The 144,179-nt window shown below is 41.1% G+C and overlaps 4 protein-coding genes and 1 pseudogene across 16 annotated transcripts in view; 1 reads left to right on the forward strand and 4 right to left on the reverse strand.

Moving 5' to 3' along the window:
• The window catches only part of RBBP4 (RB binding protein 4, chromatin remodeling factor), a 16,388-nt gene extending 3,108 nt beyond the window's left edge, over positions 1 to 13,280 (reverse strand). The window contains exons 1-9 of one of the 2 annotated variants that reach the window (XM_055573796.1): positions 13,115 to 13,280; positions 12,409 to 12,553; positions 8,917 to 9,062; positions 1,867 to 2,040; positions 1,406 to 1,521; positions 1,127 to 1,287; positions 896 to 1,022; positions 674 to 751; positions 10 to 86 (exon numbers count right to left, since the gene is read on the reverse strand). In XM_055573796.1, the coding sequence (XP_055429771.1) occupies positions 10 to 86; positions 674 to 751; positions 896 to 1,022; positions 1,127 to 1,287; positions 1,406 to 1,521; positions 1,867 to 2,040; positions 8,917 to 9,062; positions 12,409 to 12,553; positions 13,115 to 13,130 (1,040 nt within the window). In that variant the 5' untranslated portion in view covers positions 13,131 to 13,280. Of the gene's footprint in view, positions 1 to 9; positions 87 to 673; positions 752 to 895; positions 1,023 to 1,126; positions 1,288 to 1,405; positions 1,522 to 1,866; positions 2,041 to 8,916; positions 9,063 to 12,408; positions 12,557 to 13,114 lie in introns of both variants that reach the window. The other variant, XM_055573795.1, reaches the window with a different exon arrangement.
• The window catches only part of ZBTB8OS (zinc finger and BTB domain containing 8 opposite strand), a 305,810-nt gene extending 279,582 nt beyond the window's left edge, over positions 1 to 26,228 (forward strand). The window contains exons 1-9 of one of the 11 annotated variants that reach the window (XR_008712213.1): positions 13,634 to 14,028; positions 14,788 to 14,970; positions 20,638 to 20,662; positions 20,933 to 21,054; positions 21,268 to 21,350; positions 22,582 to 22,634; positions 24,081 to 24,117; positions 25,158 to 25,292; positions 25,580 to 26,228. Coding sequence is in view for 9 of the 11 variants with exons in the window: in XM_055573798.1 (XP_055429773.1) it covers positions 13,932 to 14,028; positions 14,788 to 14,970; positions 20,638 to 20,662; positions 20,933 to 21,054; positions 21,268 to 21,350; positions 22,582 to 22,634; positions 24,081 to 24,117; positions 25,580 to 25,666 (687 nt within the window). In the remaining 2 variants the exon portion in view is untranslated. The other 10 variants (XR_008712214.1, XM_055573798.1, XM_055573797.1 and 7 more) reach the window with 10 other exon arrangements.
• Positions 26,229 to 39,064: 12,836 nt separating this feature from the next.
• Positions 39,065 to 99,733, reverse strand: ZBTB8A (zinc finger and BTB domain containing 8A). Of its 2 annotated transcripts, XM_055573787.1 has the most exons (5): positions 99,508 to 99,733; positions 82,046 to 82,146; positions 50,439 to 51,262; positions 47,353 to 47,522; positions 39,065 to 43,012 (listed from the first exon to the last, which is right to left on the reverse strand). In XM_055573787.1, the coding sequence occupies exons 3-5, from the start codon at positions 51,259 to 51,261 to the stop codon at positions 42,680 to 42,682; spliced, it is 1,326 nt and encodes a 441-aa protein (XP_055429762.1). In that variant the 5' UTR covers position 51,262; positions 82,046 to 82,146; positions 99,508 to 99,733; the 3' UTR covers positions 39,065 to 42,679. The 2 variants fall into 2 exon arrangements, with proteins under 2 accessions (XP_055429762.1, XP_055429761.1); XM_055573786.1 differs by lacking the exons at positions 82,046 to 82,146; positions 99,508 to 99,733 and adding an exon at positions 74,950 to 75,118.
• Positions 95,052 to 95,405, reverse strand: LOC129646898 (60S ribosomal protein L35-like; annotated as a pseudogene).
• A 21,309-nt stretch (positions 99,734 to 121,042) lies between the features above and the next one.
• On the reverse strand, positions 121,043 to 121,688 carry LOC129647894 (cyclin-dependent kinases regulatory subunit 2). Its single transcript, XM_055574824.1, has one exon. The coding sequence runs from the start codon at positions 121,573 to 121,575 to the stop codon at positions 121,336 to 121,338; it is 240 nt and encodes a 79-aa protein (XP_055430799.1). The 5' UTR covers positions 121,576 to 121,688; the 3' UTR covers positions 121,043 to 121,335.
• Between the last annotated feature and the right edge of the window lie 22,491 nt (positions 121,689 to 144,179).

The following is a 144,179-nucleotide window of genomic DNA, read 5'->3' on the forward strand; positions in this document are numbered from 1 at the left end:
AAGACATACCTTAAATCCCAGACATTCAGTCTACGATCAGTACCACTGGAAGCCAAAATAGTCTCATTGTGAGGCGACCACTGAACCTATATGTAAGAAAAAAAATCCATCAATTAGAAAACTGAGGAGAGGGGAGTTTCCTGGTGGTCCACTGCTTAAAAATCCACCCTACAATGTAGGGGACAAATGTTTGATCCCTGATCAAAGAACTAAGATCCCACACACCACAGGGCAACAAAAACCCACAAGCCACACCTAGAGAAGCCTGTGCAATGCAACAAAAGATCCCTGCAGTGACGACCTGACACAGCCAAAACAAACAGATAAATGCCAAATGTCATCCAACACTGACCTAAGAACTAAAGTACAGCTCATCCACACAATCTACCCAAGTACTTTCAGTATTACACACAGTGCCTTTGCATTCAGTTTTGAACATAATGTAACAAATATTTCTTGAACTGAGTCAGAGGGCTCTGCATATTAAGAAAGGAGCTTAATTAAATTGATTAGGCAGAAAACTTGGGAGTCAGTACTTTGGGAGTCAGTACTTTAGGACTGAACTGTGAAATTATAAAAGATATGGCAAGTTACCAAGAAATGGAAATAAGAGAAGAGACACACGTCAGGCATAAAGTTGATTAAAAACACTAGGAGCATTAGTTTCTCCTACCTGGAATATTTCATCCTTATGTGATTCAAAGGAATGCAACTTAAGTTTCAGATTTCTCAGATCCCACAGGGCAACAGTCTATGTACAAAAAGGAAAGCAAGAGTAATCAATACAATTTTTTTAATGAGAAAAAGAAAATTCACAACTGAAAGATCTCCGTGCATTCAAAAGAAGCCAGAGAAATCCACCCTTTGTGTTTTTGTAAAGATAAATCACACTAACCTTGTCAGCTGATCCTGTGGCAAGAATGAACTCACTATAAGGATTGAAAGAAAGGCAGTTCACTTCAGCAGTGTGAGCATCAACTGAGTGGCTTGGTTTGGAAGTATTGTTTGAACGAGTATCCCAGCTTCAGTGAAAGAAAAAAAACAGGGGGGAAAAAAAGCTTAAAACGGATAATCAAATATTATACAACTTAGATAATATATTGAGAAAAAGATGGATTCAACTCACATCATGAGTTTCTGATCATCAGCAACCGACCCAAAGAGGGACTCATGGAGCAGATGCCAGGAGACATCCTCTACTACTGCCGTGTGCCCTGTGAAGATGGTCTTCGCATCCACAACTTTCCCTTCCTTTGGAACAGCACTTATGTCCCACAGGCAGATGGTCTTAAATGAGAAAAATGAGCTATTATATAAAAGAAAGAGTCTCACTTCCTCATACACCCCAGAGGAAAACGCTGATACAACTAGCCCAGATGTGCTTCACACTGGGAAGGATACGCACGTGGTCATCTGAAGCACTCAGTAAGTGCCCACTGAGATTTGGGTTCCAAGAAAGCCCATAGCCTTCCTTCTGATGTCCACGGAGACGCAAGTCTGGGTTGCACTCTCCAGAAGGGTCTACAAAGTAACAGACACATCAAAACTATCCAGTCTACTGCCTCGCTGGACCTACTTAGCATAATGGAATTTTTATCAAGAGGTCTAAAGCTCTTATTTTTTATGAGAAATACAGACTATGACCAAATAGATAACATTTAAAAGCGGCACTTTCTGTTCTATGTAAAAAAGCAATTTCTTTTTCCAGATGTAGGCAAGAAGGTTGAAGGAGTAGTACCCACACATATCAACATAATTCACAAGATGTTAAGATACACAAAGAATAAGTAAGCAATTAAAACTGAGAGAAGCAATGTATTCCTGTAGTGATACATCATTTGTGTTTGAATAGAAGAGAGAAGATACCTGGTTTAGAAGGATGTTTTGTATAGTCAAAAACAAGAACATCACTGGATGGAGTCTTTGTTGCAATGATGCAAGGGTTCTGGGGCATATAGCGTGCCCTGTTTACCTCTCCTTCATGGTTGATCTTGATTTCTATTTCAATTTTTCCACTAACTGAGCCAAAACCTCCAAATTCTGTAAATAAGATGTTAATTGCAAATGAGGACAAAGCAAGAAGTACTCTATGTTACTCAAAGTTTGACATAGGCAAGGCTTTTAATAAATGAACTGGTATAATACTAGAAGCAGTACCAATATTTATTAGCAATATAAAGTGCACACTCCTTATTTCAATTATTTCTTACCATAACTCTAAAGAGTAGGGAAGAATTATCTCCAAATATTTCACGTGGGAAAAAGAGGAGCTCAGAGGACCTACATTAATTTGCTCATGGTGACGTGACTACAGCAGAACCTAAAACGAATCCCCATTTTTCTGATCCCTTTCGGCTATGATACTCTTTCAGCTATGCCTAAAATGATTTTGGTAATTATATACCTAATAAATCTCAAATACATGCACAGTGTGCTAGGTACTAAAGAGTCCCTCCTCTTGAGGGACTCTCTCTAGTCCCTTTCAATCTCTAGTTTGGGGTAACCTTTCTGAAATACTGACACCTTTCCTCATATTAGTGAGGAAAAACAGAGCCACAACAGCTGGTTCAATTTTCCTGACCCCCCACTTACACTTGCCAACCAGAGTCCTTGGCTGAAATAAACCAGGTAGGCAAGGACTAGACAAAAACATATTTTCTTCACATTTGACTACTGTATGCACTTACACAGTTCTCCCAAGTACCATTATAAAATGTTTAAGAACATAATTTGTCATTATATAAATCTTGGCAAGGGTTTCCCTGGTGGCTCAATGGTAAAGAATCCACCTGCCAATGCAGGAGACACAGGTTTGATAAGTTGGGTAATATGATTAGCAAATAACATTCAACCTCAAAATAATTTTATACACGGCAAAGCAGTGGTTCAAACAAGCTAACAGCCTAAAAACAGTTCAAAACAGATTTTCAAAGAGGGGGCAAGGAAAAACATTGAACAAATCTCCCTCCAGAATTCTAGAGCACAAATATCTATAATGCAAAAAGAATGCATGATTAGGATATGTGATCTCAAAGAACTTTCAGTCCAAACACAAGGAGATAAGCACACAATTTATCAGCTATATACTACTAGGGCTTTCCTGGTGCCTCAGTGGTAAAGAATCTGCCTGCCAATGCAGGAGACATAGGTTCGATCCCTGCATAGGAAAGATCCCCCAAAGAAGAAAATGGAAACCCACTCCAGTATTCTTGCCAGGGAAATCCCATGGATGGAGGATACTGGCGGGCTACAGTGCATGGGCTTGCAAAAGAATCAAGATAAGACTTAGCAACTAAACAACAACAACATACTACTAATCAGAGGCACCCTCTCCCCCGCTACCTGCGGTTAAGTACAATAGAACTTGGATTCAATCCCTGGTTCAGGAAGATTCCACACGCCACAGAGCAACAACTACTGAAGCCTGCACGCTGTAGGGCCTGCAAGCTACAACTAATGAGCCCCTGTGGCGCAACTACTTAAGCCCACACGCCTAGAGCCTGTGCTCTGAAACGAGAAAAGCAGCCCCACTCTTGCAACTGACAAAGCCCGCATGCAGCAATAAAGAACCAGTGCAGCCAGAAATAAATAAATAAACGAGTAACTATATCAGTGTGTGTTAAAAAAAAATCAGCTTAGAGGATTCACAACTGACATTTATGAAGACGAGGATTCATCTATTTAACACATAATCAGGGACTGCTCAAATTTAAGGTGAGAGCAAAGACACCAAATCTGATGTAGGGAACAAAGACTGACGTATCAATGTACAATACAGTGAATGACTATCAAGGTCTAACTACATTCCTATTTTGTTTGCTTCCCTCGTAAAATACTATTTAATATAACAATATGCTTAAATATGAAATATAACAATATGCTTAAACTGTGTAGCCTGATGAATTTTTACACATGCATACATCAGGGGAGTTACCACCCGATAAAAACATGGAACATCTCTAGCACTCTCATCCTCCCACAAGGCATTTCTGTATCCCTCCCAACTAATACTGCTGGACAAACTAGATAACCAGCATTCTAATTTCTACCACTTTGCCATTTTTTTAGTCCATAAACATTTTGAAACTAAGAATAAGTTGCAATATCTTGAGTCAAATATTCCAATTATTTCATTATGACTTAATACTAGTTTATTACATATAACTGAAGTAGAAGACTAAAGACAACTCAAAAACAAACACTCCCCCTCAAAACCAATTCCCCAATAAGTTGCTAAAAATAAACTCGTTGATATTTCAAGATCTTGGTAACAGAATCTGAAGTAAAATTTCAAACCTATTTTCAGGGCTTCAAATATGACCATAGCTAGGCTGAATGTAATACAAATACATAAATTCTTTTAAATGTCAAAACAAGCCTAAGCCAATTTTTTTGTTCTTTCATCTTGAAAGTTCAATGATCTTTTGAAGCTCTGTCACCAAGTACCTCAGATCAAATGGGACTAAGCAGATGGTAATCAATTTTAATAGCTCGAGCTCAGACTTTAGGACACTTCATCTAAGAGCAAGGAGGGACTAGGAATCTATCTGTGTAACACCTTAAGAAGCTTTAAGAGACATTGGTATGTATCTACTTCCACCATTGTTGAGACCATATGGAGAGACCACCTGCTCCCCTTTAAGCACCAAGCTTGTCCAGCCATCTGAGTGATTTGAAGCAAGGAGGAGATGGAAAAGGAAGAGAAAAGGAAGGTATGTAACCTTAGGGGAAGTTACCCAGTTTTCTTGTGAGGATTAAATAGGGGGATGTATGCAGTCATACAATCATGTCATATACATTACTTTTATTTTCATAGTTTCTCTAGTGTTAAGTATTAGGGGGACAAAGGTATCATCAGAAAAGCAAATCAGCAAAAGGAAATTGGTTTGATGCCACTCAAAAAACAAAATAGATAATCAACAAGGATTTAGAACTTCCAGATGTACAAGCTAGGTTTAGAAAAGATTAACCAGAGATCAAATTGGCAACATTTGTTGGATCATAGAGAAAGCAAGAGAATTTCAGAAAACCATCTAATTCTCTGCTTCACTGACTACACTAAAGCCTTTGACTGTGTGGCACAACAAACTGTGGAAAATTCTTAAAGAAATGGGAATACCAGACCACCTTATCTGTCTGAGAAACCTGTATGCAGGTCAAGAAGCAACAGTTAGAACCAGATATGGGAGAAGGAAATGGCAACCCACTCGAGTGTTCTTGCCTGGAGAATCCCAGGGACGGGGGATCCTGGTGGGCTGCTGTCTATGGGGTTGCAGAGAGTCAGACACGACTGAAGCAACTTAGCAGCGGCAAAGTCCATACAAAGCATAGAAATACATTTTAATTATCATAAATTTAAATCACACTTGGGAAATCACTTGGGCTTTTGAAGATCAGTGAGGATCAGAATGCATAACTCCTTTATTTTTTTTCAATTCAGTGTCTAGAATTTTCTGGTAAATTCTCACATTTTATTTTCCTTGGGAGACACAGGCCTCGTGGCTGTATTTCTAGCTTTTTTCCCTTAAACCAATGGGCATCAAATCTGTCTCCAGTGCCGGTAAATACAAGAAAAGCTTTTAAAGTAGGATGTATGCGGTAAAAAAAAAAAAAAAAAAAAAAAAAGAACCAGATATGGAACAGTGGACTGACTCCAAACTGAGGAAGAAGTACGTCAAGACTGTATATGGTCACCCTTCTTATTTAACTTATATGCAGAGTTCATTATGTGAAATGCCTAGCTAGATGAATCACAAGCTGGAATCAAGATTGCGGGAGAAATATCAACAACTTCAGATATGAAGATGCTGGGAAAGACTGAAGGCAAACAGAGAAGGGGGCTGCAGAGGATGAGATGGTTAGAGAGCATCACTGACTCAATGGACATGAGTTTGAGCAAACTCCGGGAGATAGTGAAGGACAAGGAAGCCTGGTGCGCTGCAGTCCACGGGCATGCAAAGAGTGGGACAGACTTATCGATTAAACAACAACAACATAAGGAATTATACCCAATGTTGTGGTAGCCTTAATGAAATATGGGAAAAACAAAAACAAAACACCCAATGAATCATTATGTTGAACATCTGAAACACAACACTGTAAATCAACTATTTAAAATTTTAATGGTCAAAACAGAGAAGTACCAGAAAACAGATAACTATTTTAAAACCTTGGAGGGATTTGAAAGGCCTTTCAAAGAATGATAAAATCTGAAGGACACCAAAGGAAAGGTTGGATAATTAAAAATTCACAGCTTCTCAAGTAAATAGGGAACTCAGTGGTAAAGAACACAACTATATAGCTGTGGCTCAGTGGTCAAGAATCCGTCTGCCAATGCAGGAGACATGGGTTCCAGCCTTGATCTGAGAAGATCCCACATGCTGCGAAGCAACTAGGCCCATGTGCCACAACTACTGAGCCTGTGCTCTGCAACAAGAGAACCCACTGCGATGAGAGAAGCCAGTGCACCACAAGGAAGCCCTCCTTGGTGTAACTCGAGAAAAGCCTGCCCAGCAGCAAGGATCCAGCACAGTCATAAATAAATTTAAATAAATAGGATTCAAGATTATAAAATAAACAGGAAAAATTATCTATAACCTATTAGTTAGGGATAACTTACATTACATATATAGTTAACTCAAAAGAAAAAATGAGGAAAACACATAAATAGGCAGTTCAAGAGACAGACAAAAGATAAATATTTTAACGTAAGTCCAACATCACAAATAACTTAAAAAGCAAGTTAGGGAATTCCTGGAGGTCCAGTGGTCAAGACTCTGTACTTTTGCTGTCAAGGGTGCTAATGCGATTCCTCATGGGGGAACTAAGATTCTGTAAGCCCCGTGGAGCAGCCATTAAAAACCAAATGACATGAAAACCAAAACCAAGAAAGAAAACACCCCTCCAACAACAACAAAGTAAAATGAGAGCGCAGCATTCAATGCTGGAAAAAGCATGCAGAAACAGACATCAATGTATCTGCTACTGGTGAAATTGAGAGTCTTTTTTGGAGGGCAACTTAGCAGTACCAATATACTTGGAAATGTTCTTGCAAATTAATCAACATTCAATTTAGATAATTGTCCTACAGCAAAACTATGCAAGATATATGCACAAAGACTATTTTTGAAGTCAAAAGATTGGAAACCACTTAAATGTTAATTGAGGAATGGTTAACCACAGCATAGTATACAGCCATCAAAAGGAGGCACATTCCCATATGCTCAACAAAAAAGATGGCTGGGATACATGAGACTGCGAAGTATATTTTATCTTACATTCCCAGTACAAAGAAAAACTACCTAGCCTTAGTACTTAACGTATCTGTTGAGTGAGTGATCCAATAATTGGGATAAATCATTTAAGAAACTATCAATTTAACAGTGATCCATAAAGGACAGATTTATGTGGTGAGGGGTTCACATAGTTGCTTCGAATTTTTTTTTTTTTGTCTGCACTACATGGGCTTGTGAGATCTTATTTCCCAGACCAGGGAGCAAACAGCACCTGCCCCCCACCCCCCACCCCCCACTGAAAGCAGTAAGTCCTAACCACTGGACCACCAGGGAAAGCCCTGCTTCAATTTTTAAAGACAATTTATTATATTACCAATCAGAATATTTGCTTTATACTGAAATAACTAAAAATTCTATTTAAAGACAGTTTGTCTTAATAAAAAGAAAACAGGCTCAGGGAGGCTAAAAGATTTATCCTCAAACTACACAGCTAGTGAGCAGCACAACAGGGTCCCAAGCCCTAGTCTTCTGATTCTTTTTTTCTAACAACAAAAAAATTTGCTATTTTTGGCTGTGCGGCATGTGGGATCTTAGTTCCCCAACCAGGGACTGAACCTATGCCCCTTGCAGTTTAAGCATAGATCCCTCCATCACTACTAATGCCTACCCAGAGAATATCTCTGCAGTAACCATACCCTACAGCTCACACACACAGATCAGTGAAGCAAAATCATGTTTGCTGGCCCTTATCCTAAGAACTTATTTTGCATTCTGCTAAGCTAAATACAGAATGATCAAAAGAATAACTGCACATTACAATCTTGGCAAATAACTGGAAACCAAAATAACTTAAATAACAGAATGGATTCGATTAATCTGCAGAAATCTAAGATAAGGAAACATTACACATTCATTTTTTGGGGCCACAAATCTCAATACTGAAAGTCTATCTTCTACCTTTGGTAATAATTTGAGTTCAAGGACAATAATAAAGGAAACCCACTCATTTCTATCTCTTCTGAAAGGGAAAAAAATAATTTATGAATAGTTAAGCCCTAACGTTATCATCTAAAAATAGGATATAATTAAACACTCATTTAATTTTTATATACTATACAGCAAATACCATAGTTAAGTCCTTTCTACCACTTAAACCTGGAAAGGGTAATTTAAGCCAGTGCTTTTCAATCTTTTTTTCCCCCCATTATTGCCCCATAAGATATTTTGACACCTTAATGAAATTCTAATACCACAGATAACCTGTGTATTTGTTTATGCATGCTATGTATATCTGTGCTTGAAACAGTTCAAAGAATAAGACTGTTTTCACACATGCCCCACTCTGAGAATCAATTTTCAATTCCCCAGGGGCAGTATCTTCCATGTTGAGAATGCAAGCATGCATGGCAATAATATATGGTGGATTTTAGCTTCTTGAAATTTGCCTACCACCAAATTTAGTTGAAGGAAGTTTATAGAAAAATTACAGAACCAAGTACATGTTACATGTCTTCTGACATCTAATATCTATACTGAAAATCAGGCTTTTCAAAGCTTAATATCTTGTTCTTGAGAGGCTACTTTATCAAACTGTACACACTTTTTTATGATAATTCAGAGATACAAAAATATAACCAAAATAAGTATCATCCCTCCCTTCACCTTTAATTAAGACTCCTACCTCCTTTTTCACTGTCATAGTGTGAAGCATCAAACTGAGCGTCATCGTTAGGGAGCTGCACGCTGGCTATCACAAGGTGGTTTTGCTCATCTGATGTGTGTGTCCCCAGGACAAGTCGATGAATACTGAAATCTTTCCCTTCTGGTCTGTAATAGCAACATATGGTCAGTATTCAATTTAGTAAACTAAGAGAGACCACAAAGTCAGTGACATACACGTATATACAAGACATTATTACAAACAGGATTTGAGAGAAAGAAGTCATTAAGAGCCGTATTTCCTTACTTTTAACATATCTTCCACAGAGCTGAGGGCAGGTACCACATACCACTTAATTTCGTAATTACTTCTTAACTTGGCCAAATATTTACAATTACTTTTGAGGAAAAAGTCTGACAGAATAAAATAAAAATTAATTATTCATCCTTTACAAGGAGCTGGAGAGAAAAAAACCAATTGTTGGGTATATGAACACTTCTGGTTACTTCATTAAAATGGAAAGGGACTGACATCAGGTAAGCTAATGTCTCAAAATGAGATAAAACCCAGAAGAGGGGGACAAGAGCTTTGAAAGACAGTATTCCAAGGGAGGTAAGCAAAGATGAAGGTTACAACACTATGAAGTAATATTCTAATTTAAAGATGGTTTACGAAAACGGACTTCCTTGGTGGCTCAGACAGTTAAGAATCTGCCTGCAATGCAGGAGACCTGGGTTCAATCACTGAGTCAGGAAGATCAACTGGAGAAGGCAATGGCTACCCACTCCAATATTCTTGCCTGGAGAATTCCATGGACAGAGGAGTCTGGCAGGCCACAGCCCATGGGGTGGCCTAAGATTAACTAACTAACTAACAGAACTAGGACTGAATCTAAATCTGACTTTGAATGTGGGAAAACAGTGGGAGAGAAGGTCAAAAGGCAGATTGAAATCAGACCCTAGGGTACTGAATGTTTGCTTAACATCCGAACTCTCTACTAAAAGGAACAAAGAACCATGGAAAATTTATAAGGGATGTACCATAATTTGAGTTATGTCAAAAGGATTAATTCAGTGTAAAGCATAAAGCAGAGATTCTTCAAGTGTGGTATGGGGAACAAAAGCATTCACATTATCTGGGAACTCCCACATGCAAATTCTCAAATCCACTATAGACATACTCAATGAGAAACTTAGGGGGGGTGATTTGTGGTGCTTAACAGTCTGTTCTGGGAATTCCCTGGTGGTCCAGTGGCTAAGACACTGTGCTCCCAATGCAGGGGGGCTGGGTTCCATCCCTGGTCAGGGAACTAGTTCCCATGTGCCACAACTAAGACTCTATGCAGCCAAATAAATAAATAAATATTAAAAAAAAAGAAAAGAAAAAACCAGTCTGTTCTACAGGGAATTTCCTGGCAGTCCAGTGGTTAGGACTCAATGCTTTCTTAATTCCTCGTTGGAGATCTAAGATTCTGCAGCTTCAGGGCATGGCCAGTGTAAAAAAAAAAAAAAAAGTTTTCCGATTCCTTCAGCTGATTATGATGCCTGTTAAAAGTTTGAGAACCCCAGTCTAGATGGGAAAGATGCTACACAAGAATTCATCAGGGCTTATAAACAGACTGCCAAGTCAAGAAAGGGCTGGGGGGAGGGGTGGGGGGAACAGATCTAAGAAATGTCAAACCAAAGTCAACTATGATAAGGAGAAATATAAACAATAGAAGAAAGCTGGGTTGGTATCGCCATAGAAAAAATACACTTAGTTTGGACTACATCATGTAGGGGAAGCTAATAAGATACTCCAGAGAAGACACCAATGATAACAGGCAGCTGGAAATTCAGGTAGAGCTCAGAAGCTGGGTGTAGAGATAACCAGCAGAAATTCCTCTGCACGCTTTCAGATACCCTATGTGCAAAAAGAAGAGGAAATATAAGAGGGCTGCCAACATAAAGTTGGGGATACTTGTATTTACAAAGTTAAACTACTAAAGGAAGTGTGGGAGTGAAGAAAAGTATTACAAAACTACAACCGTATCATTCTTTCTAAGAAACAGAATATAAATAAACACCAAAACACACAGACACACATTAAACAGACATTAGGGAGAGTTGTTGTAAGTAATCCCATCCTAAAAAAATAAATAACACTGTTATACAAGAACAATACCAAAATAAAGGAAGGGTATTTGGACCAAAGTCTAATCCTGCAGAAAGGCTTATTCACCTACATCTGTAAAGCAGAAAACTACTAAGAAGAACACAGATTTCAGCCTTGGGTTATTCAGTCTTAAGTCAAAGTGAAGTCGCTCAGTCGTGTCCGACTTTTTGCGACCCTATGGACTGTAGCCTACCAGGCTCCTCCCTCCATGGGATTCTCCAGGCAAGAGTACTGGAGAGGGTTGCCATTTCTTTCTCCAGGGGATCTTCCCGGACCCAGGGATCGAACCCGGGTCTCCTGCATTCCAGGCAGATGCTTTAACCTCTGAGCCATAGCAAGTGCTTGTGTTTTCCAAACCTAGCTAATCACATTACATGGAAAGCTTTTCCAGAATGATTTAGTAAGGACAGGGTGGCCAATATTTGGGATCCTTTGGTCCAATACAATTTACCACCTGACTATAGTAAATCTAGAATTACTGCCCAAACTATTTTTAAGTATCCTGCCACAAGTTCCTAAGTGGTCTGAACTACTGACAACTAACAGAAACGACTCCTCTTACCCTGAATTCAAATAATTCTGATAATCAACTGAATATGGGAACTCCTAATTAACATACTTAGGACAAGGAGGGAGGTTTAAAAGGGAGGGGACATAAGTATACTTATTGCTACTTCATCTAATGTATGGCAGAAACTAATATAATACTGTAAAGCAATTATCCTCCAATTAAAAAGAAATTAATTAAAAAAAAATCCTTAGGACAGATTCCCCCCCTTTTAAATGCCAACCGGAGATTAGTAGGCTCATATTGTTGTTAATAATATTTGCATAAATTGTCAATTATTTTTTGAGCAGAAACATAGTCAAATAACCACAATTCACAAATATCCTGACTTCTAAAGTCCTGAATTTTGAAGAAATGTACTTATTCAGTACACATGTAATTTTTAAAGGTTGTTCTGAGTGGCAGGTTATCATGTCACAATCATCTCTGCATTAACCAGATAGTACAAACGACTGTGAGATTCAAAATTTTTTTTGTTGAAAGAACTGCATTTACCATAATCACTTTTTGAAAGCTGACAAATTTTTACATTACTGTTTGGTCTACTACAGTTATAATACGCCTATTCAATTCAGTTATCAGAAAAAGAAGACATCAACATGTTTTCTCTTATCAGGTAAACTGCAAAGTAGTTTCACATTTTGTCTTTTTTGGCCTAGAAAAAAAATGTCCCCAATAGGTTCTGATCACGTGTCCGCTCCGGGTGACTGGAGAGAGGAAAACAGGGATAATCAATGTGAGAAATCTACACTGAGAACACAACAAAATAACATTCAACGGATTCTTATCACCTGGTTACATCTGGAAGCCACTGTGCAGTTAGGCTAGGCCACTCCAGAGCATGGGTCATCACCAAATCGTAAAGAAAAGGGGTGTTCTTTTTCCATATTTTGTATTCTTCGTTGATCACACGTTCCTCTACTGCGTCATCAAAGGCTGCTAAAAAATAAAAAACAAATTAAGTTAGCGACCACAAATGGAAACCGAGTAAACACTTCCAAAGCCACCGGCACTCCTAAATCCCGATTCTGAAATGGAGATCTGTCTAAATCTCCCCGAGGCACAGCCACCAACGCCGCTCTCCGGCCTCGCGGGGCTTTAACTGCTGGGCTCATCGCTGCCAAATGCCGTTAGCCGCTCGGGCGACGGCGTCGGGAGGAGCACAGAACCGGCCGGGAGGCCGGAGCATCGGCCTTTGCGGGTAGCAAGCACTGCAGGGAGGACCCGGAGAGAGGCGAGCAGACCGACAGGGCGTGCGGAGAAGGACCAAACACCCGCCGGGGACCCAAATTCCTGCCTCAAGCCGCTGCGCCGGGGCCTCAGCTCTGGAGGAGCTGGCGCGCCGTTAACCCGCCCCGCGGAGCGATTCTCCTCACGCCTGCGATGGCGGGGACGACACTCAGCTGAGTCTGGCCTGCCCTCACTGTTAGGCCGTTTCGAGGCCGCTACGCAACCCCGGCACCCCCCACTCTCCTGGGGCCGCCCCGGAACCCTCACCTTCCTTGTCGGCCATGGCGGGTAGGCAAGCCGGCGGGGATCCCGGGGTTGAGCGTTGCGGGAGGGGCGGGGAGCCTGCGGGCGCTCGCTCTGCGCGCGCGGCCTCTATTGTTTCCTGCTGCCCCTGCGTGAGGGATGACTCGCGCACCTTCGCGCCAACACCGGCCAATCGGAGTGCGCCGAGCGGCGAGGTGGGCGGGGAAGTCGCATTCGTAACCTATCCAGACGCGTAGAGTCTCTTGCCGCGGGGCCGAGGCGCGCGCTCCGCCCCTGCCCCCACACGGCCCCGAGCTGACTTCCTTCGCTTGCGCGCGCGCGGGTTGGTGAGAGTGAGCCGCCCGAAGTCACGTGAGAGGTTTAGGCTGCACGCTCCTGGGGGGCAGCCATTTTCTTGAGCGTTCAGCTAGCGACCCCTTGAAAGTAGGGCTTCGAATGAGAAATCTAGGATGTTTTCGGGTCTAGTTGGCCACGCTAGGGGTAAACTGGCAAGAAAGGCCTTTATTACACCTCGAGGTATCTTAATTCAAGTGTTGTCCTATTCCTAGATCCTCCAGTATATTTGTTCCCTTACTTCTTAGGACTATTGATGAAGCACGTCCAGAAAATGGGTCCTTGGACTTCTAAAGAACTCCAAACGGCGAGACCTAGAACGGAAGTCTTAAGGGATTAAGGTTTAGGGGATTAAGTCCTCGAGGACGGCGTCCTAGCCCTTTAAGGGTGTCAGTCTAGGGGCGGAGTCTTGGGCGGATATTGTAAGTCCGGGCTGAAGTCCGGCCGATGAAGGGCGGAAGTTGAGTTTGGGTCCAAACCCGCAATCATGGCGCAGGAAGGGGAAGATGTAAGAGATTACAATTTGACTGAGGAGCAGAAGGCGATCAAGGCCAAGTATCCTCCAGTCAGTCGGAAGTACGAGTGTGAGTAGGTGGCTCACTTCTCTCCTTGCGGGAGGGCTCTGGCTCCCTCTTCCACTTTGCGCCTTAGGGTGGTTCAGGCATTACCCCGTTTCGCCCTGTGTGAATGCTCTTCTGAGCTAATCCCGGGAAAGCTGAAACGCTGAAGAATAAAGACGCCTGGTCTGAGAGTCGGGAAACCTGGGCTCCCACATATATAATAACTTGAACTCTCCTTGTATATGCCTAGTCACATTTATCTTATGGGAAGTTTTGTTGTTTAGTTGCTAAGTCCTGTCAGATTCTGCTACCTCAAGGACTGCTGCTCGCCAGCTCCCTTTCCCCCTCCCCCCATCTCCTGGAATTTGTTCAAATTTATGTCCAATCAGTCGGTGATGTTATGGAACAATCTAATCCTTTGCCCCCACCCCCCGATTTCTTTTTGCCTTCAATTTTCCCATCATCAGTGAAAGTCGCTAAGTCGTGTCGGACTGTTTGTAACCCCATGGATTATACAGTCCATGAAGTTCTCCTGGCCAGAATACTGGAGTGGGTAGCCTTTCACTTCTCCAGGAAATCTTAAGAACCCAAGGATGGAACCCAGGTCTCCCTCAATGCAGCTTTACCAGCTGAACCAGCAGGAAGCATCAGGGTGGTTTCCAGTGAGTTGGCTGTTTTGCACCAAGTGGCCAAAGTATTGGAACTTCAGCTTCAACTATAGTCCTTCCAATGAATATTCAGGGTTAATGTCGTTAAGAATCGACTGGTTTGATCTCCTTGCAGGCCAAGGGACTCCCAAGACCGTCTCCAGCACCACAATTCAAAAGCATCAATTCTCCCGCGCTCAGCCTTTATGGTCCAGCGCTCACATCCGTCCGTGTGTGTGCATAGTCGCTCAGTCCTGTCGACCCTTTGCAACCCCATGGACTGTAGTACACCACGTTCCTCTCCATTGGGATTCTCCAGGCAAGAATTCTGCAGTGGGTTGCCATGCCCTCCTCCAGGGGATCTTCCCATCCCAGATCGAACCCAGGTCTCCCACATTGCAGACAGGTTCTTTACCGTCTGAGCCACCAGCGAAGCCCCACATCCGTAAAAGACTGTTGGAAAAACTATAGCTTTGTCTACACAGACCTTTGAGGGAGTTTTACTGGTGTGTTCATTGTGAAGATAGCTGTGTTTTCAAGTGTTTCATGTAACCACCCCCATCCCCACCTATCTTCAACAGTCCTGTAGTTAGAATGTGGCTAGGGTGGAGGACTCAGAAAGTTATAAGTAGAGGACTACTAATGTCTTACTTGTATCCTGTGTTAGTAAAAGGACCTGGTTTTGCCATTTGTAGCTTAGTGACTTTAGGCAAATCACATAACCTGTTTTTGCATTCTGTTCCTTCCTGTGAGGGCAAAATGAGATAATAATAAATGTAAAAATATAGTGCAGACTCTAAAGTTAGTCTATATAAATGTTAAATTGTTAGCCCTAAAGGTGGATGTGGTTTGGAGAGCACAAATCTGGCTCTTATTTCCCCTCTAAAGTTCTTTAATTTCACATTGTTCTCTGTATGCTGCTGTTTAGTTGCTAAGTCCTGTCCAACTCTTTGTGACCCCATGGACTATAGCCCACCAGGCTCCTTTGTCCATGGGTTTCCCAAGGAAAAATACTGGCGTGGGTTGACATTTCCTTCTCCAGGGGATCTTCCCAGCCCGGGTCTGGGAAAACCGTCTCCTGCTTGGCAGGCAGATTCTCTTATTACTGAGCCACCTGGGAAAGTCCTCTGTATAGAGTACAACTATTTATCATAGCATACTAGGCGCTGTACTTTCTAGATCCTGCGTGTCTCCCTAGCTCATTTTTCTGTTCAATCAATTCAGTTATTTACTCAGTTCCAACTCTGCAACCTCATGGACTGCAGCACACCAGGCTTCCTTGTCCATCACCAACTCCCGGAACTTGCTCAAACTCGTCAATCGAGTTGGTAATGCCATCCAACCATCTCATCCTCTGTCCCCTTCTCCTCCTGCCTTCAATCTTTCCTAGCATCAGGGTCTTCTCAAATGACTCAATTCTTCACATCAGGTAGTTAAAGTATTGGAGTTTCAGCTTCAGCATCAGCCCTTCCAATGAACATTTAGGACTGATTTCCTTTAGGATGGACTGGTTGGATCTCCTTGCAGTCCAAGGGACTCTCAAGAGTCTTCTCCAACACCACAGTTCAAAAGCATCAATTCTTCGGTGCTCAGCTTTCTTTATAGTCCAACTCTCACATCCATACATGACTACTGGAAAAACCATAGCCTTGACTAGACGGACCTTTGTTGGCAAAGTAATGTCTCTGCTTTTTAATATGCTGTCTAGGTTGGTCATAGCTTTTCTTCCAAGGAGCAAGTGTCTTTTAATTTCATGGCTGCAGTCACCATCTGCAGTAATTTTGGAGCCCAAGAAAATAAAGTCTGTCGTTTCCATTGTTTCCCCATCTAGTTGCCATGAAGAGATGGGATAGGGTGCTGTGATATTTGTTTTTTGAATGTTAAGTTTTAAGCCTACTTTTTCACTCTTTCACTTTCATCAAGAGGCTCTTTAGTTCCTCTTCTCTTTCTGCCATAGGGTGGTGTCTGAGGTTTTTGATATTTCTCCCAGCAATCTTGATTCCAGCTTGTGCTTCATCCAGCCTGGCATTTCTCATGATGTACTCTGCATAGAAGTTAAATAAGCAGGGTGACAGCATATAGCCTTGAAGTACTCCTCTCCCAATTTTGAACCAGTCTGTTGTTCCATGTCTGATTCTAATCATTGCTTCTTGACCTGCATACAGATTTCTCAGGAGGCTGGTAAGGTGGTCTGGTATTCCCAGCATTTTTCTCTTAGTTTTTTAAGAATTACCTATGATTCAGAATTCAAAAAGTATGACAGGTATGTGGTGAAAAGTCAGCTCTGATCCCAGGCCCCTTGGCCTTGCTTTCTAGATCAGCCAGTCATAACATTTTTATATGTGTACATGCAAAGATGTACTTTAATTTACTCAATTTCTAGTTGGTGGACATTTACATTTGTGCCGTCTATGGGGTCGCACAGAGTCGGACACGACTGAAGCGACTTAGCAGCAGCAGCAGCAGCTATTAGAAATAATGCAGCAGTGAATATAGCCGTACATCCATTGTTTGGCACATGTGCAAGTGTATCTGTAGAATAAATTTCCAAAAGTTACATTACTTTAGTAAAGGGTATCTGCATTTTATCAGTATTTTTAAAAATTGGAGTATAGTTGATGTACTGTGGGTGCTTTGCTCAGTTGCTGAATCATGTCCAACTCTGTAACACCATGGGATATAGCCCACTAGGTTCCTCTGTCCGTGGGATTCTCCAGGCAAGAATACTGGAGTGGGTTACCATTTCCTCCTCCACTGGACCTTCCTGACCCAGGGATCAAACCCACATCTCTTGGGTCTCCTGCACTGGCAGATGGATTCTTTACCAGTGTGCCAGGTGGAAAGGCCCCAGGTGATTCACAGTGTTGGTTACTTTCTGCTGTACAGTCAAGTGATTCAGTTATATATACACTCTTTTTGATACCTGCATTTTAAAGTTCTATAATTATTGCGAACTCACTGTTGAAGTTTCACCAATTTATACTCGCACTAGCATTGTATGAGTATGCCTCTTTCCTCACACCCTGTGATATCATTCACTATAGTTTACTTTTGTTTGAGAGTTTTGTATAAATGGAATCACATAGTACACATTCTTTTATATCTGGCGTCTTCACTGAGTATCACTGAAAAATGTTAGACATTAAAGTGGTGAGTGGACTTTATTCAGTAATTATGGACAGCAGGGGAAAGAGCTGAGATCCCTTTGGATTTGTGCAGAGGAGATTGGACTTTTTAAAAGAAGACTGAGAGATGGGGGAGAGCAGAGTTTCAGTAGAGACTAGAAATGAAAAATTACAAAAGCTTGGTCAGTGTCAATGTCATTGGAGCAGCAGTGTTTGCTAGCTGGCAGTTACCAGGTTAGAATTCTCTCCCACGGAGCCTGCGAGTTCTTCCTGATGATTACATTTCGGAGGAATGGGAAAGATACTTGGGAGTTGTAAGAGATAAATATTCACAGTCGTAAGCCCTTTTTAGTGAATGCTCTGAGAAAGGGAGGTCAAGGACCTATTGTCAGGGGTTGTCTTGGAACAAAAGATAAATTCTCCTACAGTGTATAGCTTTCTCAGGCAGGCATTGTAACGGTGGGGCCACGATGATCCTAGGTACACAGGCTTAAGCTGCTAGAAGCCACGCTAAAGCTAATCAGGTCTCTTAGTGCAGGGGTTTGGATGGAGATATGTGTGTGAGAGTTCTGCAGTTTTCACTTGATGTTTTTGAGACTCTTGTTAATGCACATATCACTAGTTCATGCTGCTTTATTGCTGAGCAGTGTGGCCTAGTAATCCTCAGTTTATTTATTCATTCTCTTCACAAACATTGGGTTTTTAATTTGGGGGAATAAAGTTGCTGTGAACATTCTGCTATGTCCTTTTGTGGCCACATGCTTTCATTTCTCTAGCATTAAAATGTGTTGCTTTCCTTTAACTTGTTTGTCATCTCTGGTGGTCATTGAGCCCATTAGTGTCTAAAATGTACTGAGGCCTCAGTAGTATTTTGAGTAAATCAGAGGTGAGCTTAAACCCTGAGTGTTACCAGAAGATGTGTTATGATGTAAAGGGCACTAAACTGGGAGTCAGAAAATCTCAATTCTAGTCCCAACTCTAATCAGCAGTATGGTCCTAAACAAGTTATACAATCTCTCAGGATTTCAGGTTTCTTCTTTAATTGAAGGATTTCTGTTAAATGGTCTCTGAGGTTTCATTCCAGCTTGAATATTCTATGATCCTAAGTAGGAAGAATCGATGGAAGTCAGGGTTAAGAGTGAAGAATAGACTCTGAAATATTAAAATAACAGCTCCAATGGTAAATTACTACACTTGCAGCTGTTACTTCCTGGTGTTGCTGTGAGACTATCAGGAAAAAGCTTGTAATACATATTGTGGAGTTTACCTTTAAAAACTATTTTACTGACCAAGGATATCATGAGGATTCTTTCAAATGCAAGAAAGTAACAAATATAAAACTTGACTCTTGTTAAAAATAAAAGCCTGTTTTGTCTGGGATTTGGCTAGCTGTTCATGAAAAGGCGAGACTGGGAAATCTGGAATTTTATATCTTTGATGATGTAGTTTCTAGAATTTTGGTCATTTATGAACAGAGGAGCCTGGCAGGCTACAGTTTATGGGGTTGCAAAGAGTCAGACTAAAATCATGGCATCCGGTCCCATCATTTCATGGCAAATAGAAGGGGAAACAATGGAAACAATGGCTGACTTTATTTTTCTGGGCTCCAAAATCACTGCAGATGGTGATTGCAGCCATGAAATTAAAAGACACTTGCTCCTTGGAAGGAAAGTTATGACCAACCTAGACAGCATATTAGAAAGCAGAGACATTACTTTGCCAACAAAGGTCTGCTAGTCAAGGCTATGGTTTTTCCAGTAGTCATGTATGGATGTGAGAGTTGGACTGTGAAGAAAGCTGAGCGCTGAAGAATTGATGCTTTTGAACTGTGGTGTTGGAGAAGACTCTTGAGAGTCCCTTGGACTGCAAGGAGATCCAACCAGTCCATCCTAAAGGAGATCAGTCCTGGGTGTTCATTGGTAGAACTGATGCTGAAGCTGAAACTCGAATACTTTGGCCACCTGATGCGAAGAGTTGACTCATTTGAAAAGACCCTGATGCTGAGAAAGATTGAGGGCAGGAGGAGAAGGGGATGACAGAGGATGAGATGGTTGGATGGTATCACGGACTCAGTGGACATGGGTTCGAGTAAACTCTGGGAGTTGGTGATAGACAGGGAGGCCTGGCATGCTGCGGTTCATGGGGTCGCAAAGAATTGGACACGACTGAGCAACTGAACTGAACTGAAAGAGTCAGACATGACTGAGCGATAACACACACACAAGTAGATATTAGGAAAGATACTGATTTGTTTTGTTGGGGAATGTAACTAATAGCAGGAAATGGCATTTGTTTATTGAAAAACTATGATGTATTAGTGAAGTAGGAAATGGCAACCCACTCCAGTATTCTTGTCTGGAAAATTCCATGGACAGAGGAGCCTGGTGGGCTACAGTCCATGGGATTGCAGAGTCTAACATGACTGGGCACTTTTTAGATCACCTAGAAGACTGCAGGGCATGTGGGATCTTAGTTCCTCAACCAGAGATTGAACCTGTGTGTAGAGGCCTAATAACTACTGGACTGCCAGGGAATTCTCATCATTCATTTAAATATAAATCTTGGCTTTAAAAGAAATATCCCTTTATCATCAATATGCTAATGTTATGTAACTATTCTATTACTTAATATTAGTTCATTCATTTAATATTAATTGAATAATAACTAAAGGCTTAGAAATTTTTTAAAATAAACCTTAACAATGACAACTTTTGTGTAAATGGTTAGTGAAAGGTGGATGGTCAACCTACATTTTCTTGTTCTTCAAGAATGATATTCTTAATAATAATCTAGAGTCATTTTCTTGTGATTTGCCAGTCAAGTCTAGTTACTTATTACTGTTTTTTTCCTCTCTCCCTCAGATTTGGATCATACAGCTGATGTCCAGTGAGTAGAGCTAGAGTTTATGCCTTTGAAATCATGTGCTTAACACAGGAAGACTGATCTTTTAATCTTGCAAGTCCCTAGTTTTAATTTTTCTCCTCTGTTTTGGTTTCTTTAGAACATGAAAATGATGGTTCAAAAGCACCTGGTTTCAGTGTCATTAAATTGATTGAGGCCTTTGCTTTTGCATTTACAGTGTTGATTTTACTTTGCTGTCGAGTTTTCTGTCTTGCAGTGAATCATATTACACGAGGCACGAATGCATTTCTTTAGGTTACATGCTTGGGGAGACACTCTGGAGGAAGCTTTTGAACAATGTGCAATGGCCATGTTTGGTTACATGACAGATACTGGGACTGTGGAGCCCCTGCAAACAATAGAAGTAGAAACCCAAGGTAATCAATTTGTTCACAAGGAAGAAATTGTTATACAGGGATTCAGATGCTATATAATTTCAGTATACACTTACAGGAGATACAACAAAGTTGATTGTGAGCTTGTTCTTTCAAGGAGCGTAAGAAATTTATTACACTGTATAATTCCAACAAGTTTTCAGAGATGAGAATTATTAAACACCGTTCTTTATGGTTCTTTCTGACCCTGTGTAGGCGATGACTTACAATCTCTTCTGTTTCACTTTCTGGATGAGTGGCTTTATAAATTCAGTGCTGATGAATTCTTCATACCCCGGGTAAGCAAGTTTTTCTTTTTTACTGAACAAATGCATTTTGAGTCCATATTTTAGAGTAAAACTAGTGATTTAAAACAGAACATTCTATTTAAAATAGAATATATGATGTAAAATGAAACCATTCAGATATGTAAGATGACGTGCAGAAATTATGGTGACCATAGGCTCTTCTTGGTTAACCTGAGTTTGCCTATGTACGTGCGTCTTGTATTTAGATCTCATATACTCGTCACTCACTGTATCTTGAGTCAGAAGAATGCACATACTCTCTTCTCTGTTGGCATGTTTTATGTCTCTCAAGTTTGAGCTTTTTAAATGTTCGTCCATAAGTTCCTCTTGTCCCATTTGATATTTAGCAGGTCTGCTGTGTTGTTATTGTTGTTTAGTTGTTCAGTGGTGTCTGACTTTTTTCTCAAAACAGTAACCTGCCAGGCTCTTCTGTCCATGGGATTTCCCAGGCAAGAATACTGAGTGTGTTGCCATTTCCTTTTTCAGGGGATCTTCCTGACCCAGGGATCAAACCTGTCTCCTGCATTGCAGGCTAATCTTTACCCCTGAGCCATTGGTGCTTTTAGGGAATTCCCTGGCGGTCCACTGGTTAGGACTCTGTACTCTCACTGCTGATGGCCCTGAGATCCTGCAAGCTGTGCAGTACAGCCAGAAGAAGAATAAAATAGTGCTTTTGGTTTCCTTAATGTGGAAAAGGAAAAGCCAAAGGGAGGTTACTTTTTGCCATCAGCCTCCAGAAGGGAACACCTCTCCAACCTTATTGTTTCTAACACACCTGGCCTTACTTGCGCCATAATTCCTCCATTCACTCCCCTACCAGCTCCACTATATATATTCTTCTAACTGGGTCATTTGTCCTACAGAATTCAAGAGCATATATTATATAAAAATAGGCGGAGAGTTTTATCACCTCTAAATACATAAAGCTGAAAAAAAAAACCCAGAATGATTGAAATCCTAGGTCATCCTCCACTACATATCTTACAGGAAAATTCTCGTGACTTATACTTTAAATTGTACATTTTCAATAATACCTCCCTTGAATGGGTAAGAAAAAGCCTTATTTTCTTAAAATACATAGTTTGTTGTTAACATTTTGATTTTCTTTGCTTCAAAGAAGTTGTATGCTATTATCTTGGAAAAGTGATAACCTTGACATGTTTTAATAGATGGTCTATTATGAACTTCTATTAAAATTAAAAGAACACTTTTTCTTCTTTAGGAAGTCAAAGTACTTAATATCGACCAAAGAAATTTCAAAATACGGTCAATTGGGTAAGTTTTGAAAACCTTTTAAGTTACAGGTCATGTAAAATGTTAAGTTACAGTCTTCAGTGTACTCAGTGAGCAGGAAGACAAACAGAAACATTAAATCAGGAGACCAGTTGCATCCCTATAGGGCTTTGCAGGTTAAGCTTGGTGAGCCACCTAGGAGCAAGGGTTCACCTCAGCTTTGGAGGACCAGAAACTTGTCAGAACATAGGTGATTTGGATTGGTAAACAGAATTCCCAATTTGTGATTTTCAACACAAAAAAATATATCACTGATGGATGGCGCGGATATTTGCGTACAACCTAGCTTGGTGATGAGAAATGCTGATGTAGCCTTTCTTATAGATCCTCACACCTAGACTCCATTCAAACCAGTTCCTTCTATTAACAAGTTATACTTTTCCTTCCTGAGTTTGCAAACGCTTGATTAGGGCACTTTGATTGGATTTCGTGTTTTCCAAGTTTCTTTGGTTATCTAATGATATCTTTTAGGTTACTTTTATATAAAACTTAGCTTTTCCATTTTATGTTGAATTTTTACATCTCTTTTGTAAAGTGAGATCTTTTATTATCTCCTACTCCCGCCCTTTTTTTTTAATGAATAAGAAAACAGAGTTGTCCAAGGGTAATTAGCTGATAAATAGTTGAACAGAGTTTTAAAACTGTGCTCTTTCTGGTACTGCTACTGCTTTTACTACTGTGAACTTCAGCTACTTTAGTGTTGAAGGGAGAGAGGATACTCATCTCAAGTTCTAGGAGCATGAGTACCCTTCTAGGGCCTACCAGGTACATACCATGGCCATTTTTTGAGAAGTCATAAAATACAAACTTAAGTTCAAATCGTATTATGGAATCTTGTATTTTGCCTTTATGGTGCTCAGACCTGCTTTCTACAATGGAAGATATTTAACCAGTTCTATAGCCCTGAGTACAGTGAAAATTTTGAACATGTTCCTCTATTATGAACCAGTATTCATTAAACAATGTTATTGAGAATCTACCTATGTACACTGTACTATGACATTATCAACCTTGTTGAAAGGGAGATCGTACAAGTTCAGTAGCTATATCTGCTGACCATCAAACTGAAATTTATAGCTCCTTTCTCCCTCATCCCTTTGTGCTTTCTAGTATCTTACGTGTGTGTGCTCAGTTGTGCCCGATTCTTTGTGATCCCATGGTCCGCAGCCTGCCAGGCTCCTCTATCCATGGAATTTTCCATGTAAAATTCCTGGGATAGGTTGCCATTTTGTCCTGCAGGGATCTTCCTGACCCAGGGATCGAACCACATCTCCTGCATCACCTGCATTAGCAGCTGGTTTCTTTAACACTGAGCCACCTGGGAAGTGTATCTTAACCACATTTATAAGGCTTATCTTAAAACGTAGAAAGAGAGAATAAATGTTGAATCCTGGAAATCTTAATCACGTTTTACTCCTTCTTCTCAAGGTGGGGAGAAGAATTCTCATTGTCCAAGCACCCTCAGGTATGTTTTAAAATCCAGCCATTTAAAAATATTTTATTTGACCTTACCATAAAAAAGTCAGTGTATGTTAGAGTTAACTTACTAGTTCTCATAAGTTGGTATAAACTCCTAAATTTTTCCCAGACTGATATGACCTGTATGGACATGTTATGTAAAAACCCTGCAATTTCTGATTTGGAAGATTAGGAGTCTGCCTCAGGCTATAGGGTCAGGTTTGTTACAGAGTGTTTCGGGGCTGAAGAGTCGCTTTCCCTTTTTGAGCTTTCATATCTTTCCCTGTAATGAAGATGTTGGATTGGATGTTCTCTAAACATCCAATGTTTTGGATACTAGAAAGCCTAAGAAAAAGGAGTTCTCTTTTGTGCTTCTCCAGATCCAGTATTTGCCAGTGTATTTGGCTTCACTGTGTACTAGTCAAATCTGTTTGAATAGGGGTAGGCCATTTTTTTCCTAATGTTTTCTGCTTTGTGGACTGATAACGATAGAAGAGCAACTACTCTACTCATATATAGCACTAAACAGCCATGGACAACACCTAAATGAATGAATGTGAATGTGTTCCAGTAAAGTGTTTTTTTTCACTCCCCTCCCCCGACTACCATTTAGAAATGTAAAAGTTATTCTTACAATTGGGGCTTACATTTATGTGTGGAGCTATACAAAAATAGGTGGGAGGCCAATTTGACCTTTAATTTGTAGTTTACTGACCCCTGTGTTTAGGCCAAGAAGACTTAAATTCTTTGGAGTTGACTGAGAAATCATGTAGTAGCTTCCAGCAGCTGCAGTAGCGTTTCTTCAGTGTAATAAAATGAAGCTTCGTGAGAGAGCCTCGGGGCAGAGGAACTTAAGAAGAATAGAAACCAGTAGAGAAAAAAAAAAAACAAAACAAAGAAACCAGTAGAGGTGGAGCATGTGGATTGAAAACAAGTTATTTTTATAATATAAATTACAGTAGCATTTTCTTTTGAATATATTATGTTTGAGATGCCTATTAGATATCTAAATAGAGATATTGGATAACAGTAGGCATTTGTCTGTAGGATGGCTGCTATTCAGAGAACGGAATAGGCTGAGTTCCCAGGGCCCAGGCTAAACAGTACAGAAGAGGAAGCCTTAAGAAGGAGCCCTGACCCACACAGTGAGAGAGCTTCGTGTTCTTGGAGTCAACCCATTTGGTAAATGTAAAGGCTGGTGCCCAGAGGGGTCAGACAGCCTCTGGTCCAGGTGCAAACAAGCCAGGACTATAGAGTGCTCCATCTCCTAAGTCTAGGCCAGTGCTTTTTCCTGTGCACATTTGTCTCTCATTTTTACTGCTTCAGTGGATAATACTATACTCGTTTGATAACTGATTGTTTCATATGAGTTTTTCAGAATAACATTAAAAGTTTGACTTTCTGCCAATTGTTACTAGAGTTAATGGTTCTGATTTCAGTGTCTTTTTTTTCTTTAACCCCAACTTTAGGGAACTGAAGTCAAAGCAATAACATACTCAGCAATGCAGGTCTATAATGAAGAGAAGCCAGAAGTTTTTGTGATCATTGACATTTAAGATACCAAAAAAAAAAAAAAGAGATTCCTATGAAGAACTGTTTTTTTCTCTTCCTTTTGACAAGATACCATGATATAAACTCTACATGGAGAATTTATATATGGAGTTTTGCAGAACAGAAATTTTTGACTTAAAGTGTGACTTTCAGAAATGGAAAATCAAGATACAGCCTTGGTCTTTGTTACCCAAACAGTCAAATTTTAAATAAGTCTCTAAGTGGCAAGCATGGCTCCTCCTTCATTGATTCCCCTTTGTAGCACAGGTGCTTTACACCTTTCCAACGGAATGCAAGTCCTCCAGCCTGGTCCCGAGAATGATCATTGACGTAAGAGCAGCCCGAGAGACTCTGAAGCCCCTGTACTCTTACTGACTGCACCTTGGAGAAAACGTAATTTGAGAAATCCTACAGCCAGTATTTTGCTTTTCTTCCAAAGTGGTTAACACATATATTTTCTATATGTACATTAAAAGAGGTTGTGTTTTGGATTGCTATGGGACAGAGCCCAATCCTGTACTCCAGTTGGTTTTCTTAGATGAAATAATTATATTTGAACAATTGGAAGGCTTTTCTAGAAACAGTCCTGATTTACTTTTACTTTTTTTTTTTTTAGCACTGATATACTGACACTTTTTCCCGTAAGATAAAACCTGATTCATATACAAATGGGCCTTTCTTTCTAACATACAATTTTATATTAAAGCCAGTATATTTATACAGTTAGAGAAAAGGAGAATTTTTTAAAGTTTCTTTGGTTTTTAAAAATTACCTAAGCTCTTCATTTCTAAGAAGACAAGAGGCCAGGAAAACAACTTTAAAATGATCTGAACTTTTCGAAGTAGATAACTTTGAAAAAATCAAACTGCTTTCATTTGACTTGCAATATTATTCCATTCTCTGTTCACAGATTGAGGTATTCTTCCTTGCAAAGTTGCTATTTATTCACATGTTAGTGAGAAAAGATTACCACTGGGTGGTGTCAAATATCATTACAGTGTGCTGAACTTGATCTAAAAGAAGATGGTCTGTGAGCTTTCTAAGTGTTCTGTCTGAGCACCATCTTATTTTTCTCCGGGGATTTAGCACAAAGACAAGGGCAAGAGCCTATGGTTTGGATAGTTAGCTTTTCAAGGATCACTGAGGTAGCACTCCTTCACCTTTCTTAGTCTCAGGCACATTTTGTATGTTTATTGATTGATTGGCCTCACCAAGCGGCTTTCCGGATCTTAGTTCATTCTAGCTCAAGTCACTTTTCCACGCTGCCTCCCTAACTACTCAAGGTTCAGGGGTCTTTGAATTTAAGCCTCTCTACTTAGCTTTAAAGATTTAGGCTTCCCAGTTGGCTCAGTGGTAAAAAAAAAAAAAAAAAGGTTGCCTGCCACTGCAGGTGAAGCAGGAAATTTGGGTTTGATCCCTGGGTCAGGAAGATCCCCTGGAGAAGGAAATGGCAACCCACTCCAATATTCTTGCCTGGGAAATCCCAGAGGAGTCTGGCGGGCTACAGTCAATGAGGTCACAAAAGAGTCGGACACGACTTAGCGACTAAACAACAGCAACGAAAGATTTGCAGGCTTATTCAGTTTCACTTGTTTGATGTTCACTAGTCTAGATGACACATAATACACGTTATGACTCAGTGGTCAGTGGACTGAGTCTCTTAGAGCGCTGTCACTTTTAGCAGAGACCGCAGATGAGCTGCTTGAGCACGTCCGTAAGAACGCTAGAACTGCAGGTCACAAGCTTCGATTCCTAGCCTTTGCTCTCCTGCTTGACCGTGAGCCCGTTTCCTCATCTATGTATGAAAGGTGTGCATTAGTGATTCCTCCGTTTCTTTCCAATTTTAAATGTCTGTGATCTAGTAATATATTTTAAACAACTGAGCTGAGGAAGAGAAGATACCTGGAACAGCTGGAACAGTAGTTTAGCCTGAAAGGTCCAAATCACGCCATCTAGGTCTGCTACTGGTCAGACAGCCATTGTCATGGTACAGCGGTGTGTAACGTGATGGCGGCGACTTCAGGAAAGCAACGGTAGTGATGTGATGACTTTTTCTCACTGATGCCTTGGCTAAGTGGTTGCATGTGCCTACAACCACTCCTGTCAGTTCTCTTTCCACCTTGCTGTTACCACGTGGGCTCTGGCAAAGGATGTTCAAGAAGAAAAGGTGGGAAAATAGTTTATACCCTCCTGGAAGTTGGGGAAGTGCCCCTTGGAGACTAGAATTCTGCCCCTTTCTGCAGTCTGAGCTTCAGAAGGTTTGGGAAATTCCAGACAGACTGAGAATTGAGTTTCTTCATCTAAAAAATCAGGAAGTTGGAAAAGATACTCTCTGAAAGCTCCTTCCAGAATAAACTTACTCAGCACTTAGTGACTGTAGTAATTGACCAGTTATTAATATTTCCCATATAATACACTCTGTTTTGTTACCTGTGAAATGAACAAATAGTTAATGTTGAATTCTGGACATGCAAGGAAGTCCTCTTAGGACTTTCTGTTGGCCCTCTTAGGGCCAACTTATTTATTTTGTCATAAACACATATCCAGGTCCCTCTGTACAAAACATTTTTCCAGATGGTTTTCCAGATGGTTTCCCATTTGTCCTTTTCAGCAATTCTATATGTAGTACAGTTGCCTATACTTTACAAATAAGGAGATTAGTGACACCTACAACCCCCTGGCTAGTAGCGGCAGACTGGGGACTGCAGACACTATGCATTATCATTATACAATATCCTTTAATATATAACAAATCACATTTGTGTTCTATGCTTGTGATCCAGGTGATAGCCCTGTGAAGTTAGTACAATAACTTTTACTTCTCACATTTTACATATAAGGAGACACTTCACACTTGGGCGATGTTTGTAAGGTGGAACTCAAAAATAGATGATAGACAATGGCTGTCTCATTTTCTTTGAAACGTACTCTAAAAGTTCAAAAACCAACGTTATTTAGTAAAAATATTTTGACAGTAGAAATCTAATATCAGAACAAGTCAGTAAAAAATAGTGGCTTTATATTATTTTTTTTCCCACTGCCAAATAAATACACCACTGTGTGTTCTATCCCTGGCTCTGGAAGATCCCCTGGAGAAGGGCATGGCAACCACTCCAGTATTCTTGCCTGGAGAGTCCCATGGACAGAGGAGCCTGGTGGGATTACATTCTGTGGGGTTGCAGAGTTGGACACAAATGAAGCGACCTAGCACACATGTATGTTTTTTAAACTACATCCAAATATAAGCTTGAACATTAGAGTCATGAATTCACATCCTAACCCTGTCACTTGCTAGCTGTATGACTTTGGGAAATTTCTCGAACCTCTCTGAGGCTCAGTTTAACTCTGAAATGGAGATAATGACCACTCATGGACCAGGTGCCCCCAGCTTTGCTGCCATAGTGAAGAATCCTGTTTTGTGGACTTCCCTGGTAGTCCAGTGGTTAAGAATCCACTTACCAATGAAGGGGACACAGGTTCAATCTCTGGTCTGGGAAGATTTCACATGCTGTGGGCCAGCTACGCCCATGAGCCACAACTAGTGAAGCCTGACCACTCTAGAGCCTGTGCTCCACAACAAGAGAAGCCACCGCAATGAGAAGCCCACGAACGGCAACTAGAGAGTAGCCCCCCTTACCACAACCAGAGAAAATTCTGCTCAGCAGCGAAGACCCAGCACAGCCAAAAATAAATATTTTTTTAAAAGAATCTTATTCTGTAAAAGAAGAGAAGGGGAGTCATTTTGGAATTATACTTGGAGCTCTGGAATTTAAACACTGCTGTGGTAACATTTTTATTTTGAGGATTTTGGGAGTGCAGTGGTTAACAGCACAAACTGGAGCCAAATCACAGGGGTGGAAGTGCTGTTTCCTCCACTCACTGTCTAACTTGGGGCACGTTGGTGAACCTCTGTGTGCTTTAATTTCCAAACTGTAACTGGTGAAGGGTTGTTGAGAGAATTGAATGTATACACATAAAGAAGAACTGACTCTTTTGAAAAGACCCTGATGCTGGGAAAGATTGAAGGCGGGAAGAGAAGGGGACGACAGGATGAGATGGTTGGATGGCATCACCGACTCAATGGACATGAGTTTGAGTCAACCCCGGGAGTTGGTGATGGACAGGGAGGCCTGGCGTGCTGCTGTTCATGGGGTCGCAAAGAGTCGGACACGACTGAGCGACTGAACTGAACTGAACTGATAAATATAAAGCTCAAGACTGCCTGACATAGTAATGCTAAGTGAGGGCTAGTACTATTACTGGGACAAGCTTAAATGCTAACAGCCCCCTTACTTTTTCATCTTAATTTTTTTGGAAGTCCAGAACAGAAAAAAAATCAGTGCTTGGTTAGGGGGTGTGACCAGCCTAAGGACAACTCTGGCAGCCAGTGCCATTCCAGTCTGTTAATTCAGAACGGAAAACAAAGCCACTCCCTTCTGTCTTTCCTCCTGCCTTCTCTCTTCCGCTTTTTAGTTTTCTTTCTTCCATATCTGAGTTGAGCTGTTTTCAAAAGCTGTGCCTGTCCCTTTAAGCCAAGCTAGGGTGCCTTCTACAGGACTCCCTTCCATTGATTGTCCCTTCCTGATTTCCTTGCAGTTTCCAGTATTAACCCTTCAAGGGCTGTGTCACAATGAGAAGAAAGATGAATCGATTACAGGGTATCTTCCTTTTCTTTTTTATGGATGTTCCCAAGGGCCTGCCCAGTGTTAGAACCAGTGCAGCCTATCCACCAAAGTTCATAACACACAACTCATCAGTTCCTACCTTTGAATTCTTGTCCAGATTCTTTTTCTCTTTGTTTTTATACACTTTTAAGATACTCACATACCATACAATTCATCCATTAAACCCAATTCAGTGGCTTTTAGTATAGTCACAGTTGTGCAGCCCTCACCATGATCAACTTTAGCACGTTTTCCCCCTAAAAAGAAAGTTGCTACCTTTTAAGCAGTAACCCCCCAGATCAGCCCTCCAAGTCCTAGGCAATCACCAAGTAATCTACTTTCTGTTCTGCAAATCTGTCTAACCTGTTGCCCAGATTCTTACCTGCCAATCTTGTCCTTTTTTAAAAAAATATAATTGGAAATTCACCTCTTAGAAGCTATTTGGACTCACCCCACCTGTTTGATCACCACTCTTTGAGTCCTCTTATTTCCAGTGAAATACTTGAAAGTGGCTCAGTCGTGTCTGACTCTTTGCAATCTCATGGGCTATGAGTCCATGGAATTCTCCAGGCCAGAATACTGGTGTGAGTAGCCTTTTTCTTCTCCAGGAGATCTTCCCAACCCAGGTCTCCCACATTAGTGGGAGATTCTTTACAAACTGATCCACAAGGGAAGCCCAAGAATACTGGAGTGGGTGGTCTATCCCTTCTCCAACAGATCTTCCCAACCCAGGAATTGAACCCGGGTCTCCTGCATTGCAGGTGGATTCACCACCAACTGAGCTACCAGGGAAGCCCAGTGAAATCCTCAGACATTTTAAACTATGAATACAAACTTCATAAAGTTCCTTAAGTCAGTTAATATATGTAGTAGTCAACTCTCTTTTCATGTTGCAAGCACCTTAAGAAGCAAGAGAACTGGCTTCTGTTTTTTCGTACCTTCCGGCTTTTAATGGTCTGTTTAGTGATGATTCCAGTTCTTCCTGATTCCAAAGCCATTGGTGATATGCTTCTTAGGGAGAGATCTTTAGTGTGTTTTCATATCCACATTCCAAGTTCTTGTTTCTATCAGCAGTGCCCTTATCCCCCCACAGCTCACACTGGCATTGACTTGAACTCCTCTTACATTTCCGTCCCCTGTGCTCAACTATTTGCTAGTTTTCCTTAGTTATAGGTCATTTCTCTTGTCCTTCCCTTGTGTTTCCTAATTGGATGTTCTTTCCATTATTTAAAGTATAGTTTCAAAGTCATCTTTTTTTTTTTCTTTCAAATATAGCAGTGTTATTTTGCATGTTGGCATTAAAGACCATTTTTGTTATCTATGTTTGTTTTTAAGTAAAAACAAAATTAATAAATGTGATACTCTTCCCACCTAAATTCTTTGTCTGAATTCCACCTAGGAATCTGAGAGCTTGGAGGAGACAGCAGATGGTAGATACTGAGACATTGGTTGAATAAATGGATGTACCTCTGGCACTTGGCACTTTCTACCACACACCATCATTGACCATATATCTATATATCTGGAATGTAAAGTTCCTCCAGGACTTTCCCTTGCATGTGACAGGGGTTCCCAAAGTCATTATAAATGCCTCATTTTCCAACATGTGGATATTTATATCTATGGCTTCCCAGGTAGCTCAGTGGTAAAGAATCCACCTGCAAATGCAGGAGAAGCTGGTTTGTTCCCCGGGTCAGGACGATCTCCTGGAGAAAGAAATGGCAACCCACTCCAGTACCCTTGCCTGGAAAATTCCATGGACAGAGGAGCCTGGTGGGCTACAGTCCATGGGGTGGCAAAGGGTCAGACACGACTGAGTGACCAAGTACACACACACAGTTACCTAAAGGTAGGACTCAAGGCCTCTGCTTCCAGTTTCCTTCTTGAAACATCCTAACTTTCCAAACTTGGCCAAGACTTTTCAGCACTCTAGGCCTCAGTTTCTTCATCTACCATATTAACCTACCTCCCCTGGCCGTCAGGCTAAAACATTTGTTTTTTCTCTTAAAGAGTTATGACCCCACCTCTCCCAGCAGCGAGGCCAAGCACTCCGTCCCCTACCAGCGAGAGCGGGATGGAGGGTTGGGGGTGGGGTGGGGTGGGGCGCGCGAGGGGCAGGGGCGCCCAAGGCACTGATGGGCTGTGATCCACAGACCGCATTAAGGGAACGGAAAGTCGGGGTAAAGCACACTAGCTCCTCCTGGCGGTATTGGGCCAAAACGACAGAAACGACGTTTTGTTAATCTCAAACACGACCGAAGGATCTCTGTTGGTTTCCAAGGCAAGCCATTCAATATCACAGTAATCCAAGTCTATGCCCCAGCCAGTAATGCTGAAGAAGCTCAGGTTGAACGGTACTATGAAGACCTACAAGACCTTCTAGAACTAACACCCCAAAAAGATGTCCTTTTCATTATAGGGGACTGGAATGTAAAAGTAGAAAGTCAAGAGATACCTGGATTAACAGGCAAATTTGCCTTGGAGTAGAAAATGAAGCAGGGCAAAGACTAACAGAGTTTTGCCAAGAGAATGCACTGGTCATAGCAAACACCCTCTTTTAACAACACAAGAGACGACTCTACATATGCACATCACCAGAAGGTCAATACCAAAATCAGATTGATTATATTCTATATGGCCCTATATGGTCAGCAAAAACAAGACTGGGAGCTGACTGTGGCTCAGACCATGAACTCCTTATTGCCAAATTCAGACTTAAATTGAAGAAAGTAGGGAAAACCACCAGACCATTCAGGTATGACCTAAATCAAATCCCTTACGATTATACAGAAGAAATGACAAATAGATTCAAGGGATTAGATCTGATAGACAGAGTGCCTGAAGAACTATGGGGGGAGGTTCATGACATTGTACAGGAGGCAGTGATCAAGACCATCCCAAAGAAAAAGAAACATAACAAGGCAAAATGGTTGTCTGAAGAGGCCTTGCAGATAGCTGAGAAAAGAAGAGTGCAAAAGGCAAAGGAGAAAAAGAAAGATATAGCCATCTGAATGCAGAGTTCCAAAGAATAGCAAGGAGAGATAAGAAAGCCTTCCCCAGTGATCAGTGCAAAGAAATAGAGGAAAACAATAGAATGGGAAAGACTAGAGATTTCTTCAAGAAAATTAGAGATACCAAGGAAACATTTCATGCAAATTCAGTTCAGTTCAGTTACTCGGTAGTGTCCGATTCTTTGGGACCCCATGGACTGCAGCACGCCAGGTCTCCCTGTCCATCACCAACTCCTGGAGTCCACCCAAACCCATGTCCATTGAGTCGGTGATGCCTCCAACCATCTCATCCTCTGTCGTACCCTTCTCCTCCTGCCCTCAATCTTTTCCAGCATCAGGGTCTTTTCAAATGAGTCAGCTCTTCCCATCAGGTGGCCAAAGTATTGGAGTTTCAGCTTCATCATCAGTCCTTCCAATGAATATACAGGACTGATGCCCTTTAGGATAGACTGGTTGCATCTCCTTGCAGTCCAAGGGACTCTCAAGAGTCTTCTCCAACACCACAGTTCAAATGCATCAATTCTTTGGTGCTCAGCTTTCTTTATGGTCCAACTCTCACATCCATACATGACTACTGGAAAAACCATAGCTTTGACTAGATGGACCTTTGTCAGCAAAGTAATGTCTCTCCTTTTTAATATGCTGTCTAGATTGATCATAGCCTTTCTTCCAAGAAACAAGCATCTTTTAATTTCATGGCTGCAGTCACCATCTGCAGTGATTTTGGAGCCCCCAAAAATAAAGTCTGTCACTGTTTCCATTGTTTCCCCATCTATTTGCCATGAAGTGATGGGATGGATGCCATGGTCCTAGTTTTCTGAATGTTGAGTTTTAAGCCAACTTTTTCATTCTCCTCTTTAACTTTCACCAAGAGGCTCTTTAGTTTTTCCTTGCTTTCTGCCATAAGGGTGGTGTCATCTGCATATATGAGGTTATTGGTATTTCTCCCGGAAATCTTGATTCCAGCTTGTGCTTCATCCAGCCCAGCATTTCTCATGATGTACACTGCATATAACTTAAATAAGCAGGGTGACAATATATAGCCTTGACGTACTCCTTTTCCTATTTGGAACCAGTCTGTTGTTCCATGTCCAGTTCTAACTGTTGCTTCTTGACCTGCATAAAGATTTCTCAGGAGGCAGGTCAGGTGGTCTGGTATTCCCATCTCTTGAAGAATTTTCCACAGTTTGTTGTGATCCACACAGTCAAAGGTTTTAGTATAGTCAATGAAGTACAAGTAGATGTTTTTCTGGAACACTCTCACTTTTTCCATAATCCAATGGATGTTGGCAATTTGATCTCTGGTTCCTCTGTCTTTTCTAAATCCAGCTTGAACATCTGGAAGTTCACAGTTCACATACTGTTGAAGCCTGTGCAAAGATGGGCACAATAAAGGACAAAAATGGTATGGATCTAACAGAAGCAGAAGATATTAAGAGGTGGCAAGAATACACAGAACTGTACAAAAAAGATTTTCATGACCTAGATAACCATGATGGTGTGATCACTCACCAAGAGCCAGACATCGTGGAATGAGAAGTCAAATGGGCCTTAAGAAGCATCACTACAAGCAAAGCTAGTGGAGGTGATAGAATTCCAATTGAGCTATTTCAAATCCTAAAATATGATGCTGTTAAAGTGCTGCACTCAATATGTCAGCAAATTTGGAAAACTCAGCAGTGGCCATAGGACTGGAAAAGGTCAGTTTTCATTTCAATCCCAAAGAAAGGCAATGCCAAAGAATGTTCAAACTACCACACAATTGACTCATCTCACATGCTAGCAAAGTAATGCTCAAAATTCTCCAAGCCAGGCTTCAACAGTATGTGAACTGTGAACTACCAGATGTTCAAGCTGGATTTAGAAAAGGCAGAGGAATCAGAGATCAAATTGCCAGCATCTGTTGGGTCATCAAAACAGTGAGAGAGTTCCAGAAAAATACCTACTCCACTTCACTGACTACGCCAAAGCCGTTGACTGTGTAGATCACAACAAACTGTGGAAAATTCTTCAAGAGACGGGAATACCAGACCACCTGACCTGCCTCCTGAGAAATCTTTATGCAGGTCAAGAAGCAACAGTTAGAACTGGACATGGAACAACAGACTGGTTCCAAATCAGGAAAGGAGTATATCAAGGCTGCATGTTGTCAACCTGCTTATTTAACTTCTATGCAGAGTACATCATGAGAAATGCTGGGCTGGATGAAGCACAAGCTAGAATCAAGATTTCCAGGAGAAATACCAATGACCTCAAATATGCAGATAACACCACTCTTATGGTAGAGAGTGAAGAAGAACTAAAGAGCCTCTTAATGAAAGTGAGAGGAGAGTGAAAAAGTTGGCTTAAAGCTCAACATTCAGAAAACTAGGATCATGGCATCCATCCTATCACTTCACAGCAAATAGATGGGGAAACAATGGAAACAGTGACAGACTTTATTTTTGGGGGCTCCAAAATCACTGCAGATGGTGACTGCAGCCATGAAATTAAAAGATGCTTACTCCTTGGAAGAAAAGCTATGATCAACCTAGACAGCATATTAAAAAGCAGAGACATTACTTTGCCAACAAAGGTCCATCTTGTCAAAGCTATGGTTTTTCCAGTAGTCATGTATGGATGTGAGAGTTGGACCATAAAGAAAGCTGAGCACCAAAGAATTGATGCTTTTGAATTGTGGTGTTGGAGACTCTTTTTTTTTTTTTTTTTTGGTGTTGGAGACTCTTGAGAGTCCTTTGGACTGCAAGGAGATCCAAGCAGTTTATCCTAAATGAAATCAGTCCTGCATATTCATTGGAAGGACTGATGCTGAAGCTGAAACTCCAATACTTTGGTCACCTGATGCGAAGAACTGACTCACTAGAAGAGACTCTGATGCTGGGAAAGATTGAAGGGAGGAGGAGAAGGGGACAACAGAGGATGAGATGGTTGGATGATGTCACTGACTCTATGGTCCTGAGTTTAAGTAAACTCCAGGAGTTGGTGATGGACAGGGAGGCCGGGTGTGCTGCAGTCCATGGGGTCGTAAAGAGTCAAACACGACAGAATGACTGAACTGAACTGAACTATGCCAACCCACTGTGCAGGCTAGACTTGTGATGACTTTGTGGTCAGTTCTTAAGCTTCAGTCTCCTCCTGTTTTAAACTGGGAAGAGTAAGTGCCTAGTTCAGTGGCATTAGATCTAGTAAAGACCCAGCTAACTGAGGCTCTTTATCAGGCACCCACTATGCACAATACAGCATTTTCTATTCACCATCCTGCTTTCCAGAATCTAGCTCTAGGGGTGTCTAGTAGGTTGGGGCCCTCTTTGGGGGTCTCACTGTCAGACTCTCTGATAGCTTTCCAGGAAAAGTAGTTGTAGGGGAAATAGGACTGAAAAGGAAAAGAAAGATTCTTATTCTTCAATCCTACCCACTGGTGTAGTCTTCTCTGAAAATAAGAATATGAAGCCACACGACCATCCATCTGAGCACGAATAAGTATTGCTGGTGGTCAGGGAAAAACATGGGCTTTCATTTTTTTAACACGGCCCCCAAATACTGGAGCATCTGGTGCCGATGCTTATAGGCTCTGTTTTCCACTGCTGTATTCCTTGTGAATTTTTCCCCCCAGGGGAAAAAAAAAGTTTTAAATCAACTCAAATATGCAATAAAAGGCACACTCTTTTATTTCAGCGTTTACCCTTTTTGAATTCTGCAAGAAAGTGCCACTTCGTTATTGGATTAATTTTTTCTTTTGGTTAAGAGTGCAGTGGTGTCTGCAATGCACACTGCTACTGAACAGATACACTCGTCACGTTTGAATTGCAAACAACTTCAACTGTGAGAATGAGGATGATGCTCGAAGCAAAAATCGTTTCAAGTTATTTTCAAAAAAAAAAGTTCAATGCCAATACTTGAAGTAAATAAAGCAGAGACATTTATTTTTGTTTCCAAATTAATCTGAAGCCTTTTTTAAATAAGACATCTTGCTTTCGAGTTCTATTTCTCTGGTATGAAATTTAACTTGAATAAAAACCGACTTAATTCAATTCATTGATGGAATGTAAATGTGTAACAATTAAGTTTCACAGTGCTTGGAGAGTATTCTGGTTTCTTTATAAAAAGTGAAGAAACATTACAGCTTGCAAAATACCAGGACACAGTATTTCAGTCACATATTCCTAATATAGTTCTTTTATTACTCTGAAGTACTATGTGAATTCCCAGGCTGCAATAGGTACTGAAAATCAAATAAAAATGCAAATACATCCCAAAGTAAAAATGGGTTATTTTAAGACTACCCACTAATTTAGTGTCCATATTATTTGATCCTAATAAAAACTTTAGATGAGGGAACATGTACAGTATCTTGAAACTTCACAAAAAATGTTTTCTTGAACTCAGCATCCATATTTAAATTCTTCCCTCTTAATTATAGGGTTGAGAACCAGTGGACTGGAAGGTGAAATGGTTCTACTGCCCATCCTTAGCATCTGTCGGGGAGGACAAACGGAAACTTTGACTAGGGGACCTATTTTGTACATAAAAGAAACACTAGAAATATTAAAAAAAAAATACTGATACACAGGCCCCATCTGCCAGAGATTCTGCTTTAATTATGCATCTGTATTTTTAAAAGCTCCACGAATGATTCTAAAGTGCAGTCAAGGTTGAGAACTACTGATCTAGGTAAAAATGTTCCATTTTTTTCCTTATGGGCTGAATAAGTTAATAAAAGAATTAAATAGTTGTAAATAATATCAATAAGGAATTAAAAATATTTTCCCAATGAGCAAATCAAGAAACTGTATAATGGATCTGTGTATTTAGAAATCTGAAAGAGGGAAGTAAAGTATAATTAGTTCTCAGATGTACTTGACAAGCTGTCTTTAATGTAATAATATTTGCAAATAATCAAATCAAGCCCAAAGGTAAAGACATGACTGGCATTACCCTGGTCACTGGCTTCCTATCTAACAGTGATGAAATATGCAATGGTTATAGCTGGTGTGAAGAAAACAAAAAGAGATGAGGAAAGGTGTTTATCATGCTTTTAAATAAGTACATTTCAAAATGTTTTGCCTTTGGGGAATTCCTTGACAGTCCAGGGTTTCCCTGCTAGCTGAGTTGGTAAAGAGTCCACCTGCAATGTGGGAGACCTGGGTTCGATCCCTGGGTTGGGAAGATGCCCTGGAGAAGGGAAAGGCTACCCACTCCAGTATTCTGGCCTGGAGAATTCTATGGACTGTGTCCATGGGGTCGCAGAGCCGGACACAACTGAACCACCTTCTTTCACTCTGGCAGTCCAGTCGTCAGGACTCAGTGCTTCCGCTGCAGGGGGCACGGATGGGGAGCTTAGATTCCGCATGCGGGTCAGTATGGCCAAAATAAAGTAAAATATAGTAAAATAAACTTTCCACTGGAAAAAAAAATTTAAAAATCTGCTTTTAGAAGTTAGTCCTTTGGCTTCTCCTGTCTGTCTTATCAATATATTCCACTTTTTGTTGGCACTAATACTTTATGGAGAAGGCTGACAAGTTAGAAAATGAAGTTTTTAGATTCTCTGTGGATTTCATTTTTCTGGTCTCTTCATGGCACAATTAGCGTCAACAGTTAAGAAACTCCTGTATCAAAATAAAATATTAATTATACTTTACAATATAATAAAGCAGCTGGCTAAATAATGCCACTGGCGTAACAATCTGAATCTTTTATCATTGAAACTCTTGTAACCAAAGTCACATCCTTTACATAATATTTATTCTGTATAGGATTTATTATCCACATACAATGATGTCAGCTTTAAAACAATTGTTATTTGTATAAACTCATCTTATAAAATAGAGTAATACACAACACACCTCAGTGATTTAAGCTGATATTCTAAGATTCAGAAAATCTGATCATTCTAATTCCAATTTCTGCATTGTTTCACTGTGTTGTCTTAGGTAGGTTGCTTTATTGTTCTGTGCCTTAATTTCTTTACCTTTCATGTGATAAACATCCTATTTCATAGATACTTAAAGAATAACATAAAAATTATTAAATACTTTGCAAATATAAAATGCTATATAAATGATAAATAGTAATACTGATCCACTCTAATATAAAATAACATACAACTTTCCATTTATAGTTTGGTCCTCCAGTACCTACTAATATCAAGCTTCCCAGTTAAACACATCTTATGCTATATTTTTTTTTTAGTGATTTCTTCCATAGTATGAAGTTTAGGACTCCAAATACATATAACCAGTATGAGTGGAAATTTCAATACATCTTAGCAAGACTTGGCAAAATAACTTCAATGAATTGAGTTCTGAGCTCATAAGTAGCTGAAACACTAAACTTTTTATCCATTCAGTGGTAACTTGGCCACATAAAAGAAGTAACCATGCTTGATTCCATCACTCAAACATACAATACTGAAAAATCTGTTCTGAAAAAGGTCTTAAGATGTAGTAACTATAGAAGAAACCTTGTAAAGACGTGATTTGCTGCTCTAAGAGATTCTATGGTTACCAGCTTAGAAGTGCCGGGAGTAGCAGGAGTAATAAAGCGAGAGTGTAATGCTCAAAGGGAATTTAAAAAGTGATCCTGCCCAGGGTTTTCAGCGTTGGACTCCTGAGCTCTGCAGAAGTGTGTGGGGAAAGGCTTACAAGGAGCTTTAACCAGAGCAGCTCTATTATTAGTTTGCTTTAAATGCTGAACTTCTCTATGAAACAATTTATTTGAAGAAAGGGTTTCGTGAGTTAAAAAAAAACCCTTTTAAACCACCAACCTAGTCTATTTTGCTTCCTCCAGACCCTAGACATGACTGCAGTGCTGCTTTATTTTTGCAAAACTTCATCCCATCAACCAGATACTCTTGAGGACCATAGACTTACAAGGGTATTCAGAAGCTGACAAACAGCATTCTTGTAAGAGCAAACTTTGGTCTAACCAACTTCCATTATTTTCCTAATGTTAAAAAAAATCTTGGCATAAATAAAGCTTATATTAACAGATTATACCCCTATGTAACATTTTCCCACATTTAAGAGCCAAAGAATTCAGTTTTCTTAGAAATCATTCATCGACAGTTTCACTCAAGAAAGGAATTGGTCTCTAAAGTCTTAGGTAAATATGATATGATACTGTAGCTATTATTTACAACTTACAAACATGTCACAAATGTTCTTTTATATACTAAAATAACAGAACAGATGTGCTATCTAATTGGTGAATCTGATAGCTGTTTTGTGGGGACTGCGATGCTTCTTATGAACAATTATGAGAAAGCACATCTGTTTTGTGGGGACCGCGATGCTTCTTATGAACAATTGTGAGAAAGCACATCTCTGATAAGGCCCTACAAGTGCTGGTGGCACCGTGCTCCGTGGCCTTTGCTGACATTCATGCTGATGTTTGCATGCAGAATACAGGAGCATTAAAGAACATTTAGGTCATAGACTAAAGTGCGTTAAAGTATACACATGCAAGCATGACTTCATTTCTATAAATAAAGCTCAAATCAGTCATTTTTCTTATTGGCTCCAATGGTTCAGACTCATATTATACTTATGTTCCCTCTCTCACGTGTAACAGTTTAGTTGTTGAGACTCCTGATTCAGCAATGGTCATATTGGGAGACAACAAACGCAATGCACACTATCCAGTCTTGAAGCAACTGGAAATTTACCATCAGGAGAATCTTGAAAAAAAAAAAATCAGAATTAAGTACCATAAAACAAAGTGGTCATCACCTATTAATAAAAAAAAAAATGAAAGAAATTAACCACTTTAGCCCACAAATTGGTATTAAGGACAATCATTAATTAAAGAATAAGAGAAAATAATAACATAAAAACTATCTTGAGGTATGTCATGGCAGTTAAAAATACAGAGTAATATACGGAGCCTCTCTCTATCAAAATTAAATTAAAAGAAGCTTAATTGGGATAACGTGCCAAGACTTTTATGAAGGACAGTTCTTTACTTCTAGTATTTAATCTTTACAACTAAAATAATGCTTCTTCACTTTGACTGTAATTTTGGAATGTTTTATAATTCATATGGGGAGGCGTTAAAACTTCATTTTGTATCCTGGTAGAAAAGTTTGTTTTGAAAAATTACATAAACAAGCAAAGATGCTTAAAGAACTTAGGAGAATAACTTGTTCAAATAGTTTTATATATAAATTTTACATATAAATAACATAAAAACATGTCAATAGATACTGTAGGGACATTGCTTGACACTTCTTGAATAGCTCTAATGCAAGGTATTATACGTTGTCGAAGATGATTAAATTCCTCTTCTTTCATACGTTCTCATTCTCATAGGCTTCTTTTATAATTATTGCAGATTGGTGAGGTTTGACAATTCAAGGAGAGACAGTTGAAAGAGGACTATTTAAAATCAAAACCTGTCCAATCTCTGGTCCCACCACTTAAACTTTCTGACCTTAATTTCCTTATTTGTACATTAGAGACAGTGCTATCTACCTTGCTGATTAGGTGGGGAAATGCAAGAAAGAGCACTTTATAAATAATAAAGCAGTATATAAATGTAGGAAATTACGCTTAAGAACTGGTAGGAACCTCCAGTTTTTGTTTTCTTTTTTTTTCTTTAGAGAAGAAGATGGCTATATTGACCGATCTTCAAAAACTACGTTGACAATATTAGGTTCCTGCTTTAAGAAAATGATGTCTATATATAATTTCTGGTCAGCTTCTTCATCTTTTTTTTTTTTTTAAATCCTGACTCATAAGAGTAACTTCTAATTTAATGACAAAAATTTCAAATGTGAACAACTTCAAACATTTAGACTTGCCTTCTGCCATAATGCTAAAACACTTAGGATATTGGAATTCTGATAGGTCGTTTTAGATGCAAAGTTAATAGAAAGTCTAATTAGTTAAGTCAGGTAGGTTTCCAGACCCTTAAATGTGCTCTGACCTAGTTCCCTGTGAAAATTCAATAGTGGTAGTTTACATGTTTTTGAAACACTTTGAAATTATTTTATATAAAGTTTGGTTGTGGTGAATTTATTGAAAATATTTTCTTTGAAAAAAGTTCCCTAAGTAGATTTTTCAGTATTTTTTTTAAAAAGGTATTTCTGTAACACAATAAAAGTAAGAGGATTAATTGTTCATCCAGCGTGTCAACTCAAGCTAGGTCTTTCTTTCTAGTGCAGCAACAGATTTTAGGGCGGTAAAGTTCAGAATGGATACAATGGCCTGTTCAGAAATCATGCAAGTGGTGTCAGGGCATTACTTTTAAGTTGATCTGATAATTCGTTGATTAGACTCTGGGCGTGGAAAGAGAGTGACACAAGAACGTCAGTGTAAGCTGCAGGCTCTGTTGGTTCACACTCCAGCTACCTGATGTTGGGCTTTATTTCCTTTTCTTCTTCTTCTTCACTATCATCCACCTGTTGTATGACCAGATCGGCAGACCCATCCTCAACTATCTCCACGTACGATCTGTTCTCATCTTCACTCATGTGCCATCTGGAATCCTTATCTCCATCTGATGGGGACATAAGATGCTGTTCAGCTTCCAGATCAATGGGGAGGCTGTCTATGCCAACTTCAGCGAGGCACTCGTTACAGAGTCTGTAGCGCCTAGTTCCTTCCTGTACCACTTGACCTGTTAGATCAGTCACATGGCGCTTGCATTTTCTGCAGATAAGTTTGCATGCCTGGTGAATCTGTGTAGAGAATTAAAGAGCGATTAAAAAAACAAAAGATTTTTCAAAAGCAGAAGAGTTTGATATTCTAAGAACCAGTTCATAAATTTAACATGTTCAAAGCCAAGCATTAATATTAAATTAACATCTAGTTTATTAGAAAAAGGTCACAGGTTTTGGTAATAAAGTAATGTCACAGAAATATCAAACACTAGCTTTCTGTAAATTATATCTATTATGTTTTCATGGTTAATATTACATACTTAATAATTTCACATATCCCTTAATCCAATAGTATTTTTATATCTGAGGTAACATGGGACATATTCCCAGAATAATAATTGCAAACACTTAATATCTACCATATACTATTCTAAGGACTTTACATATCTTAATTCAGGAGAAAAAACTATTTTGTTATTTTGCTTAAGGAAGAAAAAATAATGTCCCAATTGTAAACTTATAAAAGAATATTTTTTGATGTAAGGATTATTGCCACTTTTATTAATGAAAGATGTAGTAGAAAGAAGACTGGTCTAGGAACTGGAAGGCTCAGGTAACTAGTTCTGCTTCTGTCATTTTCTAACCTTGTCATTTATTAACCATGTATAATGAAGCAAGTCATTTAAAACAGAAACCTGCCTCCAGGGTGACTGTCAAAGTATTTAACAACTGGTAAGGTATGGGTACCATGCAAACAGAATAGAAGCCTGATGACCAGAATGGATACTAGTTATAAACAACCAAGATGGTGGTTCTGCTACATATTGGTCTATTATTATTCGTAACTGCTCCCTTATTACCAATAGGGATACACTTCAGGTTGTGTGGACCAAATGAGTTAATATGTGTGAAATGCTTTGGGAAGAGGTTATAATTGATGAATAATTATATATTATAGTTAGTAATAAATAACTTTGTTCAATACCTATCAGAGTAGTAGATTATAGATTCTAACCTAAAAATTATTACATAATATTAACTATATAATGCTAAATTAATGTTTATGGCATATTCATTCAGATAAAGTTGGAATGCTATGAAGTAGACCACCAAATACAAGTAATCAAAAAACCCAAGAAAACTAATGCAGTCTGGTAACATAGCTAAGAAAACGTATAGGACTAACACTCAGTACACTTATTATCTTCTGCTTAACCACTGACATATTACTCAGTAAATGCTGAAAGTACATAATTTAAGTGTATCTTAATTTTTCCTGAGACAGTAGCAGTATTATGGTTATCATATGAGGCATTATTCTTGTTACAAAGTTCTGACACAGATTCATGTTCATTCCCCTTCAAATCCAACACAATTAAGAAGACAAAGAAATTAAGTGAAACACTGTAATGTTAAAATTGAAAATATTATCATGAACTCATTATTTTAAAAATATGCATCTTCTAGCTCAGAAAGGGGCTTCCCTCATAGCTCAGTTGGTAAAGAATCTGCCTGCAATGCAGGAGACCCGGGTTCGATTCCTGGGTAGGGAAGATCCACTGGAGAAGGAAATGGCAATCCACTCTAGTATTCTTGCCTAGAGAATCCCACAGACAGAGGAGCCTGGCGGACTATAGTTCATGGAGTTGTAAGAGTCGGACATGACTTAGTGACTGAACCACCACCAGCACAGAAAGAATATAAAAAGAATGCCCTAATAACAGTGAGCGCCCTGGGTGTTCAAATGTTGGTTTCTAATTTCATCCCCCACTGAAATGTACCATAGCTCCTTTGAGAAAAGGCTGATTCCAGTTTTGTGTCTGGGGAAGTACAAGATGGGCCTAGGGCTCTTTTAGAGCCAGAAAACTAAGACACTTTGAAAATTTAATGGGTTGTGAGCCAGCTTCAAGGGTTCCCACTGCACAAATTTGAAAATCTGAGTATCAAAAAGAATAACGGTTATGAATCCAAACACAATGAATCAATGAAAATTCATGACACTGTATGTTATTAAAAGAAAATAAAGCCAGAAGAAACTCATACATCATTTGAGGCTACTATTAAATCAACTCCTTACTCTGAAAATTGCTAATTAAAGGGAAATAAACATTTATATGCTTTTTCCTGTAGGAACCCTATGTCAAAGTAACCAAATAGCCCCAGGTGATGAAGGAAAGCTTTACTTTATAGAATTCCAGCTTGTAATACAGAAGGAAGGATAAAATCAGTAAATCATTTCACAACTCCAAGTAAAATTAATCATTTAGACAGAGATTACCAATTGGTATTAATATTATTAAATGAATATTGATGGGGAAATAGTCATATAATACCAAAGTAGTTTCACAGAGATTCTTTTCTAATTATAATACAATGGTATCATCACCCTAATCCAGAGATCAATCGTAACGTAATGATGGGTCCACCAGATATTATGTGTCTCCTAATGTGCTGTGCTGTGCTTAGCTGCTCAGTCATTTCTGACTCATAGCGACCCCATGGACTGTAGCCCACCAGGCTTCTCTTGTCCATGGGGCTTCTCCAGGTAAGAATACTGGAGTGGGTTGCAATGCCTTCCTCCAGAGGATCTTCCCAACCCAGGGATCAAAACAGGGTCTCCTGCATTGCAGGTGGATTCTTTACCAGGTGAGCTACCAGGGAAGCCCCTCCTCAGGTGATACAGTAAGAAATACACAACTTCTTCCTTGATGAAAGTATTTAACTTGAATCCATCAAGCCTTTAGACTAAACTTCTAGTTTTTGGAAAACGCAGGGGGGATAGAAAGACAAGCTAAATGACACCACGTAGAAGCAAGCAGAGAAACCCAGATGCAGGATATTTTGTAAAACAACTGGCTCAGTAATCTTCCCAGGCCAGGGATCTAACCTGTGTCTCAGGCACTGAACCACCAGGGAAGCCTCATGATAAAGTGCTAAGAAAGGTACTATCTAGGTGGTAAATAGAATATTTTAATTTTCTTATTCTTACTTCTATTTATTTTCTTACTTTTTATAATGCATATTTATTGCTTCTGTAATAATAAAAGGTTCTTTTAATTTTTAAAAATTTAGCTTCAGAAATTAAGGAAGGCAGAGAGTTTGTTTTGCTCACTGCTGTATACCTAGCATGTAGAAATGGGTCTGGCTCAGAGTATGCTCAATATATATTTGTTGAATAAATAACTATAAAGTAATGCACCAAGTGACCCAATGCCCTTCAAAATTAAAAGGAGTTTGTATAAATGGAATAAAAGTATGAGTAATACTTGCCAGATTTTGAAAAAAATTCTTGCTGCAAGATGAACAGCGAAATAAATCCTATGTCACTACCTTATTAAACCACCAGAGCACTGAACAGAAAATTCCCTGAGATCTTTCTGACTGTTGACAGCCCACTCCCTGATTGAGAGTCGCTCTCTAACCCTTCTTATTCCTTTCCTTGAGGAGACTAGAGAAACTGGAGAGGCGTGACGGAGAGGGTGTAGTGTGGAGACCTCGGACAGCGGAACCAGACTGACAGCCCATCAGACAAGGATTCAAGAATCACTAGTGGGTGCCGAGTATCTGCAGTGGTGATTCTGACCTAGACATTTGTATAGCTTGCGTTGTCTTCGCCTCTGAAATGACTGGGATATAAAAACACATTAGATTTTAAGTGAATTGAGATGGATATTCAAAAGAATGTCGCTTGGACTTTCCTGGCGGTCCAGTGCCAGAGTCTGCCTACCAATGCAGAGGACACAGGTTCAGTCCCTAGTCCAGGAAGATTCCACGTGCCACGGGGTGACTCGGCCTGTGCACAACTACCGAATCTGTGCTCTAGAGCCCCTGCTCCGCAACAAGAGAAGCCACCACAAGGAGAGGCCCACACACCGTAACAGAAGTAGCCCCTCTCACAACCAGACAAAATCTGCTCGCAGCAACGAAGATTCAGTGCAGCCGAAAATAAATAAGAGCTTTAAAAAAAAGAACATCCCTTACTTCAAGGTTTCAAAGGAGACTAAAAAAATCTGTTTTTAAAAATATATAGGGACTGCCCTGGTGGTCCAGTGGTTAAGAACACCCCTGCCAATAAAGGTGACAGGGGTTCAATCCCTGGCCGAGAAGATCCCACATGTTGGGGGGCAGCTAAGCCTGTGAGCCACAAGTACTGAAGCCAGCACACCACAACTAGAGAGGAGCCCCTGATTGCCGCAACTAGAGAAAGCCTTCACGCAGCAACAAAGATCCCGAGCAGCCAAAAAATAAAATCGACAAATAAGACAATGCATTATGTGCAAAGCAAAAACATTAAATTAGAAATTTAAAAAGATACTGTAGAGTTATATGAAAAGATTTTCCTACTAACCTAAATTATCCTAAGGCAGATAAATGCATGTGTTTCCTAAAAGTGAAACAATGAAAAACCATATACATACTGTTCGAAAATGGCTACTTAGATGGTCGAGCCGGCTAAATCTTTTCCCGCAAGCTTGACAGGGGTAGGGTCTTTCTCCAGTGTGACAACGAAGGTGCCGCTTGAGGTCTGCCTTCCGCTTCACCACGTGTGTGCAGTACGGGCACTTGAACCTCATCCTGGGCAGGTCATCTGTCAGGAGACAGTTTGATTAAGTCACCAGAAAGTTCGTCATCGCAATTCTAATAACATCAAGAATCCAAAAGGGGCTGGCGAGTCCAGTCTCAGAAAGGTAGGCAAAAAGGAGAAGGAAGACATTTTACAAAGACTAGATGGTTGATGTTATCCTAAGTACAGAGCTATAGCTTCAGGATCTGATTTATTCACAAAGTCTGGGTAATTTACACTGTCCCACTTATCTCTTTATTTAATGTCTTAGAGTCGCTAGATTTGAAAAGTAAAGTGGTAGCCGCGTGTTTAATCGTTCAATTGTGTCCGACTCTTTACAACCCCATGGACTGTACCCCACTAGGCTTCTCTGTCCATAAGATTTTCCAGGCAAGAATACTGGAGTGGCGTTGCCATTTCCTTCTCCAGGGGATTTTTCCCTCCCCAGCAGTCGAACCCATGTCTCCTGCATTGGCAGGTGGATTCTTTACGATCTTAAAATTGTAGACACACTCCAAAAGTTAAAGTGTTCACTGTTTATGTTTTTAAGTAACTTATTTACACATATTTATCCCCCCTGCTCTTACTTTTCATATAGTTGTACTGCTTTTCTTTCAAAGGTGAAAAAGTTTCAAGGATATTTTAACCTTTAGTTTTAAAACTCATATGGATTAAAAACGTTACTTGTAGTTGGAGGCAAATATCATCAATTTAGTAATAGTTAAATTCAGCTGTCATTATTTATTTTAAAAAATTATTTTCTTATTCTTACTGCTATTTTGTTTGTATTTTTTGGCTGTGCTGTGTGGCATGTGGGATATTAGCTCCACCGCCAGGGATTGGACTCCTGCTCTTTGCACGGGAAGTGCAGGGTCTGAACACCTGGACCACCAGGGAGGTCCCCCAACGTATTGAAGTCAGATTTAAATAACCTAGAATTATAAAAGGGCAAAGCCCAAGAAAGGATAACTTTTTTGCTGTTTTAAAATGCAACAAAGATTTCCCATATTTGCTCTGTTATTTCTGTCTGCCTTGGTCAGTGGTAGAGCTCCTCAGGATTTTCAGTAAGTTTTGCAATATGAACAATCTTAAGTATTTTCATGTTAGCATCCTACAGGAAAATGTGATTAGTAAAAGTCAATAGGGGTGGATATTATCTTTAAATATGTTATCTACAACAAGATTATTTCCTAAAATTTATATCACAACCAGGGAAATGTGAATATTGACTGGCTTTTAGTGATATTAAGGACTTGTTAATTTTATTTATATATGATAATAATGGTATTGTAGTTTTTTTAAGCTTATATTTTAGGGACACATTCTGAAATATTTACAGATGAAGACATATGATGCTTGAGATTTACTTAAAAAGGGGAAGACTTGGAGAAGGAAATGGCAACCAACTCCAGTATTTTTGCCTGAAAAATCCCATGGACAGAGGCGCTTGGTGGGTCCAAAGGGTCACAAAGAGTTGGACATGACTGAACAGAGCAGAGCAGACATACAGTGGATGCTGTTTTAAAATAATGTACATAAAAATTGTTTGTATTCTGAATATCCTATGTACAATAAAAGATTATTAAAATAAAAAGGGGGAAGAGTCAGGAGCAGAGGTACAAGACTGGTCATGAATGGGACTGGGTAATAATGGGTGCATGAGGTTAATTATACTATTCTCTGTACATATATATATATATTTGGAACTTTTCTAAAATTAAAAAATTTAAATATATAGTCTAAATCTTATGCTCTGCAGTTTAATTTTATCACAATTTTCCTTTAAATTCACATGTAAACTATTAAGCATGGCTTCCCTGATAGCTCATTTGGTAAAGAATCTGCCTGCAATGCAGTAGACCCCGGTTCAATTCCTGGGTTGGGATGATCTGCTGGAGAAGGGATAGGCTACCCACTCCAGTATTCTTGGGCTTCCCTTGTGGCTCAGGTGGTAAAGAATCCGCCTGCAATGTGGGAGACCCTGGGTTGGGAAGATCCCCTGGAAAAGGAAAAGGCTACCCACTCCATTATTCTGGCCTGGAGAATTCCATGGACTGTATAGTCCGTAGGATCCCAAAGACTGGGACACGACTGAGGAACTTTCACTTTCATTTTCAAACTACTAAGCAAATCTGCTAACGATTAATTGGGAGGACTAGATGATATGCATTTCTAATCCTCGTTCTCTACTTTGACACTGTCAGCCTACATAATCTCTCTGCATTTTACTATCATAGAAATGAGATATTTCATGGTGTTGCATACAGAGTTACAGTACCAATGTTATATTTTTAAAAATTATGCATTTATATCTTAATAAAATCACATTTAATTTCTTTTAGGTATTAGGGCTGTGAACCTTTGCCAATATGCATGATTGCTCTATTTAATTTTTCTATATAAAAATACTCCTCCTGAGGGAATACTCAGAAAAAAAATAAACTAGTTAAAGTGAAAGTGTGATGTATAACTGAATCACTTTGCTGTACATCTGAGACTAACACAACATTGTTAATCAGCTGTACTCCAATATAAAACTTTTAAAAATAAATTGAAAATATGTTTCTTAAGGACTGAGCCATTTAAAAATAAATTAAAAATATGTTTCTTAAGGATTGAGCCATTTACAAAAGAGCTTTAAACATCTAACGGTAATCTAATCATCTACAGAAAAGCAGGTCTGGAAAATCATGGGTTTCTGACCCTCAGAACTCTATTGTTTTGACTTACTAAATTTATCCAATATTTTAATTTAAAAAATTTACCTTTTATGTATAGAAGAAGTACTTCTCTTCATTAGAGAAGTATGACCTTTTAAAAAGAAAAAAAAAACAACATACTTGGTTCAACTGCCCTAAAACCAAGGGCATGTTGAGACAGGGTTGATTTACACTGGAGTCTTGGAACCTGACTGAGAGGGCTAATTCTCTATTTGGGTACCTGGAAAACTTCTTGACGTGACATCAGATCCTTGACCATACTGATAGCTAACAGGAGTCGAGTCCATTTCCGCATTCATCTGTGCCTGTTCTTCAGACTGGGAGGTGTGGCTGGAAGAATCAGATGTCCGTGCTTCTCGCTTGCTTGACTTATAATGAGTCATTTCAGAAGACTGTGACAACCTCAGATGTTTGGACTTTTTAATGGAATCTTTCCTTTGTTCATGCTTGGTCAGAGGCTGTGGAGTATTCCTTTGGGAGGCTGGATGGTAATTATACTTACTCCAAGATTTCCCACTTATTATACCTGTTCCTTGATCTGGGCTTAGGTGAGAACGAGGAGAACTGCTTTCATCTTGCCAGCCACTGCTATAAAAAGAGGAGCGTTCTATTCCATTAGAATTGGCATCTTTATCAGAGAGGCTGAAATAGCGATCCTTTTCTTTCTCACTAATGTCTAACGAAGATTTAATAAAGGTCTTACATACACTGATGACATCAGTCATCTGAAGGAAGCTAGCAGCTGACATCACTTCTATGACATTCTGACCCGTGAGAGAGAGCTTGCCGGAATAGACAAAGTCCAGGATAACTGTAAAAGTGTCAGGAGAGAAGGCCTGAAATGTCGCTGTGGTTGGCTGACTTGTCTCCTTGGAGTTCTGAGAAAGAAGCATTTTAAAGTAGCCACTACTAGCAAATAAGACGTTTCGATGGGCTTTGAAGACCTTCCCTTCAACCAGAATACTGCAGTCACAGAATACATCCTGCCTGCGCTGCTCATTCAGTTGCTGCAGGAGGTGAGACTGATGAGAGGAGATCTCCATTCTAGAGAGGAAAAGACACAGTGGTTACCAACACTGGAGTAACACTGCTTCTCCAAGATGAGCCAAGTAAAACGACAGAAACCTCTGTCCTCTTTCCATTAAAAACACTTTCTCCTTAGAGAATATCATCTCCCAGACACAGAAGATAATAGGTTTTAGGATACCATGTAATACTCCTTTTATGTGGAAACTTAGTTCCCTGAGCAGGGATCGAAGCCATGCCCCTGGCCGTGGAAGTGTAGAGTCTTAACCACTGGACAGGCAGCGAAGTCCCTACTCTACTCTTGTGTGTGAGTGCTCAATCGTGTCTGACTCTTTGAGACTCCATGGAGTGAAGCCTGCCAGGTTCCTGTGTCCATGGGATTTTCCAGGCAAGAATACTGGAGCAGGTTGCCATTTCCTTCTCCAGGGGATCTTCCTGACCCAGGGATGGAACTGGCATCTCCTGCGGTCTTGCATTAGCAAGCAGATTCTTTACCGCTGAGCCACCCGGAAAGTCCTCTGACTCTTTGCAATCCCATGGACTATACAGTCCATGGAATTCTTCAGGCCAGAATACTGGAGTGGATAGCCGTTCTCTTCTCCAGGGGAATCTTCCCAACCCAGGGATTGAACCCAGGTCTCCCTCGTTGCAGGCAGATTCTTTACCAGCTGAGCCACCAGGCAAGGGTAGTTCATTCTACTCTTAGTTGTTTGATTTTTAGACAATTATTTGTTCAGTCACAGAACCTGGCTTGAGCATCAGGCCTTCTGCTATATGGTAAACTAAATAGGCTTCTTTCTTGCCTCTATGTAGTTTTTAACCTAAAGGGAGTATCAGCATTAAACAAACATTCATGTGGAGTTATAAATGACAAGTGCTAAGACAGAAGGCGGAGAAGGCAATGGCACCCCACTCCAGTACTCTTGCCTGGAAAATCCCATGGACGGAGGAGCCTCGTGGGCTGCAGTCCATGGGGTCGCTACGAGTCAGACACGACTGAGCGACTTCACTTTCACTTTTCACTTTCATGTGTTGGAGAAGGAAATGGCAACCCACTCCAGTGTTCCTGCCTGGAGAATCCCAGGGACGGGGGAGCCTGGTGAGCTGCCATCTCTGGGGTCGCACAGAGTCGGACACAACTGAAGTGACTTAGCAGTAGCAGCAAGACAGAAGGAGGGTGCTCTTGGTATAAAAGTATAAACTAGTTTAGATTGGGATGGAGTGTGTTAGGGAATACCTCTCTGAGAAGTCACATTTAAGTTGAGACCTCAAAGGCAATTAGGAATTAACCAGGTGAAGAATGAAGGGAGATGATTTCTGACTCCAGCAAAATGGTGCTCTAGAAAGTACTGAAACTTCTGGTCACAAATCTCTAGAGATGCTGGCTAAAATTCAGTCAAAACTTTAAAGGTACGGCTGAGTTGCTGGGGCAGCAACATGGGCTCTGGTTTTCATCAGTAACAGAAATTGGAACCCCCTAAGGGTTCAACCTTATTGAAAATGGAATAGTAAACTTTGCCCCTAAGTCCAGAGAAAAGGCAAAGAAAGTTTATCTTTGCAGGGCCTTGGTTGAGGGAAAAAAAGTCCCTAGGTGAGATATCAAATCCAAGGTTGTGCTTTGTGAAGTTGCTGGAGTCCAAATTTATTTTCCTTGTTTGGCGTGGAAAACTTAAGCTGAAAAATTAATATGGGAATGAGTCTTGGGCTGGTGGTGTCCGTGGGGACACCTTGCAGAAGCAAATGCCAAACTGCTTATGAGGGAAGCTCTCAGAACCCGAAAAAAGTGAAAGTGTTAGTCACTCAGTCATGTCTGACTTTGGGACCCCAAGGACTGTAGCCTGCCAGGTTCCTCTGTCCATGGAATTCTCCAGGCAAGGATACTGAACCAGGTGGAAAATAAACTCTGCTTAAACTGAACTCAAAGTCATTCTCTTCACTATATAGTGGCTGGCTCATTTCCAATATTGTACCACCATGATGTCTAATATCTCCTACCTTAAAAACTCCCCTTGATGGTTCAGTGGTTAAGAATCCGCCTGCCAATGCAGGGGACACAGGTTTGATCCCAGGTCCAGGAAGATTCCACATGCCTCGGAGCAACTGAGCCCGTGCACCACAACTACTGAGCCGCCGCGCTCCAGAGCTCCGCAACAAGAGAGGCCACCACAGTGAGACGCCTGTGCGCGGCTCAGAGTAGACTCCACTAGCTGCTACTACAGAAAGTTTACGTAAAGCAGTGAAGACCCAGTATAGCCAAATAAAAAAAATAACAAAAACATAATAAACTCCCATTGATTTCACATCTATTTCTAGCGAGAAATAGATTTCTACTCCAAGTAGATTTCTACTCCATTTCTCTGCTTGCCTTACACAAAATTCATTGAAAGAGTTTTTGTCTTGGTTTTTTTCATTTGCTAGCTTCACTTATCCTATTCTCATCAGGTTTTCATGCCCATCCATCAAAACCCATTTTTTGGAAAGATCATTATTAGTAACTTGCATGTTGTCAAATCCAATGGTCACTTCTTTGTCCTCGTTTCACTGACACAGTGGATCATCCTTTTCAACCTGAAACCCTTGTTTCACTTACTTGGCTGCCAGGATACCACTCCTTCATGGTTCTTCAATTGCCCACTCCTCAGTCTCCTCTCCTGATTCTTCCTTGTCTAATCTCTAAGTGCTATGAGATTCAGGACATGCTACCCCTAAATATGGCAACTTGATAGTGAATATTATTAACCGAAGGAGTCTGAGTAAATAGGCAGAAGCAGGAAGGTCACTCTGACACCCCCTCCCTTCTCTGCTGCATCAGATCACAAAACCCAGGTGAGAGGTGTCCTCCCTAGACACAGAGGAAAGGAGCCTCCTTATCTCAGGCAACGAAGGGATGCTAAGAAGAATCTGAACAAACAGGCTGTACTGAGTGTCCCCAGTTCACTGAGTTTACCTCTTACTCCTTATCTACCACATTCTTTCCCACGACTGTCCACTCTTCATCAAGCCTAGCAAAAAACACACAGATCTGTCTCTTTGGGTCTTCATTTCCTTCTGAAGCCTACTGTGTCATGTAAAACTAACTTTGAGTAAATTCGTATACATTTCTCCTGCTAATGTGTCACTTTAATTTTCAGACACAGGCGAGGAAGAAGGTCAAGGAAAATTTTTTCTTCTCTATAGCTGGAATGTCCTTGGCCTCAGGCTCAGACCTTTCCTCTACTTATATCATTCCCTACGTGATCTCATCCAGGCTCATGGTTTTAAATACCATCTTTGAGCTTTTAACTCACAGATTTACACATCTAGCCCCGACCTCTTCCCTGAACCCCAGACTTTTATATTTATGTGCATCACCACTTAGATATTTAATAGGCATCCTGAGCTCAACATATCCCAAACCATACTCTTCATTCATCCTCATCTTAAACCTGCCTTTTCTATGGTCTTATCCATCCCAGGAAATGGTAACTTCATCCCACTTATTTAGACCCAAAGCATCAAGAGTCATCTTTGATTCTGTGTTGTCAGCTTTACCTTCAAAATAAATCCAAAATCCTACCACTTCTGTCCACTACTGCAGATACCACTTCAGTCCGTCACCTATTATCAACAGCCCCCAAACTGCATATGGTAGGTGGTCAAGATGCGTTGGTTGAAACAATGAATAAATAAGTAGTCAAGTTAGGACTGAGTAATAGGTAGAAGTAACTGATTTGAAGTGAAATTGGCAGAATTTTAAATACTTTTTGGTACATACAAAGAAATATTTAACAAATATTGGTCATTTGTTAGTAACAGGAACTACTTAAAGAATCAGAATCCCCAAATCTTAAAAATGAAGATATCCTTAAAAAACCATGGGACATCTTTTGCACAAGAAGTTTTCCTAAGCTAGGTAAGGAAAACCTGATATAAATTCTGGTGCCATAAATACCAATTTAGGCATTTGTTGACCATGCAGCTTCATATGGACATTGAAAAGACCTGGGGTACCAGCATCTTCAAGGTTTTCTTGTTGAGTATTATCTTCAAGAAGTTGCTTTCTTCTTGTCCTCCTTATAGTTAACCTTGATGTCATGGAATCATCCTTCACAAAGTGCACATTTTCTCCAGGCTGCATAATACTCAAATTATGCTTATGCCATAATTATTATGTTAAAAAATAACCATGGATTAAAGACCTAAATGTGAGACTGGACACTTTTAATATAAAATTTCTAGAGGAAATCATAGGCAGAACACTCTTTGACATAAATCACAGCAATATCTTTTTTGATCTGTCTTCCAGAATAATGGAAATAAAAACAAAAATAAACAAGTGGGACCTATTTAAACTCAAAACCTTTTGCATAGCAAAGGAAACAATAAACAAAATGAAAAGACAACAGACGAATTGGGAGAAAATATTAATATCTGCAAGTGATGTGACTGATATGGGATTAGTCTCCAAAATTTACATACAGTTTATGACACTTAACAGCATCAAAACAAACAGCCCACTTAAAAAAATGGGTAAAAGACCTAAATAATCTCTTCTCCAAAGAAGACCTGAAAGTGAAAGTCACTCAGTTGTGTCTGATTCTTTGCGATGCCATGGACTATACAGTCCATGGAATTCTCCAGGCCAGAATAATGGAGTGGGTAGCTGTTCTCTTCTCCAGGGAATCTTCCCAACCCAGGGATTGAACCCAGGTCTCCTGCACTGCAGGAGGATTCTTTACCAGCTAAGCACAAGGGAAGCCCAAGAATACTGGAGTGGGTAACCTATCCCTTCTCCAGCAGATCTTCCCGACTCAGGAATTGAACTGGACTTCTGCACTGCAGGCAAATTCTTTACTAGCTGAGCTAAAGACAAACAGATAGCCAATAGGCACATGAAAAGATGTTCAACATCACTAATTACTAAAGAAATAGAAACTACAAGATATCTCTTTAAGCCACTCAGAATGGCTATCATAAAAAAAATTCATAAACAGTAAGAGCTGGAGAGGTTGTGGAAAGAAGGGAACCCTTCTACACTGTTGGTGGGAATGTAAATTGGTACAGCCACTATGGAGAACAGTATGGAGGTTCCTAAAAACACTAAAAATAGAGCTACCAAATGACCCTGCAATCCAACTCCTGGGCATATATCCGCAGATAAACATGATCCAAAAGGATACATGCACATCTATGTTCATTGCAGCACTGTTTACAATAGCCAAGACATAGAAGCAACCTAAGTGTCCACAGACAGAGGAATGGATAAAGAAGATATGGTACAAATACACAATGGAATACTACTCAGCCTTCTTTTCATTAAAAACAAAGAAATAATGCCATTTGCAGCAACACAGATGGACATAGTGAGTGTCATACTGAGTGAAGTCAGTCAGACAAAGAGAAATATAGTATGATATCCCTTATATGTGGAATCTAGAAAGAAATGATACAAATGAACTTACTTACAAAACAGAAAAGAGACTCACAGACTTATAAAAGGAAATTATGGTTGCTGGGGGGAAAGGATAGTTAGGGAGTTTGGGAAGGACATGTACACACTGCTATACTTAAACTGGATAACAAACAGGATCTAATAATGTATAGCCCATGGAACTCTACTCAATGTTATGTGACATCCTGGATGGGAGGGGGTTTTGGGGAGAATGGATACATGTATGGAGGTAAAGAACCGCCTGCCAATGCAGGAGACTTAGGAGATGCAGGTTCAATCCCTGGGCTGGGAAGATCCCCTGGAGGAGGACATGAAAACTGCTTCAGTATTCTTGCCTGGAGAATCCCAAATCCCATGGAGAGGAGCCTGTCAGGCTACAGTCCATAGGGTCACACAGTCTGAAGCGACTTATCATGGCACAGCATGGAGGGTTCCCAGGTTGTGAAGTGGTAAAGAATCCGGCTGCCAGTGCAGGAGATACAAGAGACTGGGCTGGGAAGATCGCTGGGTTGGGAAGATCGCCTGGAGTAGGAAATGGCAACCCACTCCAGTACTCTTGCCTGGAAAATTCCATGGAGCCTGGCTAGCTACAGTCCATCAGGTCGCAAACAGTTGGACATGACTGAGCGACTGAGCCTGCACACGAGCACGGATACGGGTATGGCTGAATCCCTTCACTGTTCCTAAAACCATCACAACACTGTTAATCCTCTATACCCCAATACAAAAGAAAAAGTTCAAAACAAACAAACAAACCCAAATAACAATTATATTTAAGATGCAATTTTTTAAATGGCATTTCATATCTTACACACTTTTCTCTCCTAGAATGAACGTGTGGAGTGTCTAATCTGAATACAGCAGCCAGAGCAACCTTTCTACAAAATGAAATCAAGTCACTTCTCTGCACGAAACCCTCCAAAGTTCCCCATTCAACCCCAAAGTGCCTCTCTTGACCTGCGAGGCCCTACCCCATCTGCATCCTGTCCCTCACTGTACCCCTCTGCCTGCATCTCCTCTGTTCTAGCCCTCACACACCGCATTCCAGCTCCAAAGCTCATTCCCAAACATTTAAGGCAAGTTCCTGCCATGAAGCCTTGTGGTACTATTCCCTCTGCTTGGAAATTCTTCCCCCAGATACACACATGGCTCCCATTCTCACATTTTCTGATCTCTGCTCACATGTCACCTTAACAGAGAGGCTTTATCATTCTATGCACCTCCCCCTACTCTTTATCCTCTTATTTGATTACTGTCTGTTGTCTCCTTCTAGAACTTAAGGTCCTCGAGAGTAGAGAGTTTGCCTGTTTTGTTTACTTATATTCCCAGGTCCCTGTACAGCACTTGAGCACACAACAGGTGCTTAATCAATGCTGTTGAATGAAAGAGTCAAAAATATTAAAAGATATAAGGAAATTGTTCGTTATAAAGAAGAATTAGGAGGCATGACAAGCAGGGAATTAGAACCCCCCAAATTTGAGTAAAACAGAATAAAAATCTAATAGGCTATTAAATAAGCATGTTTAAAACGATCAAAGATAAAACGTGACGTACACTAGCATATAGTCGTGAACACAGACGCTAGAACCAGGTAGCTTGACTGAAATTCTAGCTCTTTCACTTAATAGCTATGTGAACCTGGGCAATGTATTAATATTTAACCTTTGTATCGCTGTTTCCTTATCTGTAAAATAGAAGCAAAAATAAGCATTCATTTCATAGGATTACTGTGAGGACTGAATGAGTTGATGGACTGGGTTAGCCAAAAATTCTTTCAGGTTTTCCCGCAACATCGGCTGCAAAAATCCGAACGAACTTTTTGGCCAACCCAATATCTACAGCACTTCAAACAGTGTTTGGCATGCAGTAAGTACTTCACAAATGTGGTTCTTGGTGAAGTACTACTTCAGCTATTTTCCTTTTACTTTACTATTATTATCCACAAGAATGGGGGGAAAAAGGCAGGTTTGAAGAGGAATCAAATGAACATATGAAAAATATAAGTAATGAAATTAAAACACCTCATGCTGCAAGATGAGTGCCCCATTTGCAGCTTCATGTCCACATTCCTGGCAGGAAGAAGATGAAAAGACAAAAGGCAATTACCAGGCAATTTTTATCTTTTTTATTGGGCGGGGGGAAGGGTTTTCCAGATGCCACGTCCAGGGAACTTGCAACTCAACGACTAGAATCACGTCACCTAGTCTTTAGGTGTGCACTTTCACTAATGGTATATATCAGTTTCTACTTCTCAGTTTTTGCCAACACTTAATATCATCAGACTTTTTAAGTTCTGCCAATCTTATGGGCATACAATGGTATGCTATTGCTTTTATTTGAATGGGCTGAACAACTTTTAATGTTTGTTGACCTTGATTAAGTGAATTTCCTTGCTCATTACAATGTTGCTAAGTACAACTGCGTAACAGCTAACCACCAAAACAATGTTATACAATAATTAAGTATTTATTTAGCTCATGTGCTTGTGAGTTAGATGGGGCAGCTTGTCTGAAGTGGCTGTTACTACATGGTCTTACATCTTCCTCCTGGGACTAGGAGGCCAACCTGGACAATTTCTTCTCACGACAATGGCTAAAGGACATAAACCCAAGTGGAACTACATGAGGTCTCTTAAGGCTTAGGCTTGTAACTGCTACTGTGTTACATGTACTACGTCCTAACAGACTAAAGCAAATCACGTGGCCAAATCTAAAGTACAGAGGAGAAGAAATATCTTCTGGTCTGTTAGTGGGAAGAACTGCAAAGTCATATAGCAAAGGGTGTGAATGTTGGTAGGGGGTGATGAACTGGGGCCAATAATGCTGTCTACACAATATCCTTTCTTATTTTTTAAACTGGGTTATCTTTTTCTTATTGATTTATAGGTATCCTTTATATATCCAACAAACTAATCCTTTATCAGTTATAAGTCTTGCAGATATCTTCTCCTATATGTGGTCTGTCTTTTTAACTCCCTTAACGGTAGAGTTTTTTATTAAACAGCAGCTTTTAGTGTTAATAGGGTCAAATGTATCAGTCTGTTAACGTGCTTTCTCTATCTTGTTTAAGAAATCCCTATCTCAAGGACATAGAGTTTTTTTTTTTTAATTAACAAAGTTCTGTTTCTCACTTTTAGGGTTTTAACTGACTATTGATTTTGCATATGGTATTCTAATATATTTCATAAAGAAACCAATCTTTCTGGCACTATTTATTGAACAGAAAATCCTTTCCCTGCTAATTTGTAATGCTACTTCTCTTATATATATCTAGTTTCCATAAATTCATGGGTCTATTTCTAAGCTCCCTTTTTGGTTCAATTCATCTATTTCTCTCCCCCAATACTGCACAGCTTTAATTACTAAAACTCTAAATTGAGTTTAAATTTAAACTCCAAATTTAAACTAAATTTAGAAAACTAAAACTCAAACTCTCCCTCATAAGTCTCCTTCAAATAACATTAAAAAATATGATTGTCTCTTGTTCTTCTATATAAAAATTATAAGCTTATCATATTTCACTTTTAAAATATCCTATAAGGATTATTTCTGGAATTGAATTTAGAGATTAATTTATGTGAGGCCATACATCTTTATAATACTGAGTCTTTTTCTTTAAAAATATTCTTTCTTTTTTTTTTCTTGGACACACTTCATAGCATGTGGAACTTCCCCAACTAGAGACTGAACCTATGCTCCCTGCCATGGAAGCATGGAGTCAATCACTGGACCACCAGGGAAATACCTCTAATATTGTCTTATTATCCATGAATATGGTATAATTCACCACTCATTTAGGTCTTCTTTCATATTCTTCAGTAATGTTTCCTTATTTTCTTTATGATCTTGAATGTTTTTTGTTAGATTTATTTCTGTTGCTTATAGGTTTTATTGCTATAGTGAATGGGTTAGTAGGCTTCATGGGCTGAGTGGAAATGCTGCTAAAATCTTACCATTAAGAATGTTTAGGGGCTTCTCTGGTGATTCAGTGGTAAAAGAATCCACCTGCCAATATAGGAGACAGGGGTTTGATCCTTGGTCCGGGAGGATTCCACATGCCATAGAGCAACTAAGCCTGGGCACAATTATTGAGCTTGTGTTCGGGAGCTGAGGAATTGCAACTACTGAGCCCATGTGCAGCAACTACTGAAGCCCATTAGTCCAGATCCCATGTTCCACAACGAGAGGCCACCACAGTGAGAAGCCCGTACACTGCAAGTGGAGAGAAGACCCTGCTCATCACAACTAGAGAAAAGCCCGAGCAGCAACAAAGACCCAGCACAGCCAAAAATAAACAAACAAATAAATTAATTAAAAATTGGTATCATAAATGAGTGCTAAATTGTATTGAATGCTTATTCTGTTTTTATATGCTTTTTTTCTCTTAATGTGGCTATTGGTTTCCCTAGGGCTGCTGTAACAAAATACCATCAACTGGGTGACTTAAAACAACAGAAACATACTGTCTCACAGTCTGGAGTCTAGAGATCTGAAATCAAAGCCAGCAGGGCCAGGCTCCCTCTGAAATCTTTAAGAGAGGAATCCTTTGCTTGTCCCTGTCTTCTGGTGGCCCCAAGTGTTCCTCAGCTTGTGGCTGCAGAACCTCAACCTTTGCTCCATCTTCATAGGGCTATCTTCTCCCTGTGTGTCTCTGTGTCTCCACAGGGAGATCTCTCCTGTATCGTCACAATGTCTCCTTATAAGGACCCTAGTCATTTTGAATGAAAGCGCCATACTCCAGTATGACCTCATCTTAATTAATTACACCTGTAACAACCCTATTTTCAAAGAGGGTACTGTAGGTTCAGACTTCAATATATCTTTTTAGGAGGAACACAATTCAACCCATAACAATCTATTAAAATGATATATTACACTAATGGATTTTTTGGATATTGAATCATCTTTGCATTCCCGGAATACACACTAACCCAGTCTTTATTTTTCTACTTATTTAGAGGCTGAAAAGATAAATCTTGTGCTTTTTCAATTCTCCAATAATATATGTATAAACCAAGTAGTGGGTTGAATACCGTCCCTTCAAAATCCATGTCTACCTGGAACCTCAGGATGTAACCTTATTGGAAAGAAGGTCTCTGCAGATATAATTAGGATGAACTCATACTGGATTAGAGCATGTGTTCTAAGTCACTTCAGTCATGTCCGACTCTTTGTGACCCCATGGACTGTAGCTCTCCAGGCTCCTCTGTCCATGGGATTCTCCAGGCAAGAATAATGGAGTGGGTTGCCATGCCCTCCTCCAGAGGATCTTCCCGACCCAGGGATCAAACCTGTGTCTTTTATGTCTCCTGGATTGGCAGGCGGGTTCTTTACCACTAGCACCACCTGGGAAGCCCATACGGGATTCGGGTGGGCCCTAAGTCCAATGACTGGTGTCCTTATACCAAGAAGAGAGGATGCATAAATACACACAAGGAAGAAAGCCATGTGAAGAGGTAGAGATTGGAGTTACTCAACTACAAGTCAAGGAATACCTGCAACCACCAGAAGCTGGAAGGATTCTCCCTGGAGCTTTTGGAGGGAGTGTGGCCCTGCTGACACTTTGGTTTCTGACTTCCAATCTCCAGACTGAGAGAATAAATTTCAGTTGTTTTAATCCACCCACTTTGTGGTGCTTTGTTGTAGCTCACCCTAGGAAGCTAATATAAACTGCACGAAATTGCCAATATCAAACTGTAATAAATAAAAACAGTAATTTCACTTAGTTGACCTAAATCTTGATTTAAAATGAATTGGTGAGGGACTTCCCTAGTGGTCCAATGGTTGACTCTATGCTCCCAGTGCAGGGGTCCCAAGTTCGATCCTTGATCAGGGAACTAGATCTCACATGTTGCAGCTAAGAGTTTGCATGCTGCAACTAAAGATCCTGCCTGTGGCAACCGAGACTGAAGATCTCATGTGCCACAACTAAGACCCGGCACAGCCAAATAAATAAATATTAAAAAAACAAATAAATGAATTGGTGAAAAGGGAAAGTATTTGTTTCCATATTAACAGAAGAAGCTGTAGCTATTTAAAAGTTGCTATTCTAACTGTTTCAAAGGGCACTTTTGGTTACTGGCCTGTTATGTAATTTCCCTTCTGTTTACTCATTATTCTATTCCTACTACTTCCCCTACTCATTCAATACCTTTTTCTGGAAATAGCTCCTCAACTTTTCTTAAGAAGATCAACCTTTCAGTTCTTATGGGTCTGGAAGATACTCACTCGACTCATTACTCCAGAGGGCAACTTGTGACCTTGACCTGGCAAATCAGAGTACTGCATTCTCATGGCCAGTTATTGGTTTGGGGATGGACATACCAAACAAGGCCACAAAAGGAGGTTCAATCAAAGCAAGTCTTAGCATTTTTTATTGGACAACTAGGAAAGAAGACCAATCTTATGAGGATGTGAGCCTGCAGCTATGCAGATTTTCTGCCACCATAAGAGAACCTACATGAGAAGGGATCAACACTGGGGAAAGCAGAGCAGAGAAATAGACCAGATCCAATCGACATCATTTTTCTCTAGACCAGAGGCTGGTCATTCATTTCTGTAAAGGGCCAGGTGGGAAATATTTCAGGGTTTGTGGGTGTGAAAATGTGATTTATAATAAATATGTATTTTGGACTTTGTCCATGGTTCCTGGCTCACAGTTCTCCAAACCCCTGGAATTTTCTAAGCGGTGAGAGCAATGGGAGCATCTTGTGTTATATTATTCGAAATCACATCAGAGCCATGAAGGTGAAATGGGGATCTTGTTACTTATAACAAGTTCCTTTCAACCGTAACTGAGTTTATGTTAATAAGGTGACATTTTTTTTGACTATTTATTTGGCTGCACTGAATCTTAGTTGTAGCATTCAGGATCAAGTTCACTGCCCAGAGATTGAACTAGAGCCCCCTGCATTGGGAGTGCCAGGTCTTAACCACCAGATCACCAGGGAAGTCCCAATAAAGTAACTTTTGGAAGTCCCCTAAAGAATGGGGGATTGCCAGGGAGAACAATTAGTGGATTAACAGTCCCACTTCATGACCTCTGAAGAGGAGAGAGAGGCTGGAGGTTGAATCAATCACCAATGACCAGTGATTTAATCAACCACACCTATGTGATGAAGCCTCCATAAAAACCAAGAAGGATGGGGTTCTGAACTTGCAGGCTGGTGAACCAGAACTCACCCACTTGCCAGCTCCAAACTCCACAGACCAGAAGCTCCTGGTTTCAGCACCTGGTCCTATGTCTCTCTTCATCCAGTTGTTGATTCATGACCACTTAATACCCTTTGTAATGAACCAGTAAATTAACCAGTTTTCTGAATTCTGTGCTCCACTCTCGCAGCTTAATCAAGGAGGGGGTCCTGGGAACCTCTGATTTATAGCCAGTTGGTCAGAAGCATAGGGAACAATCTGACTTGTGATTAGCATCTGAAATAGGGGCACTCTTGTGGGACTTGAGGTTTGGGGGGAAAACCCACAAATCATAGTGGGTCATAGATCTCTTTCACAACAATTCAGCTTCACCACTATGTTACTCAACTCAGAGCATAAAAACATCTAGACAATATGAGAAGGAATGGGCATGGTTGTGTTCCAATAAAGCTTTATTTACAAAAACAGACACAGACAGGGGACTTCCTTTGCAGTCCAGTGGTTAAGACTCCACACTTACAACACAGAGGGCTCCAGTTCAACCTCTGGTCCGGAACTAAGATCCCACATGCTGTGCAATGTGGCCCAAAATCAAACAAACAAAACCAGACACAGGCTCCTTTCGCTAACCCCAGCCCTAGGCTCAGTCATACCTTAAGCTATATCGATCCTCGGACTTTACTTGGGCCAATAAATGTCCTTTTCCTTAAGTCAATCTGAGGTGGTTTTGCTTTTAACTTGTAACCAAATAATCTCAACTTACGTTATATCTGAAGATTCTGAATTCTCTGTTAACTTTCATCTAGCTATTAGTGTAACTATTCCTTAAAATCCATTCTTAACCCTGAAAGGAATCAAAGTTAGTTTCACAGAGGAAAGATAAATTGATGACCAAGTCATTGCCAGTTCTTTTTCAGACATGTCTTACATAAACACTAATTCTATTTTTAAAAGATTTAATAAAAGTTAATTCCTTGGGGGAGAAACAGATTTTCTTTTTCAGTCTAAGTTTCAACAAGAATTTGCTATGCAGGCAATTTGTAGACATTCAAAGTGAGCATCAGTATTGTTAAGAGTTGCAAACAGTAGTCACTGTGTACAAATTTAAACAGGCTCCTCACTGAGAGTTGATGGGGAGTGGGAGGATGTTAAAAGTGAAAGTAAAGTGGAAAATTATCTTCTCCTGACTGCAGAGACTTGAACACTGTTTTGAAAAGCAGAAGAAAGAACAGAGGACCTCTGAAAAGGCTGAGAGCTGGGGGAATGATTTTAGCAACAGACTGTGTCAAAGGGCAGTCACATGACTCTTTCCTAAAGTGAAATACCTCAAGTTGGCAGATGAGCTCCTAGAGCTATGTACTCCGGTCCTGGAAAGAAAAGTATACTTCCACGACAGGATGGAGACTGAGTTCCAGGGGCTTAATGAAAAGACTCCAATAGATAAAAGGAAGGAGGTAATTCACACACACACAACTAGGTAACAAACATACGGCAAGGAAGAGAAAAGGAACGATCATGGATGACTCCAAGTTTTACGGCCTGAGTACTGGCAAAAGGGACTTGCCATTTGTTGAAATGGGAATGACTAGGTGAGAACCAGGTGGTAGGGGCTGGTACCTGGAGCTCAATTTTGGACACGTTAAGTTTAACATGTCCTGTTATTCATCCAATAAGAGATGAAGAGTGGGCAGCTGGGCACATGAGTACAGTTAAGAAAATAGGTCCAGGCTGGGGATATAAGATTGGGAACCATCAGCATATAGATGGTATTTACAGTCATGAGATTAGATGTGATTACAAAGGAGGAGACTACATAGAACAGATACAAGTCCTTGGCACTCTTAACATTTAGAGAACACAGAGATAAAGAGGACCAAGCAAAGATACCTGAGAGGAAAGCCAGAAAGAGAAAAAGAAATATCCTAGAGGGGAAGAAAGCGTTTCAAGGAAGAAAGAGTAGATCAAGTGTGTTAGTTTTGGTAAGATGAGGACGAAGGGTTGACCACTGGATTTATCAGTGGAGAGTGTGTGTATGTGTGTGTTAGGGTGCGTTTAAGGGAGAATAGGATGAGAGAAAGAAACACACACAACTCTTTTCAGAGTTTTGCTGTAAAGGGAAAGAGAATAAGGGAGGAAGTGATAGTAAGGGAAAATGGGGTCAAGGCTGAAGAAGAATTTGAATATTTTGTAAAGAAAAAAAAAAAGATAACTGAAGAAATAAACTTCCAGATGAAACAGGAAGAGATTGAGAACACATTAAAATGGTTACTATTAGAAAGGATTAGTGAGGGATGGGAGGAGTGGATACCCTCTTTGCAATAGGAAGAGACAGTGACAAAGTGTACAGACAAAGTGTACTCCCTGAGAAGGGAGTAGTATGGGAACTCATTACAGATGCCTTTGGTCTCTAAGTAAACGTCACTATTTGTGAAAATGATGAGGATGGGGTAATACAGTAGAATTACAGTCATTAAATATAAAAAGGTTTATCTGATTTTTAATCTACTCTGATTTATACTTTTCACTCAAATCACAAGATTAAAGTATCACAAGATAAACTGAGCTTAACCCATAGTAGATAATAAATATTCACTGGATTTGTATTGGTGAAACTGTTGCATTGCTAGACTATAGCATCTGACAAGCAGGAGAAATTGCTGTTTTTCCTTAACCTACCCATCTAGGGTTGAGTAAGTTTGTTCTTTGCTCTTGCCAGGCTTTCGTAACTAAGGCAACAGATTTTGGTTTCTGTACTGATCATTTTTTCGATGATCCAGTGGATGCTGGCAATTTGATCTCTGGTTCCTCTGCCTTTTCTAAAACCAGCTTGAACCTACTATGCCAAAGCCTTTGACTGTATGGATCACAATAAACTGTGGAAAATTCTGAAAGAGATGGGAATACCAGACCACCTGACCTGCCTCTTGAGAAACCTGTATGCAGGTCGGGAAGCAACAGTTAGAACTGGACATGGAACAACAGACTGGGTCCAAATAGGAAAAGGAGTATGTCAAGGCTGTATATTGTCACCCTGCTTATTTAACTTATATGCAGAGTACATCGTGAGAAATGCTGGGCTGGATGAAGCACAAGCTGGAATAAAGATCAAGATTGCTGGGAGAAATATCAATAACCTCAGATATGCAGATGACACCACCCTTATGGCAGAAAGTGAAGAAAAACTAAAGAACCTCTTGATGAAAGTGAAAGAGGAGAGTGAAAAAGTTGGCTTAAAGCTCAACATTCAGAAAACTAAGGTCATGGCATCCAGTCCCATCACTTCATGGCAAATAGATGGGGAAAAAATGGCTGACTTTATTTTTCTGGGCTCCAAAATCACTGCAGATGGTGATTGCAGCCATGAAATTAAAAGATGCTTACTCCTTGGAAGGAAAGTTATGACCAACCTAGACAGCATATTAAAAAGCAGAGACATTACTTTGTCAACAAAGGTCCGTCTAGTCAAAGCTATGGTTTTTCCAGTGGTCATGTATGGATGTAAGAGTTGGACCATAAAGAAAGCTGAGCACTGAAGAATTGATGTTTTTGAACTGTGGTGTTGGAGAAGACTCTTGAGAGTCCCTTGGACTGCAAGGAGATCCAACCAGTCCATCCTAAAGGAGATCAGTCCTGGGTGTTCACTGGAAGGACTGATGTTGAAGCTGAAACTCCAATACTTTGGCCACCTGCTTGCGAAGAGCTAACTCATTTGAAAAGACCCTGATGCTGGGAAAGATTGAAGGCAGGAGGAGAAGGGGACGACAGAGGATGAGATGGTTGGATGGCATCACCGACTCAATGGACATGGGTTTGGGTGGACTCTGGGAGTTGGTGATGGACAGGGAGGCCTGGCATGCTGCAGTTCATGTGGTCGCAAAGAGTCAAACACGACTGAGCGACTGGACTGAACTGAACTGAACTGATCATTTTTATCTATTGCATACCTATTTAAGTCAAACAACTGCCCTTTTGTATTCGCTATGTTCTGATAAGTAGAGTCTGGGGCCGAGAGTCTGAAATCTCATGACCCAGGATCTCTCATCAGTTAATTTCCTGTAAGCTGTGCTAAATGGGTCAGAATGGAAACAGAAGACCGGAGGAAGAGAGAAATTTCCAGCTTCTAGCTCTCACAGTTGTAATAGTAGCACGATGGGATGATTCTGGACAGCAGCTGAGGCAGATACAGAATCTTTTTGGTGATTCAAGTTCTGACTGAGGTGGCAACTCTTCAGCAGATCCAAGACTGACTGTGTCTCCAGAAGGGCAGCAGGCAGCACACGCTTGTGGGTTGCGCTTTAAGGGCTTGTGAACTCTCAAGCCCTTGTGGTCTCTGAGTATCATCTCCTTCTTCTTTTTTGTTCCTCCAGTCCCCATCCTGATTTGTGCTCTTCCAGACCTTCCCACACCCTTGCAATTTCCTGTAGTATATTATCTCTGTTTGGAATATCTGGAATGACTTCCATTTTCTGGATAGGACTCTTACTATACAATCTTAACAACACAAAAGGTCCCAGGAAATAGACCCTCCAAAATATGATTTGGGGATTGGTTTGCTGACTGTTTGAGCTTGAACAGAGTGATGGGCTTACTGTCAATGGAAAATGGAAATGTAGTGGCATTATGATTACCTACCTCATCACTCATGTTTGCTTAGGATGAAGTCCTATCAAAGGCAATGCTTTGGGAGACCAAGTGGCTGCTGCATTTGACCATCATGATAGTAATGATGACTACAAGGACTTGGGAGACCATCTGTTTCTGACTGTATTGAAGCACTTAGAGAGAGGAAATGATAAGTTCCAGTCTTTAAACTCAAGTCACCATCAGAGAATCAGAGAACTTTGATGATGACCCTAAACGAAGCTCTCTGTGAAATCACATGGCTCATATAGCTGAAAATTAGACCCCAAATGTGTAGGTTGCAAAATAACAACACTGGTTTTTTTAACATCCTGACCAAGTCTCTGATGCGACAGGCACTGATGGTGAGGGAGACCCTAAGATGTGGAATGGGAACATCTGAATAGATTCTGAGAACCTTGAACCTCTAAATTTCCAAGAGCCTCCCTCACCAAGGAAGCTGCCTGTCCTTCTTAGTCTGAGGAGACCAGCCTTCCTTTTCCTGAAGACAGAAGAAACTCACCTGAGGCAACTACTTTGCAAGGAGATGCCAATTTTCCTCCAGACACACCTCCCCACTTCGCACTACCACCAGACCATGGCCAGAGTCAGATCTCAGTATTTCCCAGGGAGGATAATGTAAAATTATCATGCAGGAAGAGTTGTTAGTGAGTTAAAGCACTTAGGAATGTCTCTGAAAATGTTTCACTGGCTGACCACAACTTGAACTCAAGAGTGAACTATATTCAATGAAGTTGAGATGCCAAAAATTCTGGAATGTAGAGGAAGAAACCCAAATGTCCAGAAGACACTTCCTTCACTTAGATATGGAGGTTATCATCTGTAGGATGGGGATGACAGGAGAAAAAGTCCTCACTGAAATGGGACGATAAGATCCCAGAGTAGCAAAGGCCAGGTGACAGTGGTTAAATGCTGGTGACGATGTGCATATGATTACCATAGTATACAGCAGGGATCAAACTGCCAACATTCATTGGATCATGGAGAAAGCAAAAGAGTTCCAAAAAACCACCTACTTTTGCTTCACTACTACACTAAAGCCTTTGTGTGTGAAAAGAGTACATCAAGGCTATATATTGTCACCCTGGCTAATTTAACTTATATACAGAGTACATCATGTGAAATGCCAGGCTGGATGAGTCAAGACTCTCCTGGAGTCAAGCCAGGAGAAATATCAACAACCTCAGATAGGCAGATGATATCACTCTAATGGCAGAAAGTGAAAAAGTGAAAGTGTAGTCGCTCAGTCATGTCCGATTCTTTGCAACCCCATGGACTGTGGCCCACCAGCTTCCTCTGTCCAAGGAATTCTCCTGGCAAGAATACTGGGCAGAAAGTGAGGAGAAACTAAAGAGACTCTTGATGAGCGTGAAAGACGAGAATGAAAAAGCTGGCTTGAAACTCAAGATTAAAAAAAACTAAGATCATGGCATCCAGTCCCATTACTTCATGGCAAATAGAAAGGGAAAAAGTGGAAATAGTAGCAGATTTTATTTTCTTGGGTTCCAAAATCACTGTGGGTGGTGACTGCAGCCATGAAATTAAAAGACGCTTGCTCCTTGGAACGAAAGCTATGATAAGAAAAGCTGGAACATCGTATTAAAAAGCAGAGACATCACTCTGCTGATAAAGGTCCACATAATCAAAGCCATGGTTTTTCCAGTAGTCAAGTATGGATGTGAAAGTTGGACCATAAAGAAAGCTGAGCACTGAAGAACTGATGCTTTCAAACTGTGGTGCTGGAGAAGACTCTTGAGAGTTCCTTGGATAGCAAGGAGATCAAACCAGTCAATCCTAAAGAAAATCAACCCTGAATATTCATTGGAAGGACTGGTGCTAAAGCTGAAGCTCCAATACTTTGGCCACCTGATGCAAAGAGCCGACTCATTGGAAAAGGCCTTCTAGCTGGGAAAGACTGAAGGCAAAAGAAGAAGGGACTGGAAGAGGATGAGATGGTTAGATAGTATCACTGACTCAATGGACATAAATCTGAGCAAACTCTGAGAGATAGTGGAGGACAGAGAAGCCTCGCATGCTGCAGTCCATGGGGTCACAAAGAGTCGGACGTGACTTAGTGACTAAACAACAACAGCAGGGATGGATCTTTGGTGATGGCTAACTGATCTTGCTGTCTCTGGGAACTGTCTAAACAAACAGCTTACTCAAGTATTAACTTGGTCTATATAACAAAAAACCAATCAGCCACCAAACAGAAACTCTAGGTCTACTGAGCAGGAATCTGATTTGTTTTTTGTTTTTTGTTTTTAGGAATCTGATTTGGTTTGTCATATTGGAGTATGATAGCCTGCCATCGATAACTCAGACCTAAGCTGCTTTACAGAACTGGATTTATAGAACATTTGATTGAAGAAGGACACTACATTCCCACAAGTACATATTAAAAATCTCCTCTGAGTCTTCCTCAAGGGACCTGAAATAATGTCCTAGTAGGTCATTACTAAATGAACGTAAGTGAAGCCATTTACTAGGATGACTGGACACTAGGAGAAAGGAACTATCTAGATTTTTTAGGGACTGAGAGATACTGGTTCTGAATGTGTGTTAATCTCAGGGTACCCAAAACGACACTGTGATCCACCAATCAAAGTAGGCATTTATTGAGGCAATGTTAATGGAGTTCTGGCCTGTGTCTATCTCACCCTATGGTTATTTTTCCTATTTCTGAAATACATTTCCAAAAACCCTACTTAGCAACTGGCAAAAACCCCACTGTAGCTCGCTGATCATGGTATGGGAGCTATTATGATAAGGGGCTTCCCTGGTAACTTAGCTGGTAAAGAATCCACCTGCAATGCAGGAAATCCCAGTTCGACTCCTGGGTTGGGAAGATTCGCTGGAGAAGGAATAGTCTACCCATTCCAGTATTCTTGGGCTTCCCTGGTGGCTCAGACAGTAAAGAATCCGCTTGCAATGTGGGAGACCAGGGTTCAATCCCTCGGTTGGGAAGATCTCCTGGAGAAGGGAATGGCAACCCACTCCAGTATTCTTGCCTGGAGAATTCCATGGACAGAGAAGCCTGGGGGGCTACAGTCCCTGGGGTCGCAAAGAGTTGGACACGACTCGGAGACTTTGGAACAAATAGAAATTCTTAACTTTCCTTTCCTACCAGCATAAACCAAAACCAACACGAAATCCCTTGGAAATATACAGAGATTAGTGTCACCATCAAAGGCTTCAAAGATGTTAGGGTAGTGATTCCTATCACTTCTGCATTTAATCTGCCTCTCTGGCCTCTGCAGAAGGTGGACAGGTCTTGGGCACTGACTGTAGATTTTAGTATGCTTGTTCGTCATTCAGTCATGTCTGATTCTTTGTGACCCCATGAACTGTAGCCCACCAGGCTCCTCTGTCCATGGAATTTTCCGGGCAAGAATACTAGAATGGGTTGCCATCTCCTTCTCCATTAGTATGCTTACTGTTGCTACTGCTAAGTCACTTCAGTCGTGTCCGACTCTGTGTGACCCCGTACACGGCAGCCCACCAGGCTCCCCTGTCCCTGGGATTCTCTAGGCAAGAACACTGGAATGGGTTGCCATTTCCTTCTCCAATGCATGAAAGTGAAAAGTGAAAGTGAAGTTGCTTAGTCGTGTCTGACCCTCAGCGACCCCATGGATTGCAGCCTACCAGGCTCCTCCATCCACGGGATTTTCCAGGCAAGAGTACTGGAATGGGATTAGTACAATCAGAATTACCCAGTGACTAAGCATTATGCTTAGTCACTGGGTAATTCTGATTGTAGCTGTTGTTCCAGATGTGATCTTTCTATTGAAGCAAATCAACATGGTACCAGGCCCTTGGAATACAGCCATTGACTTGAGAGATGTTTTGTCTCTATATGGATTAGCAGCAGTTTGTTTTCACCTATCAGTGACAACAGTTCATTACATCGATATTACAATGCTGATTGGACATACTGAGAAGAAAGTAGCAAGTATCTTAGATACCTTAGTAAGAAAAATGTATGCTAGAAGGTAGGAGACAAACACCATGAAGACTGAGAGTTTTGCCTCCTCATTGACATTTTCAGAGGTCAAATGATCTGGGACATGTCAGGATCAGTCCAATGTAAAATGAAAGACAGGACTTCCCTGGTGGTCCAGTGGTTAAGAATCTGCCTGTTAATGCATGGGATGTGGGTTTGATCTCTGGCCCAGGAAGATCCCAGATGCCTCAGGGCAACTAAGCCCATGAGCCACAACTACTGAGCCTGTGCTCTGGAGCCTGCGAGCCGCAACTACTGAGCCCACGTGCAGCAGCTACTGAAGCCCACGCACCCTAAAGCTCATGCTCCACAACAAGAGAAACCACCACAATGAGAAGCCCACACACTGCAACTAGAGAGTGGCCCCTACCCTCCGCAACTAGAGAAAGTCCTCACACAGCAACAAAGATCCAGCATAGCCATAAATAAATAAATAAATATTTTTAAAGACTTGTATCTAGAATAAAGACTTCAAAAACTCACTAAGAGGACAAACAACTCATTGGCAAATGATTTGAACTGATATTTCACTAAAAGACACACAAATTAGCTCATAAAAAAATGTTCAATATCATTAACCATTAGGGAAACACACAATGAAAAATGAAACGTCATTACACACCCACTGTAATGGCTAAAACTAAAAAGGCTGATAGTACCAAGTGTTGACAAGGATGTGGAGAAACTGGATTTCACACACCGTTGGTGGGAATGTAAAATGATACAATTACTTTGGAAAATTGTTTAGCAGTTCCAGTAAAGTTAAACCTACTCCAGGACCCAAGAATTCCATTCCTAAGTATTTACCCTAGAGAAATGAAAATATATGTCTACAAAGAGGTTTGTACAAGAAATTAGAGCTGCTTCATTCACATTCATCCTCATCTAGAAAGAAATGTCCATCAACTGGTGAATGGATAAATTGTGGTACATCCATACCAAAGAATAGCAGTGAGCAACAGAAAAGAACAAACCTCTGATACACAAAATGACATGAATGAATATCAAAAGCATTAGCCTCAACAAAAAAAGCTAGATACAAAAGAGTCAATAGTGTGTGATTCCAGTCACATGAAATTCTGGAAATGGGCAAGACTAATGTAGAGTGACAGAAAGGAGACTGATAAAAGGCATTGGGTGGGGGCGGGGGGAATAAGAGGGAAATTCTGGGTGATAGAAATGTTCTATCTTATTTTTGGTGATTGTTACACATGAATACATATCAAAACCCATTGAACTTGTACACTTAAAACACTGTACCTCTTATTGTATGTAAATTATACCTTAATAAAGTAAAAAAAAAAAAAAAACACTCCTAGAAACAAGAGAATATACGAAGATATCCAGTTATAAAACACACAAAGTGAACACACAAAAATGAGTAGCTAGCTATCCAATGCAATGAAAGGTTCTCGCAAAATTGTTAAAATTAAATATCTTAAGAAATATGCAGGAAGTTTAAGAAGCATGTGATAAAACTCTATAAGGAGGATCATAAAAGAACACTTGAATAAACAGACTAATGCCTTGGCTTTCTTTCTGGCTCTGCTCTTACCAGAGGGATCTGCTAAAATACAAGTCATTTCATCTCATTCCTCTTCTCAAAACTTCCAGAGGTTTTCTTTTCAGAAAGAATTCCAAAATCATTACCCTCATCTAAAAGGACTGCAAGACCTTTCCTTCCATCCCCTACCTGCCCCTAGCTCTAGCCTCAATGGTCTTGATGTTTCCCAACGTGCCAATGCACTCCTGATAGCCCCTGTGTCAGGAACCCTCCTCACCCAGATCTTCACATAACTTGTTCCCCAACTTTAAACAAATCTTTGCTTCAATATCACTATTAGGGGTTACCTTGGCAAGTCCATCTTTAGTATGGGAAGTTTCAGTTGATCACTATGACTCAACAGCTGTTGTCAATAGAAACTATGTCAGTTTAGAAACCAGGAGAAAAGATTAAAAGGAAACATGATAGTTGTCTTCCAATATTGAAGAACAATTACGTGGAAGAGGAAGCAGAATTATTATTCCAGCAGCTCCGGTAGACGAGTCCTCTGGACTGATCACTAGAACCTTAAGTTCCACAAGGGCTGACTGTTCAGCACCCCTAGCACAGAGCATGTCTGGCACACAGGTGCTCAGTCATATTTGTTGACTAAATGTTTCAGTGTGGTTCTGAAAAGCAAAATGGACCAATGGATAGGACTCAAAGGAGGCAGATGTTAACTCAACATGAAGAACAGTTTCTTAAAAATGAGAACTTGATGGGATTTTTTGAACTCAGATGTCTTGATCTAGTGCCTTCATATTTATATGCAAGCAAACTAAGGTTTGGAAAGTTTTAAGTCGGTGGTTATTTTACTGCTTATCTCGGTCCATTAGTGGGCTGTGAAATCAATTTAGTGGGTACAAGCAGGATTTTAAAGAACACAAAATAGAATTTAAAATATTAGAGCTTATTGCAAGTAGCAAGAATTCTTACCTGATTTTTCTGTTTCAGATAGGGAGAGATTAATATACAGAATCCTAGGTGTGTATAGGTCAAGATGTGCTGTGTTTAGTCGCTCAATCGTGTCCAACTCTTTGGGATCCCATGGACTGTAGCCTGCCAGTCTCCTCTGTCCATGGGGATTCTCCAGGCAAAAATACTGGAGTGAGTTGCCATGCCCTCCTCCGGGGGATCTTCCCAACCCAGGGATCAAACCCAGGTGTTCTGTATTACAGGCTGATTCTTTACCAGCTGAGTTACCAGGTAAGTCCTGGTCAAGATGTAAAATGTAGTATATCTTAATGTTTTGGTAAAAAAAACCAAAAAACTATTTTGAGTAATACCAGGTTAAGCTGCTCAACACAGACTTTGCCCCCTTGCAAAGTAAAGAGTTCTATTTGCAGTTGAGATAGAGGTAGAATGTCATTGATTTAGGATGGAAACAGCTGGTGAGCGGTGGCACTAGATGATGTCAGGAATTTATATTTTTTCATTACATTTGTGTATATTTTCCAAAATGATCACACATCCTTTTTAAAGTAGTTTTAAATACATATATATGAAACATATTTTACAATAGAAATTAGAAATTTTAAATGGAGATGAGACGGTTTCTGTAGGTTTACACTGAGCACCATTTGTACTGTAATCCAAGGCAAGAACCAAAACAAAACAGAGAAAGAAAAACAATTTATATAATGCTCACAACATTTGCCCACTACGAAACGAGCATTTTTCTGGCGCTAACTTCTAGGAGGAATCTGTATGTGAATTCTTCTGAGGGCATTAAATGTCATTATAGAGAATATTCAGACCAATACAATAAACTTCCTAACTGGTCTCCTTGCCTTTTATCTTTTACCCTTCAATCCGTCCTGAAGTATGTGATCTTTCCAGATTCTCCTGTTTAAAATTCTTTAGTGCTCCTTCCTGCCTCCTTGATAAATATGGACTTGATAAAGTCCATATTTCTACAAATGGATTTAATACCCCTTGGGACCCAACTTCTGCCAACCTCTGTATGCTCATCTTCCAGCTACCTACCTCCCACTCTTAAGATCTATGCCATTCCCAGGTACATTATACCCTTCATGCTGCCAAGCTTTTTATATATTGTTCCTCTGCTACAATTAAAACCACCCTTCTCAGTCTGAGAAGCTCGTACTCTTCCTTCAGAGTCAGCTCAAACACAGCATCACTTGGGAAGCTTTCCCTGACTTTCCTGGGTTCATGCTAATTGCTATTTCTTCCAGGACCCATTGCACTGTATACATGTATGCCATGGCAATTGCTGGAATGCATTTTATTTGCCTGCTTGGGTGTGTGCTTCCCTGCTACACTGTAATAATCACACGAGGAGAGACCATGTCTATGTGTATGGTGGTGGTGGTTTAGTCGCTCAGTTGTGTCTGACTCTTTGCAACGCATGGACTGTAGTCAGCCAGGCTCCTCTGCCCATGGGATTTTCCAGCCAAGAATACTAGAGTGGATAGCCATTTCCTTCTCCAGAGGATCTTCCCCACCCAAGGACTGAACCTGGGTCTCCTGCATTGCAGATGGATTCTTTACCAACTGAGCCACCAGGGAAGCCCAGCCTTGATTTAATGTTTGAGACATTCAATAAATATCTTCACTAATGTCCTTACTGAACTAACAAGGTTCTTTTTTTTTTAATTTACTTTTAATTGGAAGATAATTGCTTTCCAATGTTGAGTTGGTTTCTGCTGTACAATGATGTGAATCATCCAGAAGTATACATATATCCCCTCCCTCTCGAACCTCCCTTCCACCCCTCACCTCATTCCACCCTTCTAGGCTGTCATGAGCTCCCTGTGTTATATAGCAACTTCCTGCTACTTTACATACCATAATGTATATGTTTCAATGTTACTGTCTCAATTTGTTCCACCCTTTCCATCCCCTGCTGTATCTATATGTCTTTATTACTGCCCTGCACACATACAATGGAATATTACTCAGCCATGCTGCTGCTGCTGCTGCTAAGTCGCTTCAGTCGTGTCTGACTCTGTGCGACCCCATAGACGGCAGCCCACCAGGCTCCTCTGTCCCTGGGATTCTCCACGCAAGAACACTGGAGTGGGTTGCCATTTCCTTCTCCAGTGCATGAAAGTGAAAAGTGAAAGTGAAGTCACTCAGTCGTGTCTGACTCTTCGCGACCCCATGGACTGCAGCCTACCAGGCTCCTCCATCCATGGGAGTTTCCAGGTAAGAGTACTGGATTGGGGTGCCATTGCCTTCTCCAACTCAGCCATAAAAAGGAACAAATTTGAGTCAGTTCTAGTGAGGTGGATTAATCTAGAGCCTGTTATACTGAGTGAAGTCAAAAAGAAAAAAACAAATATTGTATATTAATGTATATATATATAATCTAGAAAAATGGTAATAATAAACCTATTTGCAGGGCAGGAATAACAGAGATTATTTACATGACTTTCCCTATATCCTGACTTTAAAGTCAAGGACATTCTATAATTAATTCAATGAAAACATTTCAAAGGCAAACTAAGCCAATATGCTTTGAGTACATTGTTCTTTAGAATTTTCTCTTGACATGGGATTCAAGCTGATTGAATATCACCTTTTTTGTGTGTCCCTGTTGTGAACTATACATAATTTTACTGTGACACCTTTCACACTAATTTTTGTACCTATCTTTTCCTACAAACTCTTTGAAGGCAGGTATAGTTATAGTCATTTTATTTTTTTAATCTCCATTTTATGGCACAGAGTCTGATCTATAATCTATTAAAAGTTTGTTCCTGATAAAAATATATCTATTTTAGCCCCAAACCTAGCATTTAATAGAAGTTATCCAGTAAAGTCAGCAACAGAACAAGGATGCCATCTATTCCCACTACATATTATTTAACATTGTTCTGGGGACATTAGCCAATGCAATAGGACTTGAGAAAGAAACTAGAGAAAGGAGAACTAGAAAGTAGGAGGTGAAATTACCACTGTTTGTGGATATGACTGTATACCTGGAAAATGATAGAGAATCAACTGTAAAATTACCACAAACAAAAAGAGTATTAACGGGGGTAGGAGATTATGAAATGCATATTAGAAATCATTAACTCATTAATTTATATATGTGTGTGTGTGTGTGTGTGTGTGCAAAAAAAAAAAAATACCAGGTAAGAAATATAATGAAATAAAGGACTCCCGTTTTCAACAGCATTAAAAATACAAAACACGGAGGAATAAATTTAACAAGAAATGCATGAGACTTATAAAAAAAACCTAAGAACACAAGAGAAGACTACAGAAAATCAAATTCTTTGAATAGGAATGTTCAACATATTAAGATGTCAATTCTTCCTAAGTCATTTTATAATATAACATGATCATAATAAAAATACCAGTAGGTCATTTTAAGATCAATACAAGTTGATGCTAAAGTTTTATGGAAAAATAAATATACAACAGCCAGTTAAATTTTGAAAAAGAATGAAGAGACGGAATTAGCACCAACAGACATTCAGTTATATTATATACTTCATCAATAATTAAAACTGTGATGTGATGCTGATGATAAAGACACAGACAGACCAGTGGAGTATACTAGGAAATCCAGAAAAGCACCCCAATATATGTGGGAATTTAATATATGATGAACCTGTGGTAAAAAGATGAGCAATTTACTAAGTGGCACTGGGACAATTTTTAGCCTTCTGGAAAAAAAAATAAGCTGGATTTATACCCCCATCTCATACCACGATAAATGCCATATGGATCAAAGACCTAGGTGTGAAAATAAGTCCATAAAAGTGCTAAGAAAATATATAGAAGGTTTATAAACTCAAATTGGGAAAGGCCTTTATAACCATGACTCAAAATACAAAAGCCATAAATGACTGATACATGTGACGACATAAAGATAAAACAAAATTCTGTACGACAAAATATACCACAAAAAGGGAAAAGACAGATGACAACATGGCAAAAACATCTTTAGAGAAATGGCAATCTCCATAATATACACTAAGCTTCTAAGAAATTTGCTAGAGAATGATTACCTAAGAAAAAATAAGACAAAGAACAGTTCACAGAAAAAGAAATACAAATATCATATGAAGGGATGTTCAACCTCAGTCATAAAAATATAAATGTAAATTAAAACTATATTGATGTTTCAGTTTTCCTCTCTCAAATGAGCCACAAAATCCAAACATTTGATAGTATTGATAAGACTGTGGGAAAGGAAGCACTTTCAATCTTGACTGGTAGGAATATAAATTGGTGTCATTCCATGGAAGGCAATTTGGCAACAGTTCTCAAAATGATGAATGCATATATTCTCTGACCAAGCAGCTTCACTCCTGGGAATTTATCCTACAGGCATACTAGTACATGGGGCTTCCCAGGTGGCAAAGTAGTAAAGAATTCGCCTGCCAATGCAGGAGATACAAGAGATATGGGCTTAATCCCTGGGTCAGGAAGATTCGCTGGAGGAAGAAATGGCAATCCAGTCCAGTGTTCTTGCTTGGGAAATTCCATTGACAGAGGAACCTGGCGGGCTACAGCCCATGGGGTCGCAAAGAGGCGGACACGACTGAGCAGCTGAGCATTAGCACTAGTATACTGGTACACGATCGATGGGACACATGTACACAGTTATTCACTGCAGCACTGTCTACAATAGCAAAAGGCTAGAAAAGTGTCCATCGGTAGGGGAGGAAAGTCATATGGACAGACGGCTAAGATTCCAATATGACACATGATACACATAGTTAAGTCTTTTTAAAAAGCAAAGAACACATGCAAAAAATATAAGGGAAAAAAGTGGAAACTCCGGAAAACCAGGACAGTGGTTGCTAACTGGAGGCAAGCTGGGATCTGGGAGATAGAGGCAAAGATGGAGGGGAGACGTTATATGGTATACTTTTTTAACATTCTGAGTTTGGAATTATATGAATATATATTAAAATTTTTTTTAAGTGTGTCAAACAAGTGGGTGAAATATTAACTATCAGTCTCACATTTATCCAGATCTAGGTTGTAATTCATGATTAACGTATCTTGGGAGCTCACAGAGTAATAATATATTCTGTGTCTACTTATATCAAGATTCATGTGCCACATGAACAAATGACAAGCTCACATTCCATTATGAAACGTCAGGAAGTTATATTTCTTGGAAGAAAGAGAGAACAAACCAAGCGAGTGCTAGGTGAACAAAGAGCTATACTATTGCAATTGTCCATCTGCTTACTGGTCTAAACACAGTGATGATGGCAGGAACGGGAAGGAAGGAAAAGATACAAATGACCTGAATGGAATATAAATCCTTGGGTCTTGATGGCTGATTGAAAAATTCTACTGCTTATGTTCAGAGAGCCCCACTGCAGTCTCCAGAGCTCTTATAACTCTTATTCAACTTGCCTAATTGTACCAAAGTGTACCATGATTTGTAATTGGCTGTGGAAGGCTAGAGAGAAAGAAAGAGAACCCAGTGATTTGGTGTTTAGCAGTATCACTAACAGAAATTAGAAAGCCAGAAGGAAGAAAGCCAAGTTAGGGAAAAAGCAATGACTTAGGTTTTAAGTACATGCTGTCTGATGTGAGTGGGAAATCAGGTAGCTGTGGCCAGAGGGCTACTGGAAATCCTAGTCTGAAGTTCAGAGGGGACGTCAGACTTGAAGGTGGTGATGTGGGAGAGATCTGCAAATAGAGAAGAGGCTCAGAGGAAATATGGGCAGCGGGGAGAAGCTGGAGGACCGCCCTGATTGTGGAGCAGAATGGGGAAGAGAAGGCAGAGTTACAGACAGAGAAATATAAGAAGAATCAGGACAGTGTGTGACAGGTACACCGAGGGTGAGGAGCTTTAAGAAGCAGTGAAGCAGTCTACACATTGAGAAATGGAAGGGGCACAGCAGTAATAATAGTAGCAATGTGCTCTATCTCCTGAATCCTGACACACAACGACCTAGAAGGTAGACAGCATTGTTAGCTCCATTTTACAGAAAAGAGTATTAACTCAGGGAATCTGCTGGTGGTCCAGTGGTTAGGACTCTAAGCTTTCACTGCTGAGGGCTGGGGGTTCAATCTCTGGTCAGGGAACTAAAATCCCAAAAGTTGCAGTGAAGCCTAGAGGAAAAAAAAGTGGGGAGGGTATTAATTCAGAAAGTGACTTCAAAGCTGCAGGATGTCACTGATGAGCTATAGTCCTTCATTGCTTTCTTGGGAGAGCGGGAGATCAGAGTTCTGCCACTAGTTCTGCCACTAAATTAGCTATATGTACAGGGACAAGCAACTTCACCTTTCTAGGTTTCATTTCCTTCTCTGAAAATTGAGGGGATTGGTCTAGATAATCTCTGCTGCTGCTGCTAAGTCACTTCAGTCGTGTCTGACTCTGTGCGACCCCATAGATGGCAGCCCACCAGGCTCTGCCGTCCCTGGGATTCTCCAGGCAAGAACACTGGAGTGGGTTGCCATTTCCTTCTCCAGTGCATGAAAGTGAAAAGTAAAAGTGAAGTCGCTCAGTCGTGTCTGACTCTTCGCGACCCCATGGACTGCAGCCTACCAGGCTCCTCCGTCCATGGGATTTTCCAGGCAAGAGTACTGGAGTGGGTTGCCATTGCCTTCTCCAAGATAATCTCTAACTCTTATGTAATATGAGTCTTTGATTAAAGCCAAATGGAAGAGGGATTCCCCTGGCAGTCCAGCGGTTAAGAATCCACCTTGCAATGCAGGGGACTTCGATTTGACCCCTGATTGGGGAACTAAGATCCCACATGAACTGCAATTACTGAGCCCGTGAACCCTGGAGCGCATGGGCCACAACTAGAGAATCAACGTGCCACAACCAAGACTCAACACAGCCAAATAAATAAATAATTTTTTTTAAAGGCACAATGGTAGAGATATATATACACAAGATGGGCAATGAATTGAAAATTTAGCCATAAGTGAGCAGGAAGACCTGGCCAAGATCAGAATGCTGAATGTTTTATATAGTGAATTTTCAAGCAATAAAATTACTTATTCTGATATATAAAATCTATAATTGAAAAACTCTTTTTATCTATATATTTCAGTTAGTATCAACAATTAAAATTTTTCATACCTGGAAATTTATAAATACTGTTCTTGAAACCCTGCTAAGCTGGTTGAATAGAATAAAAATAGAAGAGTCCAAGTGACGCAGTCTGTATATGAAGGATTGTCCTGTAGAAAGAGAAAAGAGCTATTTATAATAAACATTTGTAATAAGAGACAGAAATGACTGCTAAGGTACATAAATATTTATGGAAATAAATTAAATAGGAGCATTTATCAAGTATCATTTCTTTAGCATATAAAAACAGATCATCTAGCACAGAATATTAGTTAATGGGAATCCTGAACCTCTTAATATTAAAGTCTGCAATAAAGATTTCCAAAATTAAAATATATTATGGCAGACTGAAAGCAAACATACTTTTCAACTTTAAGAATAAAATAAACTTTTTAAGACAACAGCTGTTCAAAGGCTGGCCAACAGATGAAATACCAAGATAGCAACATATGTTCTATTACCCTTTTCCTACAAATGACATCAATATGATTTGCAAGAAAACCAAACAGAATAGCTTTAAAGATTCAACTTACAAAGTTAAACATTTCTTTAAAACTCTATGGTTGACAGGGAAGTGGAGGAAAAAGTCCTACTACATATGTTCACAAAGTCCCATTCAGTTCAGATCAAATCAGTCGCTCAGTCGTGTCCGACTCTTTGCGACCCCATGAATTGCAGCACGCCAGGCCTCCCTGTCCATCACCATCTCCTGGAGTTTACTCAGATTCACGTCCATCGAGTCAGTGATGCCATCCAGCCATCTCATCCTCTGTCATCCCCTTCTCCTCCTGCCCCCAATCCCTCCCAGCATCAGAGTCTTTTCCAATGAGTCAACTCTTTGCATGAGGTGGCCAAAGTATTGGACTTTCAGCTTCAGCATCAGTCCTTCCAAAGAACACCCAGGACTGATCTCCTTTAGAATGGACTGGTTGGATCTCCTTGTAGTCCAAGGGACTCTCAAGAGTCTTCTCCAACACCACAATTCAAAAGCATCAATTCTTTGGCGCTCAGCTTTCTTCACAGTCCAACTCTCACATCCATACATGACTACTGGAAAAACCATAGCCTTGACTAGATGGACCTTTTTTGGCAAAGTAATGTCTCTGCTTTTGAATATACTATCTAGGTTGGTCATAACTTTCCTTCCAAGGAGTAAGCATCTTTTAATTTCATGGCTGCAATCACCATCTGCAATGATTTTGGAGCCCCCCAAAATAAAGTCTGACACTGTTTCCACTGTTTCCCCATCTATTTGCCATGAAGTGATGGGACCAGATGCCATGATCTTAGTTTTCTGGATGTTGAGCTTTAAGCCAACTTTTTCACTCTCCTCTTTTACTTTCATCAAGAGGCTTTTTAGTTCCTCTTCATTTTCTGCCATAAGGGTGGTGTCATCTGCATATCTGAGGTTATTGATATTTCTCCCAGCAATCTTGATTCCAGCTTGTGCTTCTTCCAGCCCAGCGTTTCTCATGATGTACTCTGCATAGAAGTTAAATAAGCAGGGTGACAATATACAGTCTTGATGTATGTTTTTTCCTATTTGGAACCAGTCTGTTGTTCCATGTCCACTTCTAACTGTTGCTTCCTGAACTGCATATAGGTTTCTCAAGAGGCAGGGCAGGTGATCTGGTATTCCCATCTCTTTCAGAATTTTCCAGTTTATTGTGATCCACACAGTCAAAGGCTTTGGCATATTACAGTCACCCAGATCTTTCATTTGTTTGCCAGACTGAACCAGTGTCTCTCAATTTGCAGGAGCAGCTGCAAATTTAATTCTTGTATTAAAAATGTTTCAGTTTTGGGCTTCCCTGGTGGTCCACCGGTGAAGAGTCCACCTTGCAATGCATGGGACACTTGTTCAATCCCTGCTATGGGAAGATCCTACATGCCATAGAGCAACTGAGCCCATGCGTTTCTACTTGAATCCAAACCTTTTTCATTACCAAAAAAAAAAAAAAATTTGTTCAACTATTTTGGTCATTGATGAAGTTTTGTTAATGTAGAGACTGTTAAGGCTTTACGTTCATAGGCAGTGGAAAAATGAATTAAATGCTTTTTAAATCAATCAATTAAGCTAAGAATTCCCATCAAAATAATTTTGACTAAATTAATAAAATCATTTTTAAAGTAATACAGGTTATTTCTAATTTTAAAAAGGTATTATAGGGCTTCCCTGGTGGCTCAGTGGTAAAGAATCTGCCTGTCAATTCAGGGGATACACGTTTGATCCCTGGTCCAGGAAGATCTCACGTGCCACAGAGCAACTAAGTTTGTGCGCCACAACTACTGAGCCTGAGCGCTGCAGCTACTGAAGCCCACGCTCCCTAGAACCTGTGCTCCGCAGCAAGAGAAGCTGCTGCAATGAGAAGCCTGCATGCTGCAGAGAATAGCCCCCGCACAGCAGTGAAGACCCAGCACAGTCAGAAATAAATGAATTAATTAAATTTAAAAATAAAATAAAAGCATTATATACTTGTAGAAAAAATTTTAAATATAAGCAGTTATGAAGAATAAAATGAAATGAAATAACTTTTAAATAAGAATCCTGAAAACACCACCAGACAAAAGATAACTGCTCAAATATACTTTAGTTAATAAAATAAACACATCAGTTACCCACTCATGAGGAGGTCTGAATTCTGGCAAATTAAAGCATTCAAAACACTGACCTGGAAGTTAACAACAACACAAAATTTTGAGCAGCAACCAAAAGAGAAAAGAGCCAAGATGACCTGAGTATTCCATAAAGTGTAATGTGATTTCCTCTTAGGATTGGCAAAGTTTATATAAAAAAAAAATTCCCACAGTCTCTACAGCTGGGAAGAATGGGAGACTTTAAAAAATTTTTTTTAAATAAAGGGACAAAAAACAAGCTGAGAGCAAAGGTGAGGGAGCTGGGAAGCAGCAAACCTGTGGAGATGGGTTATCAACACTTTTTATGTGTCTACATTTGAAGTACAGCAAAGAATAGAGTTGGCTATGAAAAGGATTTTAAGAAATACCCATCATTAAAACAGTAGGGTCTAATTTAGAGGTAAACTAGGACTCTGTAGTTAGGGCAACAAAATAAATAACCTGTTTTCTTTTTTTTGGCTGTGCTGAGTCCTTGTTGCCGCATGGGCTTTTTTCTAGTTGCAGCAAGCGGAGGCCGCTCTCTTTGCAGTGGCTTCTCTTGCTGTGGAGAATGAACTCTCCAGTGTGCAGGATTCAGCAGCTGTGGCTCCCAGGTTCTAGAGCACAGGCTCAACAGTTGCGGCGCACAGGCTCAGTTGCTTCATGGCACGTTGGATCTTCCTGGACTCGGGATCGAATCTCCGATCCCTGCATTGGCAGGAGGATTCTTTACCACTGAGCCACCAGGGAAGCCCAATAACTTTTGAGAACAACTCCTCCCAACCCTAAAAGCTCATCCACTCCTAGCCCCAATGAGTGAGAAGGGCACTCAGTAAAGGGTATTCACTTTGATAGCTTTAATAGCTATAACTATTTAGCTTTAACTATTTCAACAATGTTATTTAAGAAAACTAACTGGCACTGTCCACTGTACTGGGTCTGTACAGAGGCAAGTAAAGTTAATTCTGGGGCTTTTTTAAAGAGAACTGATTTTTGAACATAGTCTGTACCAGAAACAGTTTATATATACTGATGAAATGTCATCTTTAGTGACAACCACCAAATTCTACCCTAGCAGAAAATTATCTGAGTAGATTTGAGTATTAACCCCCAGCATCCTTTCTAACTTCCTTGTGGAAAATTAAAATGTCCATTTCCCAGACTCCTCTACAGTTACGTTTCCCCATGTGAAATGGGGTCTATCTGTCAGCTGTTTCGTGAGATTTGGAAGGCAGAAATGGGGCGGGAGCCATCTTTCTGCTCTTCTGGCTGTTGATGCTGGCAAGCACATTTATGGAAACATTGGGTTTTTCTGCAGTGTTCCAGCGTCCCGAACCTCACAGCTGTCAAGAGACAAGTTTGGTGGAGACAGCCGTCACTAGTTGGTGGGTGTTGAGGGGCAGTTTCAGAACAGCAATTTCCTGACCCTTGAACCGCAGCAAGCAATGTCACCTGGAACTCAGATGTGGCTGGGGTGGCCTCCTGAGACCCTCCCCTGGAGGGCCTGATAGGTAGTCTGGTGCTGGGAACAATTTCTGAAGGCCCACGCCTCCCAGCCCTTCAAGTGATTCTGCAAACAGACTAAAATGCTGGAGTGGTTTCTCTTTCCTGCAACTGGGCCCAGATGACATATTAGCACATCAGTTGCCTCAATACGTAGGCAGAAGGGTGACTGGTTTGTCTGTGAGCTGCAGTGCTGAGCAGTGTGCTTGACGATACATGCTCTGGAATCAGACTGCCTCGGTGCAAATTCTGGCTCTGCCATACATGAACCTTCCTGGGATGTTAATGTCCCTGTACCTTAGTTTCTTCATCTATAAAATGGGACTAGCAATAATATTTTCCAGTTATGGGACATAGTAAATGAAAAGATAATCTAAGTAAAGTACTGGTTTTTCCAGTAGTCATGTATGGATGTGAGAGTTGGATTATAAAGCTGAGTGACAAAAAATCGATGCTTTTGAAGAGTCCCGAGGACTGCAAGGAGATCAAAACAGTCAAGCCTAAAGGAAATCAGTCCTGAATATTCATTGGAAGGGCTGATGCTGAAGCTGAAACTCCAATACTCTGACCTCCTGATGCAAAGAACTGACTCATTGGAAAAGACCCTGATGCTGGGAAAGATTGAAGGCAGAAGGGGACGACAGAGGATGAAATGGTTGGATGGCATTGCCAGCTCTATGGACATGAGTCTGAGTAAGCTCTGGGCGTTGGTGATGGACAGGGAAGCCTGCTGCAGTACATGGGGTCGCAAAGAGTTGGACACAACTGAGTGATTGAACTAAACTGAACTGAAAGTGCTTATAATAGTGACTGTCTTAGAAACGGAGAAGGCAATGGTACCCCACTCCAGTACTCTTGCCTGGAAAATCCCATGGACGGAGGAGCCTGGTAGGCTGCAGTCCATGGGGTCACTCAGAGTCAGACACGACTGAGCGACTTCACTTTGACTTTTCACTTTCATGCATTGGAGAAGGAAATGGCAACCCACTCCAGCATTCTTGCTTGGAGAATCCCAGGAACAGGGGAGCCTGGTGGGCTTCTGTCTATGGGGTCGCAGAGTCGGACACGACTGAAGCAACTTAGCAGCAGCAGTCTTAGAAAAAGCCCCTGAGAGATGTTAGCTATTATCACAGTAATATTACTAGTTATGCAGACCACTTTAAAACACTGCTTTAATTGAGCAGAAAATGTAAACATTTTATAGTTTTATTACTATACATTTTATTGTGACCTCAAGAATTTTAACTTACACACAAGTGGTCACAGAAAAGATCTGACTGGTTTCATCATATATGTATACACAGAGAGAGTGACCATTTCAGAACCACAGTGTACCTGAGGATAGCAAACTAGCCAACTAATTAGTTACTCTAACTAGTTTTTGTGGGTCTCACCCTAAGGAAGAGTAATTTTCTAGTAACAATTTTTGCCATTTTCCCATTACAAATACTACCTCATTAATTATGCTCTGACTTTATTTTGGGGGGCTCCAAAATCACTGCAGATGGTGACTGCAGCCATGAAATTAAAAGATGCTTACTCCTTGGAAACAAAGTTATGACCAACCTAGACTGCATATTAAAAAGCAAAGACATTACTTTGCCAACAAAGGTCCGTCTAGTCAAAGCTATGGTTTTTCCAGTAGTCATGTATGGATGTGAGACTTGGACTATAAAGAAAGCTGAGTTGGAGAAGGAAATGGCAACCCACTCCAGTATTCTTGCCTGGAGAATCCCATGGACGGAGGAGCCTGGTGGTCTACAGTCCACGGGGTCGCAAAGAGTCGGATACGACTGAGCAACTTCACTTCACTCCACTCCACTTCAAGGAGACAAAAGAACTGTACCCAGAAAATTATAAGACAATAATGAAATAAATCAAAGACTACATATACAGATGGAGAGACAGGTAGGAAGAATCAATATTGTGAAAATGACTATACTATCAAATGCAATTTACAGATTCAATGTGATCCCTATCAAATTACCAACGTCATTTTTCACAGAACTAGAACAAAAAATTTCACAATTCATATGGAAACACAAAAGACCCCGAATAGCCAAAGCAGTCTTAAGAAAGAAGAATGTAGCTTGAGGAATCAACTTTCCTGACTTCAGATTATACTACAAAGCTACAGGCATCAAGATAGTATGGTACTGGCACAAAATCAGAAATATAGACCAACGGAACAAGAAAGAAAGCCCAGAAATAAACCCATGCACCTATGGGTACCTTATTTTTGACAAAAGAGGCAAGAATATACAATGGAGCAAAGACAGCCTCTTCAATAAATGGTGCTGAGAAAACTGGACAGCTACGTGTAAAAGAATGAAATTAGAACACTTCCTAACACTAACACAAAGATAAATACAAAATGGATTAAAGACCTAAATGTAAGACCAGAAACTATAAAACTCTTAGAGGAAAACATAGGCAGAACACTCGACATAAATCAAAGCAAGATCCTCTATGACCCACCTCCTAGAGTAACAGAAATAAAAACAAAATAAACAAGTGGGACCTGATTAAACTTAAAAGCTTTTGCACAGCACAGGAAACTATAAGCAAGGTAAAGAGACAACCCTCAGAATGAGAGAATATAATAGCAAATGAAACAACTGACAAAGGATTAATTTCCAAAATATACAAGCAGCTCATACAACTCAATACCAGAAAAAAAACAAACAGCCCAATCAAAAAGTGGGAGAAAGACCTAAACAGACATTTCTCCAAAGAAGACATACAGATGGCTAACAAATACATGAAAAGATGCTCAACATCACTCATTATTGGAGAAATGCAAATCAAAACTACAATGAGATTGACCTCACACTGGTTAGAATGGCCATCATCAGAAAAGTCTACAAACAATAAATGCTGGAGAGAATGTGGAGAAAAGGGACTGCTCTTACATTGTTGGTGGGAATGTAAACTGATACAGCCACTGTGGTAGACAGTATGGAGATTCCTTTAAAAACTAGGAATAAAACCACCATGTGACCCAGCAATCCCACTCCTAGGCATATACCCTGAGGAAACCAAAATCGAAAAAGACACATGTATCCCTTGTTCATTGCAGCACTATTTACAATAGCTAGAACATGGAAGCAACCTAGATGTCCACTGACAGATGAATGGATGGTACATATACACAATGGAATATTACTCAGCCAGAAAAAGGAGCACATTTGAGTCAGTTCTGATGAAGTGGATGAACCTAGAACCTATTGTACAGAGTGAAGTGAGTCAGAGAAAGATAAATATTATATTCTAACATTTATTTATGGAATCTACAAAATGGTACTGAAGAATTTATTAATTGGGCAGCAATGGAGAAACAAACATAGAGAATAGACTTATGGACATGGGGAGAGGGGAGCAGCGGGTGAGATGTATGGAAAGAGTAACATGGAAACTTACATTATCATATGTAAAACAGATAGCCAACTGGAATTTGCTGTATGACTCAGGCAGCTCAAACAGGGGCTCTGTATCAATCTAGAGGGGTGGGATGGGATGGGAGATGGGAGGGAAGTTCAAAAAGGGAGGGATATATGTATACCTATGGCTGATTCATGTTGAGGTTTGACAAAAAGCAAAATTCTGTAAATAATAAATAAATAAAATGGTTTATGAAGCCAAAAAAAAAAAAAAAAAAAAGAAAGCTGAGTGCCAAAGAACTGATGCTTTTGAACCGTGGTGTTGGAGAAGACTCTTGAGAGTCCCTTGGACTGCAAGGAGATCCAACCAGTCCATCCTAAAGGAGATCAGTCCTGAGTGTTCATTGGAAGGACTGATGTTGAAGCTGAAACTCCAATACTTTGGCCACCTACTTGCGAAAAGCTAACTCATTTGAAAAGACCCTAATGCTGGGAAAGATTGAAGGCGGGAAGAGAAGCGGACGACAGAGGATGAGATGGTTGGATGGCATCACTGACTCAACAGACATGAGTTTGAGTAAACTCCAGGAGTTGGTGATGGACAGGGAGGCCTGGCATGTTGCAGTCCATGGGGTCACAAAGGGTCGGACACCACTGAGCTACTGAACTAAACTGATAAACCAGGGTGTGTTCTTCAGATTTTTTTTTTCAGCTTCATTAAGATAGAACTGACAAATAAATTTGTAAGATATTAAAGTGTACATTATGGTATCTGATATACATATACATTGTAAAAGGATTCCTCCTACCTAGTTAATTAATGCATGCTGATTTGCTGAGTTGTGTCTGACTCTTTGTGACCCCATGAACTGCAGCCCACCTGGCTCCTCTGTTCATGGGATTTTCCAGGCAAGAATATTGGAGTGGATTGCCATTTCCTCCTTCAGGGGATCTTCCCAACCCAGGGATAGAACCTGTGTCTCTTGCATCTCCTGCAGTGGCAGGCAGATTCTTGACCACTGCGCCATCTTTACCTTTTCTTTCTTTTTTTTGGTGAGAACATTTAAGTTCTGCTCCCTTAGCAAATTTCAGTTGTACAATACAGTGTTATCAACTATAGATATATAACATATATCTCTATGTTATACATTAGAGCCTCAGAACTTATTCATCTTATAGCTGAAAATTTTGTGCCTTTTTAGCAATCTCACCCTATTTTTCCCACCCTCCAGTCCCTGACTACTTTTCTACTCTGTTCTATGAGTTGGAGTTTTCAGATTTCACATATAAGTGATAACACGCAGCATTTATCTTTCTCTACCTAGCTTAATTCACTTAGCATATTATTTTTTGGGTCCATCCATGTTGTCACACATGACAGGATTTCTTTTTTGTCATGACCGAATATTATCCCATTATATATAAACCACATTTTATTTATCCATTCGTCCATTAACAGACACTTAGACACTTATTTAAAATTTAGATTGTTTTTAAAATGTTATCAGAAAGGAGACTTCATGAGAATGAGATCAGTACTCTGTAAGATTTGAAAATTGGAAGTTTAAAATTTTAATGTTTAGGCTTAGAATGCTATTCTAATGTACTTATTAAGAAGGTCTTAGATAAAATTATGGCCTGGTTTGCTGTGAAGTGTATTCTGCGTTTAAAAAAAAAAAAGTGTATTCTGATGATAAAAAAAGATTTTGGAATAAAGCTCCCCCTGCAATATGCTGAAATTATAAGAACGCTGTGTTTCACCTTATCCAACAACCAGCGAGACAGAGGGCCCTGAAGCCAATACAAAGGTGTTTGCTGTACCTTCGACAGTTCAGATGCTGCAGAAAGTCCAGGACTCAAGAGCAATGGAGATTTACTGAAGAGTTAGAAAAACAATGGAAAGAAAGAAACTTCATGCTTTGATGCAATAACTACTTGTACACTGTTCTGAAAATCATACAGCTATATATATTTTTGGGCTTCCCTGATGGTTTGGTTGGTAAAGAATCCACCTGCAATGCAGGAGACCCCGGTTCAATCCTTGGGTTGGGAAGATCCCCTGGAGAAGGAAACGGCTACCCACTCCAGTATTCTGGAGAATCCCATGGACTATATAGTCCATGGGGCCTGCAAAGAGTCGGACATGACTGAGCGACTTTAACCGTCATATATATTTTGTTCTTTTTTTAAAAAAAATATTATTTTTTGGCTGTGTCAGGTCTTAGCTGCAACACTTGGGATCTTTAGTTTTGGCATGAAAACTCAGCTGTGGCATGTGGGATCTAGTGCCCTGGGCAGGGATGGAACTTGGGTCCCTTGCATTGAATGTGCAGAGTCTTAGCCACTGGACCACCAGGCAAGTCTCTCTTTCCCTTTTTTTAAAGAAAAATATCTTTTATTTTCATGAGAACAGATATTCTGAAATGTGAAACATATTCATTCAATATCTATTTATTGAGCACCTGCTCAATGCCAGGCGATCCCTGGCCCTGGGAATACAAACCTGATGACACATGGAAGATCAGAGCTCTACAATGCCTCAATGTCTATCTGCAGAGAGAGAAAGAAAGAGAAAGAAAGTACTCCTAGGAGAAGGAAACTATAAAACCAAGGAAGCAAATGACTTTGCCTGGCAGTGTCCACATGCATGCATGCCAAGTCGCCTCAGTCACGTCCAACTCTTTGCGACCGTATGGACTGTAGCCTGCCAGGCTCCTCTGTCCATGGGATTCCCCAGGCAAGAATACTGGAGTGGGTTGCGATGCCCTTCTCCAGGGGATCTTCCTGATCCAGGGATTGAACCCACGTCTCTTAAGTCTCCTGCATTGGCAGGAGGGTTCTTTACCACTAGTGCCACCTAAGAAGCAAGTCCACAAAAGCTTCCAAAAGGCAGTAACAGTCGAGTCTTGAAGGATGAATAAAAGTTCATAATGGACAAGAGGACAAAGGGCATTCTAGACAGAAGCCCAAAGGGCAGAGGCACAGCAAGTATTAAAAAGCATGACCTCTTCAAAAAAGTTTGCTGTGGCTAGAGACTCAGGGTCTGTGAAGGGACAGTGGGAGATGAACAGAGAACAGTATGTAGGTGCCAGCTCCTGAAACCCCTCCACTTCTGTGGGTCTGGACACTTTTGAAGGATTTTAAGAAGAGTGACATAGTTATAGGTCTACCAATGACTAGCTATGTGACTTAGTCAAGTTGCTTAACCCTAAGCACCAGTTTCCTTTTTGTAAAATGGAGATACTGACTGTTAAGAGGTGCTAACGAAGTCTGTTGAGAGGATTAAGTAAGATAATAGCTAAGATAAGTAAGATTAACAGCAATAAGAAATAAAGACAAACGACAATGAGCATGTGAAGATATGTTTAGCATCAGGAGTCATTAAGGAAATGCAAGTAAAAGTCATAGTGAGATATGACTTCACACCCATTAGGCTGACTACTATAAACACACACACACACAGGAAAATAACAAGTGTTGGCCAGGATGTGTAGAAATCAGAACCTTCACGTACTGCCAGTTGGAATGTAAAATGGTACACCCATTTTGGAAAACAGCCTGGTAGTTCCTAAATGATTAAACACAGAGTTACCACAAGACTCTGCAATTCCACTCCCAGGTTTATGTTTATGTTTAAGAGAAATGAAACTATATATGCCCATAGAAATTTGTATACAAATGTTTATAGCAGCATTATTCATAACAGTGAAAGGGCAGAAACCACCCAATGTCCATCAACATTTGGGAAATGGACAAACAAAATGTGGTAGATCCATACAATGGAAAGTTATTCAGCCATTAAAAAGGAATGAAAAACTGATTTCCTATTTGCTACTACATGGATGAAACTGAAAAACTTCAAGCTAAGCAAAAGAAGCCGGTCACAAGACACCATATATTTTATGATTTCGTTTATATGAAATATCCAGCATGGGCAGGTGAGAGACAGAGAGTAGGTTAGTGTTGTCAGGGGCTATTAATGGATGTGCGGTTTCTTTATGCAGTCAAGTGTTCTATAATTAGAGAGTAGTGATGGCTGCATAACTTTGTGAGTACACTAAAAAACACTGAATTGTATACTTTAAAAGGTGAATTTTATGGTCTATGAGTTATATCTTCATAAAAGTAAATAGCTAATATTTGAAGGTTTACTAAGCACAGTAGTAAGCATTTTACACCCATTATCTTATTTCAGTCCTCACAACAGCCTCATGAAATAAGCGCTACTGTGATTCACATGGTCTAGATCAAGAAACAGAGGCACAGAGGAATAAAAACAAAATCTCCAAGACTGCACATGAAGCAAGGGAACACAGACTGGAATTCAGGCTGACTGACCCCAAACCAGCACTCTTTTAAGTCCTGCACTTTTTTTCTGACCATAATGTATGCAAAATGCCTAGCAAGCAGGTGGGTGGGTGTGTGCTCATTCATGTCCAGCTCTTTGAAACCCCATGTATCAGGCTATTCTGTCCGTGGGATTTCCCAGGCAGGAATACTGGAGTGGGTTGCTATTTCCTGCTCCAGGGGATCTTTCCAACCCAGGGATGGAACCAGTGTCTCTTGCCTCTCCTGAACTGGCAGGAGAGGCATGATTTCTTCACCACTAGTGCCACCTGGGAAGCCTAGCATGCCATTTGTTGTTCAGTCGCCAAGTCGTGTCTGACTCTTTGCGACCCCATGGACTGCAGGACACCAGGCCTCCCTGTCCCTCACCATCTCCTGGAGTTTGCCCAAGTTCATGACAATTGAATCAATGATGCCATCCAACCATCCCATCCTCTGTCACCCTCTTCTCCTTCTGCCTTCAATCTTTCCCAGCATCAAGGTCTTTTCCAATGAGTCGGCTTTTCACATCAGGTGGCCAAAGTATTGGAGCTTCAGCTTCAGCATCAGCCCTTGCAGTGCATATTGTATTCAGGGTTGATTTCCTTTAAGATTGACTAGTTTGATCTCCTTGCTGTCCAGGGGACTCTCAAGAGTCTTCTTCAGCATGACAGTTCAAAAGCATCAATTCTTCGGTGCTCTGTCTTCTTTACGGTCCAGCTCTCACATTCATACATGACTACTGGAAGAACCATAGCTTCGACTAGACGGACATTTGTCAGCAAAGTAATATCTTTGCTTTTTAATATCTTAGTGGCTCACCATGCAGTTAGGGCTCAATAATTATTAGGTATTATTGTTATGATGAGCCAGTTTGTATACCCTGAAAAAAAACCCAAAACAGCCTGGAGAAATAGTGGGAGAGGCAGGGCCAGGGAGATTAATTTAAAGGCTTAATGCAGTTGTCAAAGTAAGAAATGGTGAGGAACTAAATAAAGGCATAGAGACTGAAAAACAGAAGTGATATACAGGAATTTTTCCAAGAAAATAGGAACTGTGCTATAAATTGGGGTAGTTACAACTCGATATACTAATATTTACACCTACAAAGCATTAACGTAACTTGCATTCATAATTGTACTTTTTATTTTTTTTTTGCCAGTTTGCTTGTTTTATTGATGCCTGGATGCTCAGGCCTTGACCGCGTATTCCCAGAGTGGGAACAGCCACTCTTTCCACTGCTGCCTCTTGCTTGGTCTTCAGGTTCTGTTCACGCTTGGTGCATGGCTCGTGTTTTCTTGGGTCGCAGATCAGAGGCTTCTTACCCTTACAGATTTCCCGAGGTTCTCTTTCTGAGTCTGGTTAATGATGGTGAGTACACTGGCGATGGATTTAAAAATGAGAATCTTGGAGAGTTTGGAAGCCTCACTGTCTGTCACTTTAGCCACACGCAGCTAGGATAGCTCCACCTTCAGGTCTTCCAACTTTTTCAGCAGCTCCTCATTCTTCTTGCCATGAAGGTCTTGAGCCTTTATCTTGGCCATGGCTGTATAGTCTGCCTCTGCAGCCTTCTCGGAAGGAAAGAGCCATAATTGTATTCTTGAGTCATCAGAAAAGGTTTAGGTTATTCTCAAAGTATGTGATTAAGTCATGGAAATGGGTAATATGTTTCAAATTTTCTTTTCAGTAGATTGACCTTATAAGTTGAAACAGCTAGTTATACTAGTTCATGCAGACAGTCAAAATTCAGTTGAGGACTTCCATGGTGGTCCAGTGGTTGGGAATCCACCTGCCACAACATGGGTTCAGTCTCTGGCCCAGGGAGATTTCAGATACAACTAGAGAGTAGCCCCCGCTTGCCACAATTACAGAAAACTCACACACAGCAAGAGAGACCCAGTGCAGCCAAAAATAAATACATAAAAATTTAATTTGAAACATTTTAAATATCTGTAAGAGATTAATCTATAACAGTCCTAAGAATATTAAAGAATTAATGATTCCCACCAAGTTCAAGATCTTTAAACGTGGATGAAAAAGACAATATACATATTTTAGGAATCATTAAGTTAAAAAGAATTGATGCTTTTGAACTGTGGTGTTGGAGAAGACTCTTGACTCAGTCCCTTGGACTGCAAGGAGATCCAACCAGTCCATCTAAAGGAGATCAGTCCTGGGTGTTCTTTGGAAGGACTGATGCTGAAGCTGAAAGTCCAATACTTTGGCCACCTCGTGCGAAGAGTTGATTCACTGGAAAAGACTCTGATGCTATGAGGGATTGGGGGCAGGAGGAGAAGGGTACGACAGAGGATGAGATGGCTGGATGGCATCACCGACTCGATGGACAAGAGTTTGGGTGAACTCCGGGAGTTGGTGATAGACAGGGAGGCCTGGCGTGCTGCAATTCATGGGGTCGCAAAGATTCGGACACGACTGAGCGACTGAACTGAAGTTAAAAAGTCTTTGGAATAGAAGGAATAGACATGCATTTCCACAAGTAAAGGAAAGATTTAGGTAACAAATATAACTCTTATTACGGTTGTGGGCTAGAAGACCATCTTTTTAAAGGTGTGTGTGTGCCCAGTCACGTCTGACTCTTTGTGACCCCATGGACTGTGGCTGCCAGGCTCCTCTGTCCGTGGAACATTGGTAAGAATACTGGAGTGGAATGCCATTTCCTCCTCCAGGGATCAAACCTGCATCTCCTGTGTCTCTGGCATCGGCAGGCATGTTCTTTACCGCTGAAACACTAGGGAAGCCCCCTTTTAAAGGTACATAGTTATTAATTAAGAATTTAATGTATCACTAATACAAAGGTCACAAATACAAAGTTCAGTCTCCTTAGGATAAATCCCTGGGCCATGAGAAACTTCAGCAAACTGGCGTGGTAATTGTATGGATACATATCTTTTAACCCTGTAAATTAGAATTAGGAAATTGGAATCAGAATTAAATATAAAAATGTTAAGAAAATAAAAACCATATTTGAGGAAAGTCTCAATGAGAAGATGGCATTTAAAGTAAAGTCCAAAGATGGTAAGAGAGTTATTCAGCTATCTGGAGGAAGGGTGTTCCAGGCAGATGGAACAGCAAATGCAAAGGCTCTGAAGAGAAGCAGGCAAGGAGGTTGGAGAAACAGCAAGAGCTGGGGAGGACTTCCCTGGCAGTCCAGTGGTTAAGACTCAGTGCTCCCAATGTAGGGCGTATGGGTTGGATCCCGAGTCAGGCAGCTAAAAAATTTTAGAAAATGGAGGGCTGGGGAGAGTAATGAAAGATGGAGTCAGAGAGGAACAACAGATTGTGGGGCAGTAGGACATCATGGGGCTCCCCTTGTGGCTCAGCTGGTAAAGAATCTCCCTGCAATGCGGGAGACCTGGGTTCAGTCCCTGGGTTGGGAAGATCCCCTGGAGAAGGGAAAGGCTACCCACTCCAGTATTCTGGCCTGGAGAATTCCAAGGACTGTATAGTCCATGGGGTCGCAAAGAGTCGGACACAACTGAGCGACTTTCACAGGACATCATGGGACCAGTTCCTGTAGGACTTGGTAGACTCTTTAGGGCCTTGGGCTTTTGGTCTGAGTAAGACGGGGAGCCACTGAAGATGAGGAGCCATTGACCAATTCTAAGCAAAAAAGTGACAAGAACTTTCCTCAAGGGGATCAAAACACTCGCACCAAATTCTTTCATTATTATAAACTAATAGGTCACTGAAAAGGTTGAGCTTATTAGACATAAATTCCATTTTATCTAGAAAATAAGATTTAAATGATACAGGATGAATCAAGTATTACCCTATCTTACAAAGTTTGGGGGTTCAAATCATCATCAACAGCAGAGCTGGTGATTTCAAGGCTGCAAGATAAGTTCTGGCAGGCTGCTCTCTTTCATGGGGAATTCACAGCTTGAAAGAAGCCAAGGTACTCATGATGCCTGGGTCTAATATTTCACAGCCTAACCCAAACATGCCCATTTGGCCGAGGGTGGCAGGTTAGATTCTCACTTCCCATTTACCATTTGTGTGGCCAGGGGGACTCCCAGGAATAAAGGTACCTGATTCCTGGTTATAGTCTGCCTGACAGCCCTTCAGTGAAGGGCTCTTGCTCCAGGGGTCCCACAAACTCAAGCCTTATCTGAGACTCGGGGAAAATTAGAGACGAAGTTTTGAGCCTGAGGTTTATTCTGCTGAGGATTTTAGACTTGTTTCTGATAAGATCGGTTAAGGTTTTTAGAGCATGGGAACGATATGACTTGCTTACTTAAAGACTCTGGAGGTGACTTCAGGAGGAAATGAAGAGCAAGAACAGGAGGCAAGGGCGCTGGAAGCCTGCCACTGTTCACCTCTTGGCTTAACGTTTAAATGCTTAATGCGTTTCCCCACCTAGAAAGTGGAAAAACCACCGGCCTGACTGGATGGTTGTTTTATGTGAAAAAAAGTGAAACAATTCATATAGGCGAAAGCACTTCATTTACTAAAGTTCTGCAAATATAAATGCTTATTAAGGACAGAAGTAATACCGACGTGTGTAGTTTAAAAGCCCAATAGGTGAGAATCTACCGCTTGCAAACCCATTTTGGACTAAGCCTAACATAAGGTTATATGTCTACTATATTTTAATTTAAAAAGAAAAACGAAAGCCGGGGCCGGGGTGGGGGGTGGCGGGGGGAACCGCCTTTGCAAGATAGAGAACCTGGCTACTGGCACAATCAATAATAAATAAGCGCATTTGAAGGCGAAGGTGCCAAACCGCTATTAACTTACAAAAGATGCCGTCTACATAGGCAGAAGGTGCATATGTGTGAGTCCGTCATAAAACAGTAATTACAGCACAATATTAGATAGGTATAGTAAGTCTGCTTGGGTTCTAAGCCCGGATCTGTCGCGTCACGATATAAAACCAAAGGATGGAAGATGTACGGAGAAACTCGGACTCCTGGCCGCAAGTGACAAGCCCCAGACCTTGGCCGCCCCATCCGGCGGGCCACCCATCACTGGCCGCGCAGCCCGAGCCCCGCCGGCCGCCGACCCTCCGGGAGTCTGCGGCGCCCGACGGCTCCAGACACGCCCGGCACCGGCCCCGCGCCGCCTTCCCGCCACCGCCGCCAGGAGGCTCCGCGCGCCTTCCCGCCTTTCCCCGCGCCACGGCCGGGCCGGGCGGCCAGGCGGGCACGGCGCTCGGCGGGGGCGGTCGGGCGGGCGCGGGCGGCGACGGCGCGGCCATTGTCCCGCAGCCCCTCCCGGGCGCGCAGGCGGACAGGGCCGGGCGGCGGCCGCGCAGTCCGGGAACCGGTGCGCCCCGCCGCCGCCCGCCTCTACTCGCCGGCCACCGCCGCGAGGCCGGGTCCTCGGCGCCGGCCGCCCGGCCGCGCCTCCTTTGTGACCGTCTCCAGCCCCTCAGAGTCGGCGCACCACCGCCGCTGCGCCCGGGGCTGCAAATGGCGCCCGCTCGCCTCTGCGCCTCCCGCCGCTCTCCCAGCCCGGGGACGTCTTGGGGCGCAGCGCCCGGGCCGTATCCCGCCGCCACCGCCCGGGGAGCAAAGCCCGCGGCGCCTTCGCCCGCGCCTCCGCCCGCAGCGAGGCTTGCGGGCCCGTGCGAGGCTGCCCCGACGCCCCGCCCGCCCTCCGCCCGCGCGGCGCGCAGCCACTTACCGCGGGCCGCGGCGCAACGGCGGGTCGCGCGCGCGGGCTGGGGGGAAGATTCCCGGTTCTCGGCAGGGAAATTCCCCCTTTCGAAGCCGTTCCTTTGCGCCCCAAAACAAGTAGCCCCAACGTGAGAGAAACAAAAGGTATTTGCTGACGTGGGCGTTGGACAGAAACGCCCGAGGGCTGGGGACACAATTAAAGGGGCAACGCACAGATTTCAGGCACCAACCAGCAGCTTCGCCCACTCCCCCTGCCCTTCCCTACACCCCGCTGCACGCTCCAGAGGCACTGGGGTGCCCAGATCCCCGAGCAGTTGACTACGGAATCATTATTTAGTCAGGAGCTTAAATTTTAAATTGTACTTTACGTTGGGAAAGGCGCCTCCGGAGGGCAGAAGGGCTGGATTTCTAGGATCTGGGGAATTTGGTTTAGGAAAGAGGGAGGGACTTAGGCGTGCCCACAATTACTGTATAAGTACATGTGACATTATTGTACTTAAGTTTAGCAGCGTCAAATGGAAGAGATCTGTACAGAATTTTTCCTTTTATTGAGGCACTCATTTTAGTCGGGGATACCTTTTCTAAATCTCTACAGGTCACAAGCATTGCATTTTCTTTGAAGAGGCTAACCCAAGAAGCTGAGATAAGAGAAGATAATTCTTGGTTAAGTTCAAAGAAAATAAAAAACTAGTAAGAATAGCAGATTTTGTGTTTTCAAATACAAAAATTCATTGTAGATCAAGTCAGTCTTCTGACATATTTATGTCCCTAATATTCAGAATTCAGGCGTCAGATTATGTACTTGCTAAAATCTTTATAATCACTGAATTTTCATTGTTACTATAGAAACAATTCTATAAATTAGTTTTCTAGTTCCCTATGTTGGAGTAAAGTACTGAAAAGTTCTGTGATATAGTAAAACAAACAAGACTCAAAATTTCAAAATATCTAGTCTTTGATAGACTTCTCTTTTATGTCATATTCAGTTATAGCGGACAAAGTTTGTTACTTTGGTTTCATCATAATTAATTATGTGCTTTGAGGACCATATTCTCTACTTGAAGGGCTTCCTTAGTGGCACAGTGGTAAAGAATATGCCTACCAATGCAGAGGATGCAGTTTTGATCCCTGGGTGGGGAAGATACCCTGGAGAAGGAAATGATAACCCACTCCAGTATTCTTGCCTAGGCAATCTCATGGACAGGGGAGCCTGGCAAGCTACAGTTCATAGGATACAAAACACAACTATCTCTTAATGTCACCTCGTATTACTCTCCAGTTATTTTGCTATTTAGTTCCATTTCCTCACATCATTCTGCACAGATCATTAAAACTGTGTTTGGAAACCATTAGGTATCAGGAATGTTGAATGTACTCAGACTATTTTACTAGCATCCCCATTGATAATTCTCCTAGAAAGACCTGGACATTGTTATAGCAAAAGATTTTAGGTGTGTTTTTTTTTTTTTTTTTTTTAGCTTTAATTGAAACATGCAAAAGAGTTCTACAAACTTGTTCCTCAGCAGAGCACATCAGATTAGTGACAAACTCTTTGTTGCAAGGAAGAAATCAGTTCAGTTCAGTTCAGTCGCTCAGTCGTGTCCGACTCTTTGCGACCCCATGAATCACAGCACGCCAGGCCTCCCTGTCCATCACCAACTCCAGGAGTTTACCCAAGCTCATGTCCATCGAGTCATTGATGCCATCCAGCCATCTCATCCTCTGTTGTCCCCTTCTCCTCCTGCCCACAATCCCTCACAGCATCAGAGTCTTTTCCAATGAGTCAACTCTTTGCACGAGGTGGCCAAAGTATTGGAGTTTCAGCTTCAGCATCAGTCCTTCCAATGAACACCCAGGACTGATCTCCTTTAGGATGGACTGGTTGGATCTCCTTGCAGTCCAAGGGACTCTCAAGAGTCTTCTCCAACACCACAGTTCAAAAGCATCAATTCTTCAGCGCTCAGCTTTCTTCACAGTCCAACTCTCACATCCATACATGACCATTGGAAAAACCATAGCCTTGACTAGATGGACCTTTTTTGGCAAAGTAATGTCTCTGCTTTTTAATATGCTATCTAGGTTGGTCATAACTTTCCTTCCAAGGAGTAAGCGTCTTTTAATTTCATGGCTGCAATCACCATCTGCAGTGATTTTGGAGCCCCAAAAATAAAGTCTGACACTGTTTCCACTGTTTCCCCATCTATTCCCCATGAAGTGATGGGACCAGATGCCATGATCTTCGTTTCCTGAATGTTGAGCTTTAAGCCAACTTTTTCACTCTCCTCTTTCACTTTCATCAAGAGGCTTTTTAGTTCCTCTTCACTTTCTGCCATAAGGGTGGTGTCATCGGCATATCTGAGGTTATTGATACTTCTCCCAGCAATCTTGATTCCAGCTTGTGCTTCTTCCAGTCCAGCGTTTCTCATGATGTACTCTGCATAGAAGTTAAATAAGCAGGCTGACAATATACAGCCTTGATGTACTCCTTTTCCTATTTGGAACCAGTCTGTTGTTCCATGTCCAGTTCTAACTGTTGCTTCCTGACCTGCATATAGGTTTCTCAAGAGGCAGGTCAGGTGGTCTGGAATTCCCATCGCTTTCAGAATTCTCCACAGTTTATTTTGATCCACACAGTCAAAGGCCAAGGAAGAAATAGTAAGAGTTTTTTCCCTCAACTTCCCCCTCTAGCTTCTGAAACTCTTTTATATAGTTGGAGAATTCCTTACATTATGAGTAATTGGTGGGAGGTTGAATTGGCCATCTGCAACAAAATCTGGAAATGCCAGTGGTTTGCTTTCCCAGAATCTTTTGTGGTTAAGACAATGGACATGGTCTACACTTTGATAGTCAGATGCACCCTCCAGGGACTTTGAAGAGGGAGCTGTAAGAAGCAGGAAAACTCAAAGAATCTTTTCTAGCCGTGGCGACAGTTGCAGCAAGACAGTATCTCCAAGGTGTCCAGTGCCAGCGCTGTCAGTGGGGCCAGCTGCCATGGGGAAGCGCTGGGATCCTCACCAGGCCAGTTCTTACGGTATGACGTGGCTGTTGTTTCTGCCTGGTTAACATAGGCTCCAACCCCCGTGCTTTGCTCTTCCTGTGAATCTATGGACTTTTAATGATTCACTTCTGTTTAAATCAGTCAAGGCCAGTCTTGACTGGCCTTGCAACTAAGAACCCTACCTGGTACAAAATATGAAAAAGCATTTGGACATACAGCCATATAGCTTTTTACAACAGATGATATTGTTGGAGGTAAAATGTCATCCCTGTTATATAGATGGGAATTAAAACCATAGATATAATAGAGAGAGAGCCTATGAAGTAAGAAGAGGAGAAACTCAGAACCAAACATCACCAACTTCATCATCTAGTGGCTGGCTAGAGGAAGGTGAAACTGATTGAGTCTTAAGAAGTGACTAGAGTGAAAGGAAGAGATGTGGGATAGTGTGGTATTGTAAAAACTAGAAGAGAGTAATTCAAGAAGGAAGAACTGAACAGTAGTGTTCAATACATCTCTTCACAGTCTGAGAGAAAATATCTATTAGACTTAACAACTTGGAAATCGTTAATTTCAGAGAAGACTGTTAAGCTTGATTTAAGGGAGCAAATTCCAGATGATAGGACTATGTGCGGATGGAGAAATTGAGATGCTGAGAATAGGCAGTTCTTGAGAGATTTGGTCACAAAAGTGATATTCCAATTACTATTTCTATGTAACATGCCAGCCCAAACTTCGAGGCATATATCAAAAGACTTTGATTACGCTCGTGGATTCCATGGGTCAAGAATTTGACTAGTCACAGCAGAGATGGCTTGTCTCTGTTCCACAGTGTCTGGAGTCTAACTGGGAAGACTCTTGTGGCTGAGAGTGATTTGAACTGCTGGAAACTGGAATCATCTGGAGGTTTCTTCATTCACAGATCTAGTACCTAGGCTGCTATAGCCAAAGTTTGGCCTCTATGCCCTGGTACTGAGTTGAACCTCAGAGACAAAATGTTGGGTAAAGTATAAAAGAACAGACTTTATTGCTTTGCTAGGCAAAAGGTATCACAGAGGGAAAATGCCCTCAAAACTGTGTGTCCCAATCTGGAAGGGATAGTGAGGAGTTCTGTAGTGTGTGTTAGTCACTCAGTCGTGTCCAACTCTGTGCAACCCCATACACTGCAGCCCACCAGGCTCCTCTGTCCATGGGATTTTCCAGGCAAGGATACTGGAGTGCTTTGCCAATTCCTTCTCCAGGCGATCTTCCCAACCCAGGGATCGAACCCCAGTCTCCTGCACTGCAGGCAGATTCTTTACTTACTGAGCTAAAGCTGACTTAAAAAAATGTACAACGTGTGTCTCAAGTTTCATGTGGGGGAAAATGAGGACTGTAACCCAGAAGACAGCATTTCAGATAACTCTGAGAAATTGCCTTGAGGAGGCAAGAGGAGGAGCTAAGATATATAGGAGTTTTCTAACAAAGGGCAGGTAGTCAGAAACATCAAAAGATTACTGTTAATTAAAGAAACCAGATATGTCAAGGAATTTAGTGCTTTTCTATATATGGGAAGATGCAAGAGTCTGGGCTAACTGAAATTATTCCTTTGATATTCACCACAGCTATCTGGAGTCAGTATCCTATATTTTCACACTCTGAGTTTCCTCAGGGCTCAGCATAGGGAGTGGCTCCAGTCTGCAGGCTACTGTGTGTGTGTGTGTGTGTGTGTGTGTGTGTGTGTGTGACTCAGTTGTGTCCAACTCTTTGTGGTCCCATGGACTGGAACTCGACAGGCTCCTCTGTCTATGAAATTCTCCAGGCAAGAATACTGGAGTGGGTATCCTAGCCCTTCTCCAGGGGGATCTTCTCAACCCAGGAATCGAACTGGGGTCTCCTGCATTGCAGACAGATTCATTACCAGCTGAGCTACCAGGGAAGCCCGTTAAATAAGATAGTAATATGTATAGCTCAAAGAAGAAAGGGAGAAAAGTAGTGAAGGACTGATAATAGTCTTCTATAATCAATATTGTTACTTGTAGAGAATAGAATCCACTCTGGGTAGTTTAAACAGAAGGGACATTGTTAGACAACACTAGATGGCTGGTGAATCTCTAGGTGGTCCAGGGAATCATGTTTAGTTGCTGAAAGTTTAGGACATTAGTAACCCAGGGGAAACTGCCAGCTACATCACCTGGCTATAGTCATAGAACTCTCAGTGCTGCCGCTTCCTGATACTATGACATTAGAAGTAGAAATGGCAGTCACTGCCAAAGCTGCCCCAGAAGAACCAAGTGCCTTCAGACTGCTTGCAAGAAGAGCTGATCTACCCATGGGCATATCTTCTGCCTCACATTTCTCATTTCCTCCTTTCCAGACTCATGTGGATGCATCTGTTTGAACTATATAGCTTCAGGGGAGTCAGAAATGTAGTCTTTAGCATTCCAGCCTGTGCAGTAGAGGAAGGCACACTAGAAGGGGATTGGAAAGTAGTGAACCAATACACATTTTGTATACTAGTTATTCATACAACCTTTCCATACTTAAAAAAACACCAATAGCAACGAAATGTTCCCACTTAATGTAACTCACTTGTCATTATAGGAAAAAAGTTTCTCACCTTGTCTGTGAAAGGGAATACTCAGTGTCTCATCAGGAACCTCATCAATCCCTGGGAAATGTTCATATCTTATCTGCACAGTCATAATATGATTTTCTGTAATCAAGAAAGAAAATGGGTATAGCTAATACAATCCTTATTTCTGAAACTGGTCACAAGGCAATAATTAATAACTTCTTTCATCTATTCTCTATTCTGTGTTCCATATGTCATAATATCTTTTGTCTCTTACAATCTTTTTTTCCTTAAATCTGTTACATTGGATATTAGGGATTACTTCTTCTGGATTCTTTTAGTTCAAAAATATCTGTCATAGATTTTTCTATCTTATTTTAAACCATTCCTTTTTAAAAAAAAATAATATGCCTTGGTAAACCATATTGTTGCATTTTTAACTGGTCTGAGAGTCTGGGCCTTTTAGTTTTGAATTTAATACAATTGCATTAATTGTATTTACAGTTAAATTAGGATTTGCTTCTGTCATTTTAAAAATTCATTTCCATCATAGTTTATTATAGGATATTGAATATAGTTTCCTATGCTATACAATACAATTTTATTATTTACTGTCATATTATTTTATGTTTTATTTATTTATAGCTCTGAGTAGGAGCTTTAAGAGGCATCTTATGTTTCCACCAACTTTTTTGTTCCACTTTGCTGCAAGACTTGTTGTTCAGTTACTCAGTCATATCTGACTCTGCAACCCCTTTGACTGCAGCACAGCAGGCTTCCCTGTCCTTCAGCATCTCCTGGAGCTTGCTCAAATTCATGTCCATTGAGTCGGTGATGCCATCCAACCATCTCATCCTCTGTCATCCCCTTTTCCTCCTGCCTTCACTCTTTGCCAACATCAGGGTCTTTTCCAATGAGTTGGCATTTGAATGGTGGCCAAAGTGTTAAAGGTTCAGCTTCAGCATCAGTCCTTCCAATAAATATCGGGACTGATTTCCTTTAAATAGACTGGTTGGATCTCCTTGCTGTCCAAGGAGATTTGGATCTCCTTGCTGTCCAAGGGATTCTCAAGGGTCTTCTCCAACACCACAGTTCAAAAGCATCAATTCTTCGGTGCTCAGCTTTCCTTTTGGTCCAACTCTGACATCCATACATGACTATTGGAAAAACCATAGCTTTGACTATACAGACCTTTGTTGGCAAAGTAATGTCTTTGCTTTTTAATACACTGTATAGGTTTGTCATAGCTTTTCTTTCAAGGAGCAAGCATCTTTTAATTTCACCTTTTAAAGTCACCATCTGAAGTGATTTGGGAACCCAAGAAAATAAAGTCTGTCACTGCTTCCATTGTTTCCCCATGTATTTGCCATGAAGGTATGGTACCAAATGCCATGATCTTTGTTTTTTGAATGTTGAGTTTTAAGCCAGCTTTTTCCCTCTCCTCTTTCACCTTCATCAAGTGGCTCTTCAGTTCCTCTTCACTTTCTGCCATAACGGTGGTGTCATCTGCATATCTGAGGTTGTTGATATTTTTCCTGGTGATCTTGATTCCAGCTTGTGATTCATCCAGCCTGGCATTTTGCATGAAGTACTCTGCATAAAAGTTAAATAAGCAGAGTGATAATATTCAGCCTTGATGTACTCCTTTCCCAATTTGGAATCAGTCCATTGTTCCATGTCTGGTTCTAACTATTGCTTCTTGACCTGCATACAGGTTTCTCAGGAGGCAGGTAAGGCGGTCTGGTATTCCCATCTCTTTCAGAATTTTCCACAGTTTGTTGTGACCCACAAAGTCAAAGACTTTAGCATAGTCAACGAAGCAAAATTAGATGTTTTTCTGAAATTCCCTTGCTTTTTCTACGATCCATTGGATTTTGATGATTTGATCTCTGGTTCCTCTGCCTTTTCTAAATCCAGCTTTTACATCTGGAAGTTCTTGGTTCACATACTGTTGAAGCCTAGCTTGGAGAATTTTGAACATGACCTTGCTAGCATGTGAAATGAGTGCAATTGTGTGGTAGTTTGAACATTCTTGGCTTTGCTCTTCTTTGGGATTGGAACTAAAACTAACCTTTTCTAGTCCTATGGCCACTGCTGAGTTTTCCAAATTTGCTGGCATATTGAGTGCAGCACTTTCACAGCATCATCTTCCAGGATTTGAAATAGCTCAACTGGAATTCCATCACCTCCACTAGCTTTGTTTGTAGTGATGCTTCCTAAGGCCCACTTGATTTCACACTCCCAGAATATCTGGCTCCAGGTGAGTGATCACACCATTATGGTTATCTGGGTTGTTAAGAACTCTTTTGTTTAGTTCTTCTGTGTATTCTTGCCAGCTCTTCTTACTATCTTCTGCTTCTGTTAGGTCCATACCGTTTCTGTCCTTTATTGTGCCCATCTTTGCATGAAATGTTCCCTTAGAATCTCTAATTTGCTTGAAGAGAACTCTAGTTTCCCATTCTATTGTTTTCCTCTATTTGCATTGTTCACTTAGGAAGGTTTTCTTATCTCTCCTTGCTATTCTTTGGAACTCTGATTCAGATGGATACATCTTTCCTTTCTCCTTTTCCTTTTGCTTGTCTTCTTTTCTTAGCTATTTGTAAGAGCTCCTCAGACAACTATTTTGCCTTTTTGCATTTCTTTTTCTTGGAGATGGTTTTGATCACTGCCTCCTGTACAATATTACCAACTTCTGTCCATAGTTCTTCAGGCCCTCTGTCTATCAGATCTAATCCCTTGAATCTATTTGTCCCTTTCACTATATAATAAGGGATTTGATTTAGGTCATACCTGAATGGCCTAGTGGTTTTCCCTACTTTCTTCAATTTAAGAATCTGAATTTGACAATAAGGAGTTCATGATCTGGCCACAATCAGCTCCCTGTCTTGTTTTTGCTAACTGTATAGAACTTCTTCATCTTCGACTGCAAAGAATATGATCAATCTGATTTTGGTACTGACCATCAAGTGATGTCCATCGTCTCTTGTGTTGTTGGAAGAAGATGTTTGCTATGACTAGTGTGTTCTCTTGGCAAAACTCTGTTAGCCTTTGCCCTTCTTCGTTTTGTACTCCAAGGCCAAACTTGCCTGTTATGCCAAGTATCTCTTGACTTCCCACTTTTGCAGTCCAGTCCCCTATGAAGAAAAGGACATTTTTTTTTTTTTTTTGGTGTTATTTCTAGAAGGTCTTGTAGGTCTTCATAGAACCATTCAGCTTCAGCTTCTTCAGATTAGTGGTTGGGGCAGAGACTTAGATTACTTGAATGGTTTGCCTTGGAAATGAACTGAGATCATTCTGTTGATTTTGAGATTGCACCCAAATACTGCATTTCAGACTCTTTTGTAGACTAGAAGGTCTACTCCATTTCTTCTGAGGCATTCTTGCCCACAGTAGTAGATATAATGGTCATCTAAATTAAATTCTCCCATTCTCATCCATTTTAGTTCATTGATCCCTAAAATGTCGATATTCACTCTTGCCGTCTCCTGTTTGACCACTTCCAATTTACCTTGATTCACGGACCTAACATTCCAGGTTCCTACGCGATATTATTTCATAGCATCGGACTTTACTTTCACCACCAGATGCATCCACAACTAAGCATTGTTTCTGCTTTGGCTCAGCCTTTTCATTCCTTCTGGAGCTATTTCTCTGCTCTTCTCTAATAGCATATTGGGCACCTACTGACCTGGGGACAGGGGCTCTGGCAGCAGCGGTCCTGGGAGGTGCAGTGTGTGGCATAAGTCCTCTTGGAGGAGGTCGCCATTAGCCCCAACATAGAGCCGCCGAGCAGGTGACCCACAAACTAGAGAACAATTATACCAAAGAAGTCCTTGCATTGTTGCAAAAGCTCTAGGGCCCACAACAGATTTCCCAACCTGGGGATCCGACAAAGGGACTGAGAAACCCCAGGGAATTTGACTTTGAAGGCCAGTGGGATTTGATTACAGAACTCCCACAGGACGGGGGAAACAGAGACTCTTGGGGGGCACAAACAAACCTTGTGTGCACTAGGACTCAGGAGAAAGGAGCAGTGACCTCACGAGAGACTGAGACAGACTTGCCTGTGAGGGCTCAGGAGTCTCCTGCAGAGGCATGGATCAACAGTGGCCTGCACAGGGTTAGGGACACTGACTGCAGCAGTCCTGGGAGACGAGGCATGCTGGCATAAGTCCTTTTGGAGGAGGTCACCATTACTCCTACGGCCAAACTACAGGGAGGGAACACAGCCTTACCCATCAGCAGAAAACTGGATAAAGATTTACTGAGCATGGCCTTTCCCACCCAGTTTTTCCCATAGCCAGTCCCTCCCATCAGGAAGCTTCCAGAAGCCTCTTATCCTCATCCATCAGAGGGCAGACAGAATGAAAACCACAATCACAGAAAACTAACCAAATTGATCACATGGACCACAGCCTTGTCTAACTCAATGAAACTATGAGCCATACTGTGTAGGGCCACCCAAGATAGACAGGTCATGGTAGTGAGTTCTGACAAAACGTGGTCCACTGAAGAAGGGAATGACAAACCACTTCAGCATTCTTGCCTTGAGATTCCCATGAACAGTATGAAAAGGCTGCAAGACTAGTGTGCCCCAAATAGGGGCTGTTCTTACAGCCCAGCCTATGCCTTAGAGTGAAACGCACAGAACCACAGAAGCTGACTTGCAATCACCAACATATAATAAGCAATAAAATACTTGTTGGTTGTTGTAAACCATGTGTTGGCAAACTACAATCCATGAGCCAAATCCAGTCTATTGTCTTTGTAAGGCTTAGATTTTTTCTTCATTTTTGAAAGGTTGAAAAGTAATCAAAACATGTATATGTGGTCAATTAACTTATGACAAAGGAGCCAAGAATATAAACTGGAGAAAGGACTCTCTTTAATAAATGGTGTTGGGAAAACTGGACAGCCACATGCAAAAAAATGAAAATAGACCACTATCTTATACCATACACAAAAATCAGCTCAAAATGGATTAAAGACTTGAATGTAAGACCTGACACTATAAAATTCCTAGAAGAAAACTCTTCAGCAGTAAGCTCCTTGACATAGGTCTTGGTGATGATTTTTTGGATTTGACACCAAAAGCAAAGGCCACAAAAGCAAAAATCAACAAATGGGACCACATCAAACTAAAAATTTCTGCATAGCAGAGGAAACAATTAACAAAATGAAAAGACAACCTGCTGAATGAGAGAAAATATTTGCACATCATTAAAGAAGTCATACAACTGCATAGCAAAAAAAAAAAATGAACACTCTGATTTTAAAATGGGCAGAGGATCTGCATATACATTTTTAAAAAGAAGACACACAAATGGCCAACGGTACATGAAAAGGTGCTCAGCATCACTATCATCAGGGAAATGCAAATCTAAACTTACATCTGTTAGAATGGATGTTCTCAAAAAGACAAGAGATGAGTTTGGGTGAGGATGTAGAGGAAAGGGAGCCACTGTATGCTGTTAGTGGGAATGTAAGTTGGTCTACCCATTATGGAAAACAATATGGCAGCTCCTCAAAAAATTAAAAATAGTACTACAATCTGATCCAGTATCTGAAGGAAACAGAAACACTAGACGAAAGACACAGGCACCCTCATGGTCATTTGCTGCATTATTTACAATAGTCAAGGCAAGGAAGCAAACTAAATGTTCATCTATGGATGAATGAATAAAAGAAAATGTAGGGACTTCTCTGGTGGTCCAGTGGTTAACAGTCTTCCTGGCAATGCAGGGAACACGTGTTCGATCCCTGGTCTGGGCAGATTCCATATGCCACAGGGCAACTAAGCCCATGCACCACATCTACTGAGCCCATGGTCTAGAGCCAGTGCTCCTCACAAGAGAAACTACTGCAACGAGAAGCCCACGAACCACAACAAAGAGTAGCCCCCACTCTCTGCAACTAGAGAAAGCCAAAATAAATAAATAAAGTAAAAAGAAGTATTCAACTTTAAGGGTTTTCCAGGTGGCACAGTGGTAAAGAATCTGCCTGCCAATGCAGGAGACATAGGTTCGATCCCTGGGTCAGGAAGACCTCTGGAGTAGGAAATGGCAACCTGCTCCAGTATTCTTGCCTGGAAAACTCCATGGCGAGAGGAGCCTGGCAGGCTACAGTCCATGGGGTCACAAAGAGCTGAACACGACTGAGCAACTAGCACACACGCATACATTTCACTTAAAAAAAGAGAAAAAAGAAAACATAGTATACATATACAGTGGGATATTATTTGGTCACAAAAAGAATAAATTTTTGTCATTTGCAACAATTTGGATGACCCTGAGGGCATCATCATGCTAAGTGAAATAAGTCAGAGGATATGTTAATACTGTATGATCTCACTTATATGTGGAATCTAAGCAAACCAAAACAAAACAAATGAGCTCATAGACACAGATCGGTAGTTGCCAGAGGCAGGGAGGTGGGGAATGGGCAAAATAGGTGACCCCCCCCAGAGGTCCGGGCTTTCCTCATAGCTCTGTTGGTAAACCATCTGTCTGCAATGCGGGAGACCCAGGTTCAATTCCTGGGCTGGGAAGATCCCCTGGAGAAGGAAATGGCAACCCACTCCAGTATTCTTGCCTGGAAAATCCCACGGAAAGAGGAGCCTGGCAGGCTACAGTCCACAGGATCACAAGAGTCAGACACGACTTAGGGACTACACCACCACCACCACGACCCCAGACGTCCAAACTTCCAATTATAAAATAAATAAGTCACAAGGATGTAATGACAGTATGGTGACTATAGTTAACAGTACTGCGTTGTACATTTGAAAGTGGCTAAGAAAGTAGATCTTAAACATTCTCATCACAAGGGAAAAAATTTGTCTAGCTATACATGGTAACGGATATTAACTAGGCTTATTGGTATGATCCTTTCACAGTATATACAAATACCAAATCATTATGTTGTATACTCTAACATAATATTATATGTCAATTGTATCTGGAAAAAAAGTAATTAAAAGAAGAATAATATTTTGTGACATGTGAAAACTATATGAAGTTCAAACTTTAGTGTTCATATAATATGGTCAGAACACGGTCACACTCATCCATCTACATATGTTTCTGGCTGCTTAAATGCCTCAAGGGCAGAGCTGAGGAGCTGCAACTGAGACCCTATGTCCCACAAAGTCCAAAACATTGACTGTCCAGCTCTTCATGCAAAAAATTTTCCAGCCTCTGTTGTAAGCTACAGAGATATTGAAGTTGGCTGTAACCTCAGCAAAAATGACTAATATAGTCAAATAGAGTTTAAGGGGAGAGAGGGGACTAGCTCTGGAGAAGGACTGCCAGGCACCACTGAACTACTCTGGATCATTCCCATGTGCTGTCGTGGTGGACACGCAGCCCTTCTGAGCTTTTACCTTGTCGCGCTTCCAGAGAAGCAGCACTGGCATGAAGTGGTCTCTTCGCTTGTAATTCCTTAGCCTTGGGTATTTGGAAGACAGACCAGCAGAATACCCTCCTGCTGTAGTCAGCCCACGCTACCATCTCTAATCTCCCAGCAGGACGTGGCACTGCCTTGGCACTTGATATTAGTCTGTCTATAGCCTGGATTCTTGCTCTTTGCACTGCAGCCTGCTCCTGTTAAAAATACCTTTATTTTTCTGGGCCCAACTCAAAGTTTACGGTCCTTTGGGTTACTTGGCAAAAGGATCAGAGCAACATCCACCTGTGCTATATGTTGCCTCCAAAATTCATACTCGTACAAGTGAGCCTCAGCCCCTTCTTCTCCTTCCCTCCCCATCCTCTCTCATCCTCCTCCCCTTCCTTTTTCTTGTTCTCCTTTTTTTTTTCTATTTAAAAGCACATTTATTACCTGAATGTCAAGTTCAGCAGGAATTAAAAAAAAGTATTTACATTTGTTACTTGTTAACATATTTACTGTTTTTTTAATTTATTTTTTAATTGGAGTATAATTGCTCTATAGTGTTGTGTTAGTTTCTGCTGTACAACAATGTGAATCAGCTATATGTTTGCATATATCCCCTCCCTCTTGAGCGTCCCTTCCACTTCTTCTTCATTGCAGTAGAGTTGGCATACAATATTACAAGTGTGCTTCATAATTGTCAGTTGGAAAGTGCAGCAACTTGCTTTTATTTAAAGGAGCTCTCTATCCTTCCCTGACTTAGGCCATTGGAAGCTAGAAAGTTCCCTGAGACGGCAGGCCCCTGAGTCATCATGGGAGTTTACCTTGCATCCTCTTGCCTGTCTATGTTTGGCTAATGTATCTGGATACTTGCTCTTTCTCTTCACCGGGTCCTACTGCTACAATGCCATCACTGATGTAGCAGACATCTCATGTGACTACATTACTCAGTACAACTAACTAGTTGTAGGAAAATCTCAGTGGAGGGCTAGTCAGACCTCCAAACAGGAATGGTGATGCCTGTGGTTGGGCTTCAGGATCCAGAGCTACGAGAGGTCATTCCACCCAAGAGAGCTACAGAGAGTCAAAGATGATTTCCAAACCAAATCCTTGGAGACAACCCAAACTTAAGCCAGGGAAACCAAGTTCAAATGGTGGAAATGGTATAAATAAAGGTTTTGGAACAGACAAGGAGCAAGGTAAGGCATGAGTCTTCATGTACGAATAGTATCTTGGTTGAATGTAGAGCTTTCAGATCACTCCTCTTACCAAGGTCTGTAATGTTACATTGTCTTCTAGATTCCAGTTTTGCTAATGAGTTGTTTGATGCCAGTTCAGTTCCCTTTTCTTGATAAGAAAGCTATTCTTTCTATCTAGAAACTTGTAAAATTTTCTTTGATCCTTGGAGTTCAAAAATCTCACCGGGATTGGGCTAGATGTGGCGCCTTTTTCATTTGCCTCTTTCCACTCTCTCCCTCAATCATTCGACTTCAAGTCTGACAAGCCAGTTTCTGCCTCAGCAGCACTCCCCCACCCAATAAGTCTCTATCCTAGTTCTCTAACCTTATCACCATCTGAAAATTATGTTACATATGTCTTGTTATTGTCTATCCTCCCAAATTAAAATGTATGGTTCATGTCTTGTCTATCTTGATTACCATTGTATTCTTAGCCTATAGGATAAGTCTTAGGAAGTGGTTGTTGAAAAAATGAGTGATAATGGAATAGTATGTGTGTTTCTCTACAGTGGGCTTAGAGCAAACATTTGGCAAGCTGGGATCTCTGTCTTGAGTTATGTGGACGTGTCCTATTTGTTTGCTGGAGCCCAGCATGGCAGCTTCCCCCATGCTGCCTGCATCTGAGCAATACAGTAGGCAGCAAGTAGACCTCAGGATCATTGCCCCAGCTGCCTCCTGGGGGGAAATTCTGTCTTCCAACCTTGCATCATTTGACCTCTCCTGAGCTCTGCTTCATTTTGCAAATTCTTCACAGGAACTCAGGTTCCTTACCGTCCCCTCCAGCCTCCTCTCCCCCAGCCTGTGGAGCAACCTCACTTACACCCCCCCAAACCTAATGTGCTTCCTCTGTCCTCTGAACATACTTTCTTTCCTCCATCTGAATTTTACTACTCACCACCTCCATTTGCCTGGAACAGTCCTATTTTCCTTTAAGACTCAGTTGAGACCTCACCTGTCCTGTGCAGCTCTCTGATACCTCTAGAGGTAAGTGCTCCTTCTTCTCTGCGTCTCTGTGGCTCTAGACAAACATTTCCATTACTATCCTTATGAAAAGTTCTCATAACTTTTCCTTTATCTGTTTCTTTCAACTACTGAGGGCAGGCATTTCATCTTATTTTACTACATAATCTCCATGTACATGCCCTGTATCATATACACTGCTGATGTCAATCAATGCCTGCTCAGGAGACAGAAAACGCAACGCAAGTTTAGTATAAAGAATTGTCAACTGGGAACTCCCTGGTGGTCCAGTGGTTAGGACTTAGTGCTTCCACTGCAGGGGCACAAGTTCAGTCCCTGGCTAGAGAACTAAGATCCTGCAAGCCACATGGCCCAAAATAAGAATTATTAACTACTAAATGATCCAGATAGGTAGGTATATACATAATATAAATAGATAAATAGATAGATATATTATAAGGATTATGTGATTATGGAGGCAGGCAAGTCCATATCTGCAGCATGGGCCAAAAGGCTCGAGACCCAGGAGAGTCGGTGTTTCAGTTCCAATCCAAAGGCAGTCTGTTGGTGAGTTCCCTGTTACTCATGGAAGCCAGTCTTTTTGTTCTATTTAGGCCTTCAGCTGATTGGATGAGGCCCACCCACATTATGGAGGACAATCTGTTTTACCCAAGGTTCACCAATTTAAATGTTCAGTTTAGTCAGAAAGTTGTGTCCAATTCCTTGCAACCCCATGGATTGCAGCACACACCAGGCTTCCCAGTCCTTCACCATCTCCCAGAGTTTGCTCAAACTCATGTCCATTGAGTCAGTGATGCCATCCAACCATCTCATTCTCTGTTGTCCCCTTCTCCTTCTGCCTTCAATCTTTCTCAGTATCAGGGTTTTTTCCAGTGAGTAGGCTCTTTGCATCAGGTAGCCAAAGTATTGGAGCTTCAGCTTCAGCATCAGTCCTTCCAGTGAATATTCAGGGTTGATTTCCTTTAGGATTGACTGGTTTGATCTCCTTGCAGTTGAAGGGACTCTCAAGAATCTTCGGCAGCACCACAGTTCAAAAGCATAAATTCTTCGGCACGTGGTTTTCTTATGGTCCAACTCTCACATCCATACATGACTACTGGAAAAACCATAGCTTTGAAATGTTAATCTCTTCCAAAAACACCCTCTAAGTTGACACATAAAATTGATTATCAGGTGGTCGTCTACTAAAAGGATAAAAGAAAACCTCAAAGAAAACAGGAATAGCAAGTGTTGCAAATGGCAAATTAGAAGCTAACATCTCTAGGTTGGAAGGGGAGTACTTGAGGAAGGAACAAATTTGCAAGTCTCCCTAGTCTTTCTCATCCCGTGACAAGGGTGAGATTCAGATGACTGTGTGTCTTTAGTCCACTGGATGGTGAAGTTCACTGAGGTGTCACAAGCCTGGACTGGAGGATCAGAGGTCAGTTACAAGGATGCCAGTGAGTCTTACCGGAATGTGAACACTACTACCCTGCCATGTAGGGCCGACAAGAAAGGTCCACTGGGACCAAAACAAGAAGCCCCTGCCTCTCTTTGTGTAGTGTCCCTCTAGTGTCCTCTATTAACCAGGCTTAGCATTGCCTTCAGAGAAGGCAATGGCACCCCACTCCAGTACTCTTGCCTGGAAAATCCCATGGATGGAGGAGCCTAGTAGGCTGCAGTCCATGAGGTAGCTAAGAGTTGGACACGACTGAGTGACTTCACTTTGACTTTTCACTTTCATGCATTGGAGAAGGAAATGGCAACCCACTCCAGTGTTCTTGCCTGGAGAACCCCAGGGACGGGGGAGCCTGGTGGGCTGCCGTCTATGGGGTAGCACAGAGTCGGATATGACTAAAGCGACTTAGCAGCAGCAGCAGCAGCATTGCCTTCGCTGACAAAGAAGACTTGTCTATAGGATCCAGCTCATTTCACAAAGCAGGGCAAAGAAGGGCAGATTCGGAGCTAAGTGACAATAAACTGATAACTTGCTACAGTTGAGGAAATAATAAATGTCTTCATCATGCAAAACTGTAACTAATTAGGAGGGTCATGTGTTGTCTTAGATAATCAAATGAGAACAGTTTTTAAATTTAATGAAGGGAGTGGGGCTTTTCAATGGAAGAAAAGGGAAATACAGGCTATAAGACAGGAACATGGTGACCAAGGAGATAAGAGACAAAGTACTAAGAGGACAACCAGATGGGTCAGATACCTGTGAAGGAGTACCAGCTCTTTCACTTCAGTTCAGTCACTCAGTCGTGTCCGACTCTTTGCGGACCCCATGGAATGAAGCATGCCAGACCTCCCTGTCCATCATCAACTCCCGGAGTTTACTCAAACTCATCAAGTCCATCAAGTCGGTGATGCCATCCAACCATTTCATCCTCTGTCGTCCCCTTCTCCTCCTGCCCTCAGTCTTTCCCAGCATCAGGGTCTTTTCCAATGGCCAAAGTATTGGAGTTTCAGCCTCAGCATCAGTCCCTCCAATGAACATTCAGGACTGATTTCCTTTAGGATGGATTGGTTGGATCTCCTTGCTGTCCAAGGGACTCCCAAGAGTCTTCTCCAGCACCACAGTCCAAAAGCATCAATTCTTTGGCTCTCAGCTTTCTTTATAGTCCAACTCTTACATCCATACATGACTACTGGAAAAACCATAGCTTTGACTAGACAGACCTTTGTTGGCAGAATAATGTCTCTGCTTTTTAACATGCTGTCTAGGTTGGTCACAACTTTAACAAAAGTAATTTGTTACCAGCTCTTTAACAAAAGTAACTATCTTATCCTCTTCCCAGAATTAAGGCTTCCCTTATGGCTCAGATGGTAAAGAATCTGCCTGCCAGAGCAGAAGGTACAGGTTCAATCCCTGGGTCAGGAAGATGTCCTGGAGAAGGAAATGGCAACCCACTCCAGTATTCTTGCCTGGGAAATCCCATGGACAGAAGAAGCCTGGAATGCTACATACAGTCCACATCATTGCAAAGAGTTGAACACAACTCAGCAACTAAACAACAGCAGCAATTCTATATGCTTATTATTCCAGTGACCATAAATTCAGTCTCATGCCACAGCTCAAACACATTATCACAACAGACTGTTTTCCAATTTTTGAATTAATTTTCATGAAACCATTTACAAAGGGAATAAAAATTAAATCTCACTTTGTTTCATGTAACATATTGCTTTAGACCCAGTGGTTAGGACTCTACACTTTCATTGCCTAAGACCTGGAGCTTAATGCCTGGTCAGGGAACAAAGATCCCACAAGCCACACAGTGCAGCCATTAATAGTAATAAAGTAATAATAATGTGTTGCTTTATCCAAAATAATATCTCAAAGTTTTTCGTTAATGTAATATTAAGCTAGCATTTCCATAATTTATTCTATCTCCCTATACTATTAGCTACAAAACGTTATCCAGAGAAGGGAAAGTCCTGGTTTACTAAGATCAGTGCTTGACCCAGATTTGCTCAGTGAACTTTTCTCACAGTGTTGTTGAAGACTCCCCCAGAAGGATTGCTTGGTAGTAAGCACATTCCTCTAGGATGCAGGAGGGGGGCTGGCCAAGCTCTGAAGGCAGAGGCAATATTGTCTTGGCGCTCCGCCAGCTGTCCAGGAGGGCCTACTGTGGGGACTACTCTTGCCACCCCCGCAAATTGCTCACAGACACAACCCACTCTTAAGCCTGAGAACTAGCCCTGGGGCTCATCAGGTGGTGCTGAGACAAAAATGTTCTGCAAGATACACTCAGCACCCATGATTCCAGACTGACTGGTCCCAGAAATTTGAGGGAGCTGATGCTTTTTGGGTATCTCACTTTGTCTAGTGAGATACACAAAGCAGCAGATACATTCTTCTCCCTTACTCCCCACCATGGACAGTTAGGGGATGTGCTAGTTTCATACAGCCTTGCTGATGACATGCCCAGAGACCAATCACCTGTTCTTGGTATGAAGCTGTGGCCAGCACAGTAATGCATGTATGTGAGTGAAGTGAAAGTCACTCAGTTGTGTCTGACTCTTTGTGACCCCGTGGACTATAGCCCATAGTCCGTGGAATTCTCCAGGCCAGAATACTGGAGTGGGTAGCCTTTCCCTTCTCCAGGGGATCTTTCCAACCCAGGGATAGAATCTAGGTCTCCCACATTGTAGACGGATTCTTTACCAGCTGAACCACAAAGGAAGCCCAAGAATACGGAGTGGGTAGCCTATCCCTTCTTCAGTGGATCTTCCCAACCCAGGAATCGAACCAGGGTTCTTTACCAACTGGATTCTTTACCAACTGAGCTATGAGGGCTCCCTATTTTACTGAATTCCTTCCCTGCTATACTCTCCTTTCTCCCTCATTCCTGCTTTCCTGGGACTGCACCATTCCCCAAAGAGTTAACCCATAAGCTTTTGTCTCAGGCTCACACCACCCTTATGGCAGAAAGTGAAGAGGAACTAAAAAGCCTCTTGATGAAAGTGAAAGAGGAGAGTGAAAAAGTTGGCTTAAAGCTCAACATTCAGAAAACGAAGATCATGGCATCTGGTCCCATCACTTCCTGGGAAATAGATGGGGAAACAGTGGAAACAGTGTCAGACTTTATTTTAGGGGGCTCCAAAATCATTGCAGATGGTGATTGCAGCCATGAAATTAAAAGACGCTTACTCCTTGGAAGGAAAGTTATGACCAACCTAGATAGCATATTCAAAAGCAGAGACATTACTTTCCCAAAAAGTCCATCTAGTCAAGGCTATGGTTTTTCCAGTGGTCATGTATGGACATGAGAGCTGGACTGTGAAGAAAGCTGAACACCGAAGAATTGATGCTTTTGAACTGTGGTGTTGGAGAAGACTCTTGAGAGTCCCTTGGACTGCAAGGAAGTCCAACCAGTCCATTCTAAAGGAGATCAGTCCTGGGTGTTCTCTGGAAGGAATGATACTAAAGCTGAAATTCCAGTACTTTGGCCACCTCATGCGAAGAGTTGACTCATTGGAAAAGACTGTGATGCTGGGAGGGATTGCGGACAGGAGGAGACGGGGACGACAAAGGATGAGATGGCCGGATGGCATCACCGAGTTGATGGACGTGAGTTTGGGTGAACTCCGGGAATTGGTGATGGACAGGGAGGCCCGGTGTGCTGCAATTCATGGGGTCGCAAAGAGTTGGACACAACTGAGCGACTGAACTGAACTGAATACCTATTAGTTCAGTTCAGTTGCTCAGTCGTGATGCCATCCAACTATCTCATCCTCTGTCGTCCCCTTCTCCTCCTGCCCTCAGTTTTTCCCAGCATCAGGGTCTTTTCATATTAATAAGCTGCTAATTAGAGAAAGGAAATGCCTCAAAACTCAGAGAGTGGCACCAGGCGCCTTACCCACAACATGCATTTTGAGATAGCATTGACACACGGTGGGTCATCCTGGGTCATAAAACAATTGGCATGAATCTTGAAGGAAGGCAAATTTCCAAGTAAATACGTAGTTCCATTAACATAGATTAAGAGGACATTTCCATGAGTAAAACATACTGGTTTGTTGAGCCATTATCGGTTCTGAGTCTTAGGCAGAACCAACTTGAAGAAAGGCATATTTTAAGGTAAATACATAGTTCATTAATATAACTTAAGAAAAACATTTCCATAAGAAAAACGCATTGGTTAGCTCAAGATTTGAGAAAAGTTAAGTTCAGGTGGAACCAGGTGTCGTCATGGCAGCACAGAGTTTTAAAAGACAGTTTTTAAATTTGTATAGAGAAGGGGGAAACCAGTCTGACACTTGTGGTTTGATTCTTCTGCTTGGGGACCCCTAGCCTGCCTGCCTGTTACCCTCTCACCAAGTCTCTTATGTCTTCTGCGTTTGCAGGCAGGCTCTTTATCACTTGTGCCACCTGGGAAGCCCCTTAATACTTCTATAACTTTGTCTTTCTATGTTTAGAAATCCATCTAAATTTTTTTTTGATGTATAGGATCTACTTCTTTTTTCCAATACACCTATCCAGTTGTCCCAGTGGTATTTATATAAATGTTGTCCTTTCCTTATGGGGCTTCCCTGGTGGCTCAGATGGTAAAGCGTCTGTCTGCAATCAGGAACCCAGGTTCGATCCCTGTGTCAGGAAGATCCCCTAGAAGGAAATGGCAACCCACTCCAGTACTCTTGCCTGGAGAATCCCATGGAGGGAGGAGCCTGGTGGGCTACAGTCCATCGGGTCACAAAGAGTCGGACATGACTGAGCGACTTCACTTTCACTTTCTTTAAAAAGTCGCTTTTATCAGATATTAAATTTACATATATTCAAGAGTCTTTTTCTGGATGTGATACTCTGTCCCATTCATCTATTATCCATTGATGTACCATTGTACTGTTTCGATTATTGTAGCTTTGTGTTATATTTTGCAACATTAATTTTAAGTGAAATAACTTTTTTTTTTTTTAAATGCAACGTACAAACTTTATTTAACAAAAGTAACATAACGTCAAACAGGCACTTATATTAAAAGAAAAACTGACTAGAAGAAATTTTTATCTTAAAACACCTTACAGTAACCTACTTGCAGTTGCATTTAACTGAGCTCTGTTGCTGTGAAGAATACAGCTCATGCACAGGTATGGATGAACAATTTGTACATTTTTCAAGTATTCACTGAATACTACCTTATATACACATATACATTAAATTTGAGAAAGATTTAATTGATGATCCCCAGATAAGCTTCATTTTTGTTGATCTTTTGGAAGAGGCCGTCTAAAGAGAAGGATGTGTGGTTCTGGTTCATGAATCATGTAATGAACCCAGCCTAGACTCTGTTGGACACCAAGTCTCCTCCACTCCTCTTCAGACATCAGATGGGTTTTTGGTACTTGTTTGGAAAGTTCTCTGGGTAACATGACATGTCGGTATTCGTAGTGTTCATCGAAGTACTTGTCCGAGTAGTAGATCTGCTTATGGGCCATCCTGCAGGTGGGCGGTGGGCAGCAGCTGACTAGAGCGAAGCGGCGTGAAGACAGGGCGAAGGTGAGGGGACGTCCGCATCTGGTGAAGGCAACGACTCGACTGAGACCCTGAAATAACTTTTTTATTAAGGCTTAATATGGTACATTTCCTTTTCTGGCCACTTTAGTGCTCGTTTTTACACTAACAATAGCATTAACCTATATATATTTATATATAAAATAATCAACAAAGACCTGCTATATAGCACAGGGAACTCTACTCAATACTCTGTAATAAGTTATATGGGAAAAGAATTTGAAAAAATATAGATATTAGGTTAATGCAAAAGTAATTGCAGTTTTGCATTGTTGAAATTTGCTGTTTGATTTTGGAATACATTCTTAAGTAAATGTGGATATGTTATACATCATTTAAATGCACGTTTCTCACTTTATGTTTCTTCTAGTGACTTGTTACCTGCCACTTATTTTATATTTATTTTAGACTATGGAAATGATGTTAGACAAAAAGCAAATTCAAGCAATTTTCTTATTCGAGATCAAAATGGTTCATAAACCATCAGCGACAACTTGCAACATCAACAACGCATTTGGCCCAGGAACTGTTAATGATTTACAGTGCAATGGTGGTTCAAGAAGTAGATGAGAGCAAAGTAGATGAGAGCCTTGGAGATGAGGAGTGCAGTGGCTGGCCATTGGAAGTTGACAGCGACCCTTTGAGAGAATCATTTAAGCTGTTTCTCTTACAACATGAGAAGTTGCCAGAGAACTCAACATCAACCATTTTATCATTTGGTGTGTGTGCGTGTCTGCTAAGTCGCTTCAGTCATGTCCAACTCTTTGTGATCCTATTGACTGTAGCCCACCAAGCTTCTCTGTCCATGGGGATTCTCCAGGCAAGAATACTGAAGTGGGTTATATAGACTAAAAAAGATGTAGTTGCGAGTTAAGTGTTTTGGGGGGCAAAATGAGGACTGCAGCCTGGGGGCAGCATCTCAGATAGCTCTGAGAGACTGCTCCAAAGCCGCAGTGGGGGGAAAGTCAATATATAAGGTTTTGGTGAAAGGCGAGTTCAATACCATGAAGCACTCATTTTACAAAAGGTTTTTTGTTAGTTATGAGGATCTGATGTCACCATGAAGGGATTTAGAGCTTCTCTAGATATGAGGAGATGCAAGGATTGAGATCATAAAGTCTGTTCCTAAAAACATCCAACTATCTAAAGACCTATCCCACCAGATTCCCTGGAGCACAGAGTGCCTCACTCCACCCTGCACTCCCTCAGGGGTTGGTAAAGGTCAACAGCTATAGCAGCATGGGGTTCAATCTCCGTAGAGGCAGATGGCAAAGGCCTTTGTTGTTCAGTTGCTGGCAATGCTCTTGGTAAGTGCCAGTTTGTAGTTGGCATGGCCCCCTTGTGGTCATAAATCTGACCATATTCTGGGGGGCATTTCATGACCATTTTGTCTCACATTGCTGGGAAGGCTCGTTCCCAACTCTAAAGAATGTTTTTGTTAATAGGCCACTCAATGTGCTATTACTGGGCTAGGTCTTAATAGTCAAAGGTCTCTGGACACCTGTCTTCTAGTTATGGTCCAGAAAAGTATTCCCTTTTGTTGCATCTTCCAATATCTAGAGTTACACTGTTACAATCATTGATCATATATCGAGCTATACATTTGACCAACTGCTTCAAGTCTAGTCATCATTTTCATTGGAGGCTCATTCATACAGTTGGTGATATAAGAAATAATAATCTTGTGAAACAAGCAAAATACAAATAGTATAGTTAATAACATTAGTGGAATTTAAAGTAAATATTTTAGCCATGAGCCTCTCACACCAAACCAGTTTTTTAAAAAAAGATCATCAAGACTAGGGAATGGGTCACTTAAAGCAGAAATCTGATTTTTCATGTGATTCATCAAATGTGTTACATTAAAGGATTTATCAGGTATGAAAATATAGCATTCACTTTGAATTAGAGCACAGATATCCTCCTGAGATGCTGTCAAGTGTCAAGGGCCTTGCAGTTGTGTAGCACTGCCTTTCTCATCATAGATACCTCAGAATTCAATAGGCTAATGGCCTGGTTGTTATCATCTAAAACTTATGAAAGTTTTTTTTTTAAAGCTTATGAAAGTTATTAAGGCCAATTACATCCTCTAACCCCATTGAAGGCACACACAAACACACACACACAAAAGCTGCCAAATGGTCATACCAGTAGAATACAGATCCTTGACCCACTGGGATCATACCAATGGTAGATTGGTTGGGGTTACCTCTAATTTGTTTACATGTATGACCTTAAATTCATGGGAGTCCCAGGCTATACCTTTCTATCCATCCTTATATATGTGAAAGCCATTAACTAGTGCCACAAATCCACTGAGTTCCATAACAATCACTAATAGACATAATTCATAAAGCACCCAGCCTTGTCTCATAATTACCAGGTTGATCATTTTTAGCATGATTTAACCCTTCCCACGGAGAAGGCAATGGCACCCCACTCCAGTACTCTTGCATGGCAAATCCCATGGACGGAGGAGCCTGGTAGGCTGCAGTCCATGGGGTTGCTAAGAGTCGGACACGACTGAGCGACTTCCCTTTCACTTTTCACTTTCATGCATTGGAGAAGGAAATGGCAACCCACTCCAGTGTTCTTGCCTGGAGAATCCCAGGGACGGGGAAGCCTGGTGGGCTGCTGTCTATGGGGTCACACAGAGTCGGACACGACTGAAGCGACTTAGCAGCAGCAGCAGCAACCCTTCCCAACATAGAGGAGCTTTTAAACTTAAATGACCATAAAGTGAAAGTGAAGTCACTCAGTCGTGTCCAGCTCTTTGCAACCCCATGGATTGTAGCCTACCAGGCTTCTCCATCCATGGAGTTTTCCAGGCAAGAATAGTGGAGTGGGTTGCCATTTCCTTCTCCAGGGGAATCTTCCACACCCAGGGATCAAACCCAGGTCTCCTGCATTGCAGGCAGACGCTTTACCCTCTGAGCCACCAGGGAAGCCCTAAATGACCATAGCCTGGTGTTAATCATGTAGATCCATGCCATAATTGTGGGAGTTTTCCGTTTAATAGATAAGAAGTTAATTTTTTTGTTGATACTTAGCACGTCACTCTGATTGAGTTTGAATGACCCTAAGAGAAAACTTAAATTTATGGCCTGCATCAGAGCAAGTGTTATTAATTGGCCAGGTGAGAGGATACCATCTGGTAATACCATGAATAGATAGAACAGGACTGAACATTCATCTAAAATACATTTCCTAGGGGGTAACCAATCAGAGCCCTAGAGAACAGAAATCCACCAAGGTAACTCAGAAGTACTGCTAAGTCACTTCAGTCGTGTCCGACTCTGTGCGACCGCAGAGACGGCAGCCCACCAGGCTCCCCCATCCCTGGGATTCTCCAGGCAAGAACCCTGGAGTGGGTTGCCATTTCCTCCTCCAACGCATGAAAGTGAAGTACTAGACAGGTAATTGGCCACAACGCAACAACTGGATTGAGTTTTAAGCTATCATAGAATCATATCCATGATAGAAAACATTTGATTTATAGGGATAGGTCCGAGGAATCAAGAAAACACTATGAATGATCATACAAGTCAGATCAGCATCTAGGGCAAGCCGTCTACTCCTGATGTCATCTTCTTCTCATCCTAGTATAGTGTAGTTTCCTCTGAGTATTGTTTTAAGGTGAGTTTGAGGTCAGTAGGCCTCTCTATAGACCAGTCCAGCTTTGGAAGTGGGAGTTAACCCAAGAGTCAATTTCCCTTCAATTTCACGGGGCGTGCATGAACTAGTTAAGAGTACCTGATAGAAAGGTCCTTCCATCCAGGTTGGAGACAGTTCCTTAAATTGTGTCTTCTTCCAGTCTTGGTTGCTGATCATATGTGAGGCATCTGATCTTCATCCAAAGACAGATTACTGAGATAAGCTTCAGAAACAATCCTAGAGTGTCCTTTAATAATTAAATTAAATTCTACATTAATTTACCCTAACAGCAAAGAACTATCCAGGAAATGAGTCTTAGTAGATACAGACCTCCATTAACAACCTGGGATTTAACATTCATTGAAACGTCATTTTCTCCCTAAAATCACCATTATTTTTACCAAATATAACCAAATTAAGACTTATTGGTAATACAGGTCTGGTCTCAATAAATTTGGCCTGATGATTTATATAATCATAATTGATCATAGATTTTTTTTCTTTGCTGAGACTTTTTTTTTAAATAATATTTGTTTTTATTTATTTCTTTGACCGTGTTGGGTCTTAGTTGCAGTATGTGGGATCTACTTCCCTGACCAGGAATCAGACCCCTGGCCCCCTGCTTTGGGAGCATGGAGCCTTAGCCACTGGACCACCAGGGAAATCCCCTGCTGAGACTTTTATAGAGTCTCAGACTGAACTTTTAAAATAAAACCTTTCAGGACTAGGAAAGTCATGCCAAAGGTTTATCATAGATTTTGCCTAACAGATCTAAGTAAATTCCTCCCTTCTCAAGGTCTCCAAAATTCCTTGAGATTTCTGTACCTGTTATTGAGATAACCTTCCTAACTTATCTGATAAAGTTACTGGAAACTTAAGAGCTTCCAATCTCTGGAGGGTTCAGATAGAAAGATAAATGTTTCAATTTGTTTATAGAATATAATTTTACCAAATTATTATCATAATTAGTTTGAGGGGAAGGGTTTTTTTTCCTTACACCTGGAAAACACAGATTCAAATCAGTAATTTTTCAGATAGAAACCATAAAAATTATAAGCATATTCACCAGTTCATTTAGTCCTTTTGTTAACCTTTGTGAAGTCATCAGGTTTTCCATTAGAATCTTTACCCAGTTCAGAAAATGGTATTTATCCAAAAGTCCTTTTTATAAATCTTCTTGAAGAGGAAGCATTTTTGCAAAACTTGGTTAGTGCTATGACAATATTTTGAGATAGCAACTAGAATTATGCCTGATAATATTTTATCCAAACATATCAGAAATTTAGGAACTCCATACAGTTTCTAGGATATCTATATTAGTAACATTTACCATACAATATAACCCGAGACTTATTACTCACTTGACAATACTCCCCATGTAATTCTGTATACAGTTCAGTTCGATTCAGTTTGGTTGCTCAGTCGTATCTGACTCTGTAACACTGTGGACTGCAGCATGCCAGGCTTCCCTATCCATCACCAACTCCCGGAGCTTACTCAAACTCATGTCCATTGAGTTGGTAATGTCATCCAACCATCTCATCCTCTATTGTCCCCTTCTGCTCCCTCCTTCAGTCATTCCTAGCATCAGGGTCCTTTCAATCAGTCTGTTCTTTGCATCAGGTGGCCAAAATATTGGAGTTTCAGCTTCAGCATCAGTCCTTCCAATGAATTTTCAGGACTGATTTCCTTTAGGATGGACTGATTGGATTCTTCTTGCTGTTCAAGGGACTCTCAAGAGTCTTCTCCAACACCACAGTTTAAAAGTATCATTCTTTGGTGCCCAGCTTTCTTTATAGTACAACTCTCACATCCATACATGACAACTAGAAAAATGAAAACTTTGACTAGATGGATCTTTGTTGGCAAAGTAATGTCTCTGCTTTTTAATATGCTGTCTAGGTTGGTCATAACTTTCTTCCAAGGAGCAAGCGTCTTTTAATTTCATGGCTGCAATCACCACCTGCAGTGATTTTTGAGCACCCCAAACTAAAGTCTCTCACTGTTTCCATTGTTTCCCCATCTATTTGCCATGAAGTGATGGGACCAGATGCTTAGTTTTCAGAATGTTGAGTTTTAAGCCAGCTTTTTCACTATCCTCTTTCACTTTCATCAAGAGGCTCCTTAGTTCTTCTTCATTTTAGGCCATAAGGGTGGTGTCATCTGCATATCTGAGGTTATTGATATTTCTCCTGGCAATCTTGATTCCAGTTTGTGATTCATGCAGTCCAGCATTTCTCATGATGTACTCTACATATAAGTTAAATAGGCAGTGTGACAATACACAGCCTTGATGTACTCCTTTCCCAGTTTGGAACCAGTCTGTTGTTCCATGTCCAGTTCTAACTGTTGCTTCTTGGCCTGCATGCAGATTTCTCAGTAGTCAGGTAAGGTGGTCTGGTATTCCCATCTCTTTCATAATTTTCCAGTTTGTTGTGATCCACACAGTCAAAGGCTTCAGCATAGTCAATGAAGCAGAAGCAGATGTTTTTCTGGAACTCTCCTGCTTTCTCTATGATCCAGTGGATTTTGGCAACTTGATCTCTAGTACCTCTGCTTTTCCTAAATCCAGCTTGAACATCTGGAATTTTATGGTTCATGTACTGTTGAAGCCTGGCTTGGAGAATTTTGAGCATTACTTCGCTACCATGTGGGATGAGTGCAATTGTGCAATAGTTTGACACTCTTTGGCATTGCCTTTCTTTGGAACGGGAATGAAAACTGACCTTTTCCAGTCCTGTGGCCACTGCTGAGTTTTCCAAATTTGCTGACATATTGAGTGCAGCACTTTCACAGAATCATCTTTTAGGATCTGAAATAGCTCAACTGGAATTCCATCACCTCCACTAGCTTCGTTTGTAGTGATGCTTCCGAAGGCTCACTTGACTTCACACTCCAGGATGTCTGGCTCTAGGTGAGTGATCACACCATTGTGGTTATCTGGGTCATGAAGATCTTTTTTGTATAGTTCTTCTGTGTATTCTTGCAACTGCTTCTTAACATCCTCTGCTTCTGTTAGCTCCATACCATTTCTGTCCTTTATTGTGCTCATCTTTGCATGAAATGTTCCCTTGGTATCTCTAATTTTCTTGAAGAGATCTCTAGTCTTCCCCATTCTATTGTTTTCCTCTATTTCTTTGCATTGATCGCTGAGGAAGGCTTTCTTATCTTGAATTTAGCTTTTCTCTCTGTTAAGAGGATATCTTTTCTTCAGATATTGAAATGCTTTTGATAATAGATTTAAGTTTCTTTATTTCTTAAATGATCTGTTCTGAAATCCTTTATTGTTACTCTGGCTAATTGAAATAGCTCAACTGGAATTCCATCACCTCCACTAGCTTTGTAGTGTGGCAAGAATACTCAGAAGAAGTATACAAAAAAGATCTTCATAACCCAGATAATCATGATGGTGTGATTACTCACCTAGAGCCAAACATCTTGGAATTCGAAGTCAAGTGGTCTTTAGGAAGCATCACTATAAACAAAGCTAGTGGAGGTGAAAGCTAGTGGAGGTGATGGAATTCCAGTTGAGCTATATATCAATTCTGTATACAAAATAAACCTAATTAGTATAATATCTCTCTTTGGGATGTTTTAAGGGCCCACTGAAGCATCCCAAAATTAGCTAGAAATCCTCTTCATTAGAATGATTTAGGAAGTTTTGTCAGCAAATATTAAAAAGGTTTAGAACACTCAGTCAGATATGATTATGGGTCACTGTGAAACAATAGCTATTCACTTAGCCAAAGTAACAATAACGGATTTCAGAAAAGATCATTTAAGAGATAAAGAAACTTAAATCTATTATCAAAGGCAGTTCAATATTTGAAGAAAGAGGTCCTCTTAGAGAGAAAAGCTGAATTCAAGTTTTTGCACCAGCTTACTTTATATAAAGTAATGCTCAAAATTCTCCAAGCCAGGCTTCACCAATATGTGAACCGTGAACTTCCAGATGTTCAAGCTCGTTTTAGAAAAGGCAGAGGAATCAGAGATCAAATTGCCAACATCCACTGGATCATCGAAAAAGCAAGAGAGTTCCAGAAAAACATCTATTTATGTTTTATTGACTACACCAAAAGCTTTGACTGTGTGGATCACAATAAACTGTGGAAAATTCTGAAAGAGATGGGAATACCAGACCACCTGACCTGCCTCTTGAGAAACCTGTATGCAGGTCAGGAAGCAACAGTTAGAACTGGACATGGAACAACAGACTGGTTCCAAATAGGAAAAGGAGTATGTCAAGGCTGTATATTGTCACCCTGCTTATTTAACTTATATGCAGAGTACACCATGAGAAACGCTGGGCTGGAAGAAGCACAAGCTGGAATCAAGATTGCTGGGAGAAATATCAATAATCCCAGATATGCAGATGACACCACCCTTATGGCAGAAAGTGAAGAAAAACTAAAGAGCCTCTTGATAAAAGTGAAAGAAGAGAGTGAAAAAGTTGGCTTAAAACTCAACATTCAGAAAACTAAGGTCATGACATCCAGTTCTGTCACTTCATGGCATATAGATGGGGAAACACTGGAAACAGTGGCTGACTTTATTTTTCTGGGCTCCAAAGTCACTGCAGATGGTGATTGCAGCCATGAAATTAAAAGATGCTTACTTCTTGCAAGGAAAGTTATGAACAACCTAGACAGCATATTAAAAAGCAGAGACATTACTCTGTCAACAAAGGTCCATCTAGTCAAGGCTATGGTTTTTCCAGTAGTCATGTATGGATGTGAAAGTTGGACTATAAAGAAAGCTGAGCACAGAAGAATTGATGCTTTTGAACTGTGGTGTTGGAGAAGACTCTTGAGAGTCCCTTGGACTGCAAGGAGATCCATCTTAAAGGAGATCAGTCCTGGGTGTTCATTGGAAGGACTGATGTTGAAGCTGAAACTCCAATACTTTGGCCACCTGATACAAAGAGCTGACTCATTTGAAAAGACCCTGATGCTGGGAAAGATTGAGGGCAGAAGGAAAAGGGGACGACAGAGGATGAGATAGTTGGATGGCATCACTGACTCAATGGACATGGGTTTAGGTAAACTGCAGGAGCTGGTGATGGACAGGGAGGCCAGGCGTGCTGCGGTTCATGGGGTCGCAAAGAGTTGGACACGACTGAGTGACTGGACTGAACTGAACTTTATTTAAAAGGTAAACTTAATTAACTTTGGTTTAAACTTAGTCCTAACCATGTACAAAATTCTTTCCACTTCAACATCATTCTTTCCAATGAACAATCAGGACTGATCTCCTTTAGGATGGACTGGTTGAATCTCCTTGCAGTCCAAGGGACTCTCAAGAGCCTTGCTTTCTTAGACAGAACATTTTAGGATGGCACCAAACATCATTTATTTTTAATCCCAAATCTCTTTAGTTTCTCTGTAACAGGAAATTAGTGTTTAGTAGTAACTATTTCAAAATCTTATTTTATTTGGAAATGACTCAGCTATTCAACAAAGACTTCCAACACTTAGTTTAGCACAACCTTAGAAGTTTAAGTTATTCCAATCTGGAGAGACTATTTTAGACACATATTCCTAAAAAGCATAATTATTTTTAATGGAGTCTATCTAAAGGCTCATATCTCATTTACATTTTTTAGAAGTTTCTTCACTTAAGGTAATTTCCTTGTTGACAAACTTGCAACAGATATAATAATATTTAACTTATATTAAATCTAGGTACAATGAAAATATTCTGCTTAATGTTAATTACTCTTAGACATGTCTACATTAGATCAACAAACAAACATTAATATCAGGTATTTAATACTGAATATTTCCCAGTTCACATGAACCTGAAATTCATTTAGGTTAATTTCTCTTGTATTTAGAATTATTTGATTTGTAAGTACTTATCTTTTTTTCTTAAGGCCAATTAGATTAGAGCTCATTTACAAACTGATCTTAGCAATCAGCCATATTATCCAAAAAAACAAAGACACACACTGAGACATACATATATCCAAATAAACACAAGAGATCCTATAGCTTTGTTTTCCAAACTTAGTTATGAAGAAAAAATGGTTGGAATAAGATTTTAAAAGGCTTTGTTCCTCTTTTTTTTTCTTTTGGTTTCAGGAATTAGAGATAGTCTAGATAAGTGATAAGGGAAATAGATGGGGAAACAGTGGAAACAGTGTCAGACTTTGTTTTTTTCGGCTCCAAAATCACTGCGGATGGTGACTGCAGCCATGAAATTAAAAGACGCTTACTCCTTGGAAGGAAAGTTATGACCAACCTAGACAGCATATTCAAAAGCAGAGACATTACTTTGTCAACAAAGTTCCATCTAGTCAAGGCTATGGTTTTTCCAGTAGTCATGCATGGATGTGAGAGTTGGACTGTGAAGAAGGCTGAGCACCAAAGAATTGATGCTTTTGAACTGTGGTATTGGAGAAGACTCTTGAGAGTCCCTTGGACTGCAAGGAGATCCAACCAGTCCATTCTGAAGATCAGCCCTGGGATTTCTTTGGAAGGAATGATGCTAAAGCTGAAACTCCAGTACTTTGGCCACCTCATGCGAAGAGTTGACTCATTGGAAAAGACTCTGATGCTGGCACGGATTGGGGGCAGGAGGAGAAGGGGACGACAAAAGGATGAGATGGCTGGATGGCATCACTGACTCAATGGACGTGAGTTTGGGTGAACTCCGGGAGTTGGTAATGGACAGGGAGGCCTGGCGTGCTGCGATTCATGGGGTCGCAAAGAGTTGGACACGACTGAGCAACTGAACTGAACTAGATACGTGATCCAGAGAACTCTGGTCTAAAGGTATAGAAGGAGTTATTTCCTCAGGGCAAGGATTCTTAAAGAGATAATTTTTTTCTTCAAGAGCTTCCTCTGGAGTCTAAAGAATATTGTAACCACATTGTCAAAAATTGTATTTTTCTGTGACCATAGTTTTATAGCAAAAATTTAGACCATATAGTGCTCAACTTGGCCCATAATAACAAGGGCAGATTGGTCCCAGCAGGGATTGTCCCTCTGGGGAAGTAAGGGTCTAAGTTTGATCAGCCCCAGGCTGTTGATTACAGGAGGAAGTCCTGGACATAAGGGAACTTCAGTCCATTTTCCTATCCTATGTCAATAAAGATCTAATATTTTTAGGCCATTTTTCTTGTCATTGGATCATAGCTACAGATTGACCAGTAAAAAAAAAAAACAAAATATTTTACCCCCAAGGGGTTCCCAGGTGGAGTGTGGAACCTTAGAGTGAGCAATTCCCATATTAACTCGAGCAGTTTGTACCAGATGTCTGTTCAATCAAACCAAACCAACAAAAGCAAACTGAACCAGAACTTCACAGGAGTCACACTCCAAATGAAACAAAAGGCAGAGATGCCCAGAAATCAAAAGCCAAGTAACAAGAGTGCCCCGAAAAGATGGTAAAGTAATGCCCAGAAATCAAAAGCCAAATGGCATAAATGCCAAACGTGACTTCCCACTTCTACTAGACCTGTGACCTGGCAAAGTCAGTGCTAGCAGCCTTTTTTAGTTCTGATACAGTTTCAAGCAATTTCTTGTTGGTTTCCTGCAAAGAAGTTACTCTATCATTTCCTGTTTTAGAAGCTTCTCAGTTCAGTTCAGTTCAGTTCAGTTCAGTCGCTCAGTCATGTCCAACTCTTCGCGACCCCATGAATCACAGCACGCCAGGCCTCCCTGTCCATTACCAACTCCCGGAGTTCACTCAGACTCACGTCCATCGAGTCAGTGATGCCATCCAGCCATCTCATCCTCTGTCGTCCCCTTCTCCTTTTGCCCCCAATCCCTCCCAGCATCAGAGTCTTTTCCAATGAGTCAACTCTTCGCATGAGGTGGCCAAAGTACTGGAGTTTCAGCTTTAGCATCATTCCTTCCAAAGAAATCCCAGGGCTGATCTCCTTCAGAATGGACTGGTTGGATCTCCTTGCAGCCCAAGGGACTCTCAAGAGTCTTCTCCAACAACACAGTTCAAAAGCATCAATTCTTCGGCACTCAGCTTTCTTCACAGTCTAACTCTCACATCCATACATGACCACAGGAAAAACCATAGCCTTGACTAGACGGACCTTTGTTGACAAAGTAATGTCTCTGCTTTTTAATATGCTGTCTAGGTTGGTCATAACTTTCCTTTCAATTAGTAAGCATCTTTTAATTTCATGGCTGCAGTCACCATCTGCAGTGATTTTGGAGCCCAGAAAAATAAAGTCTGACACTGTTTCCATTGTTTCCCCATCTATTTCCCATGAAGTGATGGGACCAGATGCCATGATCTTCGTTTTCTGAATGTTGAGCTTTAAGCCAACTTTTTCACTCTCCTCTTTCACTTTCATCAAGAGGCTTTTTAGTTCCTCTTCACTTTCTGCCATAAGGGTGGTGTCATCTGCATATCTCAGGTTATTGATATTTCTCCCGACAATCTTGATTCCAGCTTGTGCTTCTTCCAGTCCAGCATTTCTCATGATGTACTCTGCATAAAAGTTAAATAAGCAGGGTGATAATATACAGCCTTGATGTACTCCCTTTCCTATCTGGAACCAGTCTGTTGTTCCATGTCCAGTTCTAACTGTTGCTTCCTGACCTGTATACAGATTTCTCAAGAGGCAGATCAGGTGGTCTGGTATTCTCATCTCTTTCAGAATTTTCCACAGTTTATTGTGATCCACACAGTCAAAGGCTTTGGCATAGTCAATAAAGCAGAAATAGATGTTTTTCTGGAACTTCTAGATACCAGTCAAAGCATGGCCAGCCTTTTCTAATTGTGCATGCAAAAATACCAATTTTGGAATATCAAAAGAACCCCAATTTGGCCGTTTTAGGTTAAGATCTCTTTTAGTATAATTTCTCCAGTTAACTAGGTACTTGCAAGTATGAGCTCCATACATATTGTACATGAGTCTGGCCAGAGTGTTAGTCAGAGGCTGTCTTTCTGACACCCCTTTGTTTTTGTTTTTGAGAGATTTCATTTCCTATCTTAAGCTGAATTTGTCGGGGATAAAAATCACTAGTGAACTTGTGTAGTGGGCCCATGTGCTGCTTGTGAGCTTATCTCCTCCAGGAGTCACCCCAGAGTCATTTCAGCTCATCTTACATGTCTCGGATTCTACCTACAGCAATCTAAGACCACCATGGCTGCTCAGGTCGCTGAATGGCCAGTTCTTATGTGCGACCCCAGGACGAACAAGTCTTTTAATTAATGAGTGGGTTTCCCTATAGGACCACTGCGTGGTATGAGGACTAGGCCTCCACCACTCCCGTAAATTTCTCAGTCACCTGAGAAAACTGAAACTGGCCAGGAGGCGCCTTGTCTCTTTTCTTCAGAGCAAAGCTCTCAAATATTTTCCTCACTTTTATCTTGACAAATTCTATAATGACAGTCAAATTGAAGAAAAGTGTCAGATCAGCCTCTTATTTAACCGCTCAGCCAAGACCATTCAGTCCCCTACAATGGAGCAACCTTGGCACCTTTCAGCAGAACCTGGGTATTCCTCAATTTTTTCCCAGTTGAGCCCCCATATCCAGTACCTTTCCACTAGGTGGGCAATTATCCTGGCATCTTTAAGCCAGCCCCCCACCCAGTATCTTTTGACTGGGTGGGAATTTCTCAGTGTCTTTCAACCAAGCCCCAGATTCAAGAACCAGGAGAGACTTACCCAAATTCATCTGCACCATCCAAGGAGGTGAATGGGAACAAGGGGCCACTGCTTGTACCAAAGCTCCAGTTCCTCATGGAGTCCAGTCAAAGAAAGGAAGTCCACTCTGGGTCCCTTCGTGGTCACCATAACTGTCAACTAAAAAAAGATAGTTGCAAGTTAAGTTTTATTTGGGGCAAAATGAGGACTGCAGCCCAGGAGGCAGCATCTCAGATAGCTCTGAGAGACTGCTCCAAAGCCACAGTGGGGGAAAGTCAATATACAAGGTTTTGGTGAAGGGGAGCACTCATGAAGCACTCATTTTAAAAAAGACTTTTTGTTAGTCATGAGGATCTGATGTCACCATGAAGGGATTTAGAGCTTCTCTAGACATGAGGAGATGCAAGGATTGAGATCATAAAATCTGTTCCTAAAAATACCCAACTATCTAAAGACCTGTCCCACCAGATTCCCTGGAGCACAGAGTGTCTCACTCCACCCTGCACTCCCTCAGGGGTTGGTGAAGGTCAACAGCTTTAGCAGGGGTTCAGTCTCGGTAGAGGCAGATGGCAAATGCCTTTGTTGTTCAGTTGCTGGCAATGCTCTTGGTAAGTGCCAATTTGTGTTGACAGATGCCATGCCCTATTCCAGGGGATCTTCCCAACCCAGGGATCGAACCTGCATCTCTTACTTCTCCTGCATTGGCAGGTGGGTTCTTTACCTCTAGCACCACCTGGGAAGCCCCTATCATTTGGCATTTGAAACAAATTGGAAAGGTGAAAATGCTCACTCAGTGAGTGCTTCATGAGCTGACCAGAAATCTAAAAAATCATCAATTTTGAAGTGTCGTCTTCTCTTATTTTACACAACAATGAACCATTTCTCTATCAGATTATGATGTGCAACAAAAAGTGGATTTTATACTGCAAACAGCAATGACCAGCTCAGTCACTGGACCAGAAAGAAGCTCCAAAGCACTCCCCAAAGGCAAAACTGCTCCACAAGAAGGTCATGGTCACTGTTTGGTGGTTTGCTGCTGGTCTGTTCCACTACAGCTTTCTGAATTCCGGTGACACCACTACATCTGAGAAGTATGCTCAGCAAATTGGTGAGATGAACTGAAAACTGCAATGCCTGCACCTGGCATTGGTCAACAGAATGGGCCCAATTCTCCACACAACACTTGACCACACGTCACACAACCAATGCTTCAAAAGTTGAACAAATTGGGCTACGAAGTTTTATCCCATCTGCCATATTCACCTGACCTCTCACCAACTGACTACCACTTTTTTAAGCATCTAAACAACCTTTTGCAGGGAAAATGCTTCCGCAACCAGCAGGAGGGAGAAAATGAGTTCGTCAAATCCCGAAGCACGGATTTTTACACTACAGAAATAAACAAATTTTTTTCTTGCTGGCAAAAATGTGTTGATTGTAATGGTTCCTATTCTGATTAATAAAGATGAGCTTGAGAATAGTTATAATGATTTAAAATTCACGGTCCAAAACTGCAATTATGTTTGTACCAACCTAATACATCTATAACTAAATCATTTTGCTGTAGATTGAAAACTAATAAAACATGATAAATCAATTATTGTTGTTGTTGTTTAGTCATTAAGTCATGTCCAACTCTTTCATGACCTCACGGATCTTAGCCCACCAGGCTCTTCTGTTCATGGGATTTCCCAGGCAGGAATACTGGAGTGGGTTGCCATTTCCTTCTCCAGGGGAATCTTCTCAACCCAGGGACTGAACCTGTGTCTCTTGCATTGGTAGGTGGATTCTTTACCACTGAACCACCTGAAAAGCCCAAATCAACTATACTCCGATATTAAATTTAAAAAATTTAATGTATAATTTTAGCAAGTAACCTTGTACAAGAGGATTTCCCTGGCAGTCCAGTAGTTAGGATTTTGTGTTTCGACTTCAGGGGGTCCAGGTTCAATCCCTAGTTGGGGGAGCTAAGATACTGCAATCTACACAATATGGCCAAAAAAAGCACTAAGAAAATATTTATTATTGTTATTACTTCCTATGCAGTCAATCAATTTTGGCTTATTGCCACCATTTTGTGGGCTTTTCATACTAGTCTAGAATGAATGGGTTTAGGACTAAAGTCACAAGTTGGGTTTTCTGGGAAGTAGATGCTGAGTTCAAGTTGGGAATATAGAAGGATTAACGGGGAGAAACACCTGTGAAGGAAAAGAAGCAGAAGCAGGCTTGAGAAAAGATATCAGCTAGTGACAAGGTTTCTGCCAGCCCATTGGGAATCTCCAGAGCAAACATTGCCTGATGGAGGAGCCCCAGATTTTGGCTGGGCTTCTGGAAAGCTGAAGCCCTCGAAGGCACTAACTGCAGGAGGCTGTCAGCAAGTTCTTTTGTAAATGGAGATCTCAGTGACACATCTCTCCAGGTCTGCCACATCACTCTTCTCAGCTCTGTGCTGGTGAGCATGGAGGTCTCTTAGTCATTCAACAAACGCTCAGTAAGCAGTTCTTCAGTGATCCCTTAAAGGAAAACCAGAAGGGACTACCTGAGAAACTGGGCAGAAAAGTCTGGCTTCCTGAGTACCAGGCTTGGTTTCCCCCCTAGTTGCTCCCAAGCGCTATGTTTTGGTACGTAACTCTAACCCTAACCCTAATCTAACTGCATTAAAGCGCCTCATTAATTTGTTGGTCATCCCCAAAGACCACAAGATACTTGGGGGCAGGCTGTGTCTCATTCACCCAGGTATTGAGGCTGAGCAGAACGCTGTGGGGTTCCTGGGCACAAAAGCATTTGTGTTCCCTTCCCTGAGTACCAAAGGGCAGGTTCAAATAGCTGCTAACCAAGGAAGGCAGGGGATGCAGGGACAAGGGAGGAGCAGTCAAGAACAATAGTGCAGGACTTCCCTGGCTGTCCAGTGGCTGAGAATCCACCTACTGGTGTGGAGGACATGGGTTCGATCCCTGGTTCGTGAAGATTCCACCTGCCTAAGGGCAGCAGGGCCCATGTACCACAAGGCCCAGTTGTGCTACTGAGCCCTCGCCCCAGACCCCAAGAGCTGCAGTTTGAGCCTGAGTGCTTTTACTTTGGAAGCTCAAATGCTCTAGAGCCAGTGTTCTGCAATAGGGGATGTCACCGTGGTGAGAGGCCCTCGAACCACAGTTGGAGAGTGGTCCCTGCACACTCCACAGCTGGAGAGGGACCACATGCAGCAATGAAGACCCAGGGCAGCCAAAATATTGTTTTAATTAATAAATATATTTTTAAAAATTTTTAAGAAAAAACAAGTGTAGCCTTGGGGGCAGCTTCCTGGCTCCCTCTCAAGGGATACACATTACAACATCTTTGAGCTCTTCTGCAGAACTAAAACCCTAACCAAATGGAAGAGGTTAACTACTTGGTGAAGCATTTTCATTCCAGAGAAGGTCACAATTCACCCATCATCACTTGCGACCAGATGTTCTCTGGATTGAAGGAATGTAGGCCCTGCATGCTCCTTGATCCTTATTAGCAACCCTTCCCCTTGACTATAAAACTCCTCACAGTCTCCCACCACCACCCTCCTCCTCATTGGGATACAGTTTTGAGGGCATTAGCTGTGGCCCCCTTTGCTTGGCAAAGGAATAAAGCTATACTTTCCTATTTCACCTAACACTCTATCTCTGAGATTTAATTCAGTGTCAGGATAAATAGGCCAGATTCAGCTTCAGTATCCCCAGCGCCTAGAGGTACTCAACAAATATTAGAAGAAAGAACAGTGGCGAGGGTCATTAAAGTGTGTGTGCTATATTGTAATTGCTCCTGGCACAGAGCCCCTAAAACTCCTGGAATTTTGTAAATGATGAGAGCTCAAGAGCTGTCTTGATACTTATAACAAACTCCTTTTAACTGCCCTGAGTTTATCTTAATGAGGTGACTTTTGGAAAGCACCTAAAGGTGGGGACTGGTTACCAGGGGAAACAACCATGTGATTAGAGGTTTGGAACTTTTAGTCCCAGCCCGCTGGCCTCAGAGGAAGGAAGAGAGGCTGGAGTTTGACTGAGTTACAAAGGCCAATGATCTAATCAATTGTCCTTATATAATGAAGCCTCCATAAAGTCCCAAAGAATGGGGTTTGGAGACTTTCTAGGTGTAAAATAAAATTCATGTTTATGCTGCTGCTACTGCTGCTGCTGCTGCTAAGTCACTTCAGTCGTGTCCGACTCTGTGCGACCCCAGAGACGGCAGCCCACCAGGCTCCCCCGTCCCTGGGATTCTCCAGGCAAGAACACTGGAGTGGGTTGCCATTTTCTTCTCCAATGCATGAAAGTGAAGTGAAAGGGAAGTCGCTCAGTCGTGTCCGACTCTTCGCGACCCCATGGACTGCAGCCCACCAGGCTCCTCTGTCCATGGGACTTTCCAGGCAAGAGTACTGGAGTGGGTTGCCATTGCCTTCTCCACATGTTTATGGCAAGACAAGAAAAATTTAGACATAAAAAATTTTCTCTCTGGACTTCCCTGGTGGTCCAGTGGTTAAGAATCGGCCTGCCAATGCAGGAGACAATGGGTTCCATCCCTGGTCCAGGAAGATTCAACATGCCAAGAGGTAATTAAGCCCAGGAGCTGCAACTACGACAGCCCGTGAGCTCTAGAGCCCTCGCTCCTCGTCTGCAATAAGAGAAGCCACCACAATGAGAAGCCCTTGCACCAACAAAGACCCAGGACAGCCAAAAATAAACAAAATTTTTTCTTTTCCCTTTGGCCTCCCCTCTCTCCCCACTGTGCTTTGTGTGCCTGCATTTTACACTGACCAAACCTCTCCGATCAGCAGGAACACCTGTTCAATCATAGATAGCAACATTCTTCCAGTATCAACAAGACAACTCTTTTAAAAGACTACATTCCTTCTTGGTCTTGTAGAAGGTCACATGACCTTCCCCATGATGGTGTTTAAATCTAGATTATGTAAACTGTCAAACATATGCTATTTAATAAGCCCTCTGTCTCAAAAAATTTAGAAAGACTATGTCATGACTTCTAGCAGATGGAACAGGTCTCAGAGATTTCTGAGATACTCTTCCCAGGTTGTAGTCCTCAAATTTGGCTTGAATAAAGTTTTCCAATTCTTTCTTAGATCGACTGATTAATTTTTCATTGACACAGGTTGGTGGCCACCTGGAGATTCGGAAAGAGTGACACACTCAGAGAAGGCATGGAAGCTCCACACCCCTTCCCACATACCTATGCATCTCTTCCATCTGGCTGTTTCTGAGTCACATTTTTTTTTTATAATAAACCTGTAATTTAGTGAGTAAGGCTTTCATGTGTGCTCAGTCACTCAGACTCTTTGTGACCCCATGGACTGTAGCCTTCCAGGCTCCTCTGCCCAAGGAATTTTCCAGGCAAAAATACTGGAGTGGGTTGTCATTTTCTACTCCAGGGGATATTTCCAACCTAGGGATTGAACCTGCTTCTCTCGCATCCCCTGCACTGGCAGGTGGATTCTTTACCACTGTGCCACCTGGGAAGCCCCAGTGAGTAAGGGAAGGAGGAGAAAGTCATTGGAACCTCCAGTGTATAGCCAGGAGGTCAGAAGCACAAGTGGCAATCTACACTTGAGATTGGCCTCTAAAGTGGGCAGGAGTGGGGGTCGGTCTTGGAGGACTGATCTGATGTTGTCTTCAGGTGGTGTCAGAACTGAGTTGAATTGTAGGACACCCACCTATTTGGTGGTGGAGAAGTTGCTTTGTGGGGCTGGAAACCCCATACATGTGAATTGGTATCAAAATTGCAACAAACAAGGCTTGGTTCCTGCCCTTCTGGAGCAGGAATTTGGAGAAAAGGAAGTCCACTAGGACCAGGTCTCAAAGGAGAAGTAAAGTTTCCTCAGGGTGAAGTGTATAGGGTGTGTGGAGTGAGGAAGAGATAAGAGAGCAGAAGAAAATGAGAGCAAAGGCAACATGAAAGGGAGTGGTGTTTTCAGGGAGTACCACAGATGATGCAAGGCGGGTGTGAGGTCACCTTTGAAGAGGATGCCAGTTTGGACGAATTAGCAAAACTATGACTCCTTTGAGTTAATACTTTTATAACTTTTTCACTGTTTGTTTTAATATTTTTAAAGTCTGATCATTTTAAGTAACATATTCTATTTGGTGAAAATATCCTACTTACTTAATGCTTTTACCTTTTTTCAGATCATGATCTAGACCTGTACAGTCTGATACGGTAGTCTCTAGTCACAAGTGGCTATTGAGCAGTTGAAATATGGTTGCTCCAAATTAGATTTCCCTGTAAGTGTAAGCTGCAAATTCCTAAGACTTAGTATAAAGAATGTAAAGTATCTAATTAATAATATCTTATATTGATTACATATTTAAATTATAATATTTTGAATATATAAAGTTAAAATATATTATTATATGAATATTATTATTATTAGCCACATTGGGAGGCATGTGTGATCCTAGTCCCCTGATCAGGGATTGAACCTATGCCCCTGCAGTGGAAGGATGGGGTCTTAACCACTGGACTGCCAAGGAAGTCTCTCAAGAATATTTTTTAAGGAAAACTTCAGCCCAATCTCCGTTCTGTAGCTTTGCCTTCATGATGAGATGTTGTGGGCACTGCAACTTTGTCTTCTTATGCTTTAAAGAGGTAAGGGACCATCAATCAACATCACAGAATTCCTGCAACCCAGATATTCACCAGAAAAGTTATCTTTTAATGATTGGTTGCTGACAAGCCCTTATCAAAAGCCTGGTTTGTATGGTTGCTCAGAGGGTCAAAGGAATGTGCTATTTGTGCCTCTGGGTTTTATGAGCTCGGTCTCCATATCAAGCTAGACAGTACGAGTTTATGATTTAATGTTGTAGACTTGGGGCTTATTGAATGTCCGTATTAGAAACAGCCCTTGTGAATTCTGTAAAAACCCTCAGTAAAGAATTTGACCATGATATTTTTTCAATATCCGTTTTAGAGGGAACCATTTAATCAATTTGTTTTAGAGTTTAGTGCCAGAAAAACTTTTTTCCTGACAAATAGCTATTTTCCTATTATTATACAATGAGAACCATTGCACTTAGCAATCTCTCTGTTTATAATTTTGGCTGCAGGAAAACTCAGAACTATATTTAATGTTCAGTTATACTAACAATCTTTAGCTTTAATTATCCTTCCACTCTCCATGGCTTTTCACTGCTTATACTTACTGTACAGTTTAATGTGAGGTCCCTATTGAGATAGTGTTGTTTCAGTTACTTTTGCTGTACAACATCCATCCCAAACTTGGTGCTATAAAGCAACCACCATTTTATTGGGCATATTGATTTTGTGGCTTATCAATTCTCAGAGGGCATAGTGGGGGCTGCCCTTCTCTGCTGCATCCTGTTCCAGGCTTCAACTGGTGACTCAACAGCTAGGAGTTCAAATGGCTTCTTCATTCACTTGGCCGAGCCTGGTCTGGAAAGGCTGAAGGCTGGGCTCCACTGGAACTATTAAGCAGAGCGCTTATGCACATGGCCTCTCCATATGGCTTGGCTTTTCACTGCACTGTGCTGGGTTCTCTGGGACCGCAAACCCAGAGGGAGTGTCCCAAGAGTCAGCATTCCAAGACAGCTAAGTGGAAAGTATATGGCCTTTCCTAGCCTCCAAACATCACTTCTGCCATATGCTACATCGTAGAGCAGTCACAAACCCACCTAGACTCGAGAGGAGAGTATAGAAACCTCACCTCTCAATAAGGATTGAAATCATTAATTGCTACTTTGAAAACTACAGACATAAATAATAAAAATAATAAACTCATGGCTCTTCTTCGGTCAAAGAGATCTAAACAGAAGGTTTCTCAGTATTTATTCTGCTCAGACCATGTGGCTAGAAGTGGGGGGAGAAAGGTAGGAGAGGCCTCTTCAGTGCCCCGCCATCTTCCCCCATTTGTTACAGAGCCAGGGTTTTATTACTACTGTTGTTTGTAGTTGTTGTTCTTGGCTACCTGCCCAGCAACTTGTATGATCTCAGCTCTCCAACCAGGGATGGAACTCCGTGCCCCCTGCAGCGGAAGCGCAGAGTCCTAACCACTGAACTGCCAGGGAACTCCCTTGAATTTTTTTAATTGAATGAATGAAACATTCTTTCTTTTCTACAGTGCTTTACAATTTTCAAAAGCTTCACACACATGAGTTCATGTAATCGCATAGTAACCCTTTCCCCCTACCCCTGTGCTGCCCCTCTTCCCTTCCCTCTCCCCATTGGTAACCACTAGCTTGTCCTCTACACCTGTGAGTCTTATAGAGCCATTTTTACAACTCACCAAAGCTTCCATAAAGGGGAAAGCCACATTATCAAATTGGTAACAATAAGATTATTTGGGCCCCAAATAATTGTTTCAAAGGACTTTAAGACACCGTTATTTTAGTCATGAAAGATTGATAACAGACATCTTTTTTAATGACCAGGGCAAAGACATCTTTTCTAGTAGTTGGAAATAATAAGTTCAGCAAACACCTGAAAAGAGACAAATCTAACAACCATTATTCCTCTTCCTTGTCCTCCTCCTAGTTCCTTATCTTCCTGAATTATTGGGAAGAAATTCCCTTAATAAGCACCTAAAATATGCTGAGTATTATTGTTGTCATTCCCATCATGTTTCAAAGCACAGATTTAGCAACTAATTTAAGAACATGATTAATATATAATATTTCAGGGGTTGGCAAACTTTTCTGTAAAGGGCCAGATAGTATTTGAATTTATACCTTGTGGGTGATACAGCTCTTCAACAATCATTCAACTCTGCTGTCCTAGGGAAAAGCAGCCATGGACAATTTATAAATAGATATGGACTTACAGACACTTACAGTTGAATTTTATCCAATTTTCACATGTCACAGAACAGTATTCCTCTTTTGATTTTGTTTCAATCACTTCAAATTTAAAAACCAGTCTGAATTCATGGGAAAAAACAGGCAGTGGGCCAGGTTTGGCCTGTAGGCTGTAATTTGCCTACTCCTGCAAAGTTAAATGAAAAAAGGAGGGTACAGAATTATATTCATGGTACGATTTCCTATAACTTAAAGGAGGAGACCTACATATAAAGAAAAGGCTGAAAGTACACTTACAAAACATGTTTTTTGTTTTTAATGCTGAGATTATGGTTGATTTTCCTCATGTGATTTTTGGTAGTTTCAGATTTTATAGATCGGAATATTTTACCTTAAGGATGGAAATAGAAGTTTTTGAAAGAATAAATGTAGTCATATTTCCCCTTAACAGCACATATGCCAAAAATCAAGAACA

This window comes from Bubalus kerabau, chromosome 3, assembly GCF_029407905.1.
Source record: "Bubalus kerabau isolate K-KA32 ecotype Philippines breed swamp buffalo chromosome 3, PCC_UOA_SB_1v2, whole genome shotgun sequence".
Taxonomy (NCBI): Eukaryota; Metazoa; Chordata; class Mammalia; order Artiodactyla; family Bovidae; genus Bubalus; species Bubalus kerabau.

What these genes read in the sequence shown, in the direction of transcription:
- ZBTB8A (XM_055573787.1), bottom strand. Translation starts at nt 51,261, where the DNA reads ATGGAGATCTCCTCTCATCAGTCTCACCTCCTGCAGCAACTGAATGAG. An exon ending in CACGTCAAGAAGTTTTCCAG is followed by an intron (nt 47,523 to 50,438) that starts GTACCCAAATAG and finishes GTCTCCTGACAG; the next exon opens with ATGACCTGCCCAGGATGAGG. An exon ending in TAAGTAGCCATTTTCGAACA is followed by an intron (nt 43,013 to 47,352) that starts GTATGTATATGG and finishes TTCTCTACACAG; the next exon opens with ATTCACCAGGCATGCAAACT.
- LOC129647894 (XM_055574824.1), bottom strand. Translation starts at nt 121,575, where the DNA reads ATGGCCCATAAGCAGATCTACTACTCGGACAAGTACTTCGATGAACAC.